The 144,179-nt window shown below is 38.3% G+C and overlaps 8 protein-coding genes and 2 long non-coding RNA genes across 14 annotated transcripts; 4 read left to right on the top strand and 6 right to left on the bottom strand.

The window, feature by feature from the left end:
• Positions 1–26,050: 26,050 nt before the first annotated feature.
• On the bottom strand, positions 26,051–27,756 carry LOC126754128 (uncharacterized). The gene is made up of 3 exons (XR_007666264.1): positions 27,668–27,756; positions 26,595–27,598; positions 26,051–26,420 (listed from the first exon to the last, which is right to left on the bottom strand). It is a non-coding gene; the product is annotated as an uncharacterized LOC126754128 (long non-coding RNA).
• On the top strand, positions 27,541–28,719 carry LOC126754122 (uncharacterized). Its single transcript, XR_007666256.1, has 2 exons — positions 27,541–27,647; positions 27,708–28,719. It is a non-coding gene; the product is annotated as an uncharacterized LOC126754122 (long non-coding RNA).
• On the bottom strand, positions 28,716–29,632 carry LOC126754119 (ubiquitin-60S ribosomal protein L40). The gene is made up of 2 exons (XM_050466030.1): positions 29,528–29,632; positions 28,716–29,283 (listed from the first exon to the last, which is right to left on the bottom strand). Exon 2 carries the CDS (start codon positions 29,268–29,270, stop codon positions 28,884–28,886), a length of 387 nt encoding a protein of 128 aa, XP_050321987.1. The 5' UTR covers positions 29,271–29,283; positions 29,528–29,632; the 3' UTR covers positions 28,716–28,883.
• A 269-nt stretch (positions 29,633–29,901) lies between these two features.
• LOC126754092 (putative lipid scramblase CLPTM1) lies at positions 29,902–32,427 on the top strand. The gene is made up of 3 exons (XM_050465990.1): positions 29,902–30,154; positions 30,223–31,182; positions 31,252–32,427. Exons 1-3 carry the CDS (start codon positions 30,107–30,109, stop codon positions 32,170–32,172), a joined length of 1,929 nt encoding a protein of 642 aa, XP_050321947.1. The 5' UTR covers positions 29,902–30,106; the 3' UTR covers positions 32,173–32,427.
• A 2,606-nt stretch (positions 32,428–35,033) lies between these two features.
• LOC126754079 (protein brunelleschi) lies at positions 35,034–40,578 on the bottom strand. The gene is made up of 9 exons (XM_050465967.1): positions 39,989–40,578; positions 39,105–39,932; positions 37,960–39,042; positions 37,341–37,894; positions 36,738–37,267; positions 36,489–36,682; positions 36,224–36,415; positions 35,943–36,150; positions 35,034–35,887 (listed from the first exon to the last, which is right to left on the bottom strand). The coding sequence occupies exons 1-9, from the start codon at positions 40,179–40,181 to the stop codon at positions 35,617–35,619; spliced, it is 4,053 nt and encodes a 1,350-aa protein (XP_050321924.1). The 5' UTR covers positions 40,182–40,578; the 3' UTR covers positions 35,034–35,616.
• A 327-nt stretch (positions 40,579–40,905) lies between these two features.
• LOC126754090 (eEF1A lysine and N-terminal methyltransferase homolog) lies at positions 40,906–43,774 on the top strand. 2 transcript variants are annotated; one of them, XM_050465987.1, is made up of 11 exons: positions 40,906–41,094; positions 41,172–41,294; positions 41,360–41,596; positions 41,674–41,887; positions 41,945–42,074; positions 42,134–42,263; positions 42,335–42,515; positions 42,577–42,757; positions 42,815–43,004; positions 43,064–43,203; positions 43,271–43,774. In XM_050465987.1, exons 1-11 carry the CDS (start codon positions 41,003–41,005, stop codon positions 43,678–43,680), a joined length of 2,028 nt encoding a protein of 675 aa, XP_050321944.1. In that variant the 5' UTR covers positions 40,906–41,002; the 3' UTR covers positions 43,681–43,774. The 2 variants fall into 2 exon arrangements, with proteins under 2 accessions (XP_050321944.1, XP_050321945.1); XM_050465988.1 differs by having other exon boundaries at positions 40,976–41,075.
• An 84-nt stretch (positions 43,775–43,858) lies between these two features.
• LOC126754088 (splicing factor 3B subunit 2) lies at positions 43,859–47,064 on the bottom strand. Its single transcript, XM_050465981.1, has 5 exons — positions 46,953–47,064; positions 45,556–46,896; positions 44,719–45,483; positions 44,407–44,651; positions 43,859–44,349 (listed from the first exon to the last, which is right to left on the bottom strand). Exons 1-5 carry the CDS (start codon positions 46,962–46,964, stop codon positions 43,980–43,982), a joined length of 2,733 nt encoding a protein of 910 aa, XP_050321938.1. The 5' UTR covers positions 46,965–47,064; the 3' UTR covers positions 43,859–43,979.
• A 5,041-nt stretch (positions 47,065–52,105) lies between these two features.
• On the bottom strand, positions 52,106–105,328 carry LOC126754078 (SUN domain-containing ossification factor). 4 transcript variants are annotated; one of them, XM_050465964.1, is made up of 6 exons: positions 104,866–105,328; positions 104,214–104,723; positions 60,317–60,498; positions 57,813–59,974; positions 54,615–56,103; positions 52,106–53,662 (listed from the first exon to the last, which is right to left on the bottom strand). In XM_050465964.1, exons 1-6 carry the CDS (start codon positions 104,922–104,924, stop codon positions 53,652–53,654), a joined length of 4,413 nt encoding a protein of 1,470 aa, XP_050321921.1. In that variant the 5' UTR covers positions 104,925–105,328; the 3' UTR covers positions 52,106–53,651. The 4 variants fall into 4 exon arrangements, with proteins under 4 accessions (XP_050321921.1, XP_050321920.1, XP_050321922.1 ...); XM_050465963.1 differs by having other exon boundaries at positions 52,106–56,103; XM_050465965.1 differs by lacking the exons at positions 104,214–104,723; positions 104,866–105,328 and adding exons at positions 60,743–60,916; positions 84,975–85,402 and having other exon boundaries at positions 52,106–56,103.
• Positions 105,329–105,682: 354 nt separating this feature from the next.
• On the top strand, positions 105,683–107,570 carry LOC126754096 (cryptochrome-2). The gene is made up of 2 exons (XM_050465994.1): positions 105,683–106,446; positions 106,504–107,570. Exons 1-2 carry the CDS (start codon positions 105,783–105,785, stop codon positions 107,439–107,441), a joined length of 1,602 nt encoding a protein of 533 aa, XP_050321951.1. The 5' UTR covers positions 105,683–105,782; the 3' UTR covers positions 107,442–107,570.
• A 53-nt stretch (positions 107,571–107,623) lies between these two features.
• On the bottom strand, positions 107,624–108,887 carry LOC126754112 (uncharacterized). Its single transcript, XM_050466022.1, has one exon. The coding sequence runs from the start codon at positions 108,635–108,637 to the stop codon at positions 107,636–107,638; it is 1,002 nt and encodes a 333-aa protein (XP_050321979.1). The 5' UTR covers positions 108,638–108,887; the 3' UTR covers positions 107,624–107,635.
• Positions 108,888–144,179: the final 35,292 nt, after the last annotated feature.

Consider the following 144,179-nt stretch of genomic DNA (forward strand, 5'->3'; position numbering starts at 1 on the left):
AATAATAAATAGCAAATTTGCCGAGTGTGCAGTGTTGATTTTGTTATTGGCCGCTCTCTATTTGTGTGTGCTGCGGCAAAAAACTGTTGACCACCGTTGGCCAGTTGTTGGCGTGTGGCATTTGCTGCCGCTTCGGTGTCAACAATGACGCGCCCTGTCGTCAACATTACCGTTGTAACTGTTTTATTTCCGCGCCATGTCAACGTCGTCGTCACAGCGCTGCGGCATGTTGAGTTGCAATTTGAATTGAAAAATATTTGTTGTTGCTTACGCATTTGTGCGCAAACACTCGACGCTGAGTTGGCAACAATAACAACAATACGCATGTGGAGCGCAGCAAAAAGCAGAAACAAATTAATGCAGGAAGTGCTGCAATAGGAACAAAGGAAAACTTCAAGTCAATTAGCATTATTCGAAGTTTTGTCCACACAGGCAGGAAGTTCAACTTCGCATGAAACTCACGTACGAATACATGTTAGGCGATATCCAAACAAGTGTAGCTGCGATGTAACCCTTCCTCTCTGGTTGTAAAGTTTGTAAAGAGAAAATTAATCACACTTTTGTTGTAAGGTCGGAACATACGTACGTTTTCGTATTACTAAAAATTTCCAAGCAATTAACAAAATTTTGGGAACAACCTCACGGCACTCTTTCGTGATCTAAACAAATATGTCTCCCTTATTATGTTCCTATCGATTTTTTATTGTCTTATTAAATTCTACAACACCTCTAGAATATGGTCCCAAACTTTCAAGTTGATCCCAGTAATACCTTCGGAGATACAGCCTTGAGAACTTGTGCGCTCGAGGCTAGCTAAGTGCTAAGGGCGCCGTCTTTAAACTCGTTCTCCTCGAAATTGTGTTTTTGATGCCGGTTAGCAAGATTTCTCGAGAACTATTTAACCGATCTTCATGAAATTTTCCAAAGGTTTTTGAGATACAATTCTTAAAGACTTGGACGAAGGATTTTTTTACGATTACAATTACAGGAACAGGTGGTAATCACTTGGCGCTGTGTCCGGGCTATATGGTGGATGCGATAAAACCTCCTATCCGAGCTCACGCAGCTTCTGACGAGTCATCAACGAAGTGTGTGGTCTGACGTTGTCCTGGTGGAACACTACACCCTTCCTGTTGGCCAATTCTGGACGCTTCTAGTCGGTCGGTCAAGCGGTCCAGTTGTTCGCAGTAGATGGTAGAATTAAGCGTCTGGCCATATGGGAGCAGCTCATAGTGGATGATTCCCTTCGAATCCCACCAAACACACAGCAAAACCTTCCTGGCTGTCAATCCCGGCTTAGCCACGATCGTTTTCGTTTGATATTGTCGTATGCGATCCATTTTTTTCGCCAGTCAGCATCCGCTTCAAAAATGGGTCGAGTTCGTTTCGTTTTAGCAGCATATCGCAGGCATTGAGTCGGTCCAGAAGATTTTTTTGCGTCAAATCATGCGGCACCCAAACATCAAGCTTTTTTGTGTTCCAGCCTTCTGCAGATGGTTTAAAATGGTTTGGTGACTAACTCCCATCTTCTGGGCGATGTCAACGAGATGCCACATGCCGATCTAATTCGATGTTTTCCTTGATTTGATCGGTATTCGTCGTCACAGGTCTTCCGCCGGCTGGCTTATATGGTGTCGTTTTCACCCGCTCTGAATCGTCGAAACCATTCCTCCGCAGTTCGAAGTGATAGATTACCATCCCCCAAAACACCATTAATCTCACGGAACGTTTCTCTAGCGGATTTGCCTTTAACGAGTAAACACTTTGAAATAGCGCGAATTTCGGCGTTAGTGAACTCCATGTTTACACGTCTATAACTGTGGAACGCAATATCCAAACTAATCATGCATAGCGTCGTTTTGTAGGTTATATCAAGACCTTTCAAAGATGTATAGTGTTGCCAGATACGAGCTCCGCAAGGCTTTAGACATAGCCGCGAAATTCAAAAAACAAAAAGGCGGAAGGGAAATATTTGACAACCTAATAGCTCCGCGCTACTCCATCAGCTATTTTTGATCTGTATCAATACATGAAACAGCATAATATACTATACACTTTTATTTGGAACTGCATTGGTATCGTCGCTGATTCTATTAAAGAGATCTGATATTAGTAATGTAGTGAGAGATCTTAAACGCGATCGAAGCGGCGTTTTTATCGGTAATCGATACGAATTTCATCCTATTATTCCACACCTGTATAATTATGGTACTATTACATACACATATGTATGTATATATTTATGTTATGGTACACACATATATTTATAATAACGGAAAATGTTCTTTATTTGCGACATTCAAACCAGTTGTGGCAAGCTGACATTCTGAGTACTATTTATGGAAAGGCAACAACTACATAACTCTTATACTCACAAGCTCACCAACTGGTTGAAAGCAACAAACCGAGTATAACTAAAGTTGCTATGACTTTGTATGCGTTGCTTTCCAGTCCGACGGTCATACAAATTATTCGCAGAGAGCGAGCGGCTGAGCGAAGCCACACTGGTGAATGTGCCAAGCCAACATTAGCAAGTCAAGAACGAACAAACACATACACACATACTTACATCCATATATACGAAGGTATGTAGGTAGATACTTAAGATTTGACTTCGACAGGCAATTGACTTACAAATCAAGATGCGAATGGACTTGAAGAAACGTACGATATCAGCGTGCGAATTGGCAGCACAGCAATGATGCGGGTACGTAGGCGCAGATCTATTTAGGTGTAATATTTCTGCAACATTTGTGTGTAGCAATACTTACGCGCTTTAACGGCCAATCAACTGCTTGTGGTGGCTCTTGCCGCGGCGCAACTCAAGCTGCAAATACAAATCGAAGGGAATGCGGCATACCAGCACTTTCACGCCGGGGAATCGTCGGTATTCATAAATTGCCACCGAGATTGATGCTGCGTATAGTTAACAGTAGCTAGCTGGCGATAAAGCAGAAAAAAAAATAATAATCGGAGGAAATAGGAGCAATATTCGTATCAATACAAAATGAGCAACCGGCAACTGGCAACAGCCGTTGTAATTGAGCCCAACCATTATAGGCCTGATATCGGAAATGGTCTAGATATCTCTGGCATGTTTGTGTGGGTGTGTGTGGGAATTCAACAGCCTACGCGTAGACGTCTAGATAACAATGAAAACGTTAAGGCAGGGTATAATTCGACTAACGGTATAGCGTATATATTTTTATCAGCACAAGAATACAAACATACATACATATATGTATGTACTTGAGTGCTTTGCTTGAGGTTTGCGCTGCAGCGAATCAGTAAAGAGAAAGTCGAATTGCAAAATTCAATCATGTATGTAGCAACAGACACGGCCCTGCCTACCCGCATGCCGTATCAACATTTTAGCTGATAGATACAAATGCGCGATATTTGCTTATTTGTATGGCAGCATTGGCAATTTAATATGCATAAATCGATACTTTTGTTCTACTCCCAATTCTGCATAAGTTATTCATGCCAGTGTGTTTTGCAAGAGGGTCTGTAGGAAATTCGTATGTGAAGCATGAAAACTTTAAATTTTAAAAATGTGTAGTGTGGAGGTATTAAGTTTAAAAAAGCAAAAAGTATTTCGAAATCTAAATAATATATAGTATAATATGAGAAATGATAGGCTGATTTTATCATGCTCCTAGTTGTAGGCAATAACTTTAGCTGCTGGCTAGGCGTTTTCGAGTTTTCAAGTATTCACTTGTGTACCTTTTAAGGCCATTTCTCAATGTCTGGGTAGCAGGGATCTGTCAGTTAAGTTCTGGTTAACTTAACCAAGACTCCTTCTTTCGGTAAAGAACTTTTTTTTAAGCAGAATTTAACTGATAGATGGCTACTATTGATTGAGATTGAGAAGACGGACCTTAAATGTTAAAAAACTAAAAATATTTTTTATAGCAAAAAAATATATGAAATGGAATATAAAATATTTTTAACCCCGCATTAACAGCCTTACGTCTTCATATCGAATGCCTAGAATACTTAAAATACTTCTTACAGGGCGTGAGATTCAGCATAACTGCGAAAATAAATTGGTCTCTATTTGACGGCATAAGTCCCCAAGTAGCAGGCGAAACCTACACAAACGCCTACAGCCATTCATGCAGGCGTGCATTTACATATACATACATACATTTACATATACACGCTTGCTGTTATATAATATATACATACATATAGAAGAATATGTGTTGGCATATCCTGTCCACATTACAAAATTGCACGTTATTCCATTTGCAAATCAAGGTTTATGCGAGCTCATACGATTTGCTTTACATAGCAGAAGCTTGCGCCTACAGCGATTTTTCGAAGTATGCCTTAAAAAGTACTCTCCATATATTTATATTTGTCATCATATGCTACTGTTCAACTTTGCATATTTGCAAGTTATATTTTGTCAATTGTCATTGACTAAAGGTAAGCGCCGCTCAGTTCATAACGCTCAGTCCTCACCACAGTATATACTGAGGTCCTCATTGCTGACGTCGTTCTTTTGATACTCGAGTGTTTATAAAGTGTATAGATACCGGTATAAACACAAAACTACCCTATTGAACTATGATAAATGGAACTCGATTGGAAATTGGATAGAAAATTTTTAAGTTCAAAAATTTTAATTTCGAAAAATTTTCATTCTCAAAAAATGTTCAGTTTCAAAAAATTTTCAATTTCGAAAAATTTCAATATCAAAAAATGTTCAAATTCAAAAACATTTCAATTTCGAAAAATTTTCAATTTAAAAAATGTTAATATTCGAAAAAATTTTCGATTTCGAAAAATTTTCGATTTCGATTTCGAAAATTTTCAATAAATCGTGTAAATTAGTAACTCTAAAACTTTGGTGTTTACTTGAACTTGACAGCATTTGCAAGTTAAAATTAAAATCTCATTACGGAGCTAACTTAGAACTTAATTGGGAAACTGATGATTATGATCTGTATTATTTAATAATTATATGTCCCTCTATTATTTCTCGAGTAGTCATTTAATAGTATTAGAGATTCGTGAAGGAAGCTAATGAGATAATCATTCTCAAGTAGATAGCTAAAATTTTTTTATTCGCTGGGAACTACATTCCTCCCTTCCAATAGTCTAAAAATGAAGTTCTCATCAACTAAGAAGAATTCCGAGTAAAAAATTTACTAAATTATCAAGTTCTGAACAAAAATTTTTTAGAGATTTAAAATAACATTTTCCTAAACGCCTTTATTAGAGAGAGTTTATAGTTATTTTATTTTCAAAATCCGAGTGCTGGTATTTTGTTTAATTGCATTTATTACCGTATAAAAACAAGTTAGGAAGGGATAAGTTCTGCTGTAACCCAACTTTCTATCAACTTTTTCAATCTAAGCGGAGGAAAATTTTTTTCGAATTGCAATTATAAGTACATACATATATCTGACAGGTTATGTTTGTCCTGACTCTCCAGGTGCTCGGAGACAACTGACCAAACACTCATTCGTAAGCTACGAACGTCCTCTACCGAATCCAGTCGGTGGGCGCACTCCGAAGTACAGTAACGGGGGAAGAAAATCAGTTCTATTACCTTCCGGACAAACCTTGTAGTATTACCTACGGAGTTCGGTTTAAGCCGTGCGAGTAAGTCCAAATATATGGATTTTCACCTAAAGGTTGGCGGTGCGACACTCATTTTCCAAATTTGACACCAGTTCAGATAAAGACCTCTCATACCATGTCACATTTAAAATTTTATGTCTCTGGCGCATTCATTTAAAGATTTATCGCACTTAATCTGAATATTAATTTCACCCAAACTCTACTTCTATAAGCTTATGACTTTAAAAGTTCATATATATTCCAATTATCGCTTAAAAACCTTCAAACTATTAAAAAACACAAACAACAAATAAAATGATTTGTTGTTTTCAAAGCAAAAAAACAAATCTCATGCGATTTTTATGCAAATAATGGGAAATATACATAAATACAAGCAATTTGTATGAGTTATGCCACTAAATTTTAAATTATGAGACAAAGGTTCGAAGATTACAGACTAGCGTTTCTTCCCATACCACTAAATGCCACACACACGCCCGAATGATGAATCGTGAGATTTTTAAAACTTCCTCAAAGCATTTGTAGACATAATGGCTATATAATGAATGCAATGACGTTGGCAATCTTCACGATGGACCAAGCAAAATATGCAAAATCATATTATGTCGCACGTGAGCAGAAAAAAAACACGAAAACGAAAACGGAATTGGAGAATATGCGAAAAGGTATTGCCAGAAGAGTGCATATTAACCGCTGCTGGACGCGCACGTGCAAATAATTCACTTTCGCATTGAAATGCTGTACTTAAAATGAAATTGAGGTTGCATTGGCAGGGAAGGGGCGTGCAAAGGCGAAATGTAGCAAAAAGTTGCCCTTCACGAAGTGCAGGCACTCGCAACATTTGACTTGCAACAATTGCCTGACCCGCGCTGCGCAACCCACTACAAAGTGCGACGCAGCTTTTTCGTCGCGTTTTCGGTTCGCTGCACTCAAAAGCAATTTTTTCCCGTATTTGTTTATTTGTATGTCATGTTTCGCTCGCTTTTTGAACCGACGCTGAAGGGAAAAGCGTTGCGTTGCGGGGGAAAGATGTCAGGAATACAATGAGGGAAACATGAACGCATTTGTTATTATTATTGCAATAAGTCGGCGGTAACGGTGAAGCGCAAAACGAATGCATATTGTATGCAGCACTCTCACAACCACACGTACACACACACGGTTGCATGACGGTTGCAGCGTTGGATTGCAATTATTCATTGACCAAACTGCAAATGCAAATGAGTGTGCGGGGCAGGCGATGGGTGTGAAAATGAATGTGGGAAAAATGGTGCAAGGTGCATATGTGTGTGAGTATGTGTAGATTGCCATGATATACAGCTCCTTGCCGTATTTACATCCTCACATAAATACATATGAATGCTGTATTATTGATAGTCCCGCGTCTTATTTAATTTTAAACCTTGTCGAAGCCAAATGCCACTCTTTAAATCAATAAATTAAAATATACACTTGCAAATTTGCATTCGTATGCGTGTGTGTGTGTATTTCATTTAAATAACCGCGTTGAATTCAATTCAGACATACATACTTGTATGTATATGTAATGCTATAGACAAGTGCGTCGCAACACATACACAGACATATTGATATACAAGCAAAACTTACACACACACACACACACGCACACATAGACAATGTAGCGTCGCACGCTGATTTATGTCCTTCATTTTGCTGGAGATTTACGCAGCTCACGATAAGACAGCGCCTGCCACCGGGAAAAAATAAAAGCATCAACCACAACAACACGCATAAGTCGACGCAGCCTGTCAGCCAGGACGTGTGAATACTATAAACGACGGCACTTGGAGCAGATTCTTATATTCTTTCACATTCACCGCAGTCACAGGGAGTCGAAAAAACAGCCTGCATGCTTACATACTACTTGTATTTGTATGTGCGTGTGTGCGTTTATGCAAATGCCACTGTAAATGCGTGTTTGCCTCCCACTTCCGCTCTTAAAAGCCTCACTCGTGTGCGCACACTTGACAAACGTTAAAATGCATTCAGTTTCGCATTAAATTGAATGCTTTCAATAATACTTCTGCACATACCAACGCAGGCGAGCGCACAGACACGAATATACATACGTACTCTGTTGGTATTTATATATGTACCTAAAGCGCCGCATGACTTGCCTGGCCTGCTGCCATTATCATTTTCCTATATTTTCATCCTTAAAAATCGTGTATTTGTTGGAAAAAGTCGTGTTGAAAAATCATTGCGAAAAACGTTCACATCAACAACAATATGTGTTTCACGTTTGCTCTTAATTAAGGTTATATTTAAGGATAATCAATTAAATGGGATTACATGCAAGTATGAGTGTGCGAGCATAATTCAGCATTTTCGCAAAAGTGAAGAAACATCGGTCATCGCGTGCGACAACATCGTACGATTTACTTAATTACGCGATTTACGGAAACGCTGCAACATTCGGCTTCACCTTCTCGTTCGGCCAATCGAAACTTTAATATTAAGCACGTATGTACTTGTATGCTTTCGTACACCACGCCGAATCTGTGCTTGAGTATTTGCTCGTGTATACAGTTAAGTCGTCGGTATGGCAATCAACGCATCGTTGAAGCGTGAAGAAAGCGTTGTATTACGGTGTGGATTTTATAAATTATAATAAGCCAATCAGTGAAGAATGTTGCAGAGGATCACAGGCAGTTGGAAAGTTGAGTTTTATAAATGCTGAAAATTTTCTTAAATTTCGCTACTGCCTTAGTATAATACTAACTAGCAGAGAGAACTTTTCCAAGAGTTGAAGTGTATTAGCCTCGAATGATTATGAAACTTTGATCTGCGCTGATGTTTGAAACTCAAAGATCCAGTATCAAATTTATTTTATGAATTTCAGTCGACAAATTTGTAAATTTCAAGTAGTCGATTTTTTGGCATACTATCGTGAGTACAATTCTCACATAATATGAAATTGATCCGGCGAATACCTTGAATACCTTCGGAGATTTGAGCCTGTTTGAATTTAGTGTAATCGACTCCTAAACTTGAAACGAAGTCGGTAAAGAAAGTTTCTCTGAAGCGGCTGCACCGAACGACTTAAATAAGACTTAGATATACGAGGGTTGCCTTTTATATTTCGGGATTAGAGAACAAAAACAAATCTTAGTCATCGTAAGTCGGTTTATTGTTTTTGAAAATATTCTCCATTAAAATATATACACTTTTGCAAACCCTTGAACCAATCATCCAAACGCCAAACTGCTTTTGGCTTTCGAGTTAACACGCATAAATCCACAATATTTTACCTTTCATGATGCAATAACAGTTTGCGCATAGCTTGAATAACGACTGATTTCGGACGACCTTCGCGAAATTTGTTTTAGAGTGATCTACGACCTCGATTGGATATACCACGCCATCGTTAACACTGATCCGTGATGGTGCTTCATAGGCAAAAAATTAATTAAGTTCATCGTTGCACTGTTGCTGCGTTATTCCATCTCAAAAGCTGCGAAAATGTATTAATTTCATTTTTTGGCTGAAACGATTATTTTAAGTTACTGTAAAAAAATAAAAATAAATAAACATCAAAAATTTCAAACTTTTCCAAAATGCCAAATGCCGAAATACAAAATGTAACCTACGTATTTGTTAGTTAATTACTGGCAGAAAAAGGAAATAAGTTGTTTGATAATAATTTGGATTTTTTATTTGGCTTATAATTTATTTACGAAAAACTACCTTTTTGAGAAACCGCAATTTCGTCGAAAATCAGAATTTTGAACAGTCCTTTGATTAGATAATTTTAAGCAGAATTATTTGACTCATCGCCAGGCTCTTTTTTAGGATGTCCTCCTAGAGAACGACTACGTCAGAAAAGGAATCAAAATTTTTACAAAATGGATCGCAGAACATTAAAGTACATACTACAACTCTGAATACGTACATTTTTTATTTAAGAGGTTACATGGGTTTACGGGTTTCAAGATTTTACGAGAACAACTCAATCCATCTTCATAAAATTAAACACAGGTCTTTGAGTTACAATTTTTAAAATTTGGACGAAGAATTTTTGGGGATTTCAACTATTTAAAAAAAATAATGTCCCGAAATTTTTTCCAAAATTTTAATTTTTTTGTAAAAATCCAATTATCAGTTTTTTTTTTGCTTCGTCCAAGTTCTTAGTTTAGGTTTTAACTTAAACCCGTATTTTTTCACTTTAGATGATGCTGTAAGGAGTTATCCTGCCAACGCGGGTCGCAATGGCCGAGTTTTAAATATCTTTTTTCCAAAAATTTCAGAATTTCTTTGTTAATAGTGTATATAACAATAAAAAAAACGAATAAAATATTTCCTTTTTTAAATGAGCAAAAAATTATTTAAAAAAAGTTTGTTTTTTACCCAAGGAAACCCATGTAACCCCTTAAAAAAAAATTAGAATAAAATCCGGACAATTTAGTTTTGGGAATTGTTTGGAACATCTGTCTTCCTCTTCAGTACCAAACCAATTAAAAAATCTAAACAAGAAAGGATAAAACAGAAAATCTCTATTTTGAAAAAATGGTTCGATTATCATTAACAAAAAAAAAGTATACCTAACAGATGAAATTAAATATCTCTGCTAATTTCTGATATAGAAACCTACATACATACTACACTTGTGCTTGGAAATTTTAAATAATCTCATGACTGCAAACTAAATATTTAAAGGTTTAATTTATGCCGAAACAAATTCTTAAATAATTGCTTTAAATAATTGATGCCGTTACTATTTCGAAAACAATTGCATTCTGCTTCTAAAACTGAAATAACTTTCGAGTCATTTAGTGCAAATAAATTGGCTGGAGACCCTATGAGAAAAAGTGGAAACAATAATTTTTATATAATACTCAAAATATTAAATCACAAAAACATTTGAATTGAGAAATGCCCTAAGTCAAAAAATCGAATTTTGGAAAAATAATTGAGACTAACTGTGCGTAATAATTACTACAAAAGAATTGTTAGCAAAGCAGCTGCAGACGATTTTCCTAGAGGGCTTTTTCGAGCACTCCACTAATACTTTTAACGGTATTGCTTTGTAATGTCAGCGCTGCACTCAACGATTTCTCTAAGCCTACTACAAATGTCAATTACTACTTTTGCTATTGTTTCTGTGGTCGCTTGAAATAATTGATTTTTAGCAACGACAACCATTCGTACCAACTTCCAGCGAACAAAACCCGCACACACACACCCAAACAAACATGCGAATAGTAAGTTATGTAACTTGCTAAGCAAATAAGAGCCCGGCAATAAATTTGTCTATATGTAGTTGCGTTGTTATTGCTGTCAACGACCGAACGCCGCTCGCTAATATTGGTTCAAGCGCCAACAAAAGCAACAACAGTAATGATTGTTGCTTTACACTATGCTACACAATGCCATGTATTCTATGGGGCCATTTTCAATAGGCTATCACGTCGTCAATTGAATACTATATATGCACATAGATACAAACAACACACGCATACACACCTATGTACATGCAAATATATGTATTTGTGGCAGGATTTTATAAACAGCAGTTCGTAGCCGAAAATCGGCGGTGTGAGTACAACAAATTTTTAGCGCCCACTCAAACTCATTGCTATTGTTGCATATCGCATCCGTTTGGATGTCATCGTATTTTTCGAACGGCACTTATACGAGTATACACACGCAATTTACACAGCACACTGGACGCCGGAATTCCCAACCAACGGAACGCTGTTAAGCGCTGCCATGCCCGGAATGTTAATGTATTATTTAATTTAATTGCATTGTTGCTTCGCGTGTGTGTGTGTGTGTGTGTCGCTCGCCCGCTAAACACACCAAAAGGAGGGTCGCTACAATAAATGTCGAATTGGGTTGTCCGCTTTTAATTTGCTGGGCAACCGCTGATGCGCCAATGTGAGTTTAATGGCCCTGTTTGGCTGAAAGGACCTCTGCTCCTGTGTCTCCCCCAGTAGGGGAGTTGTGTGGGGAAAAAGGTAGACAACAGAGGCACATATGTACGAGCATGAGTGAACACACATACATAAATATGGTACAATGCCTGCACATATACAGATGTATGCTGTTGTGTGTTTGGTGAATTGGAGTACAAAAGTTTTTCCAATTATAATGATTTCGTAAATATAAAAGAACTTTGACATGGGTCCAGTGCAATCGGCCTAATTGTTAGTTATTATGTTTAGACAGCTCCAATATCATATGCTCATACACAGGGTGATTCTTGTTTTTTTGCTCAGTGACATAACCAACGTTGTAGTTGTTAACATATTAGTGGTCGAGGCGCAAAGTGAATTTACTGACCGCTGAGGCTTTGGGGAACATGCTCATACATTTTTTGGCTGTGTGCGGTTGCTCTTGCTCTTGGTGTACATTTTTGGGTTCTGTGTTTTAGTGAACTTTATATCTAATTTATAAAAGCTGCCTAAAAAAATTATAGAATAAATTTCTAGAGGATTTCAATATTCCCGCAACTCTCTGAATTGTATATCTAAGGGGCTTCTGGGAGTATTTGAAAATTAATGAGTTGAAATATTCTTCATATATTTTTTATTAAAAGGTTTCCTGAAAAAAAATTGTTTTCATTCTATCTTTTTTACCATTCAACCGAAACGCAATTACCCGGCGGAGCTATTCAAACACGGCGGCGAAGAACTGATAAGGAGCATGCGTCCGCTTCTTTGTAGAATATGGTCGAACGATAGCAGGCTCGACGATTGAAATTTATGTGTGGTCTGCCTAATCCACAAAAGGGGAGATCCCATAATATGCGCCAACTACAGTGGGATAAGACTCCTCAACATCGCGTATAAGGTACTATCGAGCATATTGTGTGAAAGGTTAAAGCCCACCGTCCACAAACTGATTGGACCTTATTAGTGTGGGTTTAGGCCTGGCAAATCAACAACTGCCCAGATATTCATCATGCGGCAAATCTTGGGAAAGAGAAAAGAGAATTGACACACACAACCTCTTTGTCGATTTCAAAGCTGCTTTTGACAGCACCAAAAGGAGCTGCCTTTGTGCTGCGATGACTGAATTTGGTATCGCTGCAAAGTATTGATATCATCGGCCTCAGCACCTGCGCCGTTAGTTCTGCTTTCTTCAGACTGGACAAGGAAGCAATGCAAATGGGTCTGGCGTTCCGTTGGTTAGGAATTGCGGCATCCAGTGTGTTGTGTACGAGACGAAATATCGCCTGTCATCAAACAAACAGTCGTCGCATTCTCGACTTGGCTCTCACGCCACTGTTGACAGTCATAACTTAGAAGTCGTAGATAATTTCGTCTATCTTGAAACCAGTATAAACAACACCAACAATGTTAGCCTGGAAATCCAACGCAGGATAAGTCTTGCCAACAGGTGCTACTTCGGATTAAGTAGGAAATTGAGAAGTAATCTCAACGTACAAAAACCAAACTCTATAGGCCGATCATTATTCCCGAATTGCTACATGGTGCAGAGGCATGGACGATGACAACGTCTGATGAGTCGACGTTACGAGTTTTCGAGATAAAGGTTCTGCGGAAGATTTATGGTCCTTTGCGCATTGGCCACGGCGAATACCGCATTCGATGGAACGATGAGCTGTATGAGATATACGACAACTTTGACATAGTTCAGCGATTTAAAAGACAGCGGCTACGCTGGCTAGGTCATGTCGTCCGAATGGACGAAAACACTCTAGCTCTGAAAGTATTCGACGCAATACCTGCCGGGGGAAGCAGAGGAAAGGGAAGACCCTCACTCCGTTGGAAAGACCAAGTGGAGAAGGAACTGGCTTCGCTTGGAATCGACTGCGCGCTGTTGTTAACTCGGCTATAACCGCGTAAGCGGTAACAAACAGAATGATTGACTTGTTGACGTACAGTCCGATGTGCTTACTAACTGCCTTCAAAAGTGACCTCATAAACAAGCCAGAGTGTCAACTGCAGGAAAATGTCAATTTTTATTGTTAACAAGGAAACTAAACCGATACTAAAAACACCCGGTAGAAAATACGACTAGTCATATGTAACTTCGTAAAAGTTTCAAGAGCTCTTAGGAATGAAGCGCTTTGTAATATGTAGTTCTATATTCGAGAAAAGTGATGTATAAGGTGGCGATTGACACAGTTACACGGAAAACAGCACGAATCACAACTGTCTATGCACTGGTGTTTTTCCCTACGGGGTATGCAAGCGGGTAATATTTTAGAAATATATGTACATACATATGTAGCATAAATAATTTACACATAGAAATGTTACTGCAAAAACTTTATTAAACGTTAGCTACAACAACATTTCAAATTGCATACAAACAAAAAGTAACTTAACTTCGAGTTTAGAAAAGTGCTAGACGAAGAACCACAATATTACGCAATACATACAGACACTGCTAATCAACAACTAAAAACTTGAAAGCACAGAACACAAATGCAACAACAAAACTGCAGATTTCGGACAGTGATGACAGGCAGCAGCTGGCCAGCCAAGCCGGTCAAGAAATGAAAGTCACAGCTCGTTGCGGCACGACGTCGAACCTTAAGAGCAGACATACACGACTACAAGTGCACTTCTAACTGATTATTGCTTTGTATACTTTCATATCAAACTGCTGCAAAACTTAACTGGCCAACCGCTGGTGTGTCGTTCACAGGCTAAATGTCTCTCACTTCTCAAACCCCGACAATAAAAAGTTGCCATCACAGCTGACATGCTCATGTACTTGCGCATTTGGTTCTGTACCCGGCAGTCAAATGAAATTGCAGTAAACCACCTCACAACTAGTTGGAAAGTACCTGGATCAACTTTAAGCCGGCCAACGAAGCACCTGATTATTGCCTCCCATTATAAGCAAGCAACTTATACTACCCTAAACTCCTACATCCAACGTCAGCTTTAGTTATATGCCTCAAAATATCCCTAAATATAAAATAAATCCTCAAAAAAAGGTCTGGTTATAAACTAGTGTTTAACAGACCAGTTTTATATTGCACGGTAGGCAATTTATGGCTGCAAATGTGGGCTACAACCTTTCTATATTCAAATTCACATATTCACACTAATATTCGATCAAGGTCCTACAATTGTAGTCTTCGTACCCTTTCTGATACACAACATGTCTTATCGGACTCGTCTTTCCCAAAGTTGCTCAAAGATGGAAGGCTGTCTTTATTGCTTGTATGTCTATTTTTGCTCGAAATATCTGTTTTTGTTCCTTCCTTACAGCATATTTATGCTGTCGTTTAGTTTTTAGTAGCTTCCTGTCGACACGGCACAAGTTATTTTCACGTTTTTGTACGTGCCATTTTCTTCTAATGCTTTAACCTCGCTGGAAAGATGGAACATGCGAAGAGAAGCATTTAATAGGCTTAGGGAGCCGTTTATCAGAAATGTTTCGAGCCTCAGAGCAATAGTGTTCTATATGTATCTATTTCCTAACATACACTTCGATCCCGTTTGTTGGACATATACCTAGACTATTAACCCATTATATTGAGGTCCTTAAAACATCTCAAGCAATTTTCGGTATTTTTACTGAAATTGAAACAAGAAACATTTCAAAGTAAACTGAATCTCATAAGAAATTGCAGTTTTCTAATTTTAAATATTTTGACGCTTTCTTCCAGGGTACTTCACTGTATACACCTGCAAGTTTAAGCCACGATTTCATATGTTTATACCAGTTTAATAATAAGCATATACAAACTTAACACACATTTAAACACATACATACTCTTTCTGTTAAACGCATTGTGAGAGTCCCATTCTACTCTTACCGTTACATCGTCTTTATTTAGCCTCTCAGTTACCTAAGGTGCCACGAAGACTTGCAGCCACACTGCCGCCTGGTTGCTGCGTCCCTCTGTATACTTTTCAACATAATTTTTTTTTTTTGCTCAACTTTATTTTCTTTACCAGAAATGTCTGTTAAGTTTCGCTTGTTTACCTGCTGTTAGTTGCAGCCAAGTTGGTACTTTTGCAATTCTCTAAGGGAATTTTTCCGACTACTCTGTTTTCATCATTTTCTGCAGCCTCAGTTTAATTCTTAGTCAGCAATTTAGTTAATACGCAAGCTGTTTTTTTATACGCTCGCTCCATGTTGCGTAGGGTACAACAGGTTGGTTGGTATTGCAACTTAGTGAAAGTTGCCACTCCCTCAAAAGGAGTTAAGTCAAGCTTTCATATTGCTATGAAATTCCACTGGCTAAACGTGCAACGTTCCGATTATGGTAGAAGTGAGAGACATATTTAGTTGAAATTTTTCAACTCGCAAACTACTCGATAACAATCCCCATTGCAATGTCCATTGGAATATTTTGTTAGCTAATGATTAACTCCAGCTAACACCTACATTCGTACCGATGTCTGTTTTCATAGTAGTTTAAAACCAGCTCTCTTCAATCCTTTAAAATTTGATGTGTAGCGAATCGAACAAACAACTCTCATAAGTTAGAACGAATATCACAATGAAAGAGAGTAGAGAAATTCCTACTCCTTATATACCTCGAAATTACGAGAGCATCTAATATTCGGTTCCATTGAGTGGAAGCGCTCCCCTACTGTTTACTTGAAGTCAATGTTGCTGTTGTTCCAATGTACATTTCAAAGGACTTCCTTTGGCTTGTACGCCAAAAACATGTGTATGTGATGTCAGGGCAATTGGTCAAGCGGAAACTTGCAATTTTTGTTAAATTAAAACCAAATTTATAAATTTTTAAATTTTTCTTCGATTTTCGGGTACTCAAATTTAATATAATCGCTAGATTTTGAAAAAATGTAAATACAATCTTTATCTTTGAGAGTTTCTGCAAAATTTCAATGGAATATCTTATTTTTCACAACTATTCTACCTGTTCCCCTTTCACTCGGCTATATAATGCTTGTCTGCAAAGTTTTGTAGCTGTCCAAGTCATCAAAACCACCGTTTGTTTGTTGTGCTCTCAACTGGAAGACAAAGTGTTAATTACAGCCAACTATACCGTTAGAACGGGGAAGTAGTGGCGTCAGCGTGGTTCTTGTTTCACTGATTCTTCACTTAATTGAAAACAGAGAAGTTTAATATCTTTATTTTATTTGTTTACTTCGTTGTTGTTTTAAGGAATTTTTGTAAAAACTTCTATTTAGCTAACATATTTTAAGTAGTTTGATAAAAGTTATGAGATCTCCATAAATATGCGTTCAAAGTGAGCGTCAACTACTCAATAATAACAATTATATTAAGTGGTTCTTAAGAGATATAAGTTTGAGAATAGAAATTAAAAAGTTGATTATTATAGCAGTGAATTTTAAATTGAGGTGAATTTACAATATTTAAAAAAATACATATAGTCGAAAAAGTCTTTTCGTATTTCTAATCAAACTTCAACTTATTTTTTTTATATTCGAAATACGAAAAGACTTTTTCGACTAACCAAATAATAATTTTTTCCAATATTTTTGTTGTAAATTCATTCTTTTTACGCACATTATCCTAACAATTTCCATCTGCTTTCAAGATATCAAGCAGTAATCCTGCGAATTCGCCTTAAAATTATAACAAGACAACTATGAATACAATGGCTTGAGAAAAAATGTTCACAATAACAATAATAATAGCAATAAAGATGCTTGCCACAAATTGACTTCCCTTGCAGACAAGCTTTCAATTAAGATTACAATCTGGGGTATTGCAACCCTTTTCCACAGCCGTTCCCCGCGATAAGCCGACTATGTGTGAGCATGGCTTTGTGCGTCGTGCCTTGGCGATTGTTCGTCGACCGGCCGCGGACAGATTTTTGGCAACTTTATTAATTTTCTAATAACTTGCAGGTGACAATATGTTGTATTATATAAACAACAAACAGCAAAAGGAGAGTGGAGAAGGCGAGCGAAACACGTAATGGGATTAGCCACGAATCGCCATTTTGAAATGACGGCGCAAACATATTGGCGCTTAGTGTGCCAAAAGCTGTGCGAAGTCGAAATTAAGGCAGTGCAGAGTTATGAGCAAAAGAAGGAATGAAAGAAATGCCGAATAAAAGAAATTAGAAGCGGCAACATGGCCGCTTTTATGAGATTACAAGAATTGTAAGCAGACAAAAGGGTTCTGTATTCGTATAGAAAAGACTCCGTGCTAAAAAGAGGCACCGCAAAAACAACGAACAAGAAGCGAAATGCAAAAGGTCATAAAATGCGGCAAAAGTATGAAAAGTGTGCGGCAAATTAAAAAAATAACAACAACTTGCGCTCGAAACCAACAGTAACAAAAACTTTACCGACAAAAGAAAACAAAAGCAACGACGAAAAATAGTGAAAAGTGGACGGAAAAACAGCTAAAGAGAAACGACAAAAAAGGGGGCAAACAAAGTGGCAAATATGCCGCCAAGGAAACAAAGCCTATTGTAGCCAAACGAAGATTTTCGGGTCCGTGTTCTTCTGGCATTCTCGCGGCAAAAAACAATATGCGGAGGAGTCCCACGCTACCAACTCAATAAGCGCGGCAAAAAATTAAAAAAAAAAAACAACAACAACAATGTGCCAACAAAGCACAATTGTTAAGGCGCAAATATGCGGTTGCAAAATTAATTAAAAATCATAACGGACTAGCAAAAACAAATATGCAATGATAATAGAACAGAAAATGGTGGCGTCGGCATAAAAATATATAACAACATAATTGTTATTATACAATAAGAAAAACGCAAAAAAGTTATATAAAAAGCATAATGTTGTTAAAAAAGATAATTGGGGCTAAAAACACTGGCTTGCATGGACTGGGTTAAAAAATTTAATTGAAAGAATTTTGATGTCAGGCAGTTGATATGGCTATATTTGCTGGATAATGTTACATGGTGAATGATGGAGGTTTTTCTATAACAGATTTTATATTATATATTATATTATTTTATTAGACGAGAATTAAAGTATTGGATGTACGGCCACGCTTATCTGGCTCAATAATATTTTTAACATAAAAAAGTAATTATTAGTGAAAATAGTGTATATAAAATGAGCGAAACAAGAATAATATGTATGAATTGAAACGCACAATAGTGTTTCAACACATGGCAACCCTTTTTATACGATGATAAGCCTTTAAACAAGTTTCGTTCATTATTGAGAAGTATGTTCCCATTTTATACCAAACCAATGAGACTCAAGTTGCACAGTAGTTGAGTTTAATAATTATCATAACTGGCGACGCACCCAGGCAAGCTATAAGTAAATGCTGAAAAAACCATTTAAGGGTTACAAAAAACTGTCTCAGTGATGTTTCAGCAAGATTACCCAAGGTGCTTCGAAGATTAGTTCAAGCAAATAGTCCTCGAGTATATACTAAAGAACATTTAAACACTCGTTAGAGAATAAACGATTGTTATGTTTATGTTATAGTGTAAGTATATTATGAATATCGAGATTACCTAACTTTTTGTATCCTGTATAGAATATTACCCTGGGGTTACAGGGTGTATTAAGTTTGTCCTGAAGTTTGTAAAACTGAAAAGGAAACATTGAAAATGATCAGTGAGCCGAGCTGAGTCGATTTATCCATGTCTTTCTGTTACTCAGTTTTTCAGATATCGATCTGAAATTCAGCACAAGTTCTTTTCTCTCCAATAAGCTGGCAATTTTTCGGAACTGCCGATATCGGACCACCAGATCATATAGCTGCCATACAAACGGCCAATCAAAACCAAGTCTTTGTATGGAAAACTTATTTATTTATGAGGGATATTAAATTGAATTTTTTCCTGTTTCTTATTTAATTATATGTTCAGTAATTAACCGAATTTCTCGTGTTTTTATATATAAAGCATATTCTGGTTATGCAAGGTTCAATAAGTCTTGTAGTAAACAATACATATATGGTAATCATTGCAGGAGCAGCGATCAGCAGCAATGACACGTGTTTATCATTCATTAAAAGGCAATTTTTGGCTAAACTAGGAAATGATTTGCATTAACAGCTGTGACTACAAAACAAAGTAAAGTTGTGTGTATGTATTATATACATATACATATGTATAAATATGTATTTATTTGAAGATGAATATGTTTATGAAATCGCTGCAACTTCTTTCCAACGAAGTCACGAAGCAAAAACTCAACAGCTGCAAAGGAGGGCACTGAGTCGGCCAACCTGGAGTGAACAAATGAAGTGGCCGAATCGAGTAGCCAATTCGAAATCAATGAACATTCAATTGCGCTGAACTGAGTTAAACTAAAATGAATTGCAATTTGCGCGCCATAAAATGCCTCAATTTGCACGAAAATCGACAATATTTGGAAGCGAGTCAAGGAAAGAAGTGGAAGATAACAAAAAATAAATAAAAAAGTGAAATTCGTCTATATAATGCATAAAATAGGTAAATAATGCTTCTTGCTACTTTCTTGCTATCGGTTGCCAGCGACAATTGCGTTTGCAGCATTTTTAATTTCAGTAATTTGATAGTTGCACTTTTCAATACCCAATACTCAGCTCAATTCCACGCGCCCGATTCGCTCAATATTGCCAGCAAACGCCCAGCCAACTAGACGGTAATTTCGAGAGTTTTTTTCCAGCACTCTTTTTTGCGCTTTTCTTTTGCTCCTTCAACTGTTCGCTTCACACAAACTTGCACTTTGCTGTTGTTGTGCAACTTTTAATCCGCGCTCAACTAATTACTGCACTAATCGATTGAGTGAATGGCGCGTGACAGCTGGCGCAGCAGCGTACCATACCTAATAGCAGTGGCACTAGCAATTGCACGTTGCACGTTGCAAGTGTAGTAGCGAATGGCAGCAGAATTGGCAAAACATTAGTAATAGTAGTGGCAATAGTGCTTGACAGCAGCAAAAAACGCCACGCTAGTTTCCGTTAGTGCCGACGAAGCGTTACGGCTACAACATGTTTTGTTGTTGTTGTTTAGTGCTTAATTGTGTTCTACACTTTTCACTTGCTTACTCCTTCTTGATTTCAACGCAGCTCTTCAATATTGGAAAAAGCTTAATATTTACTTAGATTTTATGCGCAGCCGAAAGGTAGAAGAACTGGTTAAAGTCTTGGCAATTTTTCGAAAAATAATTAAAGAAATATTCAAGTGGGTATTAACAGAAAAATTTTAAAATTATTTGCCAAAACAAAACTACCGATTTTTTTTTAATTTTTTCAAAGAAACTTTAAACAAAACGAAGCTGATTCATTACACGGCAACAACAACCGTCTTTGGGACACAGTTGGGAGGCAGGAAAACCCACAGAATTTATAGAAAATAAAATTAATGCAAGTTTAAACCTTCTTTGTCACCTCTTCCCCTATTTTAGCTGGGATTTACAACCAGAGCTTCCCTTCTTTTTTCATTTTTCCATTTCTACTGTTTTCTTTTTTTTTGTAATTTACTTAGCTTTGGTAGCAAAGTATGGATGTGTGCAAGTTCGTGCATTCTTTTTCCCAATGCGGCCCGCTCTACGTTTGGGGTGTAGTGTTGTTGTAGTGCACTTAGCGCAATGACCATATTTCTTCTTCTTCTTCACTAAGAACTTCGTCGAGTATAGGAAATATATGGCAATCCTTTTGACCTCTTCTATCTGACAGTTTTCGCTGGCAATTTTTTATGTCTATTTTTTTATGTTTTTGCTTTCATTAATTTCTCTCTGCCGCTGTTTTCAATTTCTTAATGAGTGCATTAGTATAATTGACCGGGACCACGTACAGCCGGAACGTGCTGATTTTGTTTTTATCATTTTATGGTTTTTTTGTGCTTTCTACTTTACCGTTTCCACACTTTCAGTTTTATTTTATTGTTTTTTTTTTTGTTTTTTCCTCGCTTGCAATCAATTCATTGTTTCTCGATATTTGCACAATTTCACACTGTTTGCCCAATAAAGGTGTTTTGTTGTTATAAAAATATTTTTGTTTGTGTATCGTTGTTGTTTGCGTTGCTTCGGAGATATTTAATTAATTTCCGTTGAGCTTTCAGCTCGCCACGCCTCCAAGACACGCCCACATGCCACCTGTCGTCTCGTGGCGCTCTTCTACACTGTACACTCTTCGAGCGCTGCGATAATTAATCGTTTTGTATTTTTTACTTCCGAGTGAGATACCCGCGAAATCAGCGGTGATGGGCACACAAATCCAAGCAATGTACAAAAACGAGCGTACATAAGTACGCTTACTGAGCTAACCGTTATACATATTTGTGTATGTTTGTGCATTGCGTTCGGCCCTTTATAGACCTTCGTTTTTATGTTGTTTATATTTTGCAATCTTTTATTTATTGCCAATGCATTAGTCACCGTTTCAAATTTTATGTTGCTTCCATTTAATTGAAAGCTATTCCAGGCAAGCTTTAGTGAAAGCTCAATTAATCGCTAAATAGGCGCGTAGAAGCAGTATTTTACGTAAAGGATCATATTATTTTAGAAAAATCTTATTCATCTTTATCTGGAGAAGAGTTGAACTCTTGACAATTATTTTAAAATCAGCTGCCAATGCTCGGTATAATATAGAGACAAAGTAAAAACATAGACCTCGGTCATAGCACAATTTCGTTGGATTTCGAAACTACATAATACATATGTATGTATGTACATTTAAAAAGCGTGGGTCGAACTCCGAAGGACGATAATTGTTTCAGGCTCGTATTACTGACACGAAATAATGTTGTTGATCTTGTTACAATTTCTTTAATTTTCTATATGAGGATGTCATGCACATATCATATTTGTCTTATATATAACTTACCTCCCACTTATACATAATTCAACCTCGCACCTAACCATAAAATCAATAGAAGTACTCTTAAAATAAACCATAAAAGCAATTTTATGGTATGAACAAAGCTTTTAAGGGTTGGTAGTAATTATGTGTATCCGGTTCGTGTACATGAAAGAAGCATTTCGTAAAAGCTTATGAAGGAGTCAAGCTTAATAAAGCTCCACAAAGTTAACACATGCATATGCACAAATATGCGTGATGTAAACGAGCCCTTCGAGCTCACGAGTGAATACAGCTTTAATGCTTTCATGGTAGTTCACTTGTGGCTTTTAATGTATAAGCTTCGAGCACCTCCGCAGTATTCCCCGAACAAGCATAGTACAAAATGTTCCCATGCCGGTGAGACCAAAAAGTGCCCATGCGTCGAGAATATTGCTGTCTCTGGCGCATCAATTGAGGAAGACCAAAATCAGTCTCTCACACATCGTTCTCAAGAGTAAGGCATCTCTGTGACGTCGTAGTGGCGAATTTTGCGAAAAGATCTTGGCATACATCCTTACAAGATCCAATTGACGAAAGAACTGAAGCCGCTGTTGATCGAGACCGGCACGTTACTGTCATTGCGAATCGCTACCACTCAAAATTTTTGGCCCGCATTGAATGATATGGACTTGGGCAAAATGTGGTTCCAACAGGACGGCGCCACAAACTACACAGCGAATGTCACAATCGATTTATTGAAAAACCAAGATGGATAAACGTGTTATCTCACGAAATGGCTCAGTCAATTGACCCCCTCAGTCGTGCGATTTGACGTCGTTTGACTATTTCCTTTGAGGCTACGTCAAGACTATGTCTATGCCAACAAGCCAGCGGCGATTGATGAACTTCGTTCGAATATCGAAATTGCAGCAGTATCGGCCGATTTATGCTTAAAAACCGTCGAAAATTGGGTTAGCGTCTGGACTTCTGCAAGCGTGCCTATGGTGGTGGTCAAAAGAAGTCGAGCTCCATACATAATGGCATCGCATGTGCTATCACAGGAATAAAGAATTTTTTGGAACGCTCTTATTGAAGAACCCGTTATAATCAAAACACCAAAAAATTTTATTGTAAATGCTTTTAATAAAAGAATAAAATATATAGATATACACCAGATATACACTAAAACTTTTAATATAACATTACAATATTCTTGTGTTTAAAGAAAATCTGCATATATGTACATATGTATTATTGAAAAAAATGCACAAAAACTAAAATTTCATTTTAAAGAGGTACTGAATGTCCGAGACTGCCACTAGAAGTACCGCAGTAATAATATAAATTTCTCCTCTTGCACACGCTCGCATATACATATGTACATATACATAAACATGTACCGTTCCATATTCCATATGGTGGTTTGTCCACAGTATTTATAAGCAAGCATTGGTCTATGGTCTGTAATCCTTCAATATCTTTTTAGGGCGCACATCGCTGGAATGACAGTTCTTCTTCCGACAATTGGTGGCCCTCGGCGGCAGACGGGCATAACATTTACGGCAAATCATTTTATTCACATTATATTTCTCGGCCAAAACAACGAGATTAGGTTCAATGCGTCCGATCCTCATGGTGAAAGTTTTGTATAGGTTGAAAATTTAATTTTTATATTTAATTATTGAAAATATTAATTTTAACACACTGAATATTAGACTATTTTCTTGAAAATCTTAAAGCTTTTTATTTATTTTTATTTTTTTTTTTTAATTAAGTATGAACCGTTTTGAAGTACTGTTTGCATTGCTGACATGCCTTCAGATTTATACAATATTATTTCGCAATTACTGAAAACACATATTGTGAAATACCTGATTTCATAGTTTGGCGTTTAGGCAAATGCTAGTGAGAGATGGAAAATGTATTGAAGACTATTGTGAAACCCTAAATGACTCTCTACCAACGAGTCAATTAGTTATAAGCTACTTTTCGACTAGTATGAAACTGGACTGGTCAGCCAACTGTCCTTTTGCCATTCAAACAGCTGCTACTTTAAACGTGTTGATATGCTTTCAAATGAAAATTGTCAAAGACCGGTTTAAAAATAAGACAAAAAATTCTTTCTGTGAAATTGGATTCCAGACAAGTATTTATAGTTATAAGTATATAATTCTCAAAAGTACATTGTATATTTTTTAACCAGATCGGTATTTATCTCTGCTGGGTACATAGTGCGACTATATTAGAACGGATCGTTTTACAGAGAGCCAAACAATCGGAAAAATTAAGTATGCGGGAAATGTTATACGGACAATTCTGAACAATTTTACCTAAGTGACTATGGATCTAAAACCGGTTTCAAGACAAAACAAAAGCGCCAACATATACACTCGTGGCCACGCAAACCTTACCACTATACTTTCTTAAATTTTTTTTCGGGCTTTTTCGTTCGTTCGGGATTTTTTTTTTAATTTGTGATTTTTTTATGTTTTTAGTAAGCAAAGGTAAATTAAATTTTATTATCTAATTATAATTATAGTTTTTAATTTATTACGTTTAATGAGTAAAACACAAATTAGCTTTTCTGTGCTTATGCAAAAGCGGCCGATTTTATTGTTTTTAAAGTGATACACCTACTAAACTTCGTGTTTCAATCAAAAAAAATAAAATAAAATAAAATGTTAATTCCAAATATAGTGTAAAGTAAATTAAATTAAAAAAACAAAACATATAATTTTTTCATCGCATGTCAGTCTCTTACATTTCGAGCTCATTTTGTAAAGCACACTCATCTTTCAATTGATTTATCTATAGATATAGATTTTTTAATTTTTAATATTTTTCATTAATAATATGTCATTAACTTATTTCTAAATAGAAAATTTCTGTACCGCAAAAAGTATCACGAGTGTAAGTATTATTTATTTGGTCAGAACCAAATTTTATTTTCCCAAATATACCAAATTATTTTACGAAATTTTATACTACCATTATTTCACAACATCAACTTTCCCTCCATGCGCAAGCGAGACAGCTGCTGCGTGTTAAATAGCGAGTGATAGTAGCTCTCAATATTGTCAACTCCGAACTCCTCGCATGAACGCCAGTAAGTTGGGGGTTAGTAAAAAGAGCGCGAAACTGAAATTCTGATTCTGATCTGATTCTGATGATTCTTTAAAATCATAGATTTCAAAGCTTTGGATCGAAATCGGAGAGATCAAAATTCAATGAAACTTGTTAGTTGTGTTCAAAAAGCGCCTCAGGTACTATATATCATATGCGCTTGCACATGAATCATATCAGATATTCATACTTATCTGGTACTTGTCTTATCTAGTATGTAGTTCATCTATACACACAAATTACAGTTACTTGAACTGGTAGTACAAACAATGAAAACCACGCCCCATGCAAATTTTATACTGGCTGGGACCTTTTCCTTGCCACAAATTGCTTCTTCTGATTTTATTTAACGAGTTGACACACTTTTAGTACTTCCAACATAACCTTTGTATGCGTTATGCACGTGATTTTTATCCGATTTCATCCATTTTCATACCGTACTATAAAGTAATAGAAAGAAATGTTTCCAGCACGTTTGGCTGCGTTGGTAGTTTGTAAGATATGTTCATAAAACCTATCAAAGAGTAGAGCCGCGCCCACTCTCTAAGAAAAATGTTACCACAGCTGCCACCCCCTACTGTGGTCCAATTTACCAAAGCTAATATTACAGTTCACAAATTGTTAAAAATCCCGAGACTTTAGGGTCTACCTATAGACACTTTCTTTAATATAAAATATAAAACAAAAATTATTTTAAAAGATTTTATTAAAAAAGTAAAAAAATACCTCCAGTGGTATCTACGGTAGTATAATTTACAATTACATTTTACACATGATATTTAAACATATCTATACATGTACATATGTACATATGTATATCATTTCATAAATATAGAGAGGTAGTTTTGGCCACAGTATATCTAAGCATTTATTTGTAATCCTTCAATAACTTTTTAGGACGCAGATCGCTAGAATGACAGTCCTTCTTCCGACAATTGGTGGCCCTCGGCGGCAGACGAGCATAACATTTGCGGCAGATCATTTTATTCACATTATATTTCTCGGCCAAAGCAACAAGATTGGGCTCAATCCGTGTAAACCTCATGGTGAAACTCTTTCTGTGATGAAAAATTTATTTTTTATATTTAATTATTGAAAATATTTATTTTTTTTTTTTTTAATTTTTTCATTTAAGACACTAAATAATATTAATAACGGAAATTTATGTTTCACAGCCTTTTTATTTTCTATTGAAATTATTTTTTAATCTTGAAAATCTTAAAACTTCTTACTTCGTTTATACTTTTTCCCAAAAGTGAACTATGAACCGTTTTAGTAGTACTGGTTCCATTGCTGACATGTCTTTGGACTTATACAACACAATTTCATCATTGCCGAAATTTGAAGTTGTGAAATACCGAATTTCGCATGGTCATGGCCGCCATGGATTTGCTTTCAGGCAAATGCGTGAAAGAGATGGAACACGTACTGGAAACCATTGTGAAAAGTTGGATCGATTTGTTGGATCATTGGTCACACATATGTATATATGTATGTATATCGGGGCATTTGTATGAGTTCGACGATGCACTTAGGTTTATTTGTAAATATGTACTTATGTATAAATCATATAAGTAGATGTAAATCCATAATCGCTTTCGATTTCGTTCAGAACCCCAACCAGTTCGAAGTATAGGCTTGTTGGCTTGTAGAGCAATTGCCCATTAGCAACTCTCTCTCTCTCATTTATATGATCGTTTTCTGTCTAATAGGACTTCTGACAGGACGAATATATGTATTATATATTTGACGAATCGATATTGAACACAGGTCTACCTACATATATTTTGACGCTTCTTCGTTGCTGCGCTGGGGGCTTAAAAGCAGTGCAAAGACTTATAGTACTATATTATAAATAATGCACGCCTTTCATGCATTTCGTTCGTTAAAAATGCAACAAATTAAAGGAAATGCTTTCAAATTTTCTAATTCCCCATAAATCGCGGATATTAATTGTTCGTTTAAATGTCAATAATAATTTGCTTATTTTAATTATATATACGACATATTCGTATATGTACGCATAAACATACATACTATATGCACCATCATTTGGCCAAAGTTTTATTTTCACAAATGTTTCACATTCATTTGCGTCTGTTTATTTCACAACATGCAATTTTCCCTCCATGCAAAAGTGGGACAGCTGAAAATGACAGTTGCCGTCGGTATTGCCAACTCAGAAAACCTGGCATGAACGACAGTTAGCTGATGACTAGTAAAATGAGCACGAAAACTGGAATATTTTATATTTATTTAAATAACATAAATACATAATTATAAAAGTAAATATGCAAAAATTCACCTGCGTTCAAATATGGCTAAAGTCACCAAATTCTTTTAAGGCGTATATCGTAGGAGCAACATTTTAGCTTCCGTCAATGGGCGGCCATGAAAGGTAGACCGGAACAGCTTTTTCCGTCACTCGAGCATTGAGTATGGCGGTTCAAGTTGGACTAACGCCATTGCACTGCGATTGTGTAATTGCTTGATTACTAAATTGGGAAGTAGCAAATTTCTTATTATGTTTACTTATATTGTTTATTTATTGTAGAAGCTTGATGCGTTGTGTTATAGATAGCTCGAGCTTTTTGTGTAGAAGTTGGATGCTGCACTCCTGTTTATACACATGTATGTACCATATATGTATGAGTCATCCTGCGGATATTTCATACATACATACAAACATATTAATGTATATGTTTGGTTACAAGTGGATTCTGAACGATCAGTTTTTGTGACAACTACATACTTGTACTTATGTATGTACATATACATATGCTACAGAACTCCGATATCGGTTCCGACAAATGAGCAGCTACTTGGGGAGGAAAGGACTTGCATACAATATCAGATCGATATCTCAATAACTGAGAGACTAGAACATGGTTAATGGACTCAGCTCGTCGTTTGAGGACGTTCCGGCGAAATATTAAAGATTTTGGGATAAAAATATTTATACGAAATATCCTCACCGAGAAAAACCGAGGAAGTAGTACAGCGATTTCCAAACACTAGATTTTATTTTTCTTGGAAGATGGGTAGAACTAACTCTACAAATTTTTTGTTTTGGAGTTAAAAGCTTTATATACATACATACATACATACATACATACTATACAAAATGGATATTTGTGATCCAGATTATTAAATCGAAATATTTAAAAGCAAGGTTTACCCTGCGTCTATAGCCCCCTCATCTTTTCAGAGTATCGCCGAACCTCAGGTCTCTATTATTGTATTTTTGAGTGCTCCTATTTCGGAGTTATGAATTCGAGCACAACAAAATCAGGAAATAGAGGCAAACAAATACAAATGTTCTCTCCAACTCTCGGAATAAAAACAAAAAAAAATATTCGTGGTTTTTGTTTTATTTCGCAAATTTCAAAGTAAAATTTTCACTTCAATTCATACATAGCTGATGTACACATAGAAAAAATAAAAGGAGAATGCGTTTGTTTGTACGCATTTCTCCCCCCAACACTCTCCGCAAACGACGAAATTTTCCATATTCCAGTGGTCTACTTCAACTTCTTCTTGGGGCGCAAGTTGTTGGTGTGTCCACACTTCTTCTTGCGACAGTTTGTTGCACGTGGGTGCAGGCGAGCGTAGCACTTGCGGCAGATTACCTTATCGCAATTGTATTTTTGTGCCAAGATACGCAAGGAAGGTTCAATGATACCACCACGAAGACGCAGAACCAAATGGAGGGTTGACTCCTTTTGGATGTTGTAGTCGGACAAGGTACGACCATCTTCCAATTGTTTTCCGGCGAAGATCAAACGCTGTTGATCTGGGGGGATACCCTCTTTGTCTTGGATTTTAGCTTTGACATTTTCGATGGTGTCAGAAGGCTCGACCTCTAAGGTGATGGTCTTACCAGTTAAGGTTTTGACGAAAATCTGCATTTTGCTCGTCTATCTGTAAAAACACAAACAAAGAATTGCGGCTTGATTTCGGATCATGGCAAAACGAGTTGTGACGTGTGAGTTTATAGGTTAGAATAAGAATCGTGCAAACTTTTTCACTTCATACGTAAAATAATGCTAAAAACAAAACACAATCTCCTCACGTGATTTTCGAATGTATGAAAAATATATAATTTATTATTATTGTGTAAAATCTAATATTAAAACACAAATTTTCCAAACAGAAATGAGCTTACCTCCAGAAACGTGTAGAGAAATGCTAGAAAAGAAATCAAAAGGGAAATTTTTTAATATGGCAGGAAATTTTCTGACACTTTACTCCAAGTGCTGCCAAGTTAATGAAAATATGTCTCGTTCACAATTTACTATTGATATACATATGTATTGTTCGACGTCTTAACAATTATTTGAATGAGTTGTGTTAACTTTGTAATTCTTTGTATATATTTTTGCAGAAACCTTTAGAGATTATTCTACTGTAATTAAATTTGTACCTTTTAATTTTCAACAGAGCAAATATGTAACAGCTATGAAGAATCCAGTTAAGTTTATTTACATAAATGGATGGCAACTCTAATAAGATTCTTTGCCTTTTTAAATTGGTAGCACTGCCCATTATAAAAGTCAAATTTTTTCCACATCATTTTTGCATAGTCGTGAGAATTGATTGAAAAAAATTAACTTAAAAGGTCATGTGGTAAGAAAATCGTACACAAATATCCAGAGGAGGCATTTGTTCAGAACTTCTCCAATTGAAGAACACCGTTACTGACACATATCTTAGAAGTTTCGCCTTAAAAGTTTATTTGTATAAAATGTCAACTGACGCACAGCCGCAACCAGCTGCGCAGGGAAATGGCGAGGTAAGAAATCAGTACTAATTAAAGATTATATATTATTTAATGGTTTATAATTTTGGAAACCTACTTAGCTGGCACCAGCAGCTGATGGTGTTGCTGGCCCCAACAATCAAGATCAACAACAACAACGGCAACCCACTAAAATGGAGTCTTTCTTTGCAATGACAAAATCATTGATATTACGTGCTCTTATAATTTATTTCATAAGTTCATTTTTCCGCCGACCTCAACAAGCAACTAATGAAGCAAGTGAGCAAAAAGCTAAAAATCTTGCTCCGCGTGTGAACGCATGGAATTACTTCGAAAACGGTACTCTTTTTGATTTGCATGTTTGGCTGTCGGAACATTCTGATGATGTAGACTTCAAACAAAAATCGAATTTAATATGGTTACAAGAAGATCTAGTATATGGCGATTGGTCATCGGGACCAAAACATGATGGTATTTATACGCATAGCTTAAAAGTAAAAGCATCCAAGTCGTTGATGAACAATGGCAGCATTTATTTGCATACGTTTGTTACACGTGCTGGAGAGAGTCCTAACCCGGACGCAGATAATTATGCGAAAAAAGGAATGATGGGTTACCAACACAAAATTCTTAATAAATACAAGCGGATACGCGTTAATCGCAACTATAATCTTCTGGGAGGAGAGAAGGAAAGATTGGCTAAAGAGCTGGAACAAGCAAACCTTAAAGATACCATAGTCTCACATTGGCATCCAAATATAACTATAAACTTAGTGGTAGATCAAACCAATTGGGCTGCGGGTACGGTACCACCACCTTTAGATGAGTACGTCAAGTTTGTAGATGGTGGTAAAACGTATTTGCCAATTGTATTTATCAATGATTACTGGAATTTGCAACGTGAATATTTCCCAATAAATGAAACCACTCCGGATTTAGATTTACATATAACTTTCCAACCTTTGAGTATGTTCAAATGGCAATTATATGCCGCACAACAGATGAAAAACAAATGGGGTGGAAATATGCTCGGAGAACTTATGACAGCTGGTGCTCCTGAGGTAAGTTTGCAAATTAAAAATTTGTATACATATATGCATACATATATAATATAAACATTAATTATTTAGGAGTCGGATGAAGATCAAGATTCATTGAAAGAAACACTCCTTGACACAAATATATATTTGCTGGGACTCACTATTGCTATATCAATTTTGCATTCAGTGTTCGAGTTGTTGGCTTTCAAAAACGATATACAGTTCTGGAACAACCGTAAGTCGCTGGAAGGCCTTTCAGTGCGCTCCGTCTTCTTTGGAGTATTTCAGTCGTTAATTGTGCTACTTTACGTTCTGGACAATGAAACCAATTTCATGATTCGAGTTTCATGCTTTATTGGTTTAGGCATTGAAATTTGGAAAATCCACAAGGTTGTCGATATCGATTACAACACTGACCAGAAAATTTTGGGCATACTCCCGAAAATTAGTTTCCAAGACAAAGGTTCATATGCGGACAGTAATACAAAGGAATATGACAATCTTGCCTTCAAATATCTAGGCTGGGCATGTTTCCCACTGCTAATTGGATATTTCATCTACTCTTTAGTGTATAACCAGCACAAGGGATGGTATTCATTTGTGCTGAATATGCTGTATGGTTACCTCCTAACATTTGGCTTCATTATGATGACGCCTCAGTTGTTCATCAACTATAAACTAAAGTCCGTAGCACATTTGCCGTGGCGTATGATGACATATAAATTCCTGAACACATTTATAGATGATATATTTGCTTTTGTGATCAAAATGCCTACTATGTATAGGTTGGGGTGTTTCCGTGATGATATTATATTCTTCGTATTCTTGTATCAGCGCTGGCAATATCGCGTTGATTACAAGCGTGTAAATGAATTTGGTTTCTCCGGAGAAATGGAGGAAGAAGCGTCGAAAAAGAGACTTGAAGCTGCGGCACCTGCGTCAGAGCAACAAGCAGAAAAGGCGGCTATCGAAAATACGCCGAAATCGGCAGCCGAAAAGAAGGAGGACTAAGTATTGTCGCGTATCTGTAGATGTTAGATAATTTAAACCGAGTTTTCCAAATCCACACAATAGTGGATATTTCATGTATGAATGAGATTTTCTGTGAAAAAGTCATATCTTTGTGTTCTCTAAAAATTTCATTTCCTATATGTTAGCAAATTGATTTAGAGATAAGTTGCTATTCGCAATTGTATATTGAAACGCAAAAGGCAAAATATTATAATCATTTAATAAAGACATACATACATATGTACTATTCTTAAATACTTGATATTCCTCCATTCACTTTCTTATCAGTAGTTTTACTTCCAGAAGTTATCGCCTGGATAAACAAGATTAAGTTGTTGGGTAAGTAATAGGTGTAAGACACTTGTAGATAATAACCGTTGTTACTTAAGGAGATTAGTTTTATCGACTGTTTAAACAACGATTTACACAATACTAAATGAATGTTTTAAATATTCTTTTGCATAAACTTTATGTTTTGCAAACATTGCATTTTAATTAAATTAATTATTTTAGTTGCAAATTATACAAAGTTCCATAGAAAGTTTAAACTTCTTATTAAGAATACTTTAATTATAAAAATTTTTTCAAACTTCCTATTATTACAACATTTTTTATTAATGTGTCAAAAACAAACAAAAAAATGAGTCACCCTGCATTTGATTGCCCCTACTAAACAAAAATTTGTTTATTGTTCAAATAGTATTTAAATAATATACTGTCTAAAAGCATTTGCTACATAAATATATTAATATTCCTCATCTTCAATTGTTACTATCATAAAGTATTAATATATTCTTTGTTTCATTAGGCCGTGTGCCAAACGGCCACTTTTTTCTCTGTGTTCAAATATGGTAAAAAGTTTTACTATGGAAAGTGAAAGTAAAATTTTGACAATTGAAATTCAGCTAATGCTTAGTCCTGCATTATTATTACACCAATTTCTAACAAACAGTAGCCTTTCTCGTTCTGAAGATAATATTAATACATTAATTTTTACTAACTAATATTATAATCTCCGACTTAAGAGTTACATATAATTTTGTTTTTTTTTTATAGCGATTAATTTTAATTAATTTTTTCGTGAACGCATCTCTGTATTCACATTTATAGACTTTAAAATTTTTACCCAGTTCTTGAGCTGCAAAGTTCTGACATTCAAATTCACCACGAAATATGTCAAAATTTCACTTTCATCTGTCAGAATTTTAATTTTTCTACCGTTTAGTACACCACCGTACATAATTTTTCGTCTGCATATAAGGAAATACATACATATGTACATATATGAATGAGGTTGTGATAACATACATTTTATTTAATGATTTGCTTAAACTCTTCTGTCATAGTTGACATTAACTTGACGTCTGGTAACGCTGCAGTTGCCAGCTGGTCACAAGATTGTATGCGCAAAAAAAAATACAAAAACCAAATTAATAACAAAACGTTTATTCGCAGCAAAATTAAGAAATTTGTTTAATTTATAGAGTTCAGCCAGAATAATAATGTATTAATGATATACAGATTTATATATCGGGTGATTTTTTTGAGGTTAGGATTTTCATGCATTAGTATTTGACAGATCACGTGGGATTTCAGACATGGTGTCAAAGAGAAAGATGCTCAGTATGCTTTGACATTTCATCATGAATAGACTTACTAACGAGCAACGCTTGCAAATCATTGAATTTTATTACCAAAATCAGTGTTCGGTTCAAAATGTGTTTCGCGCTTTAGGTCCGATTTATGGTCTACATAATCGACCAAGTGAGCAAACAATTAATGCGATTGTGACCAAGTTTCGCACTCAGTTTACTTTATTGGACATTAAACCAACCACACGAATGCGTACAGTGCGTACAGAAGAGAATATTGCGTCTGTTTCTGAGAGTGTGGCTGAAGACCGTGAAATGTCGATTCGTCGCCGTTCGCAGCAATTGGGTTTGTGTTATTCGACCACATGGAAGATTTTACGCAAAGATCTTGGTGTAAAACCGTATAAAATACAGCTCGTGCAAGAACTGAAGCCGAACGATCTGCCACAACGTCGAATTTTCAGTGAATGGGCCCTAGAAAAGTTGGCAGAAAATCCGCTTTTTTATCGACAAATTTTGTTCAGCGGTGAGGCTCATTTCTGGTTGAATGGCTACGTAAATAAGCAAAATTGCCGCATTTGGGGTGAAGAGCAACCAGAAGCCGTTCAAGAACTGCCCATGCATCCCGAAAAATGCACTGTTTGGTGTGGTTTGTACGCTGGTGGAATCATTGGACCGTATTTTTTCAAAGATGCTGTTGGACGCAACGTTACGGTGAATGGCGATCGCTATCGTTCGATGCTAACAAACTTTTTGTTGCCAAAAATGGAAGAACTGAACTTGGTTGACATGTGGTTTCAACAAGATGGCGCTACATGCCACACAGCTCGCGATTCTATGGCCATTTTGAGGGAAAACTTCGGAGAACAATTCATCTCAAGAAATGGACCCGTAAGTTGGCCACCAAGATCATGCGATTTAACGCCTTTAGACTATTTTTTGTGGGGCTACGTCAAGTCTAAAGTCTACAGAAATAAGCCAGCAACTATTCCAGCTTTGGAAGACAACATTTCCGAAGAAATTCGGGCTATTCCGGCCGAAATGCTCGAAAAAGTTGCCCAAAATTGGACTTTCCGAATGGACCACCTAAGACGCAGCCGCGGTCAACATTTAAATGAAATTATCTTCAAAAAGTAAATGTCATGAACCAATCTAACGTTTCAAATAAAGAACCGATGAGATTTTGCAAATTTTATGCGTTTTTTTTTAAAAAAAGTTATCAAGCTCTTAAAAAATCACCCGATATTTTTAATATATACAAAACAAGCCTTGTTTTAACAATTGGATGTTGGTTATTATTCTCTACGAGCTAAACTACTGCTGGACAAGTAATTGACGCGCTTCACAAACATTTTTCAATTAAATTTTACAGCTTAAAACCGAAATTTCAATATCTATTAATAGTAGTAACAAATAACTAAATTAACGTTAACCAAATCACAATTCTGATAACAAAAGAAATGAAGAGCAGTAGTAGTTTTTCTATATATTTTTTAACTGTTTTTGTTTTTTATGAAGACAATTACTTCTACGCGCATCCAGGCATATTGATAATCGTATAGCTCGCTTATTTTAATTTTCTAATCGTTTTCAACTGAAATAAGAAAAAAATTCATATGTACATATGTATATATATATATAAACAATAAGCGGGTTTTAAAGATGCGCTTTTAAAGCAGCGCATCCAAATGATGACATATTTCATCGTAATTCTGCGTGCAAATGCGAAAGCTTAACTGTCTGAACAGCGCGCAAAGCCAACAAACAACGCAGCAACATCCAGTTGTTGGGCACAACCGTTGTAGACTTTTTACCTATAAATACTATTTTAACTATGCATATATGTATTGCATTATTGCTCGATAACGGTAACTTCAATAGGCGGTATGAATTTCCAGATGTGCTCCTGTTGTTCATGATAACTAGCTGCGCTGCCAACAATGTCGTTGACTTGTACAGCGGGCATTTTGTGATCTAACAATTGGCCACGAGCTGATTGAGTTGAGGTCTGTTGTGGCTTGGAGCAGCATTGGATGCTTGCCTTGAAGCGACCAGGAGTGAAAAAGATTGCGGTACATTCGTGTTGAATTTGTGCGTGTTTTTGTAGAAGCGGTATTGAGACTCTGTTGGGAAAAAAAGGGTAGTCATGACTTTCATATAACCAAAGCTTCCACTTACCTGCTCGGACCGGATATGGCAACGCGTGTATCTAAATTGTAATTTTCCATGCCATTTAAGTAATCTTGGTAGAATTTGATGGTGAGCACAAGGTTACGTAGCGGTTGCGCCGATTGATTGCTTACGCTAACATTCAAAATGGCGCTCTGCCCGGCGGCGCAGACAATTTCCGATTGCGGTTGGACGGGTGTGTTTTGGAATGACACCGCTTTAAAAATATACAAAAAATTTATATATATTTAATTTAGCTTCTATGGTGTTAGAAACGCCTTCACTCTTACTCCATTGAAGCGGTGACACGGTTGTCAAATCGATCATGGCTGATGTCAGCACGATGCCGTGTAATGATGCTATGCCCTGTATGTCGGTGCCGGTGAGCAACCAACTGATTTTCACACGCTCTGCTATGTGTTCCGAACATAATTTACTAATACTGTCACTGAAAGAGAGCAGTTGGGTGCGATAGCAAAGGTCTGCAAATTGTAGATGAACGTTGTTTGGTTATTTACATTTCATTGAGCATATTTTATAAATACACGTGCGTACCTTTCTCCATATTCTCAGCATATTCAGCTTCACGTGCGGCCACTACTTGCTCTAATGAGCAACGGTCGACTGGTATTGGCACACGGCAACTCTCTTTGGCTTCAATCAGTATACTCTTGTTGTTAGTGTAATTGAGTGACATTTCTTGTGCTGTCAAATTGGACACATCCAGCACTAAATAGAACTGCGAAGGACTAAAAGTTTCGTGTTTTATATATTATAAACATATTAAAATGGACATATATTTACATTTCTGCAGGTAGCACATCCCAGCTGGTTATTTGCGCGCTCGGCAACAATTCAATGTTAAACGATATTGCACATTGACGACAATAGCCCTGTTGCATGGCCTCACCACCGGAATATTTCACACGAAACTGTGCTTCCACATGTTGTCCATAGCCATGAGTGCTGCCCTGTGTACCTGCAGGTGGCAAACTCAACGCTGCCAATGACGGTGCGCCGCCCGACGTTGAGGAGCGAAAACTTAGATTATTTGGATCATTGCGACGATTATATGACGTTTGCTGTTGATTGGGCGAACTAACACGTGAAGGTAAGCTCGCGTGACCCGATGATGAAAGTGTCGAGTATTGCAATGAATACGGTCCAGCACCCATTGTGCCGCCCGCATAATCTGCTTGCAAAGCAGCTGTCACTGTGCTATTAGAATGCACTGAGGCGGCGCGTTGACTTACTATGGGACAGATGAAGTCCGCTTCGCCATATATATGCACCGTAAAATCGATTGAGCTATTGGGTTGTATGGGAAGTTTTGACTGTTGATTGAAAATTTGTTTCAAATTAATGCTTTTGGTATAATTCTGCGTATTTAATCATGTGTATACTCACTTGCAAGTCTTTTTCATCGATAATGAAAATTTTTTTCTGTACTTCTTGTTCCACATTCGAATTGATGCTTATCTCCAAATGTTCCACTGGTAGCGAACTGTCATTTGTAATGGTTACAATGCAAGTTGATGACTCGCCGTTGTACAATGTTAAACTGGCGGATGTTATAACAATGTCGGAACTTGCTAATTGGCTAAATGTCGCCGTTTGTGGCAACGAGGTCTTTACGGAAATTCGCGGCAATGCCGGTATCACATCCACTAGATAATTGGGCGGGAATTTACGTCCACGCATGTTTTTCAAGCGACAATTGGACTTGACGCCCAGCGCATGCGTGCTGTAGCCCTGTATCTCTAATTGGCCCACTTCGATAGGAGTGCCATGTAGAGTCACAGTGGTTGGTACATGCGGTTGTAAGATTACCGTTTGTGGTAGCGATTCAAAAACTATGCCGTTGGTTAACAGACGCATATCGCTGACAGTCAACTCGAATGGCAATGGATTGCGCAACCGCAGTGTTATCTCGCTTAGATTGTTTTGCACCCAGAGAAAAGCTAAAAACAAATGTTTTACCAGAAATATATACCAAATTAAAAATAGGCTATTATGTAAGACTCACATATTTTATTCTTTTCCTTTTTCTTTTCACGTCTATCCATCGAATTTAGATGTATGGGTGTGAATAGGAAAGGTCCACTATCTGCTTTGACGATTTTTATTCGCTGCGGCCGCAGATGTGCCGGCAAATCGCGCACAACCAAGTCCATGCAATAGGGTAAATCCGTTAGATTGGCTGGCGGTATGACAGTGCCGTTTTCCAGCACCAGAGGCACAGGTGAACCTTCACATTGCGCACTTAAATTCTGTAATTGCACAGACAATTCACTCTGCTCCGTTGAAGTCATATGCGCCCACTGTGTTTGCAGCAAGAAAGTCATGTGACGTGTAGCTAACGCAGATTGGCCTAGGCGGCGCGCCGCTGCGATAACACCTTGCAGCAAATCTATTTGTAAAGCTGGCCAACCGGCGGCATTATCGATCACCTCCATTGGATCGAGCGAAAGTAAATACCCGGAAAAGCTTTCCAACATTAACCGATATGTCTGCGACCAATCGGGATTCGGATTGCCTTGTTGTACATACTTAAGTGCTGCTCGGCGCTGAAAGAAGGCCGCTTTACGTCGATAGCCGATTTGGTTATACAAATCGGTAAGCACTTCGAAAAGTTTTATACGCTCCTGTTCGCTCATGCTCACATTTAAATAGAGTATATTTTGCAGAAACATAGCCACATCTAATGGCCGATTTTGCTCAATCGAAATACGCGCTGCCTTTAACGCCGCCTCAGTCTCGATTACAGCGGCAGTACCATATTTACTATAATTTATAATTGCACGCCTGTAATAACTGTGAAGTTCGTCTGGTTTCAGTATGTTGCTTGGCAATTCACTTGCACGCGCACCATGCTGCGCCGCGGAGATAGTCGATGTAGAAGATGACGATGATGGTGTACCGGAAGTTGAGGAATTTGTTAAAAGGGAAGATACTGAAGAACAAGACGACGATGCCGAGGTCATTTGAACCGTAGATGCCATGCCTTGAGCGTCTGGGTGCGAATTATGTTGATGTTCGGGCGCATGCACTTTGACTGTTGCATCGCTGGCTCGCCATTTTTCGGGTGTGCTACGCAAAGGTGATGGGCCTAAAATCAATATCATGTATTATTGATATGTAAAGCGATCGTTCATACAAATAAACACTTACCATCCTGTAAGGAAATGTTTCGATGTAACGTTTCGCTTTCACGTAAATGTGGATATAAAAGTATTGCTGATGCTGAACACAAGCCTTCTTCCGAAGCGCCCACCCATAATAAATCGCCTATGGCACGTAAAGTTTCGCAGGCGCTATGGTATAAACCTAGCGCGTCTACTACTAGACCAGCTTGTAACGATAGATCCGCCAAATTCTTAGTGACACGGCCAACACAGCGTTTGCGATTACTGCGTGAATCCATATCCAGACCAACAAAATCGCGTTTTTCAAAAGGTGCTAATAGTAAACTAACTTTTTCTACTTTTTCACGCGATCTATCCAAACGCTTTGATTCCAGCACCCAAAATAGCGCATGTATGAACTCAGCTATGTGTGATTCTAAATCACTACAAGAATCTTGTTCGCGATAGAAAAACGCTTGCGCCTTAAAATTGGAGGGTGTAGTATATTCCTCTTCAAGTCTAGGACAATGATTCGTTACACTGTTAGAATTTAAATTAACACTATCATGAAAGGTAAGGTTGCTTGCATCCGTGAATTGTTGATCGCCACCGGCGGAATTAATGTTTTCCGCAACGTGTGGTGATGATGGACCGAAAAATATTGCACGTGAGTCGTACAGCGTACCACTGTAGCGAACTTTGAGCGATTCATGCTGCCTACAAAGCTCATTTAATTCTGTTTGATTTTCAAATTTGCCAATAGTAATTAAACCTAGAAGACGACGGTGTGTTTGAAAATCACCCCAATCATTATTTTCTACCGGATGGTCATGTATGTAGCGTACCCAAATATCACGTGTAATACCTGTCGAGTCTGCAAATAATCTGCTAATTATATTAACATTACATTTGTATACTGCAGTAACTTGCCATTTATTTTCACATTGCTGACGCGGCGAACCTTATCAAACGCCTTCTGCAGCGATCGTGGCTTGGATGGACCCACGCCACGCAATAACACCAACAAACAACCGTGATGTAGCGCATTTTGCTCGTAATCCGGACGCGACATAATCGGTTCACTAGCTCCATGCGTCAACATCAGACTCACATTTGCACGCATTTATCCGTTTTTTACTTCAGATCTCTGTCTAACGAAAATCATTTGTAGTACTAAGGATGATAATGTGGGAGTCAATATAGTAATAGAAGAATGTCGTTGTATACGCCCAAAATATTTAAATAAAGAAGGTAGTCCACAAAAGGAATGCTTTGGCACTTTTCACTTGAACAAAGTGCCACTTCCAGAAAACACACACATGCACCTACACCCCTTTAATACTTTCACTAGCAAAGAGTATTTTTGTTTTTATGTGGTACGGCAATTAGATGGATATTTTCGTTTAAACTTTGCACTTAAGAAAACCAAACGTATTATTTTGTATCCTATTATGTACCATCGTTATCGCAATAGTTTAATTAATTAAAATTTTAATTATTTAGCCAATCAGTATTTTTCTTATCCGCTGCCACTAAACGTCAAATATTTGTTGTCGTATGTGAATTTTTTTTTGAATAAAATTTCGATTAACATAGGGTGTGCTTTTCTAGGAATCTGTATTTTTTGTATCTTTTATTATTTCCACATTGATCCTTAACATGAATTTATGCATAAAATCTTTTTATATACCTTCAAATGCATCCGCCCTTTCTGTGATTTACTTTGATTATATTTAAAATCTATACAACTACGTATGTAAGTATTTAAATGTTAGCGCTTATTTGAAGCATCACTCTGTAACTTAGTGGGAATTAATCGATTATGGCACATCTCCATTAACAGCTGCTCTAGATTTTCTGTGCATGTTCGGTTGTAAGTTTTATCATTAAACATTTTATTTTAGCACGTGAGATAAACAAAAAACAGTTTTTAAAAAATTTGCAATGAATTTGTTACCAAAATCGCACGAGGAATTCGCGCAACCAGAATACTGGAATTCCTTCTTCACAAAACGTGGTGAGAAGGCCTTTGAATGGTTTGTTTACGTGAATTAACCGCGCACCGGTTTGCAAGTAAAATTAATGGGTTTTCATAATTCTTCTACACGTGTAGGTATGGCGAATATTTGGAATTATGTGAGCAAATACACAAATATGTAAAGAATACAGATCAAATTCTAATGCTGGGTTGTGGTAATTCACAGCTTAGTATGGATATGTACGACTCAGGTTTTAGGTAAGTGTGACATCCGCTTACGTATGGTACGAGCCAACATAAATTGTTCGTATGATTTCTTTTAGAAATATAATAAACATTGATATATCAACGGTGGCAATTAGAAAAATGTTAGAGGTAAATGCGCAAAAACGTGCGAGTATGAAATTTCTGCAAATGGATGCGACGCAAATGACTTTTGAGGACGAATATTTTTCCGTTGCTTTAGATAAAGGCACGTTGGATGCGCTTTTTGTTGACGACACGCCGGAGGTACACGCAACCGTGGAACGCTACTTCAATGAAATCAAACGTACAATGCGGTAAGCATATATACTTTGATATACAAACATGTTTTCTGGACATTATACGTATATACTTTTTACTTTCATTACTCTAGCAATGGTGGGCGTTACTTGTGTATAACGCTATTACAAGAACATATATTGAAATACATTTTAGATTATTTCCCACGTAATGGTTTTATGTTACGTGTGGTACACTGTGCCGATGCAGATCGTGCCAATCAGGAAAAGAATGCAGATAATCCTGAAGTCATGGCAATGCCTGTCTTTATTGTTATAGCAACCAAATTCAAGGCATTACCAATGCCGGTAAACAATTGTTTTTTTTTTGAAATTACGTCCATTTATTTACTTATATAATTTTAGATACTCGAATTTAGCTTGGGCAAGGACAAAATGCAACGTTTACCAAATACTCAGGAGTTGACAAATGCTGTGACAGCTGTGCAAAGAGCGGCGTTGATATGCAATGGTTTAGCTCGCACAAATATTGCAGGTTTATTAATTTATATAGGTTGTTGAGTCAAAAAAATATTTATTCGCAATGTCTTATAGGACATGATGAGGTTGTAATGGATTTGTGTCAACCTGGCGAATCTACGCCACGTTATACAGTTCATGTCCTGGATCAACCAGCGGCAAGGGGTCTAGGTAAATTTGCCGCATTCATAGTACCTCAGGGCAGGTAAAATCCACTAGTAATACAAAAACTTACTTGCTTTACCATTTTAAACCTTCCAATCATTTGCTTTACAGAGAGATTGAATGGCTCTTTGCCACAACTCAGGGCCGCAAAAAATTACAGAGTTCCGCGAAATTTCAGCGCCTAGCAGTTGTGACACTTCATCGAGATCAGGAATATGTGTCATTGGACACCGTTAAGGGTGAACTTGCAGACAGCATCAAGAGCCTAGCGCCTATTGGTCTAACGGAACAGGTTGGTAATCAATATGAATAATAAAATATACTTATAGTTAACTAATTGCTCTGCTTTACAGATTCCTTTCCTATCGCTCGGCGCTGATGTTGGTAAACGTGAAACTCTAGTAAGTGGTTTTTCCCAAATATCCGGCGAATTTAGAATTGAGGAGGTGGAGGGTAACGATGGAAAATTATTTCGGCGTCTGATCTTCCTCAGTAATCAATTTGTAGTACAATCAGAAGCTTTGGTCAAGACAAGTAGGCGCAAAAGTTGTACTGTTTAATTAATTAATTAATTATTTTTTATGTTTGCAGTAAAACTGAAGGGTAAAAAGGAGCGTAAGAAAATTGATTTCGGGTATTTGGCATGTCAACATCACTTATATATGTCTGCCGGTGTACAATTGGCTATTGGTCAAAAAAATGCTGCCAATGAGGTCAAAGATGTGGTAGTGGTGGGCCTAGGCGGTGGTGGTCTCTGCAGTTTTCTACATGCAGCTGTGCCGTAAGTTAGGGGTTTTAATAATCGCTATTCATATTTTGTAAAATGATTAATTATAACAGGAGTGTGCGGTTGACAGCAGTTGAAATAGATCCCATCATGCTGGAAGTGGCAGAACAGTATTTTGAATTAAAGCAAGATAATCGATTTCATGTAATAATCGATGACGGCCTGTCTTTTTTAGAAACTTGCAGAAATGAAGGTAAACTGGACTTTGATAAAATATGCATCACTTTTTTTTTTTTTTTTGAAATAATATATTTTTATAGAGATCAAATTCAACGCCGTGCTGTTCGATGTTGACAGCAAAGATCTTTCGCTTGGCATGAGTTGTCCGCCAAAAAGTTTTCTTGAACCGGCAGTGCTAAATAACATTAAGTCAATTATTGGCGATAAAGGTTTATTCATATTGAATTTGGTTTGTCGTGATGAAGCGTTGCGAGACGAAGCTTTACTACAACTACGCAGTGCTTTCAAAGCGGTTTGTTGTTATAAGCTGGACGAGGATATAAATGAGATTATTTATTGTTCAAATAATGAAAAGTACAAAAGTATAGTAGAATGGAAGAAAGATTTGGGCGCTGCAGCTCAGCGTTTAAATAATGCGGCAAAAGAGCAGAGTTTGCATAACGACGATATGTTGGAGGTTACGGAGTTTTTAAATGAATTAAAGATTTAAATTAAATATTTTAAAACAAAATTGGTTATAAAGTAAGACCTCACATTTTGATGAAGTTTGTTATAAATTATAATAAAAAAAAAAATGAAATGAACTCGCTTCTTTTCCTTTGTAGGGTTTCAGACGTTTCCTTTTGGGTGGTACAAATTCAGTGAGAGTATTAATTCAACGATGCCTCTAATATTAGCTAAGAGATGTAATTTGTTGTGGTTTATTTTATGCTTTATACGCCAAAGACAAATGCCGTCGAACACAATGCTCATATTACTTGGCTTATACAAATGATTGCTGGGAAATATTCAAAATTTAAACTCTTTATACTTCTTTGTTGTTTTGCTTGTTGTGTCGGCTTGTTGCCGTTTACGTTTTGATTTTTGGCGTGCCACATGCTCAGCCAACATATCGGAGAGATCCTCCTTCTGAAGATGACTTTGTTGTTCGCGCATCTGTTGCTCATAACGTTGTGCCATTGCCTCATTATCCAAATCCAATTCGGAGGGATCCAAAGCCAATTCGACGGTGCCCTCACGATCGACCGTGACAGCGGCACGTGCGGCAGGTTTGTTAACGCCACTTATATCGTAGACGTGAGTGGAGCCCATCATGGAAGCACCAACACGATCGGTACGCTTTTCGGGCAGTACTTGATAGAGAACCGGAGTGTCATTGCTGCCAGAGAAAAATATGATTAAATAGTTTGAGGAAAAAAAATACTATGGTACTTACTCTTCTATTTCGGCTTCGATTTTCTTCTTACGCAACTCAATCGTTTCTGGCGTCTCCATGCCGGCTGGGACACTTGTTAAACCCGAAGGTGTTACCAAACCTTCAGCTGGTGTTACGAGACCGCTATCGTCTGGCTGATTAGCCAGATCTTCACCATCCTCCTCCTCTTCTTCAGATGATTCCTCAGACTCGGACTCAAGTTCACCCCATTGATTACGCTCAATATCGCCCTCATCAATGCCACTCTGAAATTGAGGAAAATAAACATGAATTAAAAACGAAAAGCTATAGAGATATTTTCTTGAAGCTTACATCCAAGTCCATAATATTTGTGCCAAATACATCACCGTACAATGGTTTGCCATTTTCATCTACCGGCGGTTTGCCCCAACCACCTGCATGGTAGCCGAACGAGGTGCCTTCGGGTATGGGTGCATTCAAGCCAGGTATTTTCAAACTAGGATATGATGGTGGCGGCCCGTAACGTTGTTGGGCAATAAGCCATGGTGGAGGAATTTTATGTGAATTAGGGCCCACCGGCATGCCGAGTGCTATGCGCAACTCTTCGGACAAGTCCCCTGGTTTCTTCTCTTTCAAACGTGTCTCATACTCTTTGCCCTCATAGTATAGATCACCATGTATGGTCATGCGCGGCTTGGTCTGCCACTTGAAGAAGGCATCGTGCAACTTCTGATAGTCTATATCGATTTTGCCCATTTTAGGACGTACACGTTCGCGCATTTTCGATTTTAATGACTTGGCATCGTCCTTTTCCTGAAGCGATTCACGCATTTCCATAATGCCAGTCTTTTTGATGAAGGCTGGCAAATCGAAGGGCGGCTTCTCAATGCCACGCTTACCCTGCAAATATTTTCGCTTGAAACACCAGTGACGTGGCACTTGCACAGTGTTGCGATAAGCCTTTAGTTGTACAAGTAATTTGGGATCACGCGCAGTGACGTCGTGCATTTCCACAACGTCGGGGCGTGAGACCAATTGTTTTAGCTCAGCAACGCTCAAACGCGTGAGTTTCTTCAGTTTGCGTTTAGATAATTTCTCCTTGTCCTCTTTGGTATCCTGTAACAATCACAAAAAGTATAAATAATAATATAAAAGAGTATGGGCTTTACACAAATATGAAGAAAATACCTCATTATCTTCGTCATCATCATCATCTTGCATCTTGTCTATGGGCTTTTTGGGAACAGCTGCACCTTCATTCTCCGTAGTGGTTTTGTCCTTCTCTGTGACCTTGGGTTTGTTCTCCAATTTAAATATTTCGAAAACGCGATAAAATTGCCTATACATTGGCGCTAAGTCGGCTATAGTTATGCGTTCCGGTATATATTCTATGGTCACATCATCATCACCGACAATCTCCGATTTATCTTTCCTTTCAACAGCGCTTTCTTTTTGTTTTTGCTTCTCTTTATCCTTATCCCTATCCATACCCTTTCTGTCCTTCTTATTCCTGCTCGATTTATTTTTATCTTTGTCTTCAATTTCATCATCCGAGTTCTTTTCATTCCGTGCCGCCTGTACGTCGTCATCTGCTTCTGCCTCATCTGTTTTATTATCAACTTCGGCTGATTGATCATTGTCAGCGTCATTTATGCGCTCGTTGTCACGTTGCTGCCTAAGTTTGCGATTTTGCTTCTTTCTACGTTTTTTCTTTTTATTTTTTTCGGCACGGCTTTGTTTACCGCCTTTCCCAGTTATGCCACCATTCATTTGGACCTCACCTTCATCATCTGAGTCATCACCAGCATCACCATAGTCATTACCTATCACACCAGCATTTCCAACGCCACCACTGTTCGCTTCATTCGAAGTAAAATCTTCTGCATTCACATGAAATTCAGCCGCGCGCTGATCTTTTAATGCCAAAACATCTTCCAACACTTTAGGGAGTACCACTTCGGTAGGCTTTTTATTTTTCTCGTCGTCATCGACATTTTCACTGCTTTCATCAGCTTCACCTACGTTATCCGATGTTGTGGAACTGCCAGTCGTATTACTACCGTTACCGCTCTTAGGTTTCTCAACCTGCATTGACATGAGTGGAATGGGCCGACCGACCGGCTCATTATTGGGTACCTCCATACGAGATGGTGGTGGCCCCTGATTCCATGGTTGTGGTGGCGGTATTTGTTGATGCGGTGGTGGTGGCATCTGTTGAGGATTCATTTGTTGCATGGATATTTGCTGAGGATTCATTTGTAATGGCGGTTGTAAAGAATGCTGCGGCGGCGGTGGCAACTGCTGTGGTGGTGGCTGCAATTGTTGTTGAGTTGGTGGCGGTATTTGTTGTGGTGGTGGGGGCATTTGTTGTGGTGGCGGCAGTTGTTGATGCGGCATATTAAGACCGGGTGGAAATATTGGCGGTGCCGGTGGTCCAGGTAACAAACCTGGTGGTGGCCGCATGCCAAGCAATGGTGGTGGACCGCTTTGCATGGGTCCGGCACCTGGCGGCATAGACATTTGTGGAGGCTGTGAATTTTTATAATTATAAGTGACTCCTATTTAACAGAATGAAATAGAAATACCTGATCACCCATCTGTTTGTTAATTAACAACTTTTAATACTTTTTCAAACACAGCAAATGATTTTTGCACAGCAGCTAAAAACCTTTTAGAAACAAACGATGAGAAAGTCGCTTTAAGCATTTACGTTCTCATGTTTGTTATCGATTAATGGAAACATCAAAAATCGATAGTGAATGTGGTATGGTGGGGTAATGGTAAATACCATGATGAAATTTATATTATAAATCCTTTATATGTATAACGCTAAATTGAAATGTATATAAAAGATAATATAGGGTAAATATTATATATATTATAAATAATATAGAAAGAATTGAGAGACCCAAATGAAGGGTCAATCGGGTCCGACAAGACATCGCAGGCGATTGGAATTGGACCCACGACAACGCCCCGGCTCACACCGCCCTTCTTGCGAACAGCTACCTAACCAAGGCCGTTTCAGGAAATTCAAGTTTCAGGAACAGGCGAGTCACTATCGATAGTGTGGTCTGCCGCTGTTCTGATTGATTTCTCTCCAAACAGCCGCTTCTAAGCTGATGCTTCTTTCAGACTGTCTAATAGTTGACTATTCCGCAGCCGCCCTATAGTCCAGATGGGCCCCTCGGACTGGGCCAAAATAAACTGGTTCAAAAGTAACTAGTTCCCAAGTAACTAGTCTAAAAGTAACTGGTAAGAAAGTAACTAGTTTCAAAGTAAGTGGTCCAAAAGTGACTAGTTTCACAAGTGACTGGTTCCAAAGAAACAGGTTACAAAAGTAAATGGTTGAAAAGTAACTAGTTTGTAAGTTGATTAGACTAGTTCCCAAGTAACTGGTCCGAAAGTAACTAGTCCAAAAGTAACTGGTCCGAAAGTAACTAGTTTCAAAGTAAGTGGTCCAAAAGTAACTAGTTCCACAAATGACTGGTTCCAAAGAAACAGGTTACAAAAGCAACTGGTTGAAAAGTAACTAGTTGTAAGTTGATTACAGTTTTCCAACAAGTCCTTTTTGGAGTGCCGGGAAGAGGTCGCTGATGAAGAACGTGCTGGGAGACTTCGACAAACACCCTTAATGTGCCCAAAGTTTTGAACTCAGACCGTCGAATAAGTATTTGTTTAATTGCCCAGATGTTAAGTTTATTAAAATCTGTGGTTCATGACATTGAGACGGAGCACCTGAACATGTGCAAGGTTTGCGCACTTTTGGGACCATAAGTGCTCACTGACGACCAGAAATTGCGGCGAGTGGAAGTGTGCCAAGAAAATTTGAACATGTGTGAAAGTGACTTAATTTTTGAGTAACGCAATCACAGGTGACGAGTCGTGTATATTTGAGAATGATCCCGAGACAAAGATTCATTTTGAGGCGACAGAGGGGATCTAAGCAGCATGCACCTCGGCTCTCAAGGCTATTCCGCGGAATGCCTTCTGTGACGCTGGCAGCGCTGCATCGACCAAATTTTGCCAAAGAGCTATGAAGAGAAGTTAACGAGGAAAAGTGTGCTAAACCAATCTTGACGGTTTTACCTAATTTTGTAATGACAAAAAGCAGTTTTAGTTTGACAATTATGGGAAGCTGCACGGTCCCTTTAACATCCCTCATCGTCCCGTCGCCTACAAAAAACGGTTTATGCGTCAAAAAACATCCTCGTCTGAACATAATCTTACAAGACAGTTCGGCTCCAGGCTCTTCTATCCATTTTGATAAAGGTTAGATTTGGTTTCGACCGCAGAAGTCTTCGAGATTTTTTTCCAAAACAATTTTATTTATCTAACAGTTCATTAGCGCCTCTGTCTTATTTACATATATATAAATAATACGGGGTTTGTCTAGAAAGTAATAGGACTGATTTTCTTCCGCCGCGACTGTACTTCGTAGCGTGCGCGCACCGACTCGACCCAAGTTTTACGAAGGAAGTAACTATTTGCAAGGTAACTAGTCCAAAAGCAACTAGTCTCAATGCAACTGGTCCGAAAGTAACTAGTCCAAAAGTAACTGGTCTGAAAGTAACTAGTCCAAAAGTAACTAGTTTCCAAGTAAGTGGTCCAAAAGTAATTAGTTCCACAAATGGCGGGTTCCAAAGAAACAGGTTACAAAAGCAACTGGTTGAAAAGTAATTAGTTTGTAAGTTGATAACAGTTTTCCAACTAGGCCTTTTTGAAGGGCCGGGAAGAGGTCGCTGATGAATGAGCAGATCAAAAGTGAAAACGATTTATTTTTTGACCCAAGTTTTACGTGGAAGTCCTCAAGAGTCCCAAACGAAGGGTCAGGTCAATCAGGTCCGACCAGACATTACAGCCAATTGGAAGTTGTACCACGACAACGCCCCGGCTCACACCGCCCTTCTTGTGAACAGCTACCTAACCAAGGCCGTTTCAGGAAATTCCAGTTTCAGGAACTGGCGAGTCTCTACCGATTGTGTGATCTGCCGTTATTCTGATTGATTCCTCTCCAAACCGGCGCTTCTGAGCCGATGCTTCTTTCAGACTGTCTAATACATAGTTGACTGTACAGTTTCGAATTAAAAGTTTGGCGTCAAAAAACAGCTTTTCTTTTTTATTGGCATATACACCCCTTATGCTTTCATAGCCGAGTTTGCAACAACACTTGCTTGGCGCTAATTGGAGATTCCAAGTGCCGCCAGGTCCTTCTCCACCTGGTTGAGCCTTATTCTTCCTCTGCTTAACCCGGCGAGGACTGCGTCGAATACTCTCAGAGCTGAAGTGTTTTCAACCATTCGCGTAGCCGCTGTCTTTTAATTCGCTGAACTATGTCAATGGCGTCGTGGTCAATGCACAAAGGACCATAAATCTTCCGCAGAACGTTTTTTCGAAAACTCTTAACGTCCAGTCATCAAGTGTTGCTGGTTTCAAGATAGACGAAGTTATCTACGACTTAGAGGTTATGACTGTCAACAGTGAAGTGGGAGCCAAGTTGCGAGTGCGACGAGTGTATGTTTGATAACAGGAGATATTTCGTCTTGTCCTTGTTCATTAGCAGACCCATTTGCTTCGCGAACTAATAGCGTGGTTGTTATGGCCAATAATATCGATGTCACCTCTTCGGGTCTTAGACCAATAACTCCTCTGGGTGGTCAAATAATACCAGTTTGAAGGCGAGCTAAAAGGAGAACTCGCCCTTCCTCTTCCCTTTCGAGGGTTGTGCGTTGGATTTGGGACCCGCCACGTAAATAAAAACTCCTTGAAAAGGACAAAATAGCCTCAAAAATCACCTTCCTGATCGCCAGTCTTTACTATCGGGTATCCGGTATTCGACCACGACCATTTTCGCTACACTCGGTGGCACCAGCTTTTTGGAGGGCCGGGAAGAGGTCGCTGATGAATGAACAAATCAAAAGTGAAAACAATGCGCATTGCTTTTTTGAGATCAAAGGCATCGTCCACCATGACAGACCGTCAACGCCAATTTTTATGTGGAAGTCCTCAAGAGACTCAAATGAAGGGTCAATCGGGTCCGACAAGACATCGCAGCCGATTGGAAGTTGCACCACGACAACGCCCCGGCTCACACCGCCTTTCTTGTGAACAACTACCTTACCAAGGTCGACATCCCAACGCTTCCGTAGCCGCCCTATAGTCCAGATGTGGCCTCCTCGGACTAGTCAAAATAAACTGGCCCAAAAGTAACTAGTTCCCAAGTAACTGGCCCGAATGTTACTAGTCCAAAAGTAAGTGGTCCGGTCCCGAAAGTAACTAGTCCAAAAGTAAGTGGTCCAAAAGTAACCAGTCCAAAAGTAAGTGGTCCGAAAGTAACTAGTATCACAAGTAACTGGTTCCAAAGAAACAGGTTATTAAAGTAAATGGTTGAAAAGTAACTAGTTTGTAAGTTGATTAAAGTTTTCCAACAAGTCCTTTTTGGAGTGCCGGGAAGAGGTCGCTGATGAAGAACGTGCTGGGAGACTTCGACAAACACCCTTAATGTGCCCAAAGTTTTGAACTCAGACCGTCGAATAAGTATTTGTTTAATTGCCCAGATGTTAAGTTTATCAAAATCTGTGGTTCATGACATTGAGACGGAGCACCTGAACATGCGCAAGGTTTGCGCCAAGATGGTCCCAAAAGTGCTCACTGACGACCAGAAATTGCGGCGAGTGGAAGTGTGCCAAGAAAATTTGAACATGTGTGAAAGTGACTTAATTTTTGAGTAACGCAATCACAGGTGACGAATCGTGTATATTTGAGAATGATCCCGAGACAAAGAGTCATTTTGAGGCGACAGAGGGGATCTAAGCAGCATGCACCTCGGCTCTCAAGGCTATTCCGGAGAATGCTTTCTGTGACGCTGGCAGCGCTGCATCGACCAAATTTTGCCAAAGAGCTATGAAGAGAAGCTAACGAGGAAAAGTGTGCGAAACCAATCTTGACGGTTATGCAAAAAAATAGTAACTAGTAAGTAATAGTAACTAGTTTCAAAAGTATCTGGTTGCAGTAATTAGTTTAAAAAAAACTACTTTCTAAAGTAACTAGTTGCAAAGTAACTGGTCCAAAAGTAATTGGTCTGATAGTAACTAGTTCCAAATTAACTCCAAAAGTAACTAGTTGAAAAATAGCTAGTTTATAAGTTGATATGTACATAAAGATAATATAGTACTATGAAAAGTTTAAAATACAAATGTTAATGAAAGCAAATTCTACGTGCATTATTGTTATCAACACAATCGCTCGATGAAGACATGTGCCGATTAATCGCTGTTTTTTTTCAAGGCTCTCAAGTGTATTCCGCAGAATGCCTTCCGTAACGACATCAATGCTTGGAAATCGCGTTGGACGCAAAAGGAACTTATAAGCTTTTAAAGAACTGTAACGATTGGTTCAATAATTTTTTTTAAATCGACTCAGTCCTATTACTCTCCGAAAAATCTTGCAGACTACTATCCAATGCACCGCTACAATCTCCGTCAAAATTGTTCAGATCAGACCTTTATTGCTTGTACCTAGCTATCATACAAACTGATACATCAAAATCAAGATAAAGTTAGGCTCGAATTACACTAAAAGCAGCATTTTTCCGCCTGATGGTCCTAGACTGAATTAACAACAGAAAATTTTAACGAATTCATTCTCGGTTAACAGCGCTCTCCGTTCAAGTTAAGTTTTTAATGCCCTAGAGGAAAACTTTCCATTGTTGACATATGGCGATAAATAAAAAAATACATTTTCGAAATTTATTTATTTTTATTATAGTCTTATATGAATGTGGCAATTTCGTAAAGTCCAATGTATATTTATTTTACCTAAAATACTACTACATCCTTTTTTATTAAATAAATAACGCCTATAGACAAAACAGCTTTATGGCATTGCATTATTTTATGCTATAAACGCAAATATCTCTTACAAATATATAAATGTACGCGCCCTCACATAATACAACTACAAGCAAGAAATATACACACAAAAGAAGAATATTTAAGAGCTTACACTCAATAGCAACATTAAATATGTAAATTAGCCATTGAATTTGCAAATGAATCAAAAATTATATCTGAACAAAATAAGTATGTATGTAACAAATAAGCTTATATGTACTTATGTATAACAATTGCTTTAAAATACATTTCATATGAATAATATTAGAATATAATTTACGAACTAGTGAATGCATGAAATATTTACGTTGTAATGAAATGATATAACAATATTTATTGATGGTATGGAATAATGCAATAAAGGAACTTAGAAATAGTATGAAAATACAACTCACAATGAGAAAAATGAGAAACTGAATTTGAACAAGCTACCAAAATGGCAACTGTGTATGAATAACAAGTACAAGTTGGGATTATTCCAAATATTTGTATGTTATTTATATGCACTTGTGTGTGTATGCCGGTAAAGCAAATGAAGTACTATGAAAAAATACAAATGTAAATGAAGAAAATTCTACGTGCGTTGTCAACACAATTGCTCGATGAAAATATGTGTCGATTAATCGCTCTTGTTTCTTTCTCTAAATACAAATTAATTCAATATTCTATGCGTAACTACTTAAATTGAAAATTTATTTTGCAATAACAGTCAATATTTAAGTATCTAGATGACTCAATATCAAGGTGTACATATGTATGTAAGTCTTGCCGAAACGGATACTTTCGATTTTTTTTACTTAACAGCCTACAAATATGTTTGAGTACATAAATGTACTGCAGATTTTAACCACTCGATACACACAGGTACATATTGGTATGTACATAAATTTGCTTATAAATAACAATAATCAGGCGATTTAAAATTTTTGTTAAATAAGTTTCAAAAATGTACTATCTTTTTACAATAATAACAATTTTTTCGCCTCATACAATGGCTACTTACAACAGTTCATATAAATAGAATATTTCCTCCATATATGTACATGCATACAATATATACAAAACTAAAGTACTCATGGCATATATTAAAAATATGACTGAAGTGGGATTTGGAAAACTTTAGAAAAATATTTAAATGACAAAATTACATTAGTTTTTTGTTTAAAATTTCAAATGATTAAATTTTACATGTTGTCTGGTTCAATTACGAGCATTTGTATAATAAGAAATCTTAAATTTATGCAGTACAACTTTGAAGCTACACTCTCCTCTCTCACTCTCTTCCCAACTTTTCCATCAAATCGTTGACTTAGTAGTAATTTTTCTTATTTATTGCAATCCGTCGAATTGTCAAAATTGTTGATCGTAGCCATATAATTATTTTGAACTCTCTTAACTAAAAACTAAATCAGAAACAAAATTATTCTGTATGAAAATGTTGAATATTTTTAAAGAAATAAATTTATTACAAGAACAACGGCAGGCAAGCATAAAATGTCGTATATTAAGTGTTTAATAAGTGAACAAGCTTGAACTGAAGAAAATGTGCGTATAAAGCAATGCAAACGCTTCAAAATATATAATTTTTTTAAATTAAATTTGTAAAATAAATGTAGATATTTAAATTAAACAAAATAATGTGCCGAGCTGAAATTTTAAAAGCGTTTGATTTCGTTCTGAAAAAAGGTATAGATTTTCTGATCTTTTCTAACCTAAAAAATTTTACAAACAAACGCTCCAACATGCTGAATGTTTTGTTTTTTGAAAACTACCAACAGAGTTCGCTAAAATTACCAACAATTTTATAATTGGTCCACCCTATTAAAACTCCTTCTGTAACTACACGAATATGCACGAAGTGGTCGTTATTTCATATTTGTAAATTTGTGTAAAATTTCAGACTTTAAGCTTTGCGTTTTATGTAGAAATTATATCAGAAATATAGTTTTTACTGGGCTTCCTGGTTTTAACCATATTATGCAATATCAGGTGACTGAATTTCGACAATAAATACTTCGTGTGTTTAGATAATTATCTGATAACACTTGACGCTCTGTAATCACTTAAATACACACAGCTTAAATGCACTTAAACAGGCGCTTGATTTTCAAAACGTTACTATTTCTAATGGTTTCTCTCTAGTTCTCTTAAGCGCACTGTCTTTAGTCAAACAAGAAAATAATTACTACGCAAATACTATACACATCAAAACGGTCTAAAATACTTTGCGAAATATTTTATTGAAGCTGCGATTTTTCTTTTTCGTCGATGTGGATGAAGTGGAGCTGCGATTACTATTGCTAGCGATGCTACTGCCATTGCTATGACTGCCATTAGTGTTTGTATTACCATTACCGTTATCTGTGGCACTCGTGCCAGTTGTTGCCACACTGCTCGCGGCTATGCTTTCGCCCGATGAAAGTATAGCCTCTTCGAGTATGCGAAATGAGTTCTCTGTACGACTGTTTGGTAGTAAAATTTCCGAGAGTGATGATGAGTCCAAACTGACGGTAGGCGATGCGCGCATGAAACCACCACTTGCTGACACCGAACCACTTAACGCCTTTGGCTCGGCATTTTTCGAGCGATACCATTCCCAGGACGTGGATTCATGCGGATGCTTCGTCGATTTACTGTTACGTAGTTTGTTGCGGCTTTTGCCAAATGGTGATTTAAAGAAAGCCGGCGCTGTTAGACGGCTTAGCTTTTTGCCCGACTTCTTGCTATCCGCGTTGGCGCCATCTACGGTCTCCACACCATCGTCCACTTGATAGCCAGACGGACCTTCAGGCATAAATTCGTTGTATGCTAAGTCAGAAGTGGGTATGAAATTATCGAGGTCATCCTCTTCGAGACGTAGACTTTCATCGTATTCCGCTGCACTGTCTATATCCAGCGATGCCGGATTATTTGAATTCGCGCCGCCCATAAAGTCATGCGATACGGAGGCCTGTCGGCGCGGCAGTTGCGTTTTTCGTCTCGATTTGTTGCCAGCGGACTTATTGTGGTTTTCACCACCAGACACTAGTGGTGGTGCACGCGGTGGTCGTCCACTAACTTTGTCGAAATTTTCCATATGCTCTGCACCAGCAACGTTTGTCGCATTTAGCTGGGCGAGATGACGGCGTGCCTGCTGTTGCGCATGTTCGGTATTTGGCCAGGAATGTTTTTCACCTTTGCGCCGCTGCCTGATATTTTGAGCGCTTGGGTCGCCTTCAGCACGCACGATAGTTGCATCATGCGAGAGACTCGTTCCGCTCATGTTGTTGCTGTAACAAACGGACATTTTCCGTTCACGCTGTGTTGCATTTTTCGCCGCATCGCCAACAGCTTCTACACCTTTACCATCACTGCTTTCCTTCAATATCATAAGCGCCTCCTCACTGGGTCGTCGCATTTTCTCTCCGCTCTGCTGATGATCTGAGAAATCTTCAAATGACTTACGTCGATTGAGTTTTTTCTGCATTGCAGCCACTGCGCTAGCTGTCTTTTTGCGATTCGTGCTGGTGTAGAGCGCTAGCACTTCCTTGGTTTGGCGACGCATCGAACGATAGAAGAGTATACTGACCATGAGTACGAGAAAGACGAAGGCGCCTACAAAGATGATGACCACGATGCATGCGTGCACCTGCAGCGACAGGTCGTCCAGTTCCTCCTTTAGTTGGGTATTGCGTTGCGCGAGCAATTGTTGTAGCTCGCTTTGGCGGCGATTCTGTTCCTCCAGCGTGCGTACTGTTTGCACTGTTTGCGTGAGTGTGAGTTGTAGCTCTTCCACTTGTTTTTTATAGCGTCGTGATAGTTCCTCCAGATATTGACCCGATAGGGACATATTCCGCTCAAGCGCCTGCAGGATGAAAGAGTGAATATTAAATGTATTGAATATGTGTTAGAAATAAATTAAGTTAAATATAGTACAAAGGCACCTGAAGTCGGTTAACAACTGAAAACGCAAGGATAGAGTTAGTCAAGTTAGAGTGTGTTTTCGACGAAAAGCAAGTTTGAACTCACAATCAACTAAGGAACAGTGTAGCAAATTGTTAAAACAAAATGTATTTTCTACATAGAGATTTTCTTAGTGTGACTGCGATGTCAAATGAGCCACTTGGCATTGCGCCTAATTGTAGGCAACAATTTATTTATATAGATTTATTGTGGGATATTAGTGTATTATTCAAACTAAGGGTTGTTAGGATAGAGTTTTCAATGATACTCTCAAAAAAAAATCCCAATAATAAAAATTACTGCCGTTATCCTACTCCACTTTCAAGAAAGCTCAAGCTTAGATTGTATATACCATCTTTTGTGATTTTTGTTGTTGTTGTAATGACAAAAAATTTCCGGGGCGAAGAATTTCTCAGCGTTTTTAATTTGTATACTAAGTTTAAGGACATTTGCTAACTTGACCCACTGTTCTCTAACACCGATTAATTTCTAGACCTGCGTAATACTAAGAAAACAAAAATACATCCACAATAAGCAACCAAAACAAAAAAAGGTTTACGTGAAGAAATCAAAGAACCTTGCGTTAGTTAAGCTAAACGGAGCAACAATGTCGAACACGCAAATTCGCCATTATTAATGCCCACCCACTGAAGCCACATCCAAGACATGACAATAGAAGGACGAACCGCTTGCTGCTGCACCTTGTATACATCAAAATTACAGGCTTACTAGTTTAAAGAGACGTCTGCCTCTTTACTTCAGTTTGTCGATGAGCTGACATGACTAAAACAATAATAAACTTTGAAGGATACTATAGTGAAAAGCAGGAGCCAATCAGTTAGGTAAATGAGTAGCGCCAACCCTTTAAATGCGAAAATATCTAGTAGGTACTATTTGTCTGACAGGATAACAACAAAGTAACAAGTTCGCTGAGTAAGAGTAACTTTATAATTCACTCACTCATTATTCACGCCCTGCTATAAGGTGCAAAGGCATGGACTGATGAATCGACGTTTCGAGATTTCGAGACAAATGTTCTGCGGAAGATTTATGGTCCTTTGAGCGCTGGCCACGGCGAATATCGCATTCGATGGAACGATGAGCTGTATGAGATATACGACGACATTGACATAATTTAGCGAATTAAAAGACCCGCTGGCCAGGTCATGTCGTCCGAATGGACGAAAACACTCCAGCTCTGAAAGTATTCGACGCGGTATCCGCCGGAGGAAGCAGAGCAAGAGGAAGACCTACACTCCGCTAGGAAGAACAGGTGGAGAAGGACCTGGCTTCACTTGGAATCTCCAATTGGTGCCACCTTGCAAAAAGAAGACGCGACTGGCGCGCTGAATTTTTTGTAATCCATTAAATAGATCACTCGGAAGGCAGAAGTAGGATTTATAAAGAAAGGCTTCACCATTCACACAGTTAGGCATAACATATTGGTAATTTTAAAGTAAAGCTTTGAGAGCCGCTTTATTTGCGCAATTCAAAGTGTAAAAAAGTAGAGACTTTAAATCGATGTAAACGATCGGATGGTTGAAATGAAGGTTTTTTTTTGTAATAATCAGATGTACCTTAGTAATTATTTAACAAAAAATCTACTCATACCTTAATACGATTGGACAGGCGTATAAAGACGCTCTCCGATTGTGGACCACTGGGTATTTTCTGCTGTAGATTCACGCCAGGCTGACTGCCATGCGCGCTCGCCTCACCGCCACTCGGCGCTGCTGTCGTAGAAGTAATCAAGTTATCGATGTTCTCCCAAGAGGCGGCATCCTCTTCGCTGCGTGAGCCCAATGTGGGTGTAACGGTAGTGGTTGGTGTTGGCTGCACCGCCGGTGGCGCGTTATCGCTGCTCGTGCTGTCGGCAAGCACTTTTAGACTGTCGCCGTTTGCAGGCGGTATCGAAGTTGTTGTGCTGCTTGGTGCGCTGCTGTCATCACTTGAGTCACCGCTGCTCTGCTGCTCCTCTGTGTGGCTGCCAGCGCTTGGTTCGCTGGGTTGCGATGGTTTTTGCAATTCTTGTTGTTCGTTATGTGCAGGTACATTGAATATATTTACATCGGGTGTTGGTTCCTTGCCACCGCTTGTGTGTGGCGCTTGTGTTGTTGTCGCTGCGTCGTCTATGTTCGCTTGCGGTGGACGTGCAATTTGCTCTGCTTCCGCTGTCCCACTTTCTGTTGTGCTTGTTGCTGTTGTTGGTGGTGGTGCACCTTCACCGTTAAATATTACTTCAGCGTTTTCAGTTGCAATGTCGTCACCGAGGTTTGTGGTTTCGCTTGTAACTAGCTTCTTTTGCGTGCCGTCGATGATTCGAAAATCGTCTTTTTTCAATTTCTTGTCGATAGTTAGATTTAGAGGCGGTTCCGTAACCGCATTTTCGTCTTGCGTGTCGTCCGCTGCAGCTGTTGTTGGTGATTTTGCTTTTGCTTGTGTCGCTAGCATTTGGCACAGCGCGCCTACATATTCTCTTGGCAACAAATTCAGGTAATAACTGTTTTTCACGTCCATTTGCATGCGCATACCCAGTTCGCCGTTAGATTTCGCTTTCAGTTCAATGCCGAAATCCTTGGCACAAATGCGCGTGCGCAGTAGATCTTTCAGCAGCCATGGCACTCTAAGTAACGCTTGCAGAGACTGATACTCACAGGAGAGCGCATTGTTGATGCGCGCCACTAACGGTTGACTACAATCGACGCAGTTATATGGTCCCGTGGCCGGTGTACGGCACTGTGTTGTATGCGTTTGCGTGATTGTGAGTGTCGTATTCTGTTGGTTTGCGGGTTTGACAAGCACTTCGGCCGCTTTCTTGACGATCGAGAGTACGGCGTCGGAGGCGGACTTAAACAGATTCATATCAGGACTCTTCGCATGAACTTGTTCTTGCCCGAATTCATCGTCAAAATCATCCAAATCGATGTGCGGTGTATCCTCCGTTTCGAAAGCTTCGAACTCTGATGTGCCGAAGACGCGAAAAAGTGACACCGGGCAGAAATGCTCTTTGGAGTAGTGTGAGTGTATGTCAACGCGTACGAATTTGCCAAACAAATGTGGATGTAAGTCAAAACTTTGCACATTCCGCTTATCTTCTGCTATGAAACGACCCACATTCGACCAATCGCGTGTGGGGAAACGATTTGAGACAGCAACGGTGAAATTTTTCGGCGACGAAGAGAACAACTCAAAATTGGCTAATTCGACTTTTTGCGCTTGTATCGCCTCGCAGAGTTCGACGACAAACCAAATGCGATTGCCACAGGGGCTCAACATGTACTCGTCCTTTGAGGAGCTCAACACTGCACCCGTATTGCTTGCATCTGCATTGGATGCGATTATTTTGGCACCACAATCGGGTGATGCATAGTTCTTGTTGCGCATTTTGAGCGGCGCTGCCCGTTTGCCATCCCCATTGGTGTGATTCTTTTTCTGTGTGGCGGTATTTACTACCTCCTGCTCCTTTGCCTGCTGCTTTTCAGCAGCCTCCATTTGTTTTTGGGCCCATTCGGAGAATACCGGTATGGGCACCTCTTCGACAGTGAGATTTACGGTATTACCGTCATTGTTACCACCAGCCGCGATGTCTTCTTCGGCAGGGGTGGCAGTGGCTGGACTATCGCTTTCATTTTGTGTTGTCCTCGTTGGTGCTTTGGTGGCATTAACAATTGGAATGTTTGATGGAATTTCGCTGGAAGTGAGATCAGCGTCCGTCAGCGTCGGTTGTGAATGTTCACCGCCGCCAGAGTCGTCAAATTTGATGATTTCTTCGTCTGGAAAGATTTTTAAATATTATAAAAAAAAATTTTGTTATAGATTTCAAAGGCTAAAGATCCTCAGAGGGTAAAATAAGTGAGGACTGATAAAAGAGGAAAGTTTATAGCTTTATGACTCTGGCTACAAATAGAAAAAGTACAAGGATATATCTCTCAATTATTAAATAAAAGAGACAACGGATGACCTATTAGATGTTATCTCAGCGAAATAAAACTTGCATCCCTCAAGGGCAAAGTCAAGAAGTGTTAGGAAAACAAATAAAAGAGCGAATGACTCAGAGTTTACACAACCTAAAGAGGCTGTAGAACAAATGAAGCGGAAAAACATTTGATACACACCCTTTCTTATAGCCTCACTGCTGTTCTCCAATACGTCCATTGTATGATTTTCATGCTCTCGCGCAATGGTCTCTTTGGCAGCATCAATGATGAGTGCTTCGATATTGCCGCGCGTGGGCTCCAGTATTTCCAATGGCAATTCTGTCACAGTGATTGTAGGAATCTCCGTGATATCCGGCAAGCTAGAAGAAAGAAGAATAGGAAAATAAGAGTTTAGTTGAATATTGGGTATAAAAACTTTATTAAATATATAGTATATGGATTTTTTGGGGAATATTTTGAAAAAATAATAAAACCATTTTAAAAATTTTTCAGTGCTTAACTCAGAAATATAAACTGCAACCCACGTATACATATAATTTCTGTATGTTTGTTGTTATGTACAAAAGTATTTACATTTATAACACATTCATAATTTTTATTTACCTGAGAAACATCGTCGATATGGCAATCAATTGCGAGAACCAAATCACCCAGAAGAAGACCAAGAACATCGTCAAATTCGTTTTGACTTTCTTCACTTCACCACAAACGAAATTCGTTACGATTTTCAGCAACATTATGATTTTTCAATTATTTGATTGCTAATTTGCACAGATTCTAAGTAAACAAAGTGGGAACACATATACACAAACACTATTACACACTGTTTTCAATTCAATGGTAACCGGGTAGGAGTGAAAAAATATATTTCTAAGTGTGTTAAATAAAAAAAAAACACTTTTTGGAGCTTGGTCTATTCTAATTTTTATATTTTATTCAGTTAAAAAATTATCACTCAACAGCAACAACATTTAATTTGTCCCAATTCGGGTTACGGCGCGTAGTTGTGAATCGATGTAATCACCAATACATGGTTGGCTGACTACTTTAATGATTACATGCAAAAAAAATAAAATAAATGGAGAGCAATAATATCCACCCACACTTTGGCAAACAAAGCAATTACAGTATAATAAATCAAATTAATGGTTCTCATTAGCAAATACAACCGTTAGATTTCACATGAGAAAATTGTAGAAACTACTCAGGTTGCTATCAGCACTAGAAAAGCGTTCAATTACTATATATTAACCGATAAATCAATGAAAAAAATAATAATAATCACAGTCAATAAGATAACTGATTATCGGTTTCAAAAAACCCGCTTTGGACGTTCCGAGCAGTAGTTTTGAAACACGTCAGTGTGACTGTTTAAATGCCAACCTACTGAGTAGATAAGAATTGAGTTAACGAAATTTCGAGTACAAAACGCTTTTCAGTCCACGCTACAAATAATAATGTATAATATATGAACGTACCAATACATGCATATGTTCGCATTACACCGACTGGGGCATTGAGGAGTCAAAACAATGATAAAATGCACCAGCAACAACTGTTCTTGGTGCAAGATAACAACTTGCAAAGCCGAACTGCGGCAGTGCATTACGAAAAAACAATGCCAAAAGATCTTAAGTAATTTATATGCGAGCACTTGTATACTTATACTAGTACTAGTGTTTACATATGTATGTACATAACACCAAACCGATGTACATATAACGGGTGATCCAAGTAGAGGTACTTTTGTCATTAGCCTTTTTTGGCAGATCACACGGGACTCGTTGCAAGCTGTCATGTTATTCTCGACTATTTATGCCTGAAATTGAAGCTCGTGATCTCGGCGATATTTGGTTTCAACAAGGCGGCGCCACTTCCCACACATCGCATCAATCAATGGATTTATTGAGAGAACACTTCGGTGAGCAGATAATTTCACGTTGTGGGCCAGTCGATTGGCTACCAAGATCGTTTGATATGACACCGTTAGACTTTTTCCTGTGGGGATATGAAAATTCTAAAGTCTATGCGGACAATCCCGCTTCGATTCAGGTCTTGGAGCAAAACATCACGGATGTCATTCGCTAGTTACCAGTCGAAATGCTCGAACGAGTCATGGAAAATTGGACTCAACGGATGGACCATCTGAGACGTAGCCGCGGCCAACATTTGAAAGAGCTAATCTTTAAAAAATAAATGCCAAAGAATGTTCTTTCGAAGTTTCTGTGTTTTTTCTTTAAAGAAGTAGGGAAAATGGAAATGGATCACCCTTTATGTAGGTGCATACACATGTTGTTGACACTACAAAATGAAAGAAGGGTGCAAAATTAAAGTTTTAATTAAATTTAAAAGCGGAACCTATTTATATAATACTATAGATGTACTATATATATGTAAGTATGCATATTATCAGGTGTTGCGAATGGAGAACGAGTACAAAAATACTGAGTGCATTTAATTTTAATTCGAACAGGTAACGGTTTCATGTTTAAAAACGTCACTAACTTTCGTCTAGATGTTTTGCCGAATTTCCGAGCTCGAGTTGATATTCACCAAATGAAAGGTGGAACAAGTTCGAAGCCGCCTTCTTATGAACCGAGATATTCAACGACAAAGCAGAGTGAGTGGTAAGAAATAAAACTGCATAATAGGGGAAGATTATATTGATATCATTGGCCTCATTATTCGCGCCATTAGTTCAGCTCCTCCTTAACCAGGCTGGATAAGGGCAAATGGGTCTGGTCGTGCACGAGGGCAAAACGAAATATCTCCTGTCATCAAACAAACAGTCGTCGCACTCGCGACTTGGCTCTCACATTACTGTTGACAGTCATAACTTCGAAGTCGTAGATAATTTTGTCTATTTTTGAATCAGTATTAGCAACAACAATGTCAGCCTAGAAATCCAACGCAGAATAACTCTTGCCAACAGGTGCTACATCGGACTGAGTAGGAAATTGATAAGTAAAGTGTTCTCTCGACGAACAAAGACCAAACCATACAAGTCACTCATCATCCTCGACCTGATATAAGGTGCAGAGGCATGGACCATGAAAATATCTGATGAGTCGGTGTTAAGAGTTTTCGAGAGAAAGGTTTTCGAAAGATCTATGGTCCTTTGCTCATCGCATTCGATGGAACGATGAGCTATACTCGTATGAGATATACGACGACATTGACATAGTTCAGCGAATTAAGCGTCTACGTCATGTCGTCCGAATGGGTGAAAACTCTACAGCTCTGAAAGTATTCGATTCAGTACCCGTCGAGGGAAAGACCAGGTGGAGAAGGTCCTGCGTACACTAAATCTAAGCGGTGTCTCCGCCAATATTTTGAAAGTTACAGCCGTAGATCGGTTTGAGTAAATGAAGAATCTTTAAACGCGTTTTAAGCCATAACTAGTCGTTTTTTGTCTGAGAAAGGTATATGGAGACAATATATGGATATATGGAGATTGTACTCAAAAATCCATTTATAATGCGATCCAAACTTGTAACTTGCCAAAAACAAGTATTGTCACTTTAATATCTTTCATTATACGTCATTTATGGCTTAGTTGGAATTCAAAATAGCGTTATATTGAAGAAGGCACTTTATTTCGGAGTCATCAGGGTGTTAAGAAAATATTATATTTCTAGTAGTTCCTGAGATATGTTTCCATATGAGCGAGGCCACGCCATTTTCAATTTTTAAAAGCCTGGGTGCAGCTTCCTTAATTTTCTTCCGTAAAATTTAGTGTTTCTGACGTTTTTTGTTAGTCCGTTAAAGCACTTTTAGTGATTTTCAACATAACCTTTGGGCCCATTTTTGAACTGAGATTTTCCAAATATGCCCAAATCACTTTTAATATCGAGTTATGACTTAACCTTCTTTTTGCCCATCTTCGGAGCCAAGGAATACGTGTACCAAGTTTCATCATGATATTTCAATTTTTACTCAAGTTACAGCTTGCACGGACGGACGGACGGACAGACAGACATCCGGATTTCGACTCTACTCGTCACCCTGATCACTTTGGTATATATAACCCTATGCCTGACTCTTTTAGTTTTAGGACTTACAAACAACCGTTATGTGAACAAAACTATAATACTCTCCTTAGCAACATTGTTGCGAGAGTATAAAAATACGGTGTGTCACCGGTTGCACCGTCTATTTTTTATGGTGAAATTCACGGTGAACATTTTCCACCTGCTTTATAAGGGTAAAACTATGTATATGGAGTCATGTGAGGTTAGAATGCGCAATGCGAACGATAAGCATTGAAACATATGTATACTTAATATAACTTACATATATGTAGCTATGTGAGGGTAGACTTCATAATGAGGGTCTTTAGAGCTCACTTCAGTTCAATTCGAAAAACACAAAAACAAGAATTTACATTCGCCATTTGATTGCATATATATTTACACGCATTACACCTACTATAAATTAGTTTAAAATATTTCTGTGTCCTTTAATAATATGCACCCACGCATTTGCAAAACTGCGCATATGAAGCGTGACATTAATTCCAACTATTTATAGCATTTTTGTGAAATTTTCGCATTCGCACGTCAAAAGCGCATTGTGTATGTTGGTATGCTGGTATGTGAAACAGTTTTGACACACATTTTCGGCAGCCTTCACAATCGTCGCAACCGTGTTGACATATAATTACATATTTTCTCAGACATTTCCCCACACAATGCCAACTTTTGCGCATTTTCACCCATAAAAAGTGGTAGCGGAGAGAGCGGTGGAAAACAAAAAAAAAATCAAGCAAGAATGCAACATTGGTTACACAGTCATTAAATGCGTCAAAGCGAAATTGTGTGTTTTGTAAAATTTTCTTAGAAGCGTTGTTGTGCATAAAATACGTAAATTATTCGTTATTGTTTGCAATTTGCATTTGACAATGAAATTTTGTCAGAATTTTTTTTCTAATTTCGCAATTTGTTTGCTTTATTGTTTTTTGTTTTTTCTTTTAGTTTTGTTCCGAGTCACAGCTGATTGCTTACTTGTGTCTGAATGACAAATATGTTAATCTACGAGTTTTTGTTTTATTCACCAACATACACCACACCACACCACAACGCAGCATCACCTGCTGTGCATTCACGAATTACATACAGACACCTTATCTTAAGCTGCACTTTTTATGGCCACACTTCGCACACTTCGCGCAGCTTGCCAGTTTGCTAGTTTGTCAGTTTCGCATTTTGCATTTTGACATTTCTTCGCAGCTAACGATTTGCATTCGTGCATGCACAAAACACTGTTGGTGAATGCTGTCTGCCTAAGTAGCTTTAACGCGAAAGCATTTAATTTGTATGTAGATAAAGAGCCGAGATAAAGCGTCGCTTTTTTTCGAAACACGCACGGCTAATTGCCTGCCCGTCGTGGCTGCCGTCGCCTCACCTGAGACGGCTAAGCGCCAATTAAGCGCAGCGGTTGTCATATGCATTTAGTGTTACAATTTTTAATAGCTTTTGCCGAAGCTACATACAAACTATACAAACCTACTAGTATGTTCATGCAAGCCTGCAATCTTTATGAGTTAGGTTTTGTTTGAAAAAGTCACTACAAATGCATGAATAGAAAAAAAACTACTGACAAAGTTATTTAAATATGAATTGTTGACATCGGAAACTTGCAATATAACTTTATTATTACTTTTGTTGATATTTTTTCAACGGAATCAAGAATGCTATTTTCTTTATAAAAAGTGGTTTGAGTTCGTTGAAACAAAATGTTAAGTAACTAATCGGTAGAAGAACTCCTTATTGCTTTTCCAATTACAAGGTGCTTAACAAATCTCAAACTCACGTAAGTACTTACAAAGTACTTAATACATATCAGCGATCTGCCGCATTTCTGTTTCAATAGATATCTAATTGATGTATTTGAAGCGCAAAGAATCTTGAAGAAACTCTGTAGGCTCTAATTTTCTATGGCTTCACAAAGTCTAACATAACCTGTAGGCTCCCTCAAACTCTTACAAAAAAACTGGCACAATTGATTTTCACAAATTTATCTTGAGGTGAATTTTTAATCAGCAAATTATTCGTCTTACACAGGAACTTGATGCCAGGTCCGTACTATAGATGAGGTGAATGCATAGGAGCTTCTGGCGAGTCCCTATCGGTGTGTGTAGGCTGGCGTTGTCCTAATGGAATAGAATTCGTCTCCTGTTGGTTAAAATTGACCCCTTCTGGGTCTTTTTGCTTCTTCTCAGACGGTCCAAATATTGACAGCACAGCTTCGAATTAATAGTTTGGTCGTAGAGAAGCAGCTCGCTGATGATGACTGCTAATCCCACTAAACACATCGCAAAACTTTGTTGACCATCTGTCGATTCGCAGTTGGAAATTCGGTTCAAAAGGTTTACGTTAATTAGTCTTCGAGAAACTGGTGCGTCTGTGACGTCAAAATTACCAGCACGGTGTTGACGAAACCAAAATTGTGCGTGATTGGCTGTAACTTTATCTGAATTTTAACTGTTCTCATTTTTAGGATTAATTTTTGCCTTTCTCGAAGAAAATCTGTGGATTATGGAGTATTTTCTCTTACTTTTTTTGTTTTCGTAAATATGAAATCTTATCTGGTAATGTCATATAGCGTAACCAACCGATCACACTTATACAACGTGTATAGATTACTACATAAATTTATTGGAAAAAATAATGGTTCCTTTTTACTGGACCATATGTAAATTCAAACACAGAAGACTAAGCCACTGTTTCCTCGTTTGGAAGGGCTATGTGTTTATGCGAATTAATAGCCCAAGTTAGTAAAGGTTCCAATAGGTTGGTGCGACAAGAGCCATAAAGCGAGTAAAACAATCTATTATAAGGGCGAACTTTTAGTGACTGAAACTATAAAAAGAGGATCTGTCAATTGGTAACTTTGACTATTGTGAAAATCTAATTTGGCTCCAATGGTCTACTTTTTATGGGATTATATCTAGCCAAAGATCTATATTGATACACCGATTACGATTGATCAGCTGGACTCACGGCGAGATAAGGGCGGCTATAGAATTTTTCTAACCTTTCAGAAAAACAATTTTAAGGGATTAACAATCGCTTATTTCATCTATCGACACATAAACAGAGATAAACTGTTAACTTGCAGAGCCGAAGTTTCCATTGCTCTTAGTTTCTAAATAAGTCGAAATAATTTTACCTAACAAATCAGAAAAAGACTTAGACACTCGGCCAATTGTCTAACTGAACATATATTCAGTACCAATTAATTTTTAAACTGTTATCTTTGAGACAAGAACCGTAAGTTTGCGATTACATGAGGCAACTTTAGTTGCTAATTCTCGGGCGATTCTCTTTTGCTGTCGCCCATTACCTTCACACGAGCAACTTGTGTTGCGCAACTCTGCTCGAGTTTTTTTCTCATTCTCTTTCACTTTACTTTAACCCATTGTCGTTTCTTTTTCCTTATAGGTATTTGGTCCACTCTATCACATATATTAATTAGCTCTGTCAATTAAGAAATACATTTTATTTATTAAAACAAACATATATCACCCTTTTTACTATCGTCTGAATCAATTTGTATGGCTTCCTCCATACATTTCACAATATCTTTAATTAATTACATTTTTTCGTCATACTCCATTTACTAAAATATTTATATTATATTATGTATATTTGTATACATATTTGCAAATTACTTACCAAAAGATGAAATTAAATTTTTTAAATATATTCAAAATATTAATTTCAAAAAAATATACGCAAATGCAACTATGTACTACGAAAGAAAAAACACGAATGCCGAAAAACGTCGCAGCGAACTGCTACGAATAAGAACACAAAGCGAGTTGCTGAACACTGGAAACTCGGCGCGATTCCCCTCTCCTCGTCGCTCTCCTCGTCGCCTATAAACCAAGAGTTGCCGCAACAAAAGTTGCCTCGTGTGATAAGGCTCTAATCAAAATGGAATCAGCAGAAAATTGTATAACAAAACTATGTAACTATGTATAGTATGCGAGTCAGAAGAAACAAGCAAAACAAACCAAAAAATTAATAAATAAATAAAAAACAAATTAAATTCAACGAAGAAATAAATATAATAACAAATAATATATATTTTCGGCCTGCATTTAGACCTACGGCGCCGGCTACTTAATTGAAAATTTATACTCGCTTGTCATGCTTTGCTATATTTTTATCTCATCCACGCTTTTTTTAATACAAATATATGTAATTCATTCACATATACATCTATCAGTATGTATGTTTGTTGGCAAAATTTGGGGCATTGACCGCATGTGACGAAAAATGAAATCAAAGAAAACGTGTAAACGTAAACAAACGCTATGAAAAGGCCAAAACACGTGTTGGCAGAGCAACAGGTGGCGCCTTAGGAGGCGCAACCTAGCAGGGGGGCGACATTATAATGCGATTTCATGGCGTGCTTCTCGGCAGTTGCTTTTCCTCACGCCATTTCTGCAACTGTGCACACTTCGCGTTTTTGTTTTGTCTCTTAATTATAAATTGATTGCGTAATATTTTCATTTGCACAAATTTGAGTTAATACATGCTTGAGTATAATCACGTAGCATAAACATATGGTTTTATAAAAAATATGAATTATATGGCATTTTGTGTTTCCTTGAGTTGTTCTTGACTAATAGCAAACAAACAAAGACAGACAAATGCGCTTAAAAATATTTAGGTGAATAATATTTGAGGTTATATTTTCTTGATGAAACTATAACACTAAAATTTTGAGAAACAAGAAAAAACATAAACTTTGGCTGCACCGAAGCTTTAATACCCTACAAAGGTACATTTCTTTTAACATTAGGGTATAAAAAAATGTTCTTCTTGACGGCGGTAAGTTTGTACGGCGGTATTTATACCATAGTGGTTCGATCTGCACAATGTGTTGCTTTGTACAATAATACTTAGTATGAGCCGAATTTCGAGAAGATATCTTGTCAAATAAACATGTTTTTCCCATGTTTTTCGATCAATTTTTCCAACAGCTACATACTTACATATATCCTACAGTGGTTCGATACTGGCGGTTGCAAAAGAGCAACTTCTTGGAGAAAAAAAGATGTCTACAAAATTACAGAGCGGTATCTCAAAAGCTGAGGGGATACGGTTTGTCCGGAAAGTAGTAGAACTGTTTTTCTTCCCCTGCGACTGTACTTTGGAGCACTGACTGGATTCGATAGAGGGCGTTCCTAGCTAATGAACGACCGGCTGGTCAGTTGTCTCCGAGCACCTGGAGAATCAGTACAAAAATTTTCGCGCGACGTGCTTCTGGTTAGTGGTGCAAGCCGAAAATGCAGCGTTAGTTAGAGCAGAGGTATGCGATTAAATTCTGTATGAAATTCGGTAAATCTGCGACAGAGACGTTTGATATAATCAAGCAGGCTTACCCAGATGTTGGTTTAGCAAGAAGTGGAATGTTTCGGTGGCACCAGCTTTTTGGAAGGCCCGAAAGAGGTCACTGATGAATGAGCAAATCGAATGTGAAAACGGTGCTCATTGTCTTTTTTGATATCACCTTTTTGGCGACGTCCACCATGAATTTGTTCCTCCTGGACAAACTGTCAACGCCAAGTTTTACGTAGAAGTCCTCAAGAGACTCAAAAGATGGATCAATCGGGTCCGACAAGACATCGCAACCGATTGGAAATTGCACCACGACAACGCTCTGGCTTACACCGCCCTACAGCCCAGATGTGGCCCAGCGGACTTTTTTTGTTTCCTTGCCCGAAAAGGCCGATGAAAGGCAAGCATTTTGAGACGACAGAGGAGATCCAAGCAGCATGCACCCCATCTCTCAAGGCTATTCGGGAGAATGCCTTCCGTGACGGACTTCTTTATTTTCTCGTTATCCTATCCAACTTTCCTGCTTAGTTCCTAAGTTTTATGACCTTCTTAGAGAAAAAATACATCTGGGTTTAACCCACAGCTAAAATTTGTTATTCCTTCATGGTGCTAGTCCATTTCATTCATAAGTCAAGTAAGGCAATACAATATGAACATATTTCCTCCTAAATGGCTTTTACATAATCCCGAAATTGAAAGCAATAAATATGGAATTCCATTACAGTAATTTTGAATATTTTAATTTACAGATTTACGCCCAGATTTCTGAGCACACCATGACAACGTAAACAACCACGACAGACAGACAGAGACCGACGTAAGTACATATATTTCGGCGTAAAAATATTTGCATATCTCGCAAATGTTGATAGAAAGGAAATGACAACCGCCAATTCGGCAACATTCCAGCTGGAGCCCGCTAGGCCTAAAGCCGACACAAAGCGGAGAGAGCAGGAGGAGAGGCAACAGAGTCACTGATTTTAACACTGGAGGACTATAATCGTATTTGCATTATTTGAGCCACCTGTAATATGCAAATTGCAGGCCAATGCGCCAAGCAGGTAATAAGGAACAACAAACAAATCGAGTACAACAACAATACAAATGGTACAATATTTGAATTAGCCAGAGTTTCGATCTTCGGTTGGCTTTTGGAGTCAAGTAAAGTATTGGCTGCTACAGCGCGGCGGTTGTGCCACTTCACACCACAAACCGACTGAGTGTAATCTGATCTGATTTTACCCGAAAGACAGACGGCGCAAGTGCAAGTGGTAAACAATTTGCGTTGGTGTTAAGAAAACAATTGGCATTAAAGCAAAGCAGCTGCGCTTCTGGCGTCTCGTGCAGTGTGGCTGCGTCACGGCACGTACAAACCAGATAATGCTGGTGCTGTCGGTTGAAAACGCCAGTTGTTTGTGTAGTTGGGAAATTTGTGGTGTGGTGCGAAGTTGTGTTGTCTTAGGCATGCTCTACACCAGCAAATAAGCATGAAACTATTACCTTTAAGCAGCAAGCGAAACACTTGTCTACATTTGTTGATTTTGTGCAGCGGTTATTGCAGGTTGGTGGAGCGACAAACGCAAAGTTTTTGTTGCATAATATGCGCTGAAGAGTAAGCGTCAAGTGAACTCACTCAAAAATTAACTAAAATTCAAATTATATTTTTTTCATTGGGGTAGTTCTAAGACTCTTTAGAATCTCTTATCTCGGTTGAAGTGTGCGGTTGTCTATCTCTTACTCTAGTATACGAAACTGCCCTTATCGAAGAAATGATATTCTTCAGAGGCTGATCAGAAATTATATAACCACTACCTCGGCTTCTGCATTGTTATGGTAGAAGAGCGCCTTTTTCCTCGCCAAATAGACCTTTTTATGCAATTCGGCCTTATCTTAACCATTGGTAGTCATCACCTTTTCGGTCGACAGTCTTCGCATTATGGTCCGTGACATTGGATCAGAGATTGGTACTATAGCCGAAGTCAAACACATAAAGATATCTTTCCAATACTTTTGTCCTTAAAATGTCGAGATTGACAGAAAGTGTCGTGTGAGAAATTGTTTTGTGTTTCTTGAACTTATCGGTTCAGATGTAGATTAAGGTCTTCATACTTTTTTTACATTCCGAAAGGAACTGTACAAATGGCAAGTGACTTTGTCTAATTTAGCAAGCTTATTTAGCTATGTGCTGCATATTATGGGAATCTTCCACAAGAGACCCCACCAAATCTATACTAAATGCGGGACAAAAAGACAGACGAAACCGATGTTGCAATTAAGCCCACCGCTTGCAAATAAACGAAATCTCAATGAAATAAAGTTGGAAAAAAGTATACACAAACGACTCGTAAATGAGGAAACAATTAGCGAAAACAATGTGTGGCAAAAAATTTGCCTCGAAACCTAAAATCACGATTTGCGATAAAAATTCAGCTCAAGCTGCACATTCGTTGAGTGGGTCGCGTGAAATTCTTTAGCGCCTCTAGCGCATTGTTGCTACGTAAATCAGCAATCAGCAGCGGGGTAATAATGTAGCTAACAATGTGAGCGTATGCACATACATATGTATGTATGTGTGTTTGCTTGTGCGGAATATGGTACGCCTGCGCTGGAGGGACGCAAATAAAGCTAAAATTAAGTTATTTAGAGCAACAGCTGCGCCACACACGCCTTCAGACATATTGTTTGCGGATCATAAGCATATGTACAGCTGTACATATGAAAACCTACATATTTAACTGCGAGTTTTCGTTGTAAATAGAGTAGAAGCCGAAATCAACTTGTTTATTAGCGAAATGAAAATGAAAGAAAATTAATAGTTGAATGAGGAAATAAACAATTTGGAAATATAACCGAATTTTATTTAGGATCCGGAAATAGTCGTTAAAATGCCACTGGAAAACTGTTAACATGTACATATCTAGCATTCCTTGAGAGTTTCGCATGATAGACCAAATACGGCTAGGTATGATTTTGAGTACCATCTTGACTTCATAATGACTTATGACAGTTTATTTAGTTTCAAGATATTGATCTGAAAATTTGCACACTTCGTTTTCTCCTCAAGAAGTTTTTCAGTTGATGGAACTACTGATATCGGACTACCATCGGAAAAGATTTTCATAAAATAAAACTTTTTCTGTAAGACCGTTGGCCGGTTAGTTCCAATAAGAAATGCACCTGTGAAGCACATTATAGCTTTGGTGCAGTAGAATTTAAAATGTTTTTCTTGTTACCTGATCTTAGAAAGTTCGAATTCTAATTTTAGATATGATAAAAAGAAACAAGCATTTTTTAATACAATGGAAAAAGGGCTTTAAATGCAACACTGCTCCTATTAAATATTTTATTTGGATATACTATTTTTGAAAAAAGACAAATTCAAGTTCAAGTTTTGCTCGGATGGCACAATAAGATAACACTGTCATCACGACCAGTTCTTAAAAGTATCAAGGACACCGAATCGATATCTCTTCACAGGATATCTTGATAATATTTAACATTATTCCCTAACATATAAGGAAGGAGCTTCGAGTCTATCCCTGATGGAAGACACCGAGTAGATAATTTTCGTGAAAAACTATCTTTACATATTTTAAAATATTAATTGCGTATGCAGTGAAGAGGAGATGAAATAGAAAAGAAAAATGCGTACAAGGAGAGTTATTCACAAGCAGTGAAAAGCAAAAGCGAAATAACAACAAATTTTGCTTAATTACCACCAGAGGGCGGTTAATACGCCTTGTAAGACAATAAGCAACAACACGCAATCATCTTTCTCATTTTTTTCATGCTGGGTACACAAGATTATACAGCTGCAGCTGCACACACGAAGAGTAGACAATCAGGTATTCAATGCTAGGCCGCTAAAAATTGAAACTCGGGACTCTTAATTAGCTCTTCAAGTTGACGCCCCCGACTCCGAATTTCGGCAGTAAATTTTAATAATTTCGACTCGTTGTTAGATAGTATATCTTTCCATGATAAGATAACAAACCTTATTGCAAAAAAATTATCAAAATAGGGAAAAATAATTTGCTGTCCCTATCAGTCTACTTTTGTAGCGTCCCTTTTGAAACCCCCGATACTAATATTTATTTAAAAAAGAGAAGAAAGTTCAATGAAATTACTTTAATAAATACTTTGAGAAAATTTACGGCGTTTCATCGCGATGACACAAATCGGCGACTAGTTTGATGACTCCGAAAATATGAAAAAAGATATGAAAGAAGTTTGATTGGGATGATGATTTCGAAGTTGACATGCTATTGCTGAACTTCACGAGTTCCAACTCCCGTTTTAGAGCTGGAAGATAGTGTTAACAACCAGTAATATATTCAACAAGCAAGAGTTGTTAAGGTTACAAAAGAAAGTAGGAAGGGTTTCAACAGCTCCTGGTTCAAGAACAAGGATTAATCAAACCAACAGGTCTTAAGTTATAATTAAATCGTAGAGGAATATCAAATATACGGTTGACCAAGAACTGGCACTTTCGACAATTTTCCAAAACTCTTTAATTTTCCATAACAACAACTACAAAACTATTTACATATATGAAAATCGAAAATATTTTAACCATAAAAAACAACAACGAAATCCCGGGAACCAATTTCACCCGACTTGCAAACATAAATGTACTTCGGGATTGCACAGTTTGGTGGGCGCGTGTCATTGTGGTGACATGCGGCATTTGCACGCACATGAGAGTGCATAAACCTAACTGTAGTGATATGCAAAACGCACACGCGTTCACACTTGCGCACGCATACCCGCGCATGCGCGTGTGAAGAGTGCGCGCACAAGCTGTATATTTTACATGCGCACACGCGTTGCGAATTCCAAGGAAGTGTACATGCAACAGTATACGCACGCTCAAGCGCATGTAAGTATGTATGTGGGTAGCATGTAAATCATTCAGCGACACATTGGTTGCCGGCTGCTGGCTGCCTCACTGTCTAGCCCAGACCAATCAATCTCCAGCGACCGCCACCGGCAACGGCCGGCATTGCTGCGGGCTGGCGACTAAGTGGGTCAGAAAGTCTTTACGGTGTATAACAAGTTTCTGCAACAACAACAACAACAGATGATAATGCACCTACAATAATGAGTTATACCAAGTGCTGCGTGTGTGTGGTCCGGTCCATTGCTCTGTACAGTAGCTATGCGTTGTTGTTTTAGCTTATCTGTTTTGTTGTTGTTGTTGTTGGGGTTGTACAAGGAAGTAGCTAAATTGCATCATAAATTTGCAGAAAACGTGTAGAAAATACGCAGACACGACACGAAAGCATTATTAAAAGTGAAAAATATGAAAAGTGATTAGCAATGAAAAGTTGGAAAATTGTGTGGGAAGATTTTTTCGAAATAATTACCATTGAAGGGATCACAAATTATGACCGCATGCAAAAGTATATAATTATTGTTAACCAACTAAATGATATGCAGATATTTCACACTGACAGCGCCGGGATTATTTGTGTAAAAATTTTTGCCGATTAGCAGATGTGTGAAGTGTTTTCTCCATGTATACCTTAAGCTCTGATAGAGGTCTTATATCTTAAGGGGTTATATGTAAATTTCAAATCTATTTTTTTTCATATACTTAATGTAATCGGCTATTAGAATTTTAAGCGCGATTTCAGAGCAGTTGAGGAAAACTTCGTTAAAACGGCTGGACTTATCGACTCGAACTTTTCATGCGACCTTCGGCCACCTACCGGTAATGATCGAAGAAATAAAACATTGTTTGGAGGGCCGGGAAGAGGTCGCTGATGAAGAATGGACAAATCCAAAGTGAAAACGATGCTCATTGTCTTTTTTGACAGCAAAGGCATCGTCCACAATGGACAAACCGTCAACGCCAAGTTTTATGTGGAAGTCCTCAAGAGACTCAAACGAAGGGTCAATCGGGTCCGACAGCCAAATAAGCAGTTAAACCAGTGTAAACAATTTGCTAAAGGGCTATAAAGGGGAAGCAAAGAGGCAAAGTATGCGAAATAAATGTCTTTAAATTCATTGAAAGCAAACCAAATATTGACGATTATGCAAAAAACTGTTAATTTTTTACCGTAACTAGTTGCAAAGTAACTGTTCCGAAAATAACTGGTCCAAAAGTAACTAGTTCGAACAGTAACTAGTCCCAATGTAACTAGTTGCAAAATAACTAGTTTCTACATAACACTTTTTAGTTGGAAAAGAAGGTTCAGAGTAAACATAGAAAAATATGACATAAAAACATGTTATCTGCACAGAACATATTAAACATTTATACGGATGGCTCGAAAATCGAGAACGGAGTTGTTTTTGTGGTATACTATCCTGATTTAGGCATAAGGCAGCCTTTTAAACTACCGGACTACGCTACACTATACTTCAAGCAGAGGCCGTTGCTATTAGTAAAGTCACGGAGTTAGCCTGTAATGTGTCAGCAGACGCTGAAGAGTCTTGGAAAGCAGGGCAGCTGTGGAGAGTGTACCAGAACCAAGCGACTTCAGCTCTACTGGGTACTATCACTATCTCAGGATATTTCCAAGAGTGGTGTACAGCTGTCACCCGAAAACGTGATTAACGTTGGATATTCCAAGCATTGCCTATGCGACGATCTAGAACGATCAACCAATCAAAAACTCTACTCAAAACGGATCAAACTACGAACTCCAAACTTTTTGAAGAGAATAAAAAATAGAACAGCGATCTCACCGCAATTTCTGAATGGATTTTAGTGCCACATCCCACACTTTTCATTGCCGGCGTACCAAAAATCATGAAGAAGTAAACTCAACATTCACTTTCACACTAGTCCGGCGCATATAAACCCATATGAGTATGTGTGCTCTGAGCTGTCGGCTGCAGGATCTGTCTGCGTCTAACGATGTCGGGTGGTGAGTGGGTGCGACTAAAGTGATAGAAGTAACGGCAATGCGCCATAAAAAGCGAAGTGGCCATAAAAATGTGCACACGAAATGCCAGAAGAAAAAAGCACTGCGTCGCGCACAAGAGCGCCTAAATGATACAAACGTTCAGGAAAAGTGATCTCGGCATATGTTTGTGAAAACACATAAATTACTCATATTGAATATCGCTGGCGGTAATGTCTGGCTGCGGCAAAATGCTTTGCATATTAATAGGCCAGAAAGCAAACCTTTATTACCACAATTAAGATGATATTAAATAAACGCTTTAAAAACAAAAACAATCACAACAACAAGACTTTTGCTTAATTGCCATGAAGATATTGGCAAAGTGAGCGGCAAACGCAACACACTGAGGTACCGTGTCGTCGATGTACAGGCTTGCTTGTTGGTAGTCGAGCCGTTAGCGGATTTTTGAGCCATTTATTTGACGCTCAACCGGCTGCCGTTTGTTTATGGCAATGCCAGTATTTGGATGGAAGTCGTGAAAATATTTAAACTAACAAATGCGAACAATAATTCATTAATGGATAGGCACAATATTTGTATGTGTGAAGAGAGGGGTCTGTAGGCAGACAGTATGTGGTGCGCAAAATCAAAGAGCAGTGCTTGTCTTATACGTAGCTATGTTTATATTTCTCGATAGGTGGCGCTGAAGTTGCAAAGGGTAAAAAAAAAAGATTTACTTAGCAATTCTGTGCGTAATTGTTTAAATTATTATTAATGGTATATTCTGCGGACCAATTAGACTTACGGTCACCTAAACCTTTATAACCATTAGTGCTAGAAATAGGTATCAGAAAGTAATCTCATGGGTTTCAATATGGTTAGTAAAAGGAAAAATTCAATTACCACTTTCCCTAAGTTATTTACCACTGTTAAAGTAATTCCATTCTAATTATCATCTTCTGTAGAGAACAAAATACTAAGAGAGGTTTCAAAGTAGCATCCTTCGGGTCTCCCTTGATATAATAAACTGCTCGACGTTAAGACAATTATATAATTATTTGGAAAGTTTCGTTTTGAAATCCACGTGATTCGAACCAAATTGACCGGTAAGAACAACAATTTTGGAATTGCAAAAACCTCTGCAATCATATTTAGATTTTCAAAAAAGAGTTCATCTACTTCATGATTAAAATTTCACAGCTTGAATGAGAACGCTAACATTTTCGAGTGCTCACCATACCTATCTTCGTTGGACATCGACCTGATTTTAGTGAGTAAAACGCCAGTATGAGCATAACATTTATAGGTTATGCAGAAATCGTACTTGGCATACCGCTTCTGTGGGCGTCTACTATAACCTATTTTTCACCAACATACATATACAACTCAGGCTCACTCAGATGGGTTGCCTTGAATGCAATGTAAAATTTATTCGTTAGCCATTTTTGATGACTTCAAAACAGGAAAACAAAAAAAAAAAATTCGAGTGCAATTAAATTCGCAGACATTCGAAATGGCACTCATGAAAATTGAGATTGCCTTGTTTACTTTCAATTCAATGTTAAGCTGAACTTTAATGTGCCAATAAGCGTGTCTTTAACAGTCACCCGCAAGCAAGGTGAACCATTTCGGTGCATAAATATTGTCAGTAGATATGATTTCGTGACGCTTTAAGTGCCAAATTTATGACTGTTTGAAAGAATTTTAATTAACGGCTTTTGCATACGCTTATGAATGTATGTGTGTGTGTGGCCAATATGAGGAAAATTGGTATAAAAAAGTGTACAGTGAAATAAAATGCCAGGAAAAGTTAGTTTTACCTTTCGCTTTACGATTTCCTTTCTGGTATGTGGTTATATTTGTGTGTGTTTAACTGAATTTTCATAATTTTTCCACTGAATAAACTGTAAAATTGTGTTTGCAGTGAGTTCATGACTTCCTCGAAACTGATTTAGTTACTGTTTATGGGAATTCCGTTTACAGATACAAAAATTGCATGGATATAAGGATATAAAATGGTTATATCGAGTTTCCCACGAGTGTTGGCTTGCATGTGGTATTTTTGAAAAAAAAAAGAAAACTAAAATCTTCTATAACGAGGTTTTCAGGCTAAGGCCAGTTTAAGACGTTTTTGCGAATAATTGATGAAAAGCTAGAAACATTAGTACTTTACCACTTAGCCTTTCATTTGTTTTGAAATAACGCATGTTTTTAGAATAAAGACCGCCCTTAGAGGTCCTCTATTCGACATTTTGTATCAAAATATTCATTCACAAATTTTTATACACTTAAATAAATGTTTAACAAAGCCTGAGAGAGAGAAATCCGAATTCTTTTGTCTTATACCTAGAATAAATTGTTAAAATAAGGTCATTTCTGAGGGCTATAGGTTGGCTTCCCCTCTTAATTAAGCCAGTCATCGATTTTGGTTTATATTCTAGTCGAACATAGCACATTTATTTAATACGCCGTTAATGAGACCATTGTTACTCTGTGCTTTTTCTTCCTTATTCCGTTTAAGTGATCTTACTATGAACCCTGCCGATCTAGTATAGTTCGTTCGCTGGTTTATTACTCTAACTAACTAACATATTGCCACTACTCTTCTTTTCTCATAACTGTAAACATTTCATTTCAAATTAATTCCATTGTCAACACTACAAAACTCTCGAAAATCTTTTTATGAATAATAAAATAAATCTTTATTATATCTCTATATGCAAATAACGCAATTACGATAAAGCAGCGTGTCACTTAAAAGTTGAATAATGATAAACTGTGAGCAGTTATCTAAACAATATGCATGTTACGGCAAAACCGACAAATTCCGACATAAATCTTTCGAATCGGCTTTAACTTTTCGAAAAGCATAAAGGCGACTAGAAAGAAGCAATGAAAATGGAAAAGGAAAATATTAAATGGAGAGTGACAGCGCAAATAAAAACAAAAACGAAGAGATAAGCTTCCTTTCTGTCTATTTACTGTTAGCTTTCACAGCACACTGCAATAGACATAAACACACGTAAATGATTTTCAATTGTGTATGATTTGTTATAGCTATATTTGTTACAGTGTGTTTGTCTGTGTTCGAATCAATATGTTTTGACGCTCCAAAATGTCTGCAATTATCTTTATGAATATTCACAGTGGGAAAATTCGCATAAAATTCGCAAACTTGAGAAATTTGGTGATTGTAAAATTAAGCGTATTGTTATGCGATAAATAACAGTACATATATATTAGTTGTGTGTGTTATTGCGGCAAATGAAATGCATTTGCATAAGAAATGTTGATTGGAAAATATAATTAAAGTTTAGCGACTGCCTTTGGTAGGCAAAAATTCAAAGGAACATGCAAAAAAATCACGGAAAAACTGATGCAAAAGATAGGAAAAGCTTAATAGCTGAAGGAAAATTTATGATAATGAAGAAAAAGCTGCGACGCCAATAAATGTTATTTGGTGAGCATGATAAACAATATACGCCAGCGAAAATTAATGCTTTTAGCAGGTAATAAATTATATGATTTCTGCAACGCAGCGTCTCCGGGGCGTATGAGTGACATTTATTATTTTACCCTCCACGAACTTTGGCAGCAAATAGTGCCGGCACTGTGATTGCACATACCAAATGTAATGCAAACTTAATCCAAAGCATTATCAAAAATCCCTAAAAGTCAGATAACGAAAGTTAGGCAAAGTCATAATAATGAGAAGGTGGAAGTAGAGTAGGCCGTAGCTAACACTTTTTATTTAATTTTCTGACTATCTAACGAGTATGAGAAATATGATACATGAATCAGCATATACTTAAAAGTTTATTCGACGTCTATCAGTGGGAATCTATAGGCTCTTAGAACAGTTAACTACAACATTGAATTCAACAAGAAGCAGCAGTACTACATTGTTTGATTCTTTCGCGCTATTCCTGCTAGTCCTCTACGATTCAGTCTCTTTTATATTAAATATTACGGACTGGAAGTTCAAAGCTCCGATGTGAACTCCGATTCACTTTATAAGTTTAAACATGCCACGCTTCGTAAACGCAAAAATTTGGAATTTATCTGGAAAATAGTTTAGAAGATATGATGGTATTTGTAAGAAATTTTTAACTTAGCACAATTGACTTCCAAAACTTTAAAAGAGTTTTTTCGAAACGCTGTTTTCGGAGTTGACTAAGAAAAATTCTGCGAAACAACTGGACCGTTCGATTTAAACTTTCACACGAGATCTAAGATATATGACCATAATTTCGTTTTTTATACCAATTTTTTTTACGAAAAACGAAAGGACGTATGCGAAATTTCAGACCAATATCTCACAGACTGAGAAAGTAGTTCGCGTATACCTTATACAGAGGACGGACGGACATGGCTATAGCTGATCATTTATAAATATAATTAATAGGATCTCCGACGTTTCCTTTTACAAACATCGTGGCAAACTTAAGGGCTTACGTATGTTTAGGGGTTTCAAAAAATCGAATTTTTTTACTGTCCTAAATTTTCAAGTTGATCTGAGTAATAATTTCGGAGATACAGCCTTGAGAACTTGTGCGCTCGAGGCTAGCTGGGCTAAGTGTGCCGCCTTTAAACGCGCTCGAAACTATGTTTTTGAAGTCGATTGGCAAGATTTCTCGAGAACTACTCAACCAATCTCCATGAAATTTTACACACGATTTTTTCGATACAACTATTTGAAAAAAATACCGCCATTGTCAACGAAATTTTAATATTTTTGTAAAAATGTCTGCCCAATCCAATCCAATCCAATTATTTTTTCCTTCGTTCAAGTTCTAAGTTAAGGTTCTAACTAAAACACTTATTTTTTCACTTTAGACTATCCTGTAAGGAGTTATCCTGCCAACGCGAGTGCATCTTTTTTTCGAGGGGTCACCGAAAATGGCGTCGCAATGGCCGAGTTTAAATTATTTTTTTCCAAAAATTTCAGAATTTCTTTGTTAATAGTGTATGTTTGTAACAAAAAAAAATTCTAATAAAATATTTCATTTTTGATATGTGAAAACAGTTGTTGAAAAAAGGCTGTTTTTTACCCGAGGAAACCCATGTAACTCCTTAAAATAAAAATATGCCTCACCACCTAACATTTTTTTCATAAAATATGTTTTCAATACAAACTGTTTCTCAAGATTTAAGATTTTCATTTCTGCTAATTACTTTGTTAAAAAAAATTTTAAACATGGCACCTAATGGTATGCAACGCTTGAATTTAATATAGATTCATAGAAACAAAATGAATAAGTCTTCTTGTTTGTTAAGATCAAAATATTGATATAATAAAATCAGTGAGATTACCTTTAAATAGAGAAAAATGTGGCCTACATTTAGGGTGTGGTTTTAATTGAAGCAATAAAATTAATTTTAGATTTTTGACGCTTTACCTTTAAAACTACTATTGGACTATTACAAATTGCAGGATGGAGTTATGTGTAGAAGTTCACGCAAGTGAGGAAAATTCTCTGAATTCCACTCACTAGGGATTGGCCAGACAATCAATCAAGCAGCTCATGACTACCGGTCTCAGATCAAGTATCATCTAGGAAGCCAAAAAACATCCGTTTGAATGCGGGCTAAAGTGAGAAGGCGGAACAACTGTATCCAGTGTAGTGCGCTGGGTTTCACTCACCAGGTGAAAAACGACCCAATGAAAAGGTAACAACAGCCTTGCGCTCGACTTTAACTACGTAAACGGTGTCTACGTCAAAAAGAAGACTATTACAAATAGAGGTCTAACACACAGAAAAATCCCTGGTCAATGACGGTCTTTACTTAACTCAATGGAAGATAAACGAATTGACGAAATTTCATACTTTAAATTTCGTCAATTCGTTTGAGTGTGATAAGTATTGTCAAAGAAGGCGAAATTCGTCGACTAACAAAAGCTGATCAAATTATATAAAAGGAAGTTGTTGCACAAACATTTCTACATATTTATACCTCTGTTTATGAGTTTATTGAATCATTGAATTTTATGAGTTCTGCGAAAGCAAAAGCTAAAATTATATAACATAATAAAAGCTTCGCTCAGCTAAATTATTTTGCTAAAACTATTTAATTGTGAATAAGCATGCACTCACACATACAGACATACATACGAAATTAATTCAGTTGGCATACGCGGCGCCGCAAATTGATGAAGTGTTGTAAAAAGTGTAAGTTGTAAGCTTTTTTCTTGCTTTTTTTTCTTAAAGCATTTATTATACGTAATTGGTGAGTTGGGCCGGCGGAGTGCAGATGAGTTTAAATGCGGCATTTTGCTTTGTGACGGCATGCAGCTACAACAAGAATATGCATGACAACAACAATGACATGAATGGTGGAAACAAACGTTGCCATGCGGCGTGTGCAGTCATGCAACAAGTGGCAACATATGGCGGCCTGGCTGGCTCGGTGGCTGCCGCAAAGGCTACTGCACGAACAAATGCGGCAATAACAAAGCAGTGGCAATGGCAATAAGCCGGTTAATAAGCAGATTTGAAGGCCAACGCTTGTAGTATATAACTTTATTCGAATGTAAGTATAAATGTACATATATATGTATATGTATGTGTATGAACGTATGTAGCTAAGTACGTCCATATGGTTAAACCAAATTAAATGTTGTAGTTGTTGGAATGCTGTCGCGATTTTCTTTCATTTTACTTTTCAAATACTTTTGCTTTAATTCGAGCTTAAAGCGCTCAAGGGATTTCATTTGTAAATTGTGTTAGTTACTAAATTTAATCAGTAGCAATTATTGTTGTGAAAATTCAATAATAAAGCAAACTTTTCAATTAAATTCCTATAAGGTTTTTGTGAGTTCAGTGTTAAACAGTTAATTTTTTGTCATAAATTGTTTGAGTTTTATATATAAAATATATATATATTTTGAAATTATATTATTATTATTATTTTTGATTTTGGTATTTTTTTCGAATTAACAAATTGAATTATTTGCTTTTCTATATACGTTTGTAACTATAAAGTATATATATAAATGATCACAGTTTTTAAGATATCGTTTTGAAATTTTGCAAACGTCATTTTTTCTTCAAGAAGCTGCTCATTTGTCGGAACTACCGATATCGGACCACTATAACATATAGCTGCCATACAAACTGAACGATCGGAATCTAGTGCTGGTATGGAAAACTTTTGCATTGGACAAGATATATTCACTAATTTTGGTATGAGTTATTGGTCAGTGAAATAATGTAATATCGGAAGAAAATATTCAGATCGGCTCACTATGCAGCCACACCAATCGAACTATCGTTAAAAACGTTTTTTCTTGCGTTTTATTATAATTTTTTTCAGATCGGATTACTATAGCATATATTAACACACACAGTTACTAAAAGAAATGCACCTGTGAAGGGTATATTAGCTTCGGTGCAGCCGAAATTTTATTTAATAAAAAACTCAAATTGAATAGTTTTTTACCTATTTTAGCACAAAAATATTGTGAAGGTTTCAGAGCTTCACAAAAAAAGTTTAAATATTAATTATTTGAGTAATTATTCATTATGTATGTTTTCATATGCTTCATTGTACGAATATTTAAGCGGTTATATGGGTTTACGTGTTTCCAAAATTCGATTTTTTTTAATTGTTTTTCTTTGTAACAGCACCTCTAGAATATTGTGCTATTTTCAAGTTGATTGGAGTAATAGTTTCGGAGATACAGCCTTGAGAACTAGTGCGCTCGAGGCTAGCCAGGCTAAGTGCGCCGTAAACGCGTTTGTCTCGAAACTGTGTTTTTGAAGTCGGTTGGCAAGATTTCTCTAGAACTACTCAACCGATCTTCATGAAATTTTACACAGGTCTTTGAGATACAATTCTTAAAGACTTAGACGAAGGATGTTTTTTTTCGATTACAACTATTTGAAAAAAAAATGTCGCAAAATTTTAATTTTTTGAAAAATGTCTGCCAAAAATCCAATTTTCAGTTTTTTTCCTTCGTCCAAGTTTTAAGTTAAGGTTTTAACTAAAACACGTTTTTTCACTTTAGATGATCCTGAAAGGAGAAACCCATGTAATAAACCCTCAAGTTTTTATATTTATTTTTTCTCGCGTCTTTTTGTTTTTATAAAATTTTCTCAAAGTTCCATTTAGAAATAATGTTTAATTTCACTTGTTTTATAAATTTTGAAAGGTATCTAGTCTAGTTATTTCTTTTCAAAATAAATATTTATATTATTTTTATCACATTTTTAATTTAAAAATAAAAATATTTTTTTATATATTAAATAAAATTTGGTCGTTTTTATGAATACTTTTAACATTTATATATTTAATATTTTTTTACAGTTATATATTTAATAATTTTTTATATAAAAAATTATAAATTATACTATATGAATATTTTTAAATTTATATTAAGTAAAATTATAAATTAAATATTAATATTTTTTATCAGTAGGTAATTAATTAAAATTTAGTGAGCGTAACTTTTTTTAAAAATATTATACACACACAAATTGATATTATTTATTTTAATTTTTTTATTTATTTTACGCATATTTAATTATATTTTTAACTTTTTTAAATTAGCAATCCATTGTATTAAAATCCTTATATATTTTAATCACTCCTTAAATACAAAATATATTAAAAAATAAAATTATCCATTACGCTTTCGTGAAAGTGCACTGCCGGCACTGTAAATCACTTAACAAATATAAAAATATTTGAAGAAACGAAAAAAAAATATTTCTTTGCAACTCTGCGCAGAAGCACACAGAAAGGATGCGTACGGAAACGCACGAAAACAAAACAAACGAACACAAACACACTTTCTGCGAAGCCGAACGCGTAAACACTTGCAATTATCGTCTTCTATGCAAAACAAAAATCAAACTTAGCGTCCTTAAATGTAGACGTAAATATAAGTTAATTTATATGGCAGGACATCAAAGCGTCCACTCGTCCCACGAATGGCACTTGTGTGTGTATGTGTGTATAAGTGTTAAATAAAATAAGGAGGCGTATGGTGCAGTAATGCAACGCGCGCGTCACGCGGTTTAACGCGACACCAGAGCGCCGCTCGATACGAACGCGTGGAAAACTCAGTGGAAACTGAACGATAATCCAATGAAATTGTAATAATTATGGAGCGCGCTGCGCCACAAGTGTGCAAATTGCCAGCGCTGTCTGCGAGTGAGTGGCAACACCGAGTTGACAGATTGGCGGCGGCGGAGAAAACCGCAAGGGGCCAAGCGGCAAGGCAAAAAGTGCGATACACAAGAAATATGCAAGGCATGGATATAAAGAAACACAACAACAACCGCTGCTGAGCAGCCAATGCATTTTTGAGTAAGTTGCCGCAAAAGCAATAACGCCAAAAACAACAGCAACAGCAACAACACACAACTGGGCATAAACCAAACCAAAAAAGTGGGCGACATTAATAACAACAAAATATAGCGAATCGAATGTGAGCTGCACATGCACAACACAACAACAATAGCAACAAAAACACCAACAGCAATGCCTGCAAAGTCGGCGCGTATGCATTTGCAACAATAGCAACAATTGCCGCGAAGCAATAGCAGCTGATTGCCGACTGTAAAGCGGCAACAGCTACAACATGTGTTGCAGAATCGATAAGAGCACTCAGCAGCGGCCGATGAGCTTGTGTGTGAGAGCGAGCACTCTTTTGCTCTCGCGCGCAGGTGGAAAAGTGAGAAAAACTCGGGAAAATTCCAGAGCGCAGAGCGTATAAGTTTTTTGTTGCGAAAAAATGTTGTCATATTTAATCGGCAGCGCAACGACAATAAAAGTAAAACAATAAAAAGAAAGAAATATACAACAATAACACCAACAACTAAACAGTAACTAAGCGTAATGCGTACAAGTAAATTAACCACAACAAACATGTAGCCACAGGTGCAGCGCCTGCGTTCGATGCGGCCGCCTTCCCGTTGTCATAAACGCAAAAACAAAAAGAAAAACAAACAATAAAGAAAACGACTCCAAAAGAAACAATAAATAAATACAACAACGTAACAATGCCGCTTGAGGCGCTGTTGAAAAGCAGCTGTCAGCTAAAGCAATAAAAATAATGCGTGGCAAAAGAAATGTGCGACAAAGTAAAATGTACAACAAATACACGCATATGTAATTAAATCAATAAAAATCAAATAATTGTCCAACTAACTGAGAGCGGCTGCAAAAAAATTGCCTCTGGGCCATAGTAAATGGCAATTAAAAGTTATTATCAATTTTGCTTCGATAATAGGCCTGGGCACGCTCCTATTATGGTCAATCAATTTACTGACGGCAATTAATGTGAACGATTTAGTTCGAGCATTATGAAAAAATATGTACCAGCAGGTCCTTTAGCTGTTGAAATCGATCTAATGTGGCACCAAAGCAGCTTTATCCTTTTTGGTTTGAACACAATAGACCCGAAATCTTGTAAGGATAGCTGAAATTTGTAGTGTACTTAGTTTTATGAACATCACTGTCATATTGCGTTCTACTAACACATCTTCGGGGCTCTTTCGGCTTTTTTAGTTTTAGAAGTAAATCATTTCCTCAATAATTTGTCAGACTGGATTTACACACGGGAACTTCTGTTGCTCATTATCGGGAAATTCGCTTTTAGAGTCGCTCAGTGCTTTCATACAAGCGGCACGAGTCCATCAACACGAGTCAAACGAGTCTCTGCAAACTCTTGGGCTTGCTACTACTTCGATCTTGCGACACAAGCAGACAAAGAAATCCTTTAAGAAATTTTAAACTGACCATGCCACTGAAAGGTCACCACAAATCTCGAACTCAGAGATGAGCACTGAGAAAAAATATCTATTTACGAGAACATTTTTCGAATGGAATCTCTACCCCATCCCACTACAACAGCAACAAAAGTTAAAAATTACTGTAAACTTATAAAATCGCAATAATAAAGATAGTGAAGTAAGAAATAAGTAAACATTAAAGCTCACATTCCAGCGTGTGTGGGCTGAAATGTATTATAGCAGCAACAACAACTTAAGTCGAAACCCAGCTTAGTCCAACGACGAAACGAATGCGTATTGCTGCGCATTGTCAGCTAATGACACCCAACCCGACACCGGCAAAATGCAACGGCAGCTACTTTATAGGAACTTCGGCGTATGCAAAGGCGTGTTGTGGCTATGACTCGTGTTTTGGCCACCGTCACTGCCAAGGAAGTGCTGCGTCAAATTAATGAGTCACTGTCAACATTGCTCCGATAGTTGTAATCATTACTATTGCTTTTTCTACAGCGCAATAGCAAATGTGGAATTAAATGTGACGTTTTTGTGAGTTTCTGCGTGGGGACCGTGGTATGTGTGGGCATTAAGCGTAGCGCGGTAATATGAAGTAATTTTCTTTTGCGAACCTTTTTATTTATTTTTTACGGATTTCTATAGCTTCAAAGTATAGGTCTTCGAAAAGAGCTATTTTAAGTTACCCTCACTGTTTTCTATATTCTGTATTCCTCGTCTAAATTTTTAACCAAGTTGTGATTTTCGAGTGGATAGTGGCCTACTTCGAGACCTACTGTAACCAAAAACCTCAAATTGCAGATCTTTGCGATTCATTTTCAAACTATCATAACATAAATCATATATCATTTCATGGTATCGACAAAGAATAATTACTCAAAAGAACCAAGAGTTCGAAAATCAAACAGAACTTATAAAGATCTTAAAAAAAGAGGTTAATTCTCAAATTGCAAAGGTAAATCGGCAAAATTGCTTTAGATATACATATTCCAATATCGGTCTACACCCACAAAAAGTGTCATATCAAGCACTCTGGGTTCAATGAAAGTTACCGGTAAATAAACAAGGTTTTTCTAAAAGATGTCACTCCCAGTTAATTCGGAGCAAAATGATAAAATATCTTATAGTACCTATGCCTTATGATCAGAAATGAACTGGATTTACAAAAAAAACAGAAACTATATTTTCATGTATTTAATCGGTATTATCGCCTTCAAAACAGATAAGCCTAGGCCTACTCCAATATTCCGTATACTTGGGATCTGAAAGCCATCCCCTAAGAAAATTTTGTTTTTTTCGGTTTCGACTCATTTTTGGAGTGCCATTCGTTTGACTATTGGACTGTGAACTTCATATACAGAAAATCACGTCTCGTCACCAGTGATGAGGCGTTTTATGAATGTGGAGTCCTCAACTACGTCGTCAAGTATCTCTTACTTGAATCTAGTCGACGTGGTTTTCGTAAAAGATTCAGGTAATTTCGCAAATTTTAGCACTGACCCGTTTCATACCCAAAACAAAAACAAAAATGGGTTGTGTCTATCTACATATAAGAGATGTTAAGATCTTCTGCTATCTCTCATAAATAAAGGTTATACCAATCAAGAAAAAAATATCGATTCCGCTTGCGCGCGCTGGTTGTATGGATCAGTCCAGGTCAAATATTACAAAAATACTTAATTACCTTACTTCGACTATATTTAAATTACTTTGCAATATATTAATAACTATCGGAATTGTGACCCCATAGTCCCATTTTTTCTAAATTACACACATTTTGATCGAACAAAAATTGAACTAGTGTGAGCAACAAACTCACATGAAGTGCCATTTTGAAATTGCATTACCGTTATATAACCAAGTTATTATTGACACTTAAATTTATTTGTTTATTTCATACAGAAAACTTAAAATAATCGGGCACATTTAAGTGATCTACAAATATTGCTCATACTGAGTACCTGAACCTAAGGGAATTGTAGCAATATTTTGACATTTTAATGCGCTTTTAAGTCGTTAGGTAATGCAATAACAAATTAGACGCGCGTGTTACATAACGAATAAGTGCACTTGGCGCTTAAAGTCCGTGCCTATGAGTCGAAAAACGCGCATCTATGTATTACTTCCCCATTGCGACTCGACACTTCCTCCACACACACACACACACATATATATAGCGACACAGTCACACGTGAGCGCGCTTAGTGTCTCAAGACACACTTGAAAAAGACATTTTCTATAATTGCAAACGACTTGAAATATGGATAAACAAAGCAAAGAGTGACTTTAGGCACTTTTCGGACACTTTGAATACTTAAGACTTAAGCCCAGGCACTCAACGGTCGCCGTGCTCAACTGACCTCAAATATACTCGTTGAAAATTGTTCGCTGGCAGTGTTGCGCTTCGTGTGCTGCTCATTTCGTATGCGATCGGAATCGGTAAAAATAACAAATCCACTTCATTAACATTTACATAATAGTTTTTTGTTAGTTTAACATGCTGTTTTATCGCTATTGGCGGCAGCAGCAGCAGCAGCATCGGCTGTTAAAAGTTGCATTTTCGATGTGAATTTGAATTCGCGTTTGAGTTGGAAGTTGTTCAAATGCAAATGTAAGCGCCGAAACGTTTGACTTCGACTTGACAGCTACAGTTGAACCGATTGTTGCATTACAATTGCTCTATTCAACCGATGTCACTGCTGATATAGTGTTGTTGTTGCGCCTGCTGTTGGCAGTTGTTGCTGTTGTTGGTGTCATTGAGTGCATTTATCTTAAGAATTGCAGCAACAAGCCGCATTGTGACAGACTTACACACAAGCAGTCAGATACCGGCCACGATGATGACGGCGGAGACGACGATGGCGATGGCGATGACGACGAAGACGACGACTCTGTCGGCTGTTAAGCGACAGACGAGTGCAGATAACAATGTCTTATGTATGCCTGGCATTTGAGCCGGCCGGCTGGCTCGCTGGCTGCCTGCTTGACCGGCCAGATCCAGGCAACGTTGGAGTGTCTAATTTTTATTCGTTGTTTGTTTTTGTTTTTTCTCGGTCTCTCGGCTGGCGTATGCGTTGAACAAAAGTGAAATTGTTGGCAATAAATTTTTGGGCAACATAAAACAAATAAATGCAACAATATAATTTGTCCAATGCTATGCTAACGGCAAAGGTTACCAAATTGCAACGCCAGCACACACAGCTACACTTTCTTGTCGGCATTTCTATCTACATATGTATACACATACTCATGTATGCTCGAATGTACTTATGTGTGTTCGTAAGTGTGGGTTTAAGTGTCGATATACCCACGCTGGACCCCAAACGTAATGCAATGGTCACGGCAATCTGTGACGAAGCATGCTGGCGGTCGTACGGTATTTACTTAATACAGTGTGTGAAAATTATCGTTTCGTTGGAAAATGAAGAAATCAGTAACTTAATTAATAAACTATCGACTCTTTCTATATCCATTCGAAACTCCGTTACTTGACTATATCACATAACTGACAAGGTAGAAACAGGCTGTGAAGGGTTTCGGAGTCAGCGATCAATTTTACTTGGGTTTGCATGTTCTAGTTCCTGAAACACAAGACTCTTTATTGGCAAACCTTGGTAAATGATTAATATTGATTCCAATAGAAAGTGGGACCGGTGTCCACTACACTTACTCCGGTCCCACTTTTGGATTTTTTTGAATAAAAAAAAAAGTAAATGAAATTTAAGTTAATTTAAGTAAAACATGTCGGTCTGAATGGCTTGTTCCATTGAGTTTTTGGTCCAAAGCAGAGTGCGAAAGAGAAACAACGGAAATTCAGTAAATCAGACTGCAGGAGAACAAATCAGTATAAGATGCTAACTACAAATATCCTTCTACTCTTATTAGACTGAAAATTTCGTTCAACAATAAGGCTTTTTATCTTCGCTTTCTCTATACCGTGAGCGAGTTGAAATATAATAAATCGATATTCCGACAAAGTAAAACGTGACAGGAGATTGTGTTAACCAAATATTTTAAAAACAGTTGGGTTACGTAGTGTTCTGGCTTTTAAACTCGGGTGTCCCAATTAAAAAATAATCTTCGAGAATTTTGAAAATAGTCTACTTCTCTCGAGGCGATTTTCGGATAAAAAAATTTAGTAGATAATACTGCATGATCATCTTTTCATATGCGAAGACTACCATACAAAGTCTAAAAATCGAAAGTTCTCTAAACTCAAGACATCATGACACAGACAACCCATTGGAAACTGCACCACTGTCCAACAACAAGTCATAAAAGTTCGGATAAGGGAAGTGGTGGGCGGCCGTAGGTGTATTCCCATTGGATTGGAATGAATTGTGGCGCTGTGTCACAGTAGTTTGGTCGTATTTCTCCCGCAAATGAAAACGAATTTTCCTTTCGGCCACATTTGCATGTTGATTTATTAATTTATTTGCGGCTTTATTGTGTACCGCCGCCATGGCACGCCGCATTGTCTGGCCAGTCGGCTAGTCAAGTAAGTACCTACTGTCCGCTGAAGTCCGGCAGTGACGGCAGACGCCGGTGACTGAGTATGCGAACCTAATCAGATGCCGGTCAAATGAAAAGACGGACAAACCGACAATGTAGATACCAAACAAACAAAGAGTGAAGTCGCCGCTAAATGCGCGACTACGTCAGGCGGGAGTTGCTAGAGAAGAGTTGAAAAGTAAACAACAACAAAAAGTGCGCATAACAAATAAGGTGAAACAAAAAGGCGAAAAAAGCAAATGATGATGGTAGGAAAAATTGGCATGAAAAAAGCAACCGGCTGATGCAGGCAGGCAACAAACCTTACTAACAATTCTGTCCGTCCGTCCGTCCGTCCAGTCGTGTAGTTAACCGTCTACTTGTACATAGCTGTCGCGTCCAGTTCATTCAGCAGCTTTTGAAATACAAAGTGGGTAGGCTGTGACGGTGGCTACGAGGATGGCGCTGCTGCGACTGCCGACTGCCGGCTGCTGGCCTGTGAGTTTTTCAGATTGTCTTTCCACCGACTTACAAATGAATGAAATGTTTACTTTGCAATGTTGTGTGGCGATAACGAAAGGTGGGTATTTTCGACTATTTTTTATCGCGTCTTTACGAAGTTTTTCATTGATTTTTTCCACCGCATTTAAGCTTGCGCATATCAATTGCGAATGTTTGGCTTTGCAGAGCGCCTGTGAACTCACCGTATATGGCGAATGGCGCGGCAACGAGTCGAGTTTAAATGGCAGCAGCGGAAAACAAAAAACAAGTAACGGTTCAAAAATCAGTTACTGCCAGCTCAAGTACCGCCACATACATAATGCATTGCCGCCTCCTTCAGTGGCTTACGACGCAGCCCAAAAACACTTGGACAGTTGCAGTTAAGTATCTACAAGTCAGGAAAATGCGCCACAGTCGTAGATCAAAACACCAGCACCATGACTTAAGAGCGTGGAAATGTGTTGTTTGGAGGAAATAATGCAACAAACACAGCCATAAATAATGCAGCTGGCAGAAAACGCCGAAAATAAAAACATTAAAATTAAAAATTAAACAAAAAAAGGATCGTACCACAATGGAGAACGTGAAAAATGCGTCACTCAACGAATTCCCAGCGCAATTATTGCCAGCAATCACTAGACTGAATTGCCAGCAATTGCAGCAACGCACTGATTACATCGCGCATTGCGCACCGCTTATGTGCGCGCGAAGCCAGCCAGCTAGTATCGACCGCTTGGGATTCACTTTTATACGCCGGTCGATCGGCGCGTAAGATCGCGATCGCTGCACCATAAAGTTGAATTCGACGGCAGGCAGCCGAGCTCGAGCTCATTTGCATTAAGCGCAAATTTGCGAAGTTTAAATGAAAATGCGCTGGCGCGGTATGAAAGCGCGACACACGTACACGTTTAGCCTCAGGTTGCTGCTGCGCCGATCGCGATCGCGATCACTGCCATCAAGCGCCTTCCAATCCGCAGCGCGTTGCGGCAATTCCGTGCGCTGTGCGATCGAATCGGAGTAATTGCAAATTTTGAATGATTGCGCGGCGGCGCTTATGCTATCGAAACAACAACAACAATGAAAACAGCATCAAATCATCTCGAAAACGTCAGTTCACGCATAAGATTGTAGATTGGTAGTTGCAGACTTTTTTATGCCAAGCGTAGTATACTCCCGCGCGATGTGCCGGCTGCCCGCTTGTCTAGCTGTCTGTCGCATTTAAACTGTGATCTCGTCATCATGATCATGACTTTTCGCTGTTTAGCAGCCAATGACAACACAAAAACGACGCTCAACGGCAGCAGCAGCAGCAGCAAAAGTCGCGCTTCGTTGAATAAACAAGATCACACATGTGTCGTGTGCGGCGTCGGCGGTTGCAACGACGGCACGGCGGTGATGGCAAATATGTATTTTGTGAGATTATCGTCGCTTGTTATTTGCAACGATCATCGTTTATTGCTGCGGTATTTGTGCGAAAATTGTTTTGTCTGCGACTTGATAATGAAAGTGAAAGTACTAGCGCGGCTTATAGGCAAGTGTCGGGCCCCTGTACTCGCATGTGGGTATATTAAGTAAGCAAGTGCAAACGTAAGTACCGCTGCCTTCGCCGCTGCTGCATATGTAAGTATGTTTTTGTTGGCGCGTTTAAGTAATCGTAAAAGTTCAGCTAAAGCGTAGGCTATGTCGAATTGCTCACTCGTCTGTTCCTCCCGCCAGCTCTGTATGCGTACAATGGCCAGTCAGGCAATTTACAATAACAAAAATGTAAACTTGCTCATTATAAATCAAATAATAGCTTAATTGTCTTCAATTTACACCCCTCTTTGTTATTCAGTTCATTTATACTGCGTCGCCTAATTTGTGGTTTCGAAATCTCAGGGTTGTAATTTGACAGCTGTCAAACCAATAGCGTAAGAAAATTGGTTGCAAATGCGTTGAACTCTTTACTAATTCGATGATGTCCTTCGGTATAACCCCGGTAACCTTATTAGGGTTCAGCTTTGCTAGTATAAGAAAGGCTTCTGAAAATATTTCTATAGTCTAATAAGAATAAAGTTTCCGCAAGGTCTCTGAATAAACTTTTTGACATTTCATCTGAAATGACTGTCACTCAACTTGCGAGTTGTCAAATGTTTAGTGCTACTATAAAACTTTCTGTATTTAATTAGGAGTGGCCAGAAACGATTTTTTTACATAAGGCTCAAGCAGCTCGCGACTTCCGGACTTAGACCAAGTATCCTCTGGGTAGCAAAAACATCCGTTTAAAGGCGAAACATTCCCTTCCCAAGGTTATGCGCCAGATTTGGGAGCCGCCTCGCAAAAACCACTACCTATGAAAAGACGAAAACAGCCTCAGTTGAGGTACCACCGTTTTGACGACGACTCCTGCAATCGTATTAAGGATTACGATTGAAGGGCATACACATTGAATGCCCCGTCCCTTTATTGCGAAGGTGTTGCTGTCCAGCTGGTTGATGTCCTCGTTAGAGTGAAGGTTGACATCACCGCCGTCCAAGAAATACGATGGGCGGGGCAAGGACTGAGGCGAGTAGGTCCTTGTGGCGTTTACTACAGTGGGTATATAAAGGAGCGCAAATTCGGTGTGGGATTTGTGGTGGGAGAGGGACTCCGTCCTCGAGTACTGGCGTTCACCCCGGCGGATGAACGTCTAGCCACAAACCGCATTAAAGCGAAGCTATCTCAGCTTATGAGATCAAATCGCTTTTAGTGGAGGAGTGTGAAAGAAAGCTGAACCGCCTATCAATTTGCAACCGTGTACACCTGGTCTGGGTGCCGGAGCATAAAGGGATAGTGGGGAAAGAGGTGGCCGATAGACTAACCCGTTCTGCGGCAGCATCCAGGATGATGGGACCAGAACCGTGCATTGCGGTGGAGCCCCACACCATAAAGGAGTTGCTCCACACGGAGCAGAGAGTGGGGAGAGAACTGTACTGGCAGCAGGAATGCGCCACGCCAAGCTACTACTGGGAGTACAACCATGCAAGGTTTAGATATATGATCACCATTCCTCGAGACAAATTCCGTCTCCTTGTCGCGCTATATATAGAGCACTGAAGGCTCAGGAAGCACTTGTCCAACATGGGCATAGTCTCTTGCGCAAATTGCCGGTTTTGCGACATGGAATAGGAAACTCTAGAACACATGATTCTAGATTGCCCAGCAGGTTCAAGGTCCTAGGTTCCATCTACGTGGACAGGGATCACATCACCTCAGTCACGCCCAGCAATCTTCTGGAATTGTTCAGAGTGTTGGACCTTTGTGTCCATATGTGATATAGGAGAGTGGACAATAGATCGCAGTGCAACGACCCAATTATTTTCTTTCTATCTATCTATGCCCTGAACAGGATGTATTAACTTTGTATACCCTTGTACGCTATATCATAGCTTCGGTGGAGCATCCCAAGTTTCAATTCTGTCACTCCGTTCGTATGTTTCACTTAACCTGCTCTATTGAATTTAATTAAGCAGTTGCTTTTGTAGTTGTTTGTCGTTCGCTTTCTTTAATTGTTTTTGACTGCACTTTTTTTCTAAACAGGACTATTTCACTTGCTCTGCTTTTGTTTAAACTAATGCGGAGCACTATTGACTCGTTGTTGTTATGTTTGTACAAACATTGATTTGTTGTTGTTGGTTTTTATTGCACATTTTAATTGACATCATTTGGAAATGTTGCTACCCGCAGCGGTGTTTGTCAATACTGCAGGCAATTCGATGTGCCGACACACATACACAAACACAAGCACACATTGCGACCGCGTCGGTACACTTTATGCGTGTAATAAATTGCAACTCTGCGTCAACAACTGCCGCGGCTGCTATGTGGCTGGAGCTGCAGCTTGGTAAAAGGTCAATGCATGTCCGTTGAGTATAAATAAATAACAACCACACACACACACGCTCTTTGTCCACATGTGCACACATGACGGTATGTGTGTGTGTGTGTTTGCATCCACTCATAGAAACATTAAATGTTTCACCTCTTCGCTGCTGTCTTTCAGTTTGGCATGAAAAATGGTAGCATAAAGACAACCATAAAAATTGTTTTTGGCATATAAATAACTGTAAATGTGTAAAACGACGCCGCGACGTACATAGATTCCTTGTAATTAAGGCGCTTGTGTCTGTAGGATTTTCTCGCTTAGCGATTTTAATAGCGCCAAAAGCCATGTTGTGTCTGCCGCATCAGACCAACAACAGCAACAAACATATTTGAAGATCAAACACAGCGCTTGCTGCGCCACTTCGGTGGAGGTCACGTGATTCCATGCCGTTGTGTGCCAACAAATTGTATTAAGGAAGGCATTAAAGTAAGGGTTTAATTGAAAAATGTTGTTAGGGTCACAACGCCTGCGGCTTGACCATTTATAAATGTTACGAGTGTTAACATTATGATTTGCTGCGGTTGAAATATGACAGGTTCGATGGCTGTAGGAAATTTGGAAAAATAGCGAATAGAATAATTTAGGTTATAATATTATAAAAACGAAAATCTTAGCTATTAGCGAGAAACGGATATTTTCTAATCTACTCTGAAGGATAGTTGGGGTTTTAAAGAGACTTTTGATTTCATTTAATGCAATTAGATTACTCTAATTAGCCGATGAGCTCGTTTACCATACTCAATAATATCGTCAAGACCGGGATTCGGTCGATGGAATTCCCTCCGAAGGTTAGATATTCAAACGAACAGGCTATAATTAACACAATCTACTGAAAAATGGAATCCATACTTTCGATATCCTAAGTCTACGGAGTAACAGGTTAACAAAATGTCGATTTACTATAAAAAAAAAAATCGAAAATAGTTTTTAAGCATCTTTCGATAGTTTATGTCTATGGAAATAAAAAACTAAAGTTTTAAATCGATATCTCAAATAGTGTTTGAGTTACAGTCCTTTAAAGTGTAATCGCTTAGTCAATCAGCTCCATCAGTTTATCTTTGGGAAGGTTTTTCTCGAAACTACATTTTCAAATTTGCTTGAGCGATTAGTCGACAAATGAATGAATGAAATGAATGACAAATGAACAACAACAACTTCATAAACTTGGTAAAATGGAGTCGGCAGTACGCTTGCCGAATATCCAGACTTCAGTCGGTTGAAACTTCTATGGCTTCCAAAGTTTCGATTTGAAATATATTGTGCAGGTTATTCTTCGTTTTTGCAGTCAAAAAAGGAGAGAGGCCGAAATGCGTCAGTACGAAGAGCCTGCCAAGCTGCCCGACAGGGGAAGTACTAGAAAATTGTACGAAAAAACCGGCGACTAACAGAAGGTTTCAAGACCGGAGCATACTGTTTTAAATCCCCCAGAGGTGTTCTAGTGACTGACCCAGAGCATACTAAAATGCTGGAGAGAACACGTCTCTAACCTCTAACCCGTTTGAAGAGCAAAGCGCCGGGGGCCTATGGATTGCCGGCCGATCTATTCAAATACAAAGCGAACAAAGACCAAACTTTATAAATCACTCATCATCCCCGTTCTGCTACTCGTATATGGTGCAGAGGCATGGACGATGACAACATCTGTTGAGTCGGCGTTACGAGTTTCCGAAAGATTTATGGTCTTTTACGCGTTGGCCTCGGCGAATACCGGAGTCGATGGAACGATGAGCTGTACGAGATATACGACGATATTGACATAGTTCAACGAATTAGGTGACAGCGGTTACGCTGGCTAGGTCATCGAATGGATAAAAACACGCCTGCTCTGAAAGTGTTCAACGCAGTACTCGACGGGGGAAACAGAGGAAGAGGAAGACCTCCACTCCGTTGGAAAAACCAGGTGGAGAAGGACTTGGCTATACTTGGAATCTCCAATTGGCGTCAAACAGCGAAAAGGAAGAACGACTGGCAGGAATATCAGCCCAATTTTATTACTGAATTTGTTTTTTGGCTAACTTTCTTTCGTGTTCTCATCTCCTGCAATATTTTGGTAGGCGTAATGGGTCGAATCACGCGAGAAGCCGCTGCTGTCTAGGATACAAGGGAGAAGTGGAGCAAATAACACACTTTTTCCCCCAAAATTTGAATGATTTCTCACACAACTTTGTGGTTTAATGGCACTTTCGAAAGCACTTGCCAGAGGACATGCGGATGAACACCCCAACGACCCCTTTCTAAAACACACTTCCATACATACATACATACATATAATAAATGAAGTGATAGTATGTGTATGCGTGTGTGTGTGTGGCGTGCAATACAAATAGCGTTGAATTAAAATTAACTACTAAAAGCAACATCAATCACAAAAGATAAACATTTGAATACATGAATGAATGTTTTGTGGAAATTAACAACAGCAGGATCAACAACAACAACAATATCAGCATAGAAAACAAGCATCAATGCGGCTGTAACATATACAACTATTTACCGTTAAAGCTGCTATCGTTAGTTAACTACCACTTGTTGCGCTTGTCGCTCGTCCAGACTCACACACACACACAGGCGCGCACCGCTTCGTGCCATATCAATCAATTACAATTGAAAGTGATCACACAATTTTATTGCCAAATGTGTGCATATTTTTGATTTATTCCTTTGACTCTGCGGGTAAATTGATTTCTGTTTGTTGTTGCTGCTGCTGCTGCTGCTGTTTCCTTTCTTCCTTTTTTGCGCTCTAAATTAGCTTAAAGCGCGAGCACAATAACTCCTAGAGGTGAAATGTGCATTAGCTTAAGTGGGTGAATCTGTATATGTGTTGGTGGCTGAGCATGATGTGTGTGTGTGTGTGTGTGTGTGTGTGTGTGCGCAAAGTAGTTAAGTCGCGGCTTATATCCATACTAAGTAATATTCCTAACGCGCTGAGCTAGTTGAGCTCTAAATTTATCAGCCAGAAGCAGACGAGTGCAGTTGGCGGCCGCGCTAAGCGTATTGAGAGCGGTCGGTCGGCGCGCGCGCGTGCGCTGCGCTTGGACAGGCCAGGTGTCGACTGTAAATGCGTTTTCAATATTTCATTTAACCGCGGCACGTTGGCGTTTGACATTTTTCCCATTAAATGTGACGGCAGCGCGACGGCAGGCGATTTACTAACTCACGTGGCCGCAATGAGGACGACGGCCGTCGCTACCCTTACCGCGCTATCTAGCCGCTACGTACGACTGACATTTGGTGAAATGCCTTTATAAGGATGTTTGATGACGGCGGCGACGTTGCGCAGCCAACGCAAACGATTTATGCATCAATGAAATGCCCACACCGAGAAAATTAGAAAGTAAAACTGTAGTAGAGGTTATTGTGTGTGCGCGGTGGGGTGGGGGCGGTAGTTGGTGGCGGTGTTGCTTGGCGCTTTGTTGGCTGTCTAGTGGCATGTTGTAGAAGCTGACGTTTGGAAGCGCAAAACTGGAACTAAAGCACGCGGCGCGCAACAAAGGCTCACACAGACATACATACATACATGTTTTGGCGTACAGTTAGTTATCAGCAGCATGGTTTAAATGTGTGCGCCATGGCAGCCGCCATTTATCGTGGGAGCACCATTGCGCGCCGCGTAGCAGTGCGGGCGGCCGCGCGCTAACGGCTGCATAAGCAGCGCGCGCGCTATGTGGGTTGCTATAAGCGCAGATTTCTTCCTTTACTCTGGCAACATACACACACACATATATATATAGCATATGTTTTTGTAATAGCGTACTTTTTTTTAACTTTTCACATATTGTTTATGCGCAAAAATGCTGCTGTAAAAATTATGCATTTATCCCTAAGGGGTGAAAATGGTGCGCGATTAAATTCGCTCAGCGCCACCACCTTCCCAGCGGAGGCGCGCTGTTGTCGGCAATTCACATATGCGTCGCGCCATCAATGCGGGCGGTTTTAAGCAATTTCAATTCATTTCATGCTAGCGTTTCATTGTTTTTGTATTTTTGAAAATATTTTATTTTCACCGTTTTAATTTCGTTGTCATAAAAAATTACATTTAAATGCGCAACGTCGAGTAATTGCAGGCGTTACTGGTCAAGTGGCAGACTGATAAATTGTTATGGACATGCGCGCGCATTAAGGCGATTTTGCTTTCGATTTTCCAAAACTTTGTGTTTTTTTAGGTAGAAATGTTAATTGTTTCTCGGTTGGTGACATGGTGTGGGAAGCTGTTGAACGATAGCGCTGAGATGTCAGTGAACTAATCGAAGAGAAATTCAGACAGCAGGACGCAGCGCTTGCCGAGATTGTTTTTGGAAGGTAGTGAAAACGATTAACCTAGCCATAGGTGGTTTGGTATTTTCGATTATGTTCACTGGAGGACCCGAGGGCAGGTTTTTAAGGAACCCAAGAGGTCTCCGAACTATCTTAGATGACAATCCATAGTTTTTTAAGGTGGTTTGGGATTTTCCATTATTTTTGCTGGAGGACCTGAGGGTAAGTTTTCAGGGAGCCCAATAGGTCGCCGAGAAATCTTTGATGACACTATGGGTGCTTATTTTTAGCACTTTTATGTGACTAAACTTAAGTCGGTGTACAAAGAAAGAATTTGAAAAAAAAAACAAAAGTAGAGAATTAAACCACAATACAACATCGTTGAAAAATCGTATCTTCAGTAAGGATTTATAAAGTAATAAGGTAAATACAGAAATAGATATCGCCAAATTCTGTTGGGTCTATCGAAAAAAAAACTATACAAGTACTTAACACAAAACCTATTGCCAAGATAGTCGGCTCAACCAAGGGCGGTCAATCCGGCATCATACTTTCAAATTATTTGAGGAATGTTTTCTGCGGTACAACAACAACAAATCACTAGCATATGCATATATTTAAATTAATGTCTGCACAACTAAATTCCAAAAACAAAATGTGAAACAGTTTTGATATAAAATTAGATTTCTATAAAAAGTATGAAAAAAGTTTGCAACAATTAGGTGGAATTAGCAACAAAGATACAAGGTATGACAAAAAAATAGTTAAAAAAAAAATTTAGAATTCAAGAATTTTAGAGCAAAGAATGCTAAAAATACTTTAAAACACGTGGCATAAACAAAAAAATATAAATTAATTTCTAGTTATTTTTAAAATATTTTATATGCTAATATTATTATTACCTACTTACAAATATTTTGTTATATACAACATTTTTATTACTTTATATATTTATAAATTTATATTTTTGTACACATAATACATACTGGAAAAATAATATAAAATGAATTTGATAAAATATTTTATGAGCAACTAGTAAAATACCATAATTTGTAAAAAAAACTAATATCTAAGCTAGCAATTGGTACATGTAGTCAATTTCAATAAAAAATTGTTAAATAAAAGAAAAACATTAATAAAAAAAATATTCGCAATGCTTTTTATATTTTAAAACAAAGTACAAACAAATATTTTCGTCACAACTATATATACTTATTTTAAAATGCGCATAATAATATGAAACGCTTCTTTCTAAAAGTTTTCGGTGACAGCAGCGACCTTCGAAAGAGCGATACACATTAACTCGTTCAGACATGAAGTCGAACGGAAAGCCAAATGTGGCAACCTTGAACTTAACACCAAACCAAGGGAAAATTGAGTGCTATTTACCGTACATTAATTGCATTGTTGTTGGTGGATAAGAAATAGAATTGCAGAATAAATAGAACATTAAATAGAATAAACAGAAATATTTTTACGTAAGTTGCGAAGAAACTTTAAACAATCTTTAGATTTACTTTTTAAATGTTTTTTAAATGGGTGTGTGCAAAAATGTGCTCGACGACAGGCATTGTTTGCCACCGCCGCCGATAGCAAGAACGGTAAAAGCTAATGCAAATAAAAGATTAGCGTGTCAACGCTGAGCAAACAAAAAATAGCATGATAAGAAGGCTTTAAACCCATTAAAGTGGCACCATATAATTACGTATACATTTTTGTAAAGCTTTCTATGTGCGTTGTACTCACCAGAATTGTAGACTAGATGTGTTTCAATGAATGAAAATACAATGCGTTTAGTTACATTTATGTTTTTGTAAAGATAACAAGCGACAATAAATAGAGTATTTGAAAATATGTGCGTACATACATACATATGCACATAAAACAACCATAACAAAAAGCTATAAGAAAATTAAAAGTAACGTTCCGCATTGTTTTTTATTTTTTATTTTTTAACAATTCTACTTCCAGCGATAACAGCTGATTTAAATAAAAAATTATAAGTATTTAAATCACGAAAGTTAAAAGCGCAAATTTTCATAAAACTTTTACAGCTAACTACAAATTTAAAATAGTTGTAGAAACCATCTGGAATAAATTATAAAAGTATTCGTGCGCACAGTTTTTCCCATTTGCACATAAAAATAATATAACACAATACAATTAATGTGAAAAAGAAACATTGCGTTGATAAGGTTGCTTCAAATTCAGTCTAAACAAGTTACACATGTACATACATAAATATGTATCTGTTTAGTAGGTACACATTTTTATAATAATGTTGTTTTACTACTGGCAATCTAAAACGACTGATTGCCTGATAACACATAAAGTATTTTCACTGTAATTTATTTAAACACGTCATTAGACATTTATTATTGTTGGGTTCAAGCAAATTTTGAACTTGGGCATTGCGGCCGGAGTTATTATGAAATTATTCCCTGGAATTACTAATTCATGAGTACTTTTTTTTATAGCTTTTTATACATTTAACTTGCTGTTTCATCCAAAAATTGTTATTATTAAGTTGTCATTTGCCAATGCAATTAGGAGTACACAAGCTTTTACAATTATTATTTTTTGATTATACCGTTAATTAGTAGCATTCAAACGAAATTGCGGAAAATATTAATAATTAAATAAGAAGACATGAAAAATAATAGTTTATTAAGCTACCCCATTTTGGCAAAAGCAATATTTGGCACACAGGCATGTAAAATATTCGCCAAAATTTCATTAGTCGTTAATGAACTGTGTCAATCTATAAATATTGAGGATTTTCTGACACACATTAACAACAACAGAAATATTTATAGTATTTTCCTTATTGCAGGCCTCTTAGTTTTCACCCCTGCTTGTTAATGGTCATTTTTGCATTTCATATTTAACTTTTCACCTGTTTTTTTTTTTTTATTTTGATTTTGCATATTTTGAACGAAATTCCGCATTAAGAAATTGTCGATAATTGCGAGACGTGCATACATACATATGTAGTAACATGTGTGTATATTTACAAATTGTACTTAAATACTACAAAGATGCCGCTCGCCAGCCAGTTGTTTTGTGCAAAAAATAATGCAATTTTAAAGTGTGGCCGTAAATATTTTTGAAGAAATGTGTTTTTTTCTTTCCAAACGCCCCTCTTTGAGTACGAAGGTACATATGTATGTATATGTATACTTATGAATGGTATGTATGTATATACTAATTTAAATTAGCTGAGTGCAAAGTGTAGTGAAGTTTACAATGCCAAAAGATAAATGAGTAAATATGTTTACATTCGTATACATATATTAGTGTTATTATTACATTTTATCAGCAGAAGTTCACAGTGCATACTGGACTTTACTATTTAACAATACAACATTCATATTTACTTTTCTTAGCAAGGCATGAATAAGTCGACGAGTGAGCGTCTGCAGAAATAAAGCTTGAATTGTAGTAGTTTCCTCAATGATTTGATACGCGACACGAGTGTTCTAAATATAAGTTATGGGATTAATTTTATAATTGTAAGTTTGATAAGAGGGCAGAGTGTGGAATTAATATTATATCGCGCACATACAAGCATTTACAAACATAAATGTATTATTGGACGAAAAATTATATTCAATTATTGAGGGAAGTAGTTTTACATAAACAATGGGCGTCAGTAAGGCAGTCACGACGCAACCACAACAAAGTTATTAATGAGGAATGTAAACAAGTATTTAGATTAATTTCATACGCAACCACTTAAGTATTATTTAACATGTATCATAAATGGTTATTTAAAACGTTTAACGCAAGTAAATCGTCGCATTTGTAAAAAAAATATAAAAAATAAGTTGTTATAATACATTTCATAATAAAAGAACATTTCTGAACGAATTTCATCAGTAATCAGAAAGTTCTGTGTGAAATGATGATTAAATGCAAGTTTACTCTTCAGAAATTAAATAGAAATAGATTATACATAGAATTACTTACCTTTCCTGCACGCTCTCACGCTCTACTTGCACATTTTGCAAGTCATCATCGAGTAAGGCAGGTGCCTCAACTGCTACAGCAATCATTTCCTCATTCTCGTTTTGATGCGCTGGTTCAACGGCTTCATTTATAATTACTGCACTTTTTTCACGTATTATATCATTATCACTTGCACTTGCACTATACATAACACTACTTGGCAACAGCCAACCTTCAGCCGATTCTGTTACTGGCTCTGTTGTGCTGTCGTCGACAACATTGTTTGGCGCATTAGCAGCAGCTGGAGCAGCTGTTTGTGGCGCTTGAATATGTTCACCCTCATTTTTTGTTAATTTTTCCACTTCTTCATTTATCGGTATAATTTCTGCATGCGCCACTATTGCCGGCGGTGCAGCAGCTGCTTTGTGCTCAACAGCTGCGCCAGCTTCAGTAGGAAGCGTTGTCGATTCATCACTACATGCAGCTACAAATTTAGCATTCTCTGTGAGAAACACAAAGAAAAGAAAACAACTGAAAAGAAAAATATTTAATTTATTTTATTAGTAAACCAGACATGTAAATATTTTGTAAAACATATTTTAATATACATTTTAAAGTATATGTATGCATGTATTGCATGCAATTGTGTATGGTCAGCAAATTTTGCGCTCACCTCGAAATACACGTCACCGATAGCAGACCCAAATAAGCTAATTGCAAGTTTATACGCATATTTTATGCATTCACACATAATACGCACTTTGCCAAGTATATATTATAATTTTGTAATTACTTCTATTTCATTTAAAACACATATTTTATCGGCTTGCTCCCGCGTCACTTTTTGCAATTTTTTTCTTGTTTTCCAGTATCTGCCAGTACGATGGGCACACACGCTCACCGCTTTCACTACACTTCTGCAACCGTTGCTGTATTCACTAATAAAAACATTTAAAAGGCGAATTTTAGGCACTTTTCTTTTGCATAAAACTTTTTGCTCAAGATTTTTCGCCTTATCTTGCTATAATTCGACTGCTAAACGGTGCAAACTGTAATTTTTTGAATGAAATATGAGCTGCAGGAACAAGAACCTGTACAAGAATCAACTGGAAGCCGTTCAACGAAAATTAATCTGCAAACAAAAAAGAAAAAGTAAAAAAACAGAGAACTGTCAAATCGGAAGACAAACGTCAAAATGCACAAAGCTGATTGGAAGTCACGAATGAGCTGTTAAAGCAAACGCAAGTAAATACAAACAGTGTTGTTTCTTCCAATTGTCCGAGAGGTTTCAGATGCAAAATCAGATGTTAATTTAATTTTTTACGTAAACAAAAAACCATTAAATAAGAGGCGAAATGAAGTTAATAAGTTTAAAAGTATGCTATAATTTAGATATCATAACGAGTGCGTTTTGATTGAGAAACAAGTCGGGGATATGGGAAGAGTGCTGCCAAGTTTCATGTATACTTCCAATTGGAAATGTAATGTTATTTATAAGAACAGCTGTTATATGTTCCGCTATTTGACTGATTCAAGTGCATTTTTCTCGCGTAAAATTTTTAAATTTGAATTTATTTCCGGCAATGAGCCATGGAGTCGAAAACTACATTGGTGCATTGGTTTCGCAAAGGACTACGTGTACATGATAACCCAGCATTGACTCTTGTTTTCTCCAAAGCAGTAAGCCAACCCACAAAATATTGCGTGCGACCGATTTTTATACTCGATACTGCGTTGCTGGAATGGTTGCGTGTTGGCGCGAACCGTTGGCGTTTTTTGCAACAAACACTAGCAGACTTGGATGCAAATTTAAGGAAACTAAATACGCAATTATATGTGGTGCGCGGTACACCAGCTACAGTTTTTCAACGCATCTTTAAGGAGTGGCGTGTGAGTTTACTAACCTTTGAAAGTGATATTGAGCCATATGCATTGAAGCGTGATGCAGAGATTCAACGTATGGCTAAGGCAGCTAGAGTAAAAGTGGATGTGTTTTGCTCGCATACCATATATAATCCAGAATTAGTAATACAAAGAAATGGTGGCAATGCGCCACTAACATATCAGAAATTTTTAAGCGTTATCGAAAAATTAAATGTGCCATTGCCGGTGGCAAACCCCGAGAGATTGTCAGATGAACAAAAGCCAACAAAGGATACTATGGAGCAACAAAACAGTAGTTGCTATGCATATCCAACATTAGATGAACTTGTGAAGCGGCCCGAGGAGTTAGGTGAAAATAAATTCGTTGGCGGTAAGTACTTACAGGGCTTGGAAGTCTTTGTTAATTTGCTTATACATTTTATTGCAGGCGAGACGGAAGGTTTACGTCGTTTGGATGCTTCGTTGAGCAACGAATCATGGGTTGCTGCTTTTGAGAAACCAAATACTGCACCGAATTCGCTTGAACCCAGCACAACTGTGCTTAGTCCCTACCTGAAGTTTGGTTGCCTCAGCGCACGCTTGTTTCATCAGCGTTTAATGTCGATACTTAAGCGTCAAACCAAACATTCCAAACCACCCGTATCATTGTTAGGACAATTGCTCTGGCGTGAATTTTACTACACAGCCGCTGCGTCAGAGCCAAATTTCGATCGTATGTTAGGTAATAAATTCTGCATGCAAATACCATGGGAAACCAACGAAGTACATTTATCCGCTTGGACGAATGGGCGTACGGGTTATCCATTTATAGACGCCATAATGCGTCAATTACGTCAGGAGGGTTGGATACATCATTTAGCGCGTCACGCTGTTGCATGCTTTCTAACACGTGGTGATTTATGGATCTCTTGGGAGGAGGGCCAAAAAGTATTCGAAGAATTACTGCTCGATCAGGATTGGGCATTGAATGCCGGCAATTGGATGTGGCTCTCAGCCTCAGCATTCTTTTATCAATACTTTCGTGTCTACAGTCCGGTTGCTTTCGGCAAGAAAACTGATCCAACCGGCGCTTATATAAGAAAATATGTACCTGAACTTGCCAAGTACCCAGCAGGGTGTATCTATGAACCTTGGAAGGCAACTTTGAGTGCACAACGCGAATATGGCTGTGTGCTGGGCAAAGATTATCCACATCGTATAGTTATTCACGAAACTGTGCACAAGGAGAATATAAAACGCATGACAGCGGCTTACAAAATAAATCGTGAAGTGAAAGAGGGCAAGAGTCCAACCGACGGAGGTGGAAAGGACAAACGTAAAAAGGTAGGAAGTAGCGCACAGTTGACAAAGAAGCTACGTACCTAAGACGCATACGACGTAGTAGTATATAGTAGTGTAGTCTTTTTTTGTAGTAATAAGTTACTATATTGCAGAGCTTTGTTATGTTTATTAAACAGTTAAGTTCATTAAAAATACACTACCAATGACATAATATTTACAAACTGACATAAAAATTTGAAAAAATAATGCATTAAATATCCCTTGCAAGATGCGTAGATTCACTTCTCATAAACGCAAATTTGCATATCGTCTGCTTTGTCCTTATCATTTGGATCCAAGCGGTAGCGATAAGTTGAATCACGCAGCATACGCTTGGGCATAATGATCTTGATGCCTTTAAATTCGAATACGTTGTTACGCTCCTTCGGTATCGGTGGCAATTTGAAGAGCTCATCATCGCCGTAGGCGTCAATGTCGACAGTGCCCTGCTTTTTCTCCTGCTCATTGGCGAAGGCATCTATGTCCACTGGTGCCTCGCAAATCACTTCCACATCGTCGATGGCATTTTTTGCCTTCGTTGAACTGACTGCCACAAATTTCTGCTCACTGTTTGCATTATCCACCCCAATTGCTTTAATTGCTTCCTCAGCGTCTATTATGGTCTCCTGTTTGGGTCCTTCTGCAGCTGGCACTGCTTCAGCCGGCATTGGCACCGCACTTACAGCACCATCACCGAGTGGTTTCGCAGCTGCTGCATCTTCAGTTTGTTCAGTTACTTTTGTGGACATTTTCCGCGGCAAAATCAAATCAGGCATGTCTTCATACATCATATCGTCGCCGTAGCCATCGATATTGACAACCGTCGGCATTGTTCGCATCAAAGGCAGCACTGGATTATTGTTTTGCTTGGCTTCGTTAATGCGTTCTTCCAGATCCATATGTGCCATGCGATCTTCGAAGTCCATACGTCCATAGCCGCTATTTATGTCCACAATTGTCATTTCGGGTAGCTTATCCTCTTTGGTTGAAGTCGGTTTCGCCTCGTCTATAGGCGCAACGTCGTTCAAATCATTACTATTGTTCTTGTTGGGTCCACTGCTATCCACAACCGCCTCGGATTTCGCTAAAACGTCCGCCGCCTCGTTGGCTAACGGCATTTCGTGGCTGCTGAAGTTCGGTTTTGGCGCCGTGGTGGAAATGACTCGCATCAGCGTTGATAAGTTGTTCGCCAATCGATGCGGTTGCATCCATATTTTCGCAGCGTAGCTTAATCGTGACATTTTATTTGATTTTTTTTTCGTTGAAAATTTGAAAAATATATTTAATTCCTTGTAATTCTGCCGCTGTCTATTAGGAGGTTTAGTGTTTTTCTCTTTATAAATTCTGTTATTTTAAATGCAATTCTTTTACGCAATAATACTAACTTGAAATTTATGTACATATATGTATATGTAAATGAACGATTTGAGAGTCGCTTCTATGTTTTGAAAACTTCATTTCAAAAAAGCATTTTTTTACTTTAACATGAAAAGCATTCAAAAGAGAAAAGTAATTTTCTCAAAGTAGTTATGTGAACAATATTTGCTTTAAAATGCATATGTATGTATGTATAAATTGAGGTTAGATTTATTCTGGAATATAGACTGACTTATTTGAAACAAGGCTTTAAGATCGCCAAGTTGTCTTTGTGCTGCTTAATATTCTTTTCCAGTTTACGCATATCTTTTTTTATGCTTTTCTAGGGTCGGAAAACAACTCTGAAGTAATTTGAAGTAATGTTGCTAAGAAAACGTTACGTAGACCCGATTGTCGTGGGAGCGGCATATGTAATAGCTTGCTCTCAGTGCAAAGTCTGGCAACGCCACTAAGGTCTCCGATTGGCACCTTAACGTCTTAAACGATTTCGGTCCAATACACTATAACCTTCCAGCCGTTTCTTCCCTTTCAAGATAGCTTTTTTTCTAAATACATTTTGAGGTTATGTTCGTCTCCTATTGGGGGCTTCAATTCAGAGGAGGTCTTAGCGTTGTAGCATCTTTGTACATCACGCAAGTAGTTGTCTTCTTGCTCCCTCACTCCCCATACGACCGCGATTAACGCCAACTGACTTCCGACAGGTACTGACCGCCATTCACAGTGGAGCCTTCAACACCTTCACCGACTCCCTTCCCGTGAATGGCGTTCTTGGAGACAAACCACCACCCATCGCAGACGAAGAGCGCAGCTTCGTCATGGATATTGTAGCAGGTTAAACTCTTCCTTATCCAGAATAGACCCCGGCATATCCAATGTATGTCCTACATACAATGAGTCCCCTGCTTTACGTTCCCATGACACGGGTCTACGACCACCGGACCCGGATCTATCCGGCCAAGGACTGCATCCCTTCTGCCGCCAACCCTACAACATCTAACACCTTTTTCCCTTTAACACTTACCGATCCAAACGACCCCCTTGGTCGAAACAGCACGTTTCCTAGGCCTCCCGTTAGATGGCGTCGACGACAACACAGATAACCCTTACCATCCTAACGGGGACTAAGAAACCGTTAAAACAACAACAGTAACCGTTTTCATAACAGTCGGGTATAAATAATCGGAACGGTCCCCGATTTTTATCCGGCCAAAGACTCTGAACTCGGCATCATTCCTCGAAATTACTTTAGGAATGTTTTCTGCTGCTACAACAATAACAATAATAATTTCAACTTCTGTTCATTCAACCTCTGTTCGTTAGACAATGCTTTGCTCTTAAGTTTCGCTGAGCCCTTTGGTCTATCACTAGATATATTCGCTTTGAAACCATCACCTTCTCGCAAGATACTCTCTCCCGAACTAAAGTTCCACATGTGTCGTCCAGCCTTCCAACAAGAAGTTGCTTGGTTCTGATGATGATTAAATTTGGAATCTCTTTATCGAGTTTGACACTGTTTTGTTCCTTCAACAATCTTGAAGCGTTCGTTTCTTGTATTTTATTTGGTATCCGAAATTATCGTAATTGAGCTCATTGATCATTCCATTACACTTTAAATGTTGGATATTTGCTATAATGAAGCTGGAACTTATTCTTGGCCTAAAACCGCAAGCTAGTTACAAGAGTAAATGCATGCTAGTGTTGAGAAATTTCTATCTCACTTCGCAACGCTCCAATCAGCTTAATATAATCGACAAGAATAATAATATCCTACATTACCATGTCATTACACACACACCCACACATACGTACATACATGTCTATATACATTTACGTATCCGTGAGCCTAAAGCTTTAGGCATCCAACGGCACCGACAATCCAAACACTCGGGCGACAATCGAAGCCAGAAAGTGGTTATCCTCAGCTCAACTTCTTGCCTCCAGCTGCAACAAAAGTGCAAGCATTGCGGAGGAAAATCAATTAACACAACGTACATGCCGAGCCGAATGGCAAGCGGCCGGTGAGGTGGTAGGCTTCGAGGCTTTCGTGGTGACACGAATAACAATGGCCCACGAATATGAGAGGTAAACCAAATAAACAACTTGTTGTTGCATTAGCACAGGCGCTCACACTTACACACACTTAGCGCCCGGTGAGTGGGAGAAGGAATTGTTGCAGCTTCACAGCTGTCCAATCAACCTAATAATTATCAATTTCTTGTATAATCCGAACAAAACACAGTCGGTCCTATGTACAGTTGTGTGTGTTGTTTGGTACTTGGAGGTGTTGTAATTTAGTTTGCCCGTAAATGCCGGACATTTTCTAATTTCCTCAATAGTTGTGCGAATATTTGTTGGAGCCGAAATGCTGCTGTTAGTACTGAGCTTCCATCGATGGCATGGAATTAGTTCAATTTGGCGGCAATGGGTTCAAGTTTGGTACCAACGTGAAATGAGATATGAAAGAGGCTTTAAGAGCGTCTTTCGCACATATTTCGCTAGAGTAATTTGGCTTAGTAATAGTAGGCGCTGGGTAAATGTCTTCCTTTCATTCCCGAGGTGAGGTTAGGTTCTTAACTGATTCGTACACCTCTCTTCTTTCTTCTCTGTCTCTCTATTTGAATATCCAGTGAGAAAAGTGAGATTGTGCTAGACTCACAGTTATTTTCCCGAAATATATATGATGAAAGAAGAACGATTTGTCTACCGTTCCCACGAAAGTCGGGTTTACGTAATCGGAACCGGTCCGATTTGTACAGAATAACGTTTCTCAGCTGTTTTTAAGTGTCGATCTGTCTCAAATTGTAACAGAATGTATTCATACCGCCCGAAAAGTTTTTAGACTCACTTCTTGAGACCAACTGTCGGCAGCGTTTGATGAAGTGACGCGATACGAAGAAGTTTTTGCTTAGTTGCGTGACCTTCGACGTAGTATAGAAACCAAAGGCCAAGGAATAGCTGAAATAGTGGATTTCACACAACGAAAGTGCTCGGAAGAAGACGAAGCCTTGTCTTTCGAACCGAAAGTTGATGACTACCGTTTTCCGGGATTCACAGGACTTCATAAAGCGAAATATTTGGGCTCATTCAAAGCTAAATTGCTGAAAAAGCACCAAAACATCCACCATGTCAACGCGTCATGTCACATCTCCGAGGCCGTCACGGTCAAATTGGTTGAATTAAGCTACGACCTGCTGCCTCATCCACTATATCCTTTTCGTTTCGTCCTCCTCTTGTTTGCAAACTTTAAAAACGCTCTACCGGACAGAAATGAGTAGTATGAGAAGGTTACGCCGCTGAGAAGACATACTTTGAAGACATCCAGAAAACGTTTCTTCAGACGCGTTAGATAGGTTGAGCAGGTGTAACGTTTATAAACAGTTTTTTTTCAAACATCTGGATTTCTTACTGAAGATCACTGTTCTTCCATTTTGCAACGGTATCTTATGTTCGATTCCACTCGAAGTTAGGTCTTCCTTATTTACTCATATTCCGTTTTCCATATAAAGTTATGTGTACCGTCGCACGTGCAACAAAATTACTAAATATGTTTTTGTTTTTGTTGCCATTTCATAACTGTGCTGCATTGCATTAATTATTACTAGATTTCATTTGCAAATCATATGTTGCAAGCACAAGGTACCAAGCATGCTGACAATAATTCGAAATTATTTATACTTGTGTCTGTTTATGCAGGAACATTCTCTCGCTTGCTGTCGAAGTGTGCCGAGTGTTTATCGTCGCATGTTTGCATATTTTAAGGCGAGTTAGCATAATTTTAGGCGCACAAGCTTGCTACTTTATGTTTATTCATGCTGTGTGTGTATGTGTGTGTGTGGCATGTGTTGAAAGGAATTCAACTAAGCACATGTTTACTCATACACATACATACACACGTACACTTATTTATATTTGTGTTGTATACACACATATTTACTTATAATGTATTTATGCCACAATATTTATGTGTCAGTGTGGTAAAATTCTGTTGTCATTTACATTTTACACTCGACTTGTGATTGTTATCACAACACACATACACACACTTACATAAGCATATTTACATTTAATATATATTATGCATATATGTTTATCCTCCTGTTTACTTACACAAATACACAATTTTCATAACGGGTTCCACTAAGAATCCACTTGAAATTTACCTGTATAAATTAGTTGGAATTGCAATTAGGTCCAACAAATTGGCGCCTGAATGTATGCTATATGATATATTAGGCGAAAAATCACGGGGACCCCGTCCTGTTGTGGACCAATAGGTTTTTATGTATCGGCGAAGTCGATTAAGTCTACCTTAATCTATTGAGACGGCTCAGTCTGATCACAATTAAGTCTTAGCGAAAGCTGGATAGTCAAAGGGAAAGTGTGACGCTACTGTTATCTCAACTTCTTCAACATGATTCAGATGAGATCAATTACTTCAATGCAACTCTTTTGTTGTAATCTTAGCCAGTAGAATCTCGCAGTCCTGCAAGTGCTTCTGTTCCTATAACAATAACAATGATACTTTAAAACTAAGCTGCATCTCATTCCGCTCCATCAACTATACCCGACGAGTCGTTTTTTACTTTTCGTAAGTTTCTCTTGAGTAACTTGAGTCCTGAGTAACCCGGAGCTGCAAGCACTGCTTCGAAGACTGTCAATTCTTCGTCACTGTGTTCCGTGGAGCTTCAGAAAGCTTAACACCACTCCTGAGCTCTCCACTAGAGACCACTGGCCTGAAAACAAGACAAACGGCACTAATCTTCCTAATTCATTCCAAATAGAAGGATAGTTTTCTATCCTTGGGATTAACTTAAGACTTAGCCAATTGTTTTTGGAATTAAAACTGCTAAGAAATTTCTCGTTCTGTTGCAAATAGGCCGAGAACATCCACAAGCGGCCCATAAACTCTTCTTTTGCAGAATATTTCTTTTAAGCACTTCAAGCGGGCGATCATAGGACATTGTCGCTTTGCCGACTTACATAGACTCCATATATGGCCGACAATTCTTTTCGTACTAGTTCATTAGGACATTATGGGCTTGCCTAAGTTATTTAAAATTTCGTTAATGGGGAGTCATTATCAAATTTAATGTCTTGATTTGTATTTAGTCTTTATAGAAAAGAAATCCAAACTTCAGAAAATGCTGAAGAAAAGCGGCATTCTACAAAAACTCAGTTTTATGACGACAAAAAATATAATGATGCAGACAAAAGTAGTTTTTGGAAATTTAAGCATGGCCTCTGTAGGTTAGGTTAAACTGGTAGGCCAGTAAGGCACGCGTAGACCAGTTTTGGTCATTTGCGATACCAGGTGGAGTTCACTTCCTATGTCCAAGAGAAGTAGTCATCCTTTAGGATGCCTGCGCTTGACGCTAATTTTAACATACTCTGCGGTCTCACTATCGATACCTCTTCCAGTGTATCATACCGTGGGGACCCGGCTGCTTGCTAATGCGGGATAAGTGCACAAAAGATGCTCCATTGTTTCTTTGGTGCTCTGCTCTAAACACTTGCTGCAGCCTTCTCGATCTGTCAGCTCCATTCTGAGGGCGTGTGTCGTTACCAGTTAGTATTCCGATCATGTTCCTACAGTCTCTTCTATCGAGTGCCAATAGGAATTTTGTGTACTTCCGATCTACCGTTTTGCACATGACTTTTGCAGTCTTGCACCCAGGTAGCTCGTTCCATCGTATTTTAATTTTCTTTATCATGCTTCTGTCGAGATCGTCGAATAGACAATGCATGGATTTCCCAATGTTTATCATGTTTTCGGATTTTAGCCGTACACCGTTCTTGGCATTTTCGTTTACTATTTCATTCCCCCGATGCCTTTGTGACCTTGGACCCAGTAGAAGTGAAGTTGCTTACTTCTGGCTTCCTGCTTTCCAAGATACTTCTGTCCGATATGCGATACGAGGTTACTGCTTTGATTGCTGCTGCCAGCAGGTGCATAAGAGGCCAGCTTCGCTGCTTTTGCAATAGCAAAATTGTACGAAATATGTACATATGTATATAATATAGTTGTCCGGCAACTTTGCTGCGCAAAGGTCTATAAGTGGCAGGCTTAGCACTAGTTCAAGAGCCGCCGTTGGAGTGGTTCTTAGAGCTACCGTTATGCACGCCACTGCGAGCCTCTGAGCCTTTCCATTGCTTTCCGGTAGGTGAATTTCCGTAAGCCTGTCCACCATACTACTGCACGGTGGAGTTTTACAACCACTGTGTAGCATCAGGTCATGAGATAGGGAGAAAGGCCCCAGGTTGTGTCGAGCATCTGCTTACACGCATATAAAGCATTGCTGACCTTTCTTAATCTTTCATCCACATTGTGTTTTCCCAGCAGTTTGCTGTCCAAACCTACCCCAAGATATTTGGGGCGGTTCCCTGGTTGTATTCCACAAGCAAGCCGTTGTATTTTTATATACTTATAGTATTCTCTTAATTTTATGAACCGTTTACCACATTCAAGCGCTAGCAAGGGATTTGATTCAGATATCTTGGCCTGACAGCATAGATACTTCGGAAATATTGAAGATTATATAAGTTTATCTTTTAAATCAGGCTTTTTAACAGAGAGAGCCATTCCTAAAAATTTTTATTTTATGGTACTGAATATATTAATTGAATCAATAGATATTGCTCTTGATGTGTATATGACTTCGGAAATAAAATAATTTAGCATCACTAAAAATGTTCCATAATTTTCAAACTAGTTACTATGCTTTTAGTCATTATAAAATTAGGTGAAACACACTCTCGATGCAAACCCAAAAAAATTGCAAGTTAGCTTGAAAAGGTTTAAAGTTGCATATATTTAAAATTAAATATAACTCATTGAAATCTAAAAACTTGCAAAATAGTAGGAAAACTGTTATCAACTTACAAACTAGTTACTTTTCATTAGCTGCTTTTGAAACTAGTTACTTTTCGACCAGTTCATTTTGGACTAGTTACTTTCGGACAAGTTCCATTGAAGCTAGTTACTTTCGGGCCAGTTTCTTTTGGACTAATTACTTTAGGACCAGTTAGTTCCTTTTAGACTAGTTACCCTTGAAACTAGTTTTTTAAAACTAATTACTATGCAACCAGATACTTTTGAAACTAGTTTCGATAAAAAATTAATTAACAATTGTTCTAACATAAGTATATTCGTGTAACAACGCAAGGTCCCTTGAAGTACAGATCGAGTAAGAGAGTGCTGTCACAAAAGCTTAGGTTCGGTTAATCTGCCAGGCTAATGACGCTCGAAAACTGGCCTGTCCTTAAGTTTGTTGGAAATGCCCCGAAATTCCTTTTAGTCAACCCAACTTCCAATTAATACATGAACTCTGCGTGCTGCTTTACATAAATTCCTGTAAATTCCAATCTCTTAATTCAAACAACTTTCGCCATATTTCTACTATTATGTCGTGTAATTGTTTTCGGCTTCCTTGTGAAGCTTCCTCATAAGCTCACAGTATACGTAATAGACTCATGCCAATCCAACATCAAATACAGTTAACGCACATGGACTTCGGAAGAAGTGCAATAAATATTGCCTTTGAATTGCTAACTTTACAGTTTTTTCGGACAGACACACAAGGAAATTTACTTAAACACCGTTAAAAAAAAATATAACAAAAGAACACCAAAAGACACCGTTCGGCGATGTCCTTGTGAGTAGTCACTTTTTCGTCGGTATGCGTGTGACGGCACAGCGATGGATTATCTTAATGTTGTCCGCTCACTAACCGGCCATTAATATCGACTGACTACCGGCCGGTTGGGTTCGCTCTGCTGCCACAGCACACTTTACCTTTTGTACCCGTTGATTTCCTTTGCCCTCTGCCTTTGGCCAGTCCAGACTGGCCCTGCTCGACATGCAGTCCGGCTAGCTTTCATTACTTCCTGCGCAGCATAAATCACGTTTCACCGGGCCACCGACGGAGTTGGCTTGCATTTTTTGATTTTCGGCCATTTTGAGTGTGTGCTTAATATTGTGTATCCTTTGGTCGGTCGGTGAATTATCGTATGCCCGTATATTTGTACGTTGCTCCCGGATATTGGCAACGCATATAAATTGCCCAGAAGGTGCATAAAATCATACGAAATTAGCAGCTACAACACAGTGCCAAAAAGGCCGGCCCACATTGTATTGTTTTTGTACGTTTCTTTCAGTCTCCTGGCTATAAATTCTTAAATTCTCATCCACTTGAGCGGCCCATGGAAATTACTACTTTTGAATGTGTCAAGGCCATTTCCAGAGCGAGCAGTGATTGATAAATGAATGTTTTCGAATCAAATTTTACCTTTTTGGCGTCTACCAAATAATTATTAGAGCTTAATTATCATGCTAAATCCAATGCTTAAAGCACTATTTCTGAAAACTGCGACAAAGCTGAATTTTGATATTGGCAGATGTTTTTCTCTTATATTTTGCTATGGCTGGCTGAAATCCAAGTATTTATCGAAAGCTTCCAACGATTGTAAAGGTTCTATAAGTTAGCCAGTTAGCGCTTCGATAATTACGGTTCAAAAATTCTTTGTTTTTCCTACGAGAATCGGTTCTACATAATCGGAACAGACACAGATTTTTATTCACCGAATGGTTTTACAGTTCGAAAAGATAAAAGATTTGCAAAAGCTTCCCTGAAATCCTTTTAGTATTTGGTTCATTGTATGCTTCACTCAACTCTTGAATTGTTGATGTGCTCTCAACAGTTCTTCGAACGTTAGTCACCAGCCTAAGTATCGAATCTAAAAAAAAACCAAATTGTCTACTTAATTCTTTTCCTAGCTGGAAACTCTTTCTGCAGCCAATCTGGCATCAGGGACTGACAAAATCTATCAGTCGTAGTCTATTAGAAGAGGTTGCGATGGAAACGGCAATAAGCTGTTGCAAAATCTCTTTTTTCTCAGATTTTTTTCTTTTCTTCCGATCGTGATCAAAAGTTCTTTTATTTATATGTATGTAGCTATTGAATAATACGAACTATAGAAAAACTTCTGGTTCAGTTTGTTGAGCGTTCAGTTAGAAAGATGTTTTAAAATATATATTTTTCTATATTTTTCAGATTAACTGTGATTTCGAAACTTGAAGTGTTTTTAAAAAGTGTTAAAGTGGTTAAAAATTGAAATTTGTGAAATACTACACCATGCAAGGCGAAAAGAGCTGGTGATCTGTTCTCATAAAATGGGTGAGTGGTACAAAAAGTTTCATTGTAGTTAGTCTTACGAATCGCATATCCTTAATTATTACTTAAGTGTCCGCCGTTCCTACGACAATCGGGTCCACAGTACCGGAACGGATTTTTATCCTCCTTTTAGGTCTATATCTTCATATCACAGTTTTGAAATAATTGCAAGTTAGCTTGAAAAGGTTCTCAATTTACAAACAAGCACTTTTGTAACTAGTTACTTTAAAACTAACTGAAAATTAAATACTTACTAGAAACTTGCAAATTAGTTGGAAAACTGTTATCAACTAACAAACTAGTTATTTTTCAACCATTTACTTTGAAACTAGTCACTTTCGGACCAGTTTTTTTAGACTGGTTACTTTCGGACTAGTTCGTTTTGAACCAGTTACTTTTGGGCTAGTTATCCTGCAAACTAGTATTTTTTAACTTTTGAAACTAGTTACGATTAACAGTTTTTTGCATAACCGTCAAGATTTATTTTGCTTTCATTTATTTCACATATTTTCCCTTTTTGCTTCCTCTTCATAGCTCTTTGGCAAATTGTTTACACTGGCTGACCTACTTATTTGGCTATCTGCTTTGTTTTTGGTTCCATTTCAGCCTCTAGCTATGCTGTAGCTGGGACGCTTGTAAATTTATATATATTCGTCTGGAGGCCATGTTCAAAACTGTTGTTCCTAACAATTTAAATGACAACCAACTTTTTCTGTTAGATCGTGTTCGTGCTAGAGGTTATTAACTAAAGCATTCTTTATAAAAAATGTACCATAAACCTATTGAGAATTCCAAACACATCTACGTTGAATGGAATGAAATAATGAACTTAATGTGTTGCACAGTTTCTATTTTCATAATTTTTTCTAAGTTTTCCATTTAAAGATTACAAATTTCCCTCTCCTCTTTCTGCTCACAACAACGCTGGGATTGCATTCATATTCGGTAGCCAATAACGCCTTGAAGTAGGCTACATAAATTGCACTTTGTCAGCGTGTAATGAAAAATTCCAGCAAATGCGTTAATAAAAAGCGAAAGAAATGCATTTATAAAACTCTTGGCGAACACTTGGGACATTTTTCTGAGAAAATTCCACACGCCGGTGTACGGTGTACATAGCAATTCTCGCAAGTGAGGGTAAATATAAGTTATTTATATACCGTACCAGATTATATTGGTGTACGTAAGTGTGTGTTTTGTGTGTAGGTGTTTATAGTTATGCAAGTGGACTCGGAATTGCCATTGGCAATCGATAACCATTCACAAAGATTTCAATGCCATACACATAACGGTAGTGGGATTGCCGTGACCTTGGGTAATAAATTGCGAATTATTTGCGTTACAAAAATGCGCCAGTGATGAAAAATGAATTGCAAAAATTTAAATTAGAAATTATTGAGTATAGTTATATGATAGAATAGGGTCTTGAATGTTTTATTAGTTATTGTACTAATTAATCTTCGAGGGATATTAAAGTCCTTTACTTGGATAAATAAATATATATTTTTTTTAAATCGACTCAGTCCAATTACTTTCCGTACAGCCAAATAAGCTGTTGAGTCAGTGTAAACAATTTGACACAGAGCTGGGAAGAAGAAGCAAAGGAGGGAATTTATGCAAAATAAATGTTTTTAAATTCATTGAAAGCAAAACAAATCCTGACGGTTATGCAAAAAATTGTTAATTAATTTTTGAATGTAACTAGTATCAAGGAAATTAGTTTAAAAGTAACTGGTCCAAAAGTAACTAGTTCCAAAGTAACTGGTCCGAAAGTAACTAGTCCAAAAGTAACTGGTCCGAAAGTAACTAGTCCAAAAGTAACTAGTCCAAAAGTAGCTGGTTTCACAAGTAGCTAGTTCCAAAATAACTAGTTTCTAAAGTGACTGCTTCCAAAGAAACAGGTTACAAAAGTAACTAGTTGATAAAAGTTTTCCAACTAGGCGCTTTTGTAGGGCCGGGAAGAGGTCGCTAATGAAGGCCGCAAGAATGCGCAAATCCAAAATGAAAACTATGCTCATTAGCTTTTTTTACATCAAAGGCATCGTCTACCATGAATTTGTTCCCCCTGTTCCTCCAGTTTTACGTGGATGTCCTTAAGAGACTCAAACGAAGGGTCAATCGGGTCCAACAAGATATCGCTGCCGATTGGAAGTTGCACCACGACAGCACCGCCTTTCTTGTGAACAGCTAGCTAACCAAGACCGGCATCCCAACGCTTCCGCAGCCTCCTTACGATAGCAACGGCTATCTTTTGAACTTCTATATGTCTCTAAGTGAACTTGCTATTGGTTTTAAAAAATTTGCCAGGTTCCGGCTGAGGAAGTAGCTTGGAAGAAGAAGATGTACAATAATTTGAACATCACCTTTTTAAATGCTCTTTCTTTACTAGATGAAGTCTAAAAACACCTTAGGCCTCACACTTTCAGTCAGGTGAACTTGCGGGAATAGAAATAATCGCCTCAGACATTTTGTGATAAGTTTAAGGCCCTTTGTCGGTGTATGAAATGCTAATATAAAGAGCTGCCTGGATTCTACTTAAAACAACTCTGCGTACATCCAGGGTTGTATTTGTAGCCTGATTTTTTTCATAACACCTTGTTGCAAGTAGAGCGTCGGAACATAATATTTGTCATTCAAACAAATATCCTCTGTGCACATTAAAATTTTATTACACTTTTCTCATAATTTCACTAAGTACAGTTACTCGGCGTGTATGACATTTATTTAATTTACACTGCGCACAGAGTCGTCGTCATCATCATCGTCCTTATAATTATGGGGAACGAAATTTTTAGCAGTCATCTCAAAGGAACCTGAGCACTTTTTATAAATTGAATTACACGAATGCAGAGAAACACACACACACACACACCTCGCTGCAAGCACACTTCCACACGTAGCAAACCTCAATGAAATTATACCCTTTGTGCATGCATTAGATGCTGTAAGCGCCTCAACGTGTCTGAGAGACTCTCATTTTGTGGTTCCATTGCGACGTGCCCACAAAGTGTAGCTTGTGTGATTTTGTTGTGTTCTTGTTTTTTTTAAATTTTTTTATTTTTGCTTGCAGACCCGGGGAAATGTAAAATTCGCGCATTTAAATCGTTTGGAAATGTACTCCAGGGACTTGTCAGGTGGGTGTGGGTTGCCAAAATTTCAAAAGAAAGGCAGAACAGTCGAACTACAAAAGCGCAAGGTATACCTTTGGGCGCTACAAGCCCACAGGTATTGGCTCAACTGCAGTCCGCCATTCGCAGTGACGCTTAAACAAGTAACGGATTGGCTATATGCAATTGTAGCTGTAACGTTACACTTCCATATATACTATGTATGTATTTATGTGTACTTATGTTCATACATATATTCCTTTGTGTTTGTTGAACAAGCGTTTTAGCGGCAATGTGTGATTTCACGCCACTTCCAACTGCCAGTGCTTCACACCATCTTTCCTTCAGACGCATATCGGCAGCTTTTATGTGCCGATTTGTTAAACAGCGTTGCCAGTATGTTTGCATATTAGCATATAGTATATACATATACATACATATATGTATGTACATATATGGTATGTGGGCCTAACTATATATGTATCTGATAATTGAAATAACAAATTTAGCATTTTAATAAACAAATGTGGGTATATACAAAAGTCTATTCACAACTGCTTGTATTGTTTAAGAGTTAGGTTTGTTTGATAAATCAGTGATTTTTTACTTTTTCGTTTCTTTTCCTCGGAAATATTTATATATTTTGTTAAATTTTATATTTAAGTCAAAAAAGTAGTAGAAAAATCGTCAAGTCTCAGTAGATCCAAATCTGTGAACACATTCATTTATAGGTCGGAATAGTAAAAGGGATTAGTTGGAAAACTGTTATCATCTTACAAACTAGTACTTTACATCAAGTTATTTTTGAAACCTGTTTCTTTGGAACTAATTACTTCGTTTGAAACCAGCTACTTTTGAAACTAGTTACAACCGGACCAGTTACTTTTGGACTAGTTACTTTCGGACCAGTTACCTCGGAACTAGTTACTTTTGGATTTTCCTATTACACCAGCCCGAGGGGGCCACATCTGGGTCGTAGGGCGCTACGAAAGCGGTGGCATGCCGGCCTTGGTTAGGTAACTGTTCACAAGAAAGGCGGTGTCGTGGTGCAACTTCCAATCGGCTGCGATGTCTTGTCGGATCCGATTGACTCTTCGTTTCAGTCTCTTGAGCACTTTTACGTAACACTGGAGGAACCAGAGGAAGAAATTCATGGTGGACGATACCTCTGATCTCAAAAAAGACAATGAGCATCGTTTTCACTTTGGATTTGCTCATTCATCAGCGACAGAAAAATCGTCAAATCTCAGTAGACTCAAATCTGTGACCACATTCATTTATAGGTCGGAACACATAAAATACCGATACCGATATTTTCTTAGTAGTTTTTGGATACACAACCCAGCTTGGAAATTTTCCAATGAGTTTCTGAACTTAGAGACATCTAGTTTCTGAACTTAGAGACATTGTTTAAAAGATAGCCGTTGCTGTCGGTGTGAGCTGGGGCTTTGCCGAGGTGCACCTTCCAATTGCGATGATTTGTCAGACCGATTGACTCCTTCCACGTAAAATTGGAGGAACAAATTCTTGGTGGATCGTTTCACTTGGATTCGCATTCTTCCGGTCTTCATCAGCGACCTCTTCCCGGCCCTCTAGAAGGGCTTAGTTGGTGTGAGCTGAGGCGTTGCCGTGGTACACCGTCCAATCGGCTGCGACAGAAGAGACTTTATATTAGCATCTCATACTGCGACAAAGCGAACTCCCGCAAGTTCACCTGTATTACTGAAAGTGTGAGAGCTAAGGTGTTTTAGACTTAATTTTCTTCTTTTTAGCTACTTCCTCAGCCGGAATCTGGTAAATTTTTTAAAACTAAGGCCCTTCAAAAGCGTTTAGTTGGAAACCTGTTCTCAACCAGTTTTGAAACCTGTTTCTTTGAAACTAATTACTTCCGAAACTAGTTTCGTTTGAAATCAGTTACTTTTAGGCTAGTTACTTTTGGAACTAATTACATTGCAACTAGTTATTTTCGGACCAGTTACTTTTGGACTAGTTACTTTCGGACCAGTTACCTTGGAACTAGTTACTTTTGGACCAGTCCTAGGGGCCACATCTGAGCCGTAGGCAGGCTGCGGAAGCGTTGGGATGCCGGCCTTGGTTAGGTAACTGTTCACAAGAAAGGCGGTGTGGGCCGAGGCGTTGTCGTGGTGCAACTTCCAATCGGCTGCGATGTCTTGTCGGATCCGATTGACCCTTCGTTTCAGTCTCTTGAGGACTTTTACGTAAAACTGGAGGAACAGGAGGAAGAAATTCATGGTGGACGATACCTCGCTTTCACTTTGGATTTGCTCATTCATCAGCCAGCTCTTCCCGGACCTCCAAAAGTCAAAAAAGTAATAGAAAAATCGTCAAATCTCAGTAGACCCAAATCTGTGACCACATTCATTTATAGGTCGGAACACATTAAATACCGACACCGACCTTTTCTTAGTAGTTTTTGGATACACAACCCAGCTTTGAAATTTTCCAATGAGTTTCTGAACTTAGAGACGTTTAAACGATAGCCATTGCTATCGTTAGGTAGCTGTTCACAAGAAAAACGGTGTGAGCTGGGGCGTTGCCGTGGTGCACCTTCCAATTGCTATGTCTTGTCAGACCGATTGACCCCTTCCACGTAAAATTGGAGGAACAGGAGGAACAAATTCTTGGTGGACGATGTCTTTGACGTCAAAAAAGACAATGAGCATAGTTTTCAGTTTGGATTTGCGCATTCTTCCGGTCGTCATCAGCGACCTCTTCCCGGCCCTCCAAAAGTGCTTAGTTGGAAAACTGTTCTCAACCAGTTACTTTTGAAACCTGTCTCTTTGGAACCAGTCACTTTATAAACCAGTTAGGTGTTTTGAATAAAATCAGCTTCCCGCTACAAATACAACCCTGGGTGTATGTAGAGTTACTTTTAGTAAAAAATATTTGGTTTGTTGGATTTGGATGGGTTATACATAAAAAATATAGGTGGGCCACCTGTCACACTGTGTACCTTAACCAAGCATTCCTCGGAATATAGAATAGAAGTTGTTTAGAGACATTCGTAAGTCCGAATACCTACCTAGAATCAAAAAAGCCGCAAGTCGTTGAGAAGAGTCTTTATATTAGCATCTCATACCGCGACAAAGCTCCTTAAACTCATCACAAAATGTCTGAGGCGATTATTTCTACTCCCGCAAGTTCACCTAAATGACTGAAAGTGTGAGAGCTAAGGTGTTTTAGACTTAATTTTCTTCTTTCTAGCTACTTCCTCAGCCGGAATCTGGTAAATTTTTTAAAACTAAGGCCCTCCAAAAGCGTTTAGTTCGAAACCTTTTCTCAACCAGTTTTGAACCTGTTTCTTTGGAACTAATTACTTCTGAAACTAGTTTCGTTTGAAACCAGTTACTTTTAGGCTAGTTACTAGTTACATTACAACTAGTTACTTTCGGACTAGTTACTTTCGGACCAGTTACCTCGGAACTAGTTACTTTTGGACCAGTTTCCTATTACACCAGCCCGAGGGGGCCACATCTGGGTCGTAGGGCGCTACGAAAGCGGTGGCATGTCGGCCTTGGTTAGGTAACTGTTCACAAGAAAGGCGGTGTGGGCCGGGGCGTTGTCGTGGTGCAACTTCCAATCGGCTGCGATGTCTTGTCGGATCCGATTGACCCTTCGTTTCAGTCTCTTGAGCACTTTTACGTAAAACTGGAGGAACCGGAGGAAGAAATTCATGGTGGACGATACCTCTGATCTCAAAAAAGACAATGAGCATCGTTTTCACTTTGGATTGGCTCATTCATCAGCGACCTCTTCCCGGACCTCCAAAAGTAAAAAAGGAAATAGAAAAATCGTCAAATCTCAGTAGACTCAAATCTGTGACCACATTCATTTATAGGTCGGAACACATAAAATACCGACACCGATATTTTCTTAGTAGTTTTTGGATACACAACCCAGCTTGGAAATTTTCCAATGAGTTTCTGAACTTAGATACATCTAGTTTATGAACTTAGAGACATTGTTTAAAAGATAGCCGTTGCTGGCGGTGTGAGCTGGGGCTTTGCCGAGGTGCACCTTCCAATTGCGATGTTTTGTCAGACCGATTGACCCCTTCCACGTAAAATTGGAGGAACAAATTCTTGGTGGATCGTTTCACTTGGATTCGCATTCTTCCGGTCTTCATCAGCGACCTCTTCCCGGCCCTCTAAAAGGGCTTAGTTGGTGTGAGCTGAGGCGTTGCCGTGGTGCACCGTCCAATCGGCTGCGACATCTTGTCAGACCGAAGAGTCTTTATATTAGCATCTCATACTGCGACAAAGCGCCTTAAACTCATCACAAAATGTCTGAGGCGATTATTTCTAGTCCCGCAAGTTCACCTGTATTACTGAAAGTGTGAGAGCTAAGGTGTTTTAGACTTAATTTTCTTCTTTCTAGCTACTTCCTCAGCCGGAATCTGGTAAATTTTTTAAAACTAAGGCCCTCCAAAAGCGTTTAGTTGGAAACCTGTTCTCAACCAGTTTTGAAACTAATTACTTCCGAAACTAGTTTCGTTTGAAATCAGTTACTTTTAGGCTAGTTACTTTTGGAACTAATTACATTACAACTAGTTATTTTCGGACCAGTTACCTCGGAACTAGTTACTTTTGGACCAGTTTCCTTTTATCCCAGTCCGAGGGCCCACATCTGAGCCGTAAGGTAACTGTTCACAAGAAAGGCGGTGTGTGCCGGGACAGAGGAACAAATTCTTGGTGGATGAAACCTTTGACGTCAAAAAAGACAATGAGCATAGTTTTCAGTTTGTATTTGCGCATTCTTCCGGTCGTCATCAGCGACCTCTTCCCGGCCCTCCAAAAGTGCTTAGTTGGAAAACTGTTCTCAACCAGTTACTTTTGAAACCTGTCTCTTTGGAACCAGTCACTTTATAAACCAGTTAGGTGTTTTGAATAAAATCAGCTTCCCGCTACAAATACAACCCTGGCCGTATGTAGAGTTGCTTTTAGTAAAAAAAATTAAAAATATGTATATGATCGAAAAACGAAAAAAAGGTGGGATTACATCTTGACTACCATAAATTATAAAATCATTGAAAAAATTTTCAATAGGTTTGTTGGATTTGGATGCGTTATACATATAAAATATAGGTGGGCCACGTGTCACACTGTGGACCTTAACCAAGCATTCCTCGAATATAGAATAGAAGTTGTTTAGAGACATTCGCAAGTCCGAATACCTACCTAGAATCAAAAAAGCCGCCAGTCGTTGAGAAGAGTCTTCATATTAGCATCTTATACTGCGACAAAGCGCGTTAAACTCATCACAAAATGTCTGAGGCGATTATTTCTACTCCCGTAAGTTCGCCTAAATGACTGAAAGTGTGAGATATAAGGTGTTTTAGACTTAATTTTCTTCTTTCTAGCTACTTCCTCAGCCGGAATCTGGTAAATTTTTTAAAAATAAGGCCAAAAGCGTTTAGTTGGAAACCTTTTCTCAACCAGTTTTGAAACCTGTTTCTTTGGAACTAATTGCTTCTGATACTAGTTTCGTTTGAAATCAGTTACTTTTGGGCTAGTTAATTTTGGAACTAGTTACATTGCAACTAGTTACTTTCGGACCAGTTACTATCGGACCAGTTACTTTTGGACTAGTTACTTTCGGACCAGTTACCTCGGAACTAGTTACTTTTGGACCAGTTTCCTTTTAGACCAGTCCGAGGGGCCACATCTGAGCCGTAGGCAGGCTGCGGAAGCGTTCAAATGCCGGCCTTGGTTAGGTAATTGTTCCAAAGAAAGGCGGTGTGGGCCGGGACGTTGTCGTGGTGCAACTTCCAATCGGCTGCGATGTCTTGTCGGATATTCATGGTGGACGATACATTTTATCTCAAAAAAGACAATGAGCATCGTTTTCAATTTGGATTTGCTCATTCATCAGCGACCTGTTCCCGGCCCTCCAAAAAGGCCTGGTGCCACCGAAACACAGCACTTCTTGCTAAAGCAACATTTGAGTAAGCCGGCTCGACCATATCAAACGTCCCTGGGGCAGATTTACCAAGTTTCACGAAGTAAATTTCTAAAATTAAGTAAAGAACCTAGCCAAAAGGGGAAAAATCTGACTTTCACTACCTCCAACTTGACATGTAACATGGAAAAAATAAAAATCCGTTCTACTAGTCAAATAGAACAGGGCTCAATGAATCGAAACGATCACACAAAAATCATTTCAGGAATTCGCAGAAGATTAGTTATGCGCAGTTAAAGCTGTGGTATTTATTTCCGAATTAATAAAACAGAAAATTGAAATTTCCTGTCTATTCAAACTTGCCTCGTAACCGTCTACAAATATGTGTGATTTCCTTGCTACGAAACAAAAGTCCTCTGTCAACCGTTGATTTGAGCAAATGAATGGATTTTATGTTTGAAATAACAACAAAAAGAGAGACAAAATTGGATGAAAGTCTAAAATCTCCTGTCACAACATAAGCGGATATGAAAGTTATTTTTACGGAAGAAAACATTTTGACGCGTGTGTGCTTTAGCAGCTTGGAATTATTTTTTAATAGCTGAAATTGTGACAGGAGTTTTTTAAAAAATCAAATAAACAATCAATTGTCAGTTAACTTATGAAAATGCTTTATGTACATATATTTGTTTTAATTAAAAAAGTTGTATTTTTAAATTTAATTTAGTATTATGTGGTACAACAAACTCTCAATTAAGGTGCACTTAAACTTTCTCTTACAAGAGACGTAATTGATGGTGGCAACACTTTTTATACCCCAAACAGGGTATATTAAGTTTGTCACGAAGTTTGTAACACCCAGAAGGAATCGTCGGAGACCCTATAAAGTATATATATAAATGATCAGTTTGTCGAGCTGAGTCGATTTAGCCATGTCCGTCTGTCTGTCCGTCCGTCTGTCTGTCTGTATATATACGAACTAATCCCTCAGTTTTTACGATATCGTTTTGAAATTTTGCAAACGTCATTTTCTCTTCAAGAAGCTGCTCATTTGTCGGAACGGCCGATATCGGACCACTTCTACACATGACTCCATCCTCCACATAATTACTAAAAGAAATGCACCTGTGAAGGCTATATTAGCTTCGGTGCTGCCGAAGTTAACGTTTTTTCTTGTTTTTATTTAATTATGGATAAACTTCTTCAGCTATTCGAGATCCTATTCAATTGTTAATAGCCAGCTCATGGTTCCAGCAATTTTAGTAACTCTGTCTGTTTGTTTGCTTACAATGTTAGAGTAGGGACCATTTGAGGTTAAAAAATATCCTGCGATATCTTGAGATATTCAACGATGTCGTGAGATCTTTCTGCTCGAGTTGTTTTTCTCAAGTTTTTTTTCCTCATTCTTCCTCGCCTCTTAGTATAGGCACATCTTTCACTTCGCAAGTTAGAGAAAACATAATATTGTATGTAGAATATAGGTTCTGGCGAATGCAAGACTACAACGATTTTGGCTTGCTGTATACATTCAGGAACATCGACATATCCCCACGTGGAACTCAGTTCTTCCTCAGTAGGTCAGATAAACTTTTCAGTGTTTTTAAGTGAAGTCTAGCAGACAAGGAGTTTTGAAGGCTTTTGCAAAGGCAAATTGATAATCCAATCCAACAGCGTTGCCAGTATGTTTGCATATTAGCATATAGTATATACATATACATACATATATGTATGTACATATATGGTATGTGGGCCTAACTATATATGTATCTGATAATTGAAATAACAAATTTAGCATTTTAATGCACAAATGTGGGTATATACAAAAGTCTATTCACAACTGCTTGTATTGTTTAAGAGTTAGGTTTGTTTGATAAATCAGTGATTTTTTACTTTTTCGTTTCTTTTCCTCGGAAATATTTATATATTTTGTTAAATTTTATATTTAAGTCAAAAAAGTAGTAGAAAAATCGTCAAGTCTCAGTAGATCCAAATCTGTGAACACATTCATTTATAGGTCGGAACAGTAAAAGGGCTTAGTTGAAAAACTGTTATCATCTTACAAACTAGTACTTTACATCAAGTTATTTTTGAAACCTGTTTCTTTGGAACTAATTACTTCGTTTGAAACCAGTTACTTTTGAAACTAGTTACATGGCAACTAGTTACTTTCGGACCAGTTACTTTTGGACTAGTTACTTTCGACCAGTTACCTCGGAACTAGTTACTTTTGGACCAGTTTCCTATTACACCAGCCCGAGGGGGCCACATCTGGGTCGTAGGGCGCTACGAAAGCGGTGGCATGCCGGCCTTGGTTAGGTAACTGTTCACAAGAAAGGCGGTGTCGTGGTGCAACTTCCAATCGGCTGCGATGTCTTGTCGGATCCGATTGACCCTTCGTTTCAGTCTCTTGAGCACTTTTACGTAAAACTGGAGGAACCGGAGGAAGAAATTCATGGTGGACGATACCTCTGATCTCAAAAAAGACAATGAGCATCGTTTTCACTTTGGATTTGCTCATTCATCAGCGACCTCTTCCCGGACCTCCAAAAGTAAAAAAGGAAATAGAAAAATCGTCAAATCTCAGTAGACCCAAATCTGTGACCACATTCATTTATAGGTCGGAACACATTAAATACCGACACCGACCTTTTCTTAGTAGTTTTTGGATACACAACCCAGCTTTGAAATTTTCCAATGAGTTTCTGAACTTAGAGACATCTAGTTTCTGAACTTAGAGACATTGTTTAAAAGATAGCCGTTGCTGTCGGTGTGAGCTGGGGCTTTGCCGAGGTGCACCTTCCAATTGCGATGATTTGTCAGACCGATTGACTCCTTCCACGTAAAATTGGAGGAACAAATTCTTGGTGGATCGTTTCACTTGGATTCGCATTCTTCCGGTCTTCATCAGCGACCTCTTCCCGGCCCTCTAGAAGGGCTTAGTTGGTGTGAGCTGAGGCGTTGCCGTGGTACACCGTCCAATCGGCTGCGACATCTTGTCAGACCGAAGAGTCTTTATATTAGCATCTCATACTACGACAAAGCGCCTTGAACTCATCACAAAATGTCTGAGGCGATTATTTCTACTCCCGCAAGTTCACCTGTATTACTGAAAGTGTGAGAGCTAAGGTGTTTTAGACTTAATTTTCTTCTTTCTAGCTACTTCCTCAGCCGGAATCTGGTAAATTTTTTAAAACTAAGGCCCTCCAAAAGCGTTTAGTTGGAAACCTGTTCTCAACCAGTTTTGAAACTAATTACTTCCGAAACTAGTTTCGTTTGAAATCAGTTACTTTTAGGCTAGTTACTTTTGGAACTAGTTACATTGCAACTAGTTATTTTCGGACCAGTTACTTTCGGACTAGTTACTTTCGGACCAGTTACCTTGGAACTAGTTACTTTTGGACCAGTTTTCTTTTAGACCAGTCCTAGGGGCCACATCTGAGCCGTAGGCAGGCTGCGGAAGCGTTGGGATGCCGGCCTTGGTTAGGTAACTGTTCACAAGAAAGGCGGTGTGGGCCGAGGCGTTGTCGTGGTGCAACTTCCAATCGGCTGCGATGTCTTGTCGGATCCGATTGACCCTTCGTTTCAGTCTCTTGAGGACTTTTACGTAAAACTGGAGGAAGAGGAGGAAGAAATTCATGGTGGACGATACCTCTGATCTCAAAAAAGACAATGAGCATCGTTTTCACTTTGGATTTGCTCATTCATCAGCGACCTCTTCCCGGACCTCCAAAAGTCAAAAAAGTAATAGAAAAATCGTCAAATCTCAGTAGACCCAAATCTGTGACCACATTCATTTATAGGTCGGAACACATTAAATACCGACACCGACCTTTTCTTAGTAGTTTTTGGATACACAACCCAGCTTTGAAATTTTCCAATGAGTTTCTGAACTTAGAGACGTTTAAACGATAGCCATTGCTATCGTTAGGTAGCTGTTCACAAGAAAAACGGTGTGAGCTGGGGCGTTGCCGTGGTGCACCTTCCAATTGCTATGTCTTGTCAGACCGATTGACCCCTTCCACGTAAAATTGGAGGAACAGGAGGAACAAATTCTTGGTGGACGATGTCTTTGACGTCAAAAAAGACAATGAGCATAGTTTTCAGTTTGGATTTGCGCATTCTTCCGGTCGTCATCAGCGACCTCTTCCCGGCCCTCCAAAAGTGCTTAGTTGGAAAACTGTTCTCAACCAGTTACTTTTGAAACCTGTCTCTTTGGAACCAGTCACTTTATAAACCAGTTAGGTGTTTTGAATAAAATCAGCTTCCCGCTACAAATACAACCCTGGGTGTATGTAGAGTTACTTTTAGTAAAAAATATTTGGTTTGTTGGATTTGGATGGGTTATACATAAAAAATATAGGTGGGCCACCTGTCACACTGTGTACCTTAACCAAGCATTCCTCGGAATATAGAATAGAAGTTGTTTAGAGACATTCGTAAGTCCGAATACCTACCTAGAATCAAAAAAGCCGCAAGTCGTTGAGAAGAGTCTTTATATTAGCATCTCATACCGCGACAAAGCGCCTTAAACTCATCACAAAATGTCTGAGGCGATTATTTCTACTCCCGCAAGTTCACCTAAATGACTGAAAGTGTGAGAGCTAAGGTGTTTTAGACTTAATTTTCTTCTTTCTAGCTACTTCCTCAGCCGGAATCTGGTAAATTTTTTAAAACTAAGGCCCTCCAAAAGCGTTTAGTTCGAAACCTTTTCTCAACCAGTTTTGAACCTGTTTCTTTGGAACTAATTACTTCTGAAACTAGTTTCGTTTGAAACCAGTTACTTTTAGGCTAGTTACTTTTGGAACTAGTTACATTACAACTAGTTACTTTCGGACCAGTTACTTTCGGACTAGTTACTTTCGGACCAGTTACCTCGGAACTAGTTACTTTTGGACCAGTTTCCTATTACACCAGCCCGAGGGGGCCACATCTGGGTCGTAGGGCGCTACGAAAGCGGTGGCATGTCGGCCTTGGTTAGGTAACTGTTCACAAGAAAGGCGGTGTGGGCCGGGGCGTTGTCGTGGTGCAACTTCCAATCGGCTGCGATGTCTTGTCGGATCCGATTGACCCTTCGTTTCAGTCTCTTGAGCACTTTTACGTAAAACTGGAGGAACCGGAGGAAGAAATTCATGGTGGACGATACCTCTGATCTCAAAAAAGACAATGAGCATCGTTTTCACTTTGGATTTGCTCATTCATCAGCGACAGAAAAATCGTCAAATCTCAGTAGACTCAAATCTGTGACCACATTCATTTATAGGTCGGAACACATAAAATACCGACACCGATATTTTCTTAGTAGTTTTTGGATACACAACCCAGCTTGGAAATTTTCCAATGAGTTTCTGAACTTAGATACATCTAGTTTATGAACTTAGAGACATTGTTTAAAAGATAGCCGTTGCTGGCGGTGTGAGCTGGGGCTTTGCCGAGGTGCACCTTCCAATTGCGATGTTTTGTCAGACCGATTGACCCCTTCCACGTAAAATTGGAGGAACAAATTCTTGGTGGATCGTTTCACTTGGATTCGCATTCTTCCGGTCTTCATCAGCGACCTCTTCCCGGCCCTCTAAAAGGGCTTAGTTGGTGTGAGCTGAGGCGTTGCCGTGGTGCACCGTCCAATCGGCTGCGACATCTTGTCAGACCGAAGAGTCTTTATATTAGCATCTCATACTGCGACAAAGCGCCTTAAACTCATCACAAAATGTCTGAGGCGATTATTTCTAGTCCCGCAAGTTCACCTGTATTACTGAAAGTGTGAGAGCTAAGGTGCTTTAGACTTAATTTTCTTCTTTCTAGCTACTTCCTCAGCCCGAATCTGGTAAATTTTTTAAAACTAAGGCCCTCCAAAAGCGTTTAGTTGGAAACCTGTTCTCAACCAGTTTTGAAACTAATTACTTCCGAAACTAGTTTCGTTTGAAATCAGTTACTTTTAGGCTAGTTACTTTTGGAACTAATTACATTACAACTAGTTATTTTCGGACCAGTTACCTCAGAACTAGTTACTTTTGGACCAGTTTCCTTTTATCCCAGTCCGAGGGCCCACATCTGAGCCGTAAGGTAACTGTTCACAAGAAAGGCGGTGTGTGCCGGGACAGAGGAACAAATTCTTGGTGGATGAAACCTTTGACGTCAAAAAAGACAATGAGCATAGTTTTCAGTTTGTATTTGCGCATTCTTCCGGTCGTCATCAGCGACCTCTTCCCGGCCCTCCAAAAGTGCTTAGTTGGAAAACTGTTCTCAACCAGTTACTTTTGAAACCTGTCTCTTTGGAACCAGTCACTTTATAAAGCAGTTAGGTGTTTTGAATAAAATTAGCTTCCCGCTACAAATACAACCCTGGCCGTATGTAGAGTTGCTTTTAGTAAAAAAAATTAAAAATATGTATATGATCGAAAAACGAAAAAAAGGTGGGATTACATCTTGACTACCATAAATTATAAAATCATTGAAAAAATTTTCAATAGGTTTGTTGGATATGGATGCGTTATACATATAAAATATAGGTGGGCCACGTGTTACACTGTGGACCTTAACCAAGCATTCCTCGAATATAGAATAGAAGTTGTTTAGAGACATTCGCAAGTCCGAATACCTACCTAGAATCAAAAAAGCCGCCAGTCGTTGAGAAGAGTCTTCATATTAGCATCTTATACTGCGACAAAGCGCGTTAAACTCATCACAAAATGTCTGAGGCGATTATTTCTACTCCCGTAAGTTCGCCTAAATGACTGAAAGTGTGAGATATAAGGTGTTTTAGACTTAATTTTCTTCTTTCTAGCTACTTCCTCAGCCGGAATCTGGTAAATTTTTTAAAAATAAGGCCAAAAGCGTTTAGTTGGAAACCTGTTCTCAACCAGTTTTGAAACCTGTTTCTTTGGAACTAATTGCTTCTGATACTAGTTTCGTTTGAAATCAGTTACTTTTGGGCTAGTTAATTTTGGAACTAGTTACATTGCAACTAGTTACTTTCGGACCAGTTACTATCGGACCAGTTACTTTTGGACTAGTTACTTTCGGACCAGTTACCTCGGAACTAGTTACTTTTGGACCAGTTTCCTTTTAGACCAGTCCGAGGGGCCACATCTGAGCCGTAGGCAGGCTGCGGAAGCGTTCAAATGCCGGCCTTGGTTAGGTAATTGTTCCAAAGAAAGGCGGTGTGGGCCGGGACGTTGTCGTGGTGCAACTTCCAATCGGCTGCGATGTCTTGTCGGATATTCATGGTTGACGATACATTTTATCTCAAAAAAGACAATGAGCATCGTTTTCAATTTGGATTTGCTCATTCATCAGCGACCTGTTCCCGGCCCTCCAAAAAGGCCTGGTGCCACCGAAACACAGCACTTCTTGCTAAAGCAACATTTGAGTAAGCCGGCTCGACCATATCAAACGTCCCTGGGGCAGATTTACAAAGTTTCACGAAGTAAATTTCTAAAATTAAGTAAAGAACCTAGCCAAAAGGGGAAAAATCTGACTTTCACTACCTCCAACTTGACATGTAACATGGAAAAAATAAAAATCCGTTCTACTAGTCAAATAGAACAGGGCTCAATGAGTCGAAACGATCACACAAAAATCATTTCAGGAATTCGCAGAAGATTAGTTATGCGCAGTTAAAGCTGTGGTATTTATTTCCGAATTAATAAAACAGAAAATTGAAATTTCCTGTCTATTCAAACTTGCCTCGTAACCGTCTACAATATGTGTGATTTCCTTGCTACGAAACAAAAGTCCTCTGTCAACCGTTGATTTGAGCAAATGAATGGATTTTATGTTTGAAATAACAACAAAAAGAGAGAAAAAATTGGATGAAAGTCTAAAATCTCCTGTCACAACATAAGCGGATATGAAAGTTATTTTTACGGAAGAAAACATTTTGACGCGTGTGTGCTTTAGCTGCTTGGAATTATTTTTTAATAGCTGAAATTGTGACAGGAGTTTTTTAAAAAATCAAATAAACAATCAATTGTCAGTTAACTTATGAAAATGCTTTATGTACATATATTTGTTTTAATTAAAAAAGTTGTATTTTTAAATTTAATTTAGTGTTATGTGGTACAACAAACTCTCAATTAAGGTCCACTTAAACTTTCTCTTACAAGATACGCAATTGATGGTGGCAACACATTTTTTTTTATTTAATTATGGACAGAGTATATTTTTCAAATTTTGATACGACTTATATTCCAAACTTCTTCAGTTATTCGAGATCCTATTCAATTGTTATTAGCCAGCTCATGGTTCCAGCAATTTTAGTAACTCTGTCTGTTTGTTTGCTTACAATGTTAGAGTAGGGACCATTTGAGGTTAAAAAATATCCTGCGATATCTTGAGATATTCAACGATGTCGTGAGATCTTTCTGCTCGAGTTGTTTTTCTAAAGTTTTTTTGGCACATTCTTCCTCGCCTCTTAGTATAGGCACATCTTTCACTTCGCAAGTTGGAGAAAACATAATATTGTATGTAGAATATAGGTTCTGGCGAATGCAAGACTACAACGATTTTGGCTTGCTGTATACATTCAGGAACATCGACATATCCCCACGTGGAACTCAGTTCTTCCTCAGTAGGTCAGATAAACTTTTCAGTGTTTTTAAGTGAAGTCTAGGAGACAAGGAGTTTTGAAGGCTTTTGCAAAGGCAAATTGATAATCCAAATATATTGTTTGACTTCTTCTTTACTGGCGTAGACACCGCTTACGCGGTTATAGCCGAGTTAAGAACAGTGCGCCCGTTGTTTCTTCTTTTCGTTATTTGCCGCCAATTCGAGATACCAAGTGCAGCCAGGTTTTTGAATTGTTCACAATAGTGTTCACAAAAAGGTCGCAAAACATACACGCCTGATTACGTTTGTTGAACTTAACGAGCTTCCTGTGAGTCTGAAGAAAAATGAAATAAAACAAGAAAAACGTTAACTTCGTTACACCGAAACTATATCCTTCATAGGTTCATTTCTTGTAGAATAAAAGAGTGTAAAAATATATTTATCTTGATCGTCAGATTGAATGGCAGCTATATGCTATCGGGGTTTTCAATAAGAGCGCTCAAAAGATTTTTTTAAATGAAACAAAAAAGTTTTGGGATACCAATGAAATTCTTTATTCTTGTGAAAGCATATTCGATGCCATTATGTATGCAACTCGATTTCTTTTGCATGGCCACCACAAGGGCACGCTTGCAGAAGTCCAGACGCTGAACCCAATTTTCGACGGTTTTCAAGCATAAATCGGCCGATACTGTTGCAATTTCACGTTCGATATTCGTACGAAGTTCATTAATCGTCGTTTGCTAGTTGGCATAGACCACAGACTTTACGTAGCCCGACAGGAAATAGTCTAACGGCGACAAATCGCACGACCGAGGCGGCCAATTCATGAGATAACACGTTGACCAAACTTGGTTTTCAATAAATGGATTGTGACATTCGCTGTGTGGCTTGTAGCGCCGTTCTGTTGGAACCTTATATTTTCCAAGTCCATATCATCCAATTCGGGCCAAAAATATTTAGTTATCATTGAGCGGTAGCCGGTCTTGATCATCACGGAAGAAGTACGGCCCAATAACGCCGCCGACCCATAAACCGCACCAAACCGAAATTTTATCGTGATGCAATGGTAGCTCATGGAGTATCTGTGGATTGCTGCCTGACCAATAACGCATATTTTGCTTATTGACTAAGCCAATCAGGTAGAAATGGTCGATAAAATCGCACCATTTTCAAGTTCACATTCAGGAACATACGATGATTCCGGTTTTCAACCGGCTTCAGTTCTTGCGTCAATTTGATCTTGTAAGGATCTTTTCGCAAATTCGCCACATCGACGTCAGAGAGATACTTGTGAATGAGGTGTGAGAGACTGATTTGGGTCTTCCTCAATTGATGCGCTGGCGGCAGCAAAATTCTCGACATGTCGTGCCTGTGGATTGAAATTGCTCCACTTGACGCTCAATTGCTGATCTGACAGAACGGTAAAGACGTCCATAAATTGGACGTCGCGCTCTTAAAGTTGAAGTCACTGAATTTTAATAATCTCGACTCGTTGTTGGATCGTATATCTTTCCGTGATAAGATAACAAACCTTATTGAAAAAAATTATCAAAATAGAGAAAAATATGGCTTAGTTTGCTGTCCCTATCGGTCTACTTTGTAGCATACTATTGAAAAGCTTGTTATAATTGTCAAATCTGAAAGATTTGTTCGGGGATTTTAGCGCTGTCGTGAAAAATAAAATATGCCAATCTTTGTAAGGATATAAAAACTTTGTATACAGGGACTCGAGCTTTATCGATCAGTTTGTACGGCAGCTGTAACCTATAGCGGTTCGATATCATTGGTTTCGACAAATTTGCAGCTTCTTGGGGAGAAATGGGCTTGCGCCAAATTTCAGTTCCATTTTCCAAAAAACTTCGTATATACAGACAGACGGACAGACGAACATGGTAATTCGACTCAACTCGATATTTATGGTCTTTGATGTTTCTTACTGGCCTTGTTTAGGGCATAAAGATTGAGAAGTAAAAAAAAAGTTCAAACGTTAAACCAAAGTCAAGCAAATTGTGTCCAATGAACAGTGAAGTGTAATAAATCTGACCAAATAATGTGCTTTCGTGTGCGGCGTCTTTATACGAATCTGTGCACAATCAACTCCGTTATTTCAAAACCTATACTCCGTGGGCTATTTACTGTCTAAGAGAAGGCAAATAGATTGCAAGAAAGACAAATCATAAAACAAAAAAAGGAACACATTTCCTTTGCCAAACAGATTCATTTCAATTTGCAATTTTCACTACTTTTGTATTGTTGTTGTTGTTGTTGTTGCTCAGTGGCAACCTGAAAATGGAGTGTGAAAATTACGCTAATGTTGCTCTGGTGAATTGAAAGTACTATTAAGGTAGATAGTTGAAGGCAAGCATACTCCATGCATGTACGTATGTATGTATTTACACACACAGGTGCACACATGTGCGTGTGTTCGTGTGCATGCGTTCCTTTTGATGATGACCAAATGACTGTGCATAATGTTTGGTTACTTCCAATTTTCCTTAACCTCAAATGCATGCTTCCTGTTTCCTTTTTCCGGTACTTTCGTTGTTGGTGTTCCTGTTGTCTTCTTTTTGTTGTTCCAGTTGTCTTTTTTTGTTGTTCCCATAGCTTTTTATTGCTGTTGTTGCCAGTCTGCAATTTGTACGGTTAAGCATTTCCAGCTCTTCATTTGCTTTGGTTTTAAATTTTGACTGAGTTTTGCTAGTTTTTGTTGTTGTCATTATTATCACCTTTCTACTCGCCAGGTGTTGTCTACTCGCATGCTTTAAGCATCGTCTACCGCATTTTCTGGTTTTGGTAATCCTTTGATGCTGGAAAAGTGCAATTTACCATTCAACCAATTTGCGGCATATATTTTGTTGTACAGTGTAAAGCTGCTTAGACTCTGTGTCATTAGTTGGAAAAATTTTCGGTTGACTGTGTGGTGATGAATCTGAAAAACGGAAGTTAGGAGCATGATTGGTGTGAATACTAAAGTCTTACTTTTAATTGCTTTCACTTTGCTGATACCGAAATAACGGGATTTCAAAGTTGTGAACTAAAAATGATATCGGATTTTTCGTTGACTTGGTCACAAAAATGCAGACTTTTAGTGGTGGCAACATGCATCTGAGTGTATCGTAGAGCTTGAAAAGATAATTAGATATGAATTTCGGGATCTCAAAATAATCGCGCAAACGACGCATAACACTCTCATGGTATTCCTTCTTGACAGTTTAGCCGGTCGGAAAGAATTCGGAGTGCACCACAGCTCTAAAATCGAAGCAAACTGTCAACGTAACTTTGATTTTTAACCTGCTTTTTGACGTGGTTTTTTCGCCTTCCGCTCACCTTTGCCATGATATTCGACCGATTAATCGTCTGTTACTGGGTCGTAAGCATAGATACAAGACTCTTCACCAGTAATAATACGTTTCAAGATATCCTGGTAGTCGGAAAATATTTTTTCACAGACGTTAATGCGACACTGTTTTTCGAAAAAAATGAGTGATTTTGGAACCAATCGTGCTTTCACTTTGCTTAGGCCCAATGATCTTTCAGAATGGTTTTCACTCATCCTTCCGATATTTCAACGATGCCAGCAAGATCTGTGAGTGTTAATCGTCGATTCTCAAGCACCAGTTTCTTTATTTTTCCGACGTGTTGATCATCAGTTGATGTTGATGGCTGCCCTGGAAGTGTTTCGTCGTCAACGCGTTCTCGACTCTCTTTGAATAATTTGTACCAATCAAAAATACTTACTCGCTAAAAACAATTATTACCAAAGGCTTTTTTCAACATTCTGAACGTTTCGGCACGAGAAATTTGATTTTGCGCACAAAATTTAATGGAACTTCCTTGTTGCATAATTTCACTCATCCTAAAAATCGCTGCAAGCACTTTATGTACTTCAGAAAAACAAGCGTGTACTAAACACTAATGATTAATTTGATGTGGCACAGATTTCAATGGTAGTCATATCAACCTAGAAATAAAAATATTTTGACAAATGGGGTTTCGAGAAAAATTTTAATTCAAATTTTTTCCCCAGTAGTTTGTAGAACAAAAAGCATTTCGACTTTCGTACCGTTCCCGAGACACTCAATGCAATTCAACTTCAGGTTATTAATGAAATAGACATAACAGGCAGCTCATTTGCAGTGAACGTCTGCACGGGGAAGCTTTTCCCAAAGCCAAATCATTACCCTTTTTTCTATTAAAGCAACTTGGGCCTAAAATCTCGGCTACTTATTTAAACATTTAGTATTAATAAGAATTATGTAAAAGGTAAGGTTTATCTGCGAATATACACCTTTAGGAGACAGCCTCAAGTCTATCAGGTAAATACTGTGAGTCTCAGATGATAGCAAGTCGCAGGTTACCAGTTCATGAAAGGCACAGACCAGTCCCTAAAGAAGTATTTTAGCAGTATGCCAGAAAGTTATCACTTGTAGACGTCACAGCTTTCTTCTTTGAGCTTCAAGGAAATCGTACAATAATGCGGAATAAAGTGATTCGGTGGCTCGGTCTACTCTAGACTTCTGATAGATGAGATTATAAGTGCTTTCCAATAATTATGAATAATCATACCAATAGTTCAAAGGAAAGTAGCGTTCCTTGCTTTCCGTAGGTAAGCTCTTAACCACTTTTCGAATGGGGCGTCCAGCGCGGAACGTCTACTGAAGCTCGGTTGGGAACTTGAAAGTTAGTACTTGACGCTCTCTGAGCTCAGCGGAAGGAAAAGCAATTTCTCAATGATTTAATATTTTACAGCGGTTTTGATTTTTGAAGAAACCGGCCACTTAATAAATAATCGCGCCGTCCTTCGTTACAGCTGAAGTGAGCCAAGCCGAGCAAACGTAAATCTCTTTAGAATTGCAGTGCATTTCAGCAAAGAAAACAATTTCCAAAAATTTAATACCACTAAAAGCTTCATTTATCTTAAACGTCCATCCGCGATAGCACAAATGTCTTTCGCTGACCCAGTGCTTCTTTTCTTTGCACCTCAGACCCTTGGTCGGCTTACACAAAGTAGTTGGGCGCTGTTCGACGAATGTACGTTTGTACGTTGACGTACATCAGCACTTACGTTGATTTGCTCAATGCACACAATGCACCGTTTTGTACAACAACCGCAAGAACTGAACAAGAATTGGTCACATGCGAGCTGCAACAATGTCTTCTTGTAAGCAGCCGAACAAATTGGTCTCTTGCGGTGGTTAACGGCACGCATATAGAACGGACTACCTTGCCGCTGCTTGCAACGGTACTTGTGGCAAGAACATTCAAGTATGCACTATTGACATTTCAGCAGCCCTCTCTGCCAATTCACCGTCACACCAGGTATTATGTTCAACCCAACAATCGAGTTCGGCTGTTTGTTGTACTCGCATTGTCTGCTGCCTGTCAGCGCCTGTATGTATGTACCCTATGTTTGTATGTCCATGTGCGCTGAACATGTGTTTACTTCGTCATTTCCACTCGACACCTTTTCTACTCTCTCAGCTTGCAACATTCTCCCTTTGGCTTGCGATGCAACAATCCAGCATTCACCAGACTTTTGTTGGCGCGTTGCTTATTGCATTGGAATTGCTTAATTTGGCGCATGATTTAGCTAATACCCGCTGATGCTGAAGCTTAAGCAGCTATTGACGCTATACAATACGCCAACTCGGCGTGTGGCATGGTGAAAGACTTGTTTGTTATGGGTCTGATTTGCAACCAAGCGGTTAATATTCGCTTGAACAATTTACTTTTTACCGTTCAAACGAAGTGAGCAGGAACGCGTTGAGTCCTTAATGTGTAAAGGAAGAGCAACATTGACTTTTATATCTCAGCCTTAGGAGGGAATTTTTACTCTCTCCAGATTTTCGCTTTGTTTCTCTCTCTCTACTGAGAAAAGTGATACAGATTTTGTAACTTGATGAATTTAGTACTCGACCCATTAGTATACTAGGTCATCCAACCTTCACATTCAGTAGATCTGGAGGACCTTTTCCTCTTTATAATGCACATTAACTTAATTATCTATATTAAAAGGGAAGTATTTTCATAAGTTACTTAGAAGAAAAGGGTTCCTAATAAGTTAAAAATCTTTGGTCGCCGGTAGCGAACATTACTCATTACTCGACGGATGAGTGTCTATTATAGATAATCATGAATTCTGTAGATTCCTATTGAACTGGGAAGAATCTGTGATCGAATTAAAATCGCGTCGGCAGAGATTCAAACTTGGTACACAAGTCATTCAAAGGTTAAAATTCAAGATGCACGGATGGTTCGAAGGGGGGTCTCTCATTCGAGCATGTTTTCTACTTTTCAGTTGGGGTATTGTTTACGTGGCGGGTCCCAAAAGGAGCGGACAACTCTAAGGAGGATGCTTCGCTTTTTCACTTTAGCTTACCCTCAAAGGGCTGTTTCTTGGCTACCCAGAGGATACTTGGTCTAGGACCGGAAGCCGTGAGCTGCTTCAGCTATATGTAAAATCCCCAGTGAATGGCGCTCAGAGAAATATCCTCACTTGCGTGAACTTCTACAGATGCCCATCCTCCTTATGAATGATGATGAAAACACCCAAGCTCTGAGAGTATTCGACGCAGTGACCGCCGGGGAAAGTAGGGGAAGGAGAAGGCTACCATTCCGTTGGAAGACCACCAACCGTTAGAAAGACCAGATGGAAAAGAATCTGGCTACACTTGGAAACTTCCATTGCGCCAAACAGCGAAAAGAAAGAACGACTAGCGCGCTGTTGAAAACTCGACTATTACGCGGTTATACGCAAATAAAGAAGAAGATGGTTCGAAGATTAGATGGAAATTTTTATTGAATTTACATAGGATCGTAAATGAGGGATCTCGAGATGTTGGTACTTTATAGCTATGATGAAAGGAGCTTAGATTACAGTCCTTCACCTGATATTCGTTTGTGACTGCTTCGATTTCCACTATTTGTAAGGATGGATATAGGATGTGGTGTATGGATCCTGCAAGCTCCATAAAAATATGTTCAGCCATCTTGTCTTAAATATTGGAGATCCCTAAATGCCTTAAAGCTTTAATGTATCCATAGGTATATTTCTTCAAAGGAAGCTTTAATTGGCCTGAAATTATTAAACTGGACAGGTAATTCAGCTTTTCAAAGATTGAGTTGATAACAGAAAAACTTTCATCGAGGAAGACAAGTCCATACTGCCAGTAACTGTCTATTTCCCGTTAGCTTTTAAAAACAGTTCCAGGTTAAGTTAGGTTGGTAAAATACTTGGATAGTTTTGATGTTATTTTATGATGCCGCCAAAGAGATTGGAAAAAAATGAATGTCAAAATGGAATGAAAACGAAGAAAACTCATATCGACGAGAATTTTTGGTTTACACAATCATTTATGAATGAATTATGGTAATTCTGAAAAAGTCCATTGAAGTGTTTTAGAAGTAAATGCAGAGCTGTTAGTCTTTTCATAACCCTGGTATATTTTATTTCAATTCCTGCGTTTGAATTCTAAAAAAGGTTGAGCGAGTAAACAAGTTGATGATTTGCCGCAGTGTTTCGTGTGGCGATTATTTCGAAGTTTGGGATTTGCACTGTGTGGTTTTTTCTCACAGACATTCGCTTTTATTATGTCGTGTTGAGCTCAGTTCAGTTGACTTGAGTTGTATAGACTTTGACAGTAGTTTAGTGAAGAGGTGTAGTTTGGCGGTTTTTAGAAACTCCCTTGTGGGATGCGGAGTGTTTGATGCGGTTGGCTTAACTTTGTGACATGACACTTTGTATCATCTGTTACTTGTCATCTGTCATCTGTCACTTGTCATGCATGCATAGATGTCTGTCAGAGGCCACTTGTATCTTATCTGCTATGTACTTCACCAGTCAATTGTCAGCTGTAATCCTTGAACTAAAACCTTTAACTCTCTTTTATGTAATTTTATCTGTGAAAAATCATGTTAAATTTTCTAGAATTTATCTGTCAGCTGTCAAATGTCATGTGTGCATCATATATTAAGCTTTGGTCCGAGTTAAATTTTCGGAAGCTCAATTTTATGTTTTTAAGCTTCACTAAGCTGACTCGCAATAGTTTTTCAAAATTTCTGTCAACAAAGCCAAAACTTCGGCGTCCAATAAAAAACAAACAACTGCCGCTGCAAAGTGAAAAGTGAGTGCAACACTTGTTTTGGTGTGACAAAAATATTTGACAACATAAGCAAACACCCAAGCACATATACGCACACAAGCGTGTGGATATGTCTATCATGTTGGTGAGAAAGTGGCAGCAACGCATCAGTTATTAAGTGCAGGTTTGCATAAAAAAATAAGTTTGCATAAAAAAATAAGCGCCTGCAAAATGAATTCATGCAGAGTGTCGCAAAAACTCTGTGTGTGCACAAAAGTAACGTATACGCCTGGGTGGACAGCAGCTACTACAATTATATACAGCACATGAGCGTGCCACACATGCATAAATCATACAATATACATGACGCAATGCTTGTGTGTGACACATTTTTATGTGCACGTTCCTGTGTGTGTGTGTATGTCTGTAGCTAAGCTGGCATTTTTGTATGCGTTCAAGTGTTTCGCATTCGAATAACATTTGCAGTAGCACATAACAGTATATCTGTTAGATAAAGGTGTAACATATAACATCTAAAATTCGAAAGTACTAACCACAATATGTATATCTCTAGATATGCAG

This window comes from Bactrocera neohumeralis, chromosome 3 (assembly GCF_024586455.1).
Source record: "Bactrocera neohumeralis isolate Rockhampton chromosome 3, APGP_CSIRO_Bneo_wtdbg2-racon-allhic-juicebox.fasta_v2, whole genome shotgun sequence".
Classification (NCBI taxonomy): domain Eukaryota; kingdom Metazoa; phylum Arthropoda; class Insecta; order Diptera; family Tephritidae; genus Bactrocera; species Bactrocera neohumeralis.

What these genes read in the sequence shown, in the direction of transcription:
- LOC126754112 (XM_050466022.1), bottom strand. Translation starts at nt 108,637, where the DNA reads ATGTCACGATTAAGCTACGCTGCGAAAATATGGATGCAACCGCATCGA.
- LOC126754119 (XM_050466030.1), bottom strand. Translation starts at nt 29,270, where the DNA reads ATGCAGATTTTCGTCAAAACCTTAACTGGTAAGACCATCACCTTAGAG.
- LOC126754096 (XM_050465994.1), top strand. Translation starts at nt 105,783, where the DNA reads ATGGAGTCGAAAACTACATTGGTGCATTGGTTTCGCAAAGGACTACGT. An exon ending in TGAAAATAAATTCGTTGGCG is followed by an intron (nt 106,447 to 106,503) that starts GTAAGTACTTAC and finishes ATTTTATTGCAG; the next exon opens with GCGAGACGGAAGGTTTACGT.
- LOC126754090 (XM_050465987.1), top strand. Translation starts at nt 41,003, where the DNA reads ATGAATTTGTTACCAAAATCGCACGAGGAATTCGCGCAACCAGAATAC. An exon ending in TCAAGGCATTACCAATGCCG is followed by an intron (nt 41,888 to 41,944) that starts GTAAACAATTGT and finishes ATATAATTTTAG; the next exon opens with ATACTCGAATTTAGCTTGGG. An exon ending in AGAAACTTGCAGAAATGAAG is followed by an intron (nt 43,204 to 43,270) that starts GTAAACTGGACT and finishes ATATTTTTATAG; the next exon opens with AGATCAAATTCAACGCCGTG.
- LOC126754088 (XM_050465981.1), bottom strand. An exon ending in ATGATGACGAAGATAATGAG is followed by an intron (nt 45,484 to 45,555) that starts GTATTTTCTTCA and finishes TGATTGTTACAG; the next exon opens with GATACCAAAGAGGACAAGGA. An exon ending in CAAATATTATGGACTTGGAT is followed by an intron (nt 44,652 to 44,718) that starts GTAAGCTTCAAG and finishes CCTCAATTTCAG; the next exon opens with AGTGGCATTGATGAGGGCGA.
- LOC126754079 (XM_050465967.1), bottom strand. Translation starts at nt 40,181, where the DNA reads ATGCGTGCAAATGTGAGTCTGATGTTGACGCATGGAGCTAGTGAACCG. An exon ending in AAAGGAAAAGAATAAAATAT is followed by an intron (nt 37,895 to 37,959) that starts GTGAGTCTTACA and finishes ATTTGTTTTTAG; the next exon opens with CTTTTCTCTGGGTGCAAAAC. An exon ending in GCCATATCCGGTCCGAGCAG is followed by an intron (nt 35,888 to 35,942) that starts GTAAGTGGAAGC and finishes TTTTCCCAACAG; the next exon opens with AGTCTCAATACCGCTTCTAC.
- LOC126754092 (XM_050465990.1), top strand. Translation starts at nt 30,107, where the DNA reads ATGTCAACTGACGCACAGCCGCAACCAGCTGCGCAGGGAAATGGCGAG. An exon ending in CTGCGCAGGGAAATGGCGAG is followed by an intron (nt 30,155 to 30,222) that starts GTAAGAAATCAG and finishes AAACCTACTTAG; the next exon opens with CTGGCACCAGCAGCTGATGG. An exon ending in TGACAGCTGGTGCTCCTGAG is followed by an intron (nt 31,183 to 31,251) that starts GTAAGTTTGCAA and finishes TTAATTATTTAG; the next exon opens with GAGTCGGATGAAGATCAAGA.
- LOC126754078 (XM_050465963.1), bottom strand. Translation starts at nt 104,924, where the DNA reads ATGCGTATAAACTTGCAATTAGCTTATTTGGGTCTGCTATCGGTGACG. An exon ending in TCGGTGACGTGTATTTCGAG is followed by an intron (nt 104,724 to 104,865) that starts GTGAGCGCAAAA and finishes TTTTCTTTTCAG; the next exon opens with TTGTTTTCTTTTCTTTGTGT. An exon ending in CAGTGAGGCTATAAGAAAGG is followed by an intron (nt 59,975 to 60,316) that starts GTGTGTATCAAA and finishes AAATCTTTCCAG; the next exon opens with ACGAAGAAATCATCAAATTT.